At 40.6% G+C, this 140524-nt stretch overlaps 1 protein-coding gene across 3 annotated transcripts; it reads right to left on the bottom strand.

The window, feature by feature from the left end:
- Nucleotides 1-21384: 21384 nt before the first annotated feature.
- PDK3 (pyruvate dehydrogenase kinase 3) lies at nt 21385-105024 on the bottom strand. 3 transcript variants are annotated; one of them, XR_011600416.1, is made up of 12 exons: nt 104682-105024; nt 86279-86420; nt 81075-81146; nt 78025-78209; nt 51576-51665; nt 35923-36000; nt 35335-35411; nt 33676-33777; nt 33059-33169; nt 27336-27449; nt 26409-26711; nt 21385-22975 (listed from the first exon to the last, which is right to left on the bottom strand). XR_011600416.1 is itself a non-coding variant. In XM_070944103.1 (12 exons), the coding sequence occupies exons 1-12, from the start codon at nt 104785-104787 to the stop codon at nt 22972-22974; spliced, it is 1206 nt and encodes a 401-aa protein (XP_070800204.1). In that variant the 5' UTR covers nt 104788-105024; the 3' UTR covers nt 21385-22971. The 3 variants fall into 3 exon arrangements, 1 of the variants encoding a protein (XP_070800204.1); XR_011600417.1 differs by having other exon boundaries at nt 104798-104952; XM_070944103.1 differs by having other exon boundaries at nt 26587-26711.
- Between the last annotated feature and the right edge of the window lie 35500 nt (nt 105025-140524).

The raw sequence follows: 140524 nt of genomic DNA, 5'->3' as shown, positions 1-140524 counted from the left end.
AGTACCACACTTGTTCTTGATTGTATCCCTCTGTTAATGCAGGTTAGGATTGCATTGGCTTTTTTGGCTAGGGTGTTGGCTATTCCTGCCAGTTTAGTAGCATCTAATCATCCATGCACCCATGCTCCAAACACTGGCATCCTCATTGTGTGGAGGAAAGACAGACAGGATGTAAGGGAGACCAAGACCATGCCGAGTGCTGACTGTTGGACTGACCATAGATTTATCATCTCCAAATTAAGATTTCACATCAAGCCAAAGAGTTGTCAGCATGGAAACAAAGCTGTGATGAAACGGATCAACGTCAGTAAATTGAGGAACCCCAACACAGCAGCTTCACTAGCAGACCATCTTGACAACCAACTCTCAGTGCTGCAATTAGAGGGAAATGCTGAGAAGGATTGGGAACGCTTTCGGGATATTGTGCACTCTTCTGCACTAAAGGTTCTTGGACCCTCACACAGGAAACAGCAGGACTGGTTTGATGAAAACAATGAAGAGATCAAGGCCCTACTTGCTGAAAAGCACCACCTTCATCATGCTTATCAGAATGACCCATCGTCAACAGCTAAGAAAAATGCCTTCAACAACACTTGCAGGACCGTACAGAGCAAGCTTTGCAAGATGCAGAACTCCTGGTTGAGTACCAAAGCAGATGTAATTCAGAAGTTTGCTCAGAGAAACGATGCTAGATGGTTCTACGAAGCCCTCAGATCCTTGTACGGACCTCAGCCCTCAGGGAGCTCCCCCTATTGGACTCAGATGGTGCAACTCTCACCATTGAGAAGACTCTGATTCTACAGTGATGGGATGAGCACTTCCAATCCATACTGAACCACCCATCTTCCATCAACAACGAGGTGATCGACACAATGCCCCAGGTGAATATCAACCACAGCCTGGATGCCCCACCATCAAAGACTGAAACCCTACAGGCATCAGCCAGCTGTCCAGTGGCAAGGCCCCAGGATCTGATGCGATCCCAGTGGAGGTCTATAAGGATGGTGGTGCAGTGCTTGTCAACACTCAGCTGTTCCAGTCTTTCTGGAATCAAGGATCCATTCTTAAGGAACTGAAAGATGCATCCATTGTACACCTCTACAATAGGAAAAGGAATTGACAAGTCTGCAATAAACATAGAGGAATATCACTGCTTTCCATCACAGGCAAGATCATTCCATGAGTGTTGCTGAACCGCCTGACTGACCACCTGAAACAGGATTTATTTCCTGAGACACAGTGTGGTTACCGCAAAGAGCATGGCACTGTGGACATGATCTTCGCAGCCTGACAACTCCAAGAGAAGTGTCAAGAGAAGAATCGTGAATTGTATACCATCTTCATGGATCTCATCAAGGCTTTTGACACTGTCAGTCGCGAAGGTCTGTCGTGCCTCATGTCAAAGTTTGAGTGCTTTGATAGATTTATCTTGATGGTATGTCAGTTCCATGACGGTATGATATCTCATGTTCTGGTTATGACGGAGAAGCTTCAGAGGCCTTTCCTATTACAAACGGTGTCAAGCAAGGGTGCGTGTTGGCACTGACCTTGTTCAGCATAATGTTTTCAGCCATGCTGTCTTACACCTTCCAGAACAGTTCCTTGGGAGTTAGCCTGAGATACAGGACCGATGGGAAACTGTTCAACCTGCGAAGTCTCCAGGCTGTCACCAAGATAAAGGAGAGTGTGCTACATGACCTCCTCTTTGCTGATGACTGCCCTGAAGGCTGGATCAGAGTAGGAAATGCAAGCCAGTGTGGACAAATTCGCAGCAGCATGCGACAACTTTGGCCTCCTCATCAACATAAAGAAAACCAAAGTGATGCATCAGCCAGCTCTGAAAGCCCAACACCAAGAGCCCACCATCACAGTGAAGGGACAAAAGCTGCTAGCAGTAAACCAATTTTCATACCTTGACAGCACCCTCTCCCGTCAACTGAAGAATTGCCAAGGCAAGCTCTGCATTTGGCAGACTACTGACCAATGTGTGGGACCATGCGTGGAAGCTTGCTACAAAGCTCAAAGTCTACTGAGCAGTAGTGCCAACTATCCTGATGTATGCCATTGAGACCTGGACTGTATACAGGAGGCACACTAAGCAATTGAAACATTCCCACACAACCTGCCTCCATAGAATTCTGAGAATCCAGTGTCAGGACAAGGTATCAGATACAGAAATCCTCTCCAGAGCAGGCCTGCCATCAGTTCCCTGCTGATGAAATCCCAGACATGCTGGGCAGGTCATGTTGCAAGGCTGCCAGACCATCACATCCCTAAACAGCTCCTCTGTGGTGAGCTGTCTCAAGGAAAGCGATCACACGGGGGACAAAGAAAGCGATATAAAGATACGTTGAAAGCCTCCTTCAAGTCCCTGGATATTGATACCACCTCCTGGGAAATCCTGGCACAAGATCGATTGACATGGCACACGCTGATCCACCAAGGCTGCCAGACATCTGAGGATAGAAGAACAATCATACACAAGAGAAGCAAGCACTCCTCAAAGGCAGAGCTGCAAATGCTGCAATAATGGTGCCCATACATGTCTCCCCAACATGTAGCAAAACATTTCGTGCTCATATTGGCCTTACCAGCCACCTGTGGACACATTATGGACAGCCCACAACCTGTTAGATGTCAAGGTCCTCTTCGAATATGATGGACGAACATCAGTATCATCTGCAAATTTGGTAAATTCCCCTTCTGTTCCCTCATCTAAGTAATTTATGAATATATTGAAGAGTTCCCATCTATTCTACTGCTCTGTATTTCCTGAAGAGTTCTCAATGAAATATTAAACCTAATCTTGTTCATCTTCCAAGCTAGGATTGATCTCCACAAAAGTCTTTATTCTTTATATCTTGAAACCATGAACACACTTGATATTGCCAGATGTAAATCACTGTATAAGACTGACAGACTGTATTTTGCTTCTTAATTTTCAAATTGGCAGGCCTGCAGATTGATCTGTCTTTCACTTAGGTGGTTACTTCTACCTGACCTTAAAAGAATTTAAGCAGTATCAGATCTGGATTATATTTGACTGAGTGCCTCTAGGAAAAATGGGGCTGTAGACTAATTTTGAGTTAAAAGAACATCCTAAAATAAAGCAGTGATATATGTTTTTAGTAGTATTGCCAAAAACTACTAATATGGGTGTTTCCATATATTTAATAGTCTGTGAATCCAATTTAAGACAGATTTAAATTTATACTTCTTGCAGGTAGCATTACATATACCATATTTTTCGGAGTATAAGACACACTTTTTTCCCTCCTAAAAGAGGCTGAAAATTTGGGTGCGTCTTATACTCTGAATGTAGTTTTTTCAAAGCTTTTTTTCAACCCTAACGAGGCACTAGCGAGTGAAGTGATTACCTCTGACTCTCAGCTGTACTTTAGAAGCTTTTTCAGTGAAGCGATCTTCCCTGCTTTGCCTGTTCCCTCCAACTCTCAGCTGTGAAGCTTTTTTTCAGCCCTAACGCGCTAGTGAGTGAAGTGATCTCCGGGGTTTGCCTGCTTTTCTCATTGCTTCTCTCTCCAAAGATCAGTTGTGCTTTAGAAGATGTTTTTTATCCCCAAGCAGGAGATAAAAACCAGCAAACTAATGTGCTGAAGCTGACCAGACTAAGGACGCTAGCCAGATGAATACATGGTAGGCAGATTTTTTTTTTCCTATTTTCCTCCCCAAAAACTAAATTGTGTCTTATACTCAGGTGCGTCTTATACTCCGAAAAATATGGTAACTACATTTTTTAATAATTTGCTCTGGTTAATTTTGAGTAGAGAGCCTTCTGTTCAAAAATCATAGTACTCAATTGGAAGATTCAATTTTAAATCAAGAATGTTATCTTTTAGCTTAGATGGCTCTATAGAACTTTCTAAAGAAGGAAATAACAAGGGGGGGAAATTAAATATTCCAGAGGAAAGAAGAGACATTCATATAACTACAAATATAAATCAGTTGTGATGATTGAAAATCATTGAACAGGTGTATAGTTTATATCTCGGGTCACAGGTAGCACTATCCTTTCCTTTTGAATTACTTAGCTGCCTCAGCTGCCGTCTGCATAAAAAGATGGAACATAACTATAACAGTAGCAGAAGAACAGTAACAGCAACAATTTTATTTACCTGAGGTATCAGATGTGCCTTTCCTATACAATATATATACTATATTTTGATCAACAGAAGTTTGGCATGCATGACATATAGATGCAATTTCATCAGCAATTACAAGCAACTATTCATGCTAGTATATGTACTGTATAGGAAGCAATCCCAAGCGTCATAGTACTAATGTACTAAGAAGACAACTGTTTGAGAGTACAGTTCCTTAAATTCCCAACCAGCAGGCCAAAGAGAATTGATGGATGCCAGACTGAAGATTTATTCTGTAATAATTTTGTTCATTTATTAGCTTACAATGCCATATGACTTGTTAGAACTATCTGAAGCTGAAGGAGACAAAGACAGTCAAAGTTAACATTTGGGGGAGGCAGGTTGTCAGAACTTGAGATCTAAATTCAGGCTTAAATAATCAAAACTTGGTTTAGTCAGAGACAGCATGGAATATATGAAACCCTTGCGAAATATTGAAAAGCTATGGAATTTGATGGAAGTAAGATCAGACAGACACAAAAATCAGAGGCTAGTTTCATGAGATATTTAAAGCATCCAAATAGCTTTTTAAGGTAGCCATAGTCTTGCTTATCGAGGAACATAAGGCTGTTTTTTTTTCTTGACCTGTATTTTCTTTAAACAAAATCAAATTTTCCCCACATCATGACACCCTGTGCTCTAGTTAACGATTTGCATGATTGCTTAACATTTGCAACTAAGAGACAGAATTACAGTCATTGAGTGAAGTTATGTGGCTCTCATGTTATGATTGCTTCACTCAGTGACCAAAATTCTGGTATCAATTGTAGTCATAAATTGAGGACTACCTGTAGTCTATTTCATGAAATAGTTTTGAAAGGAGAAGACAGTTTCAGGGTATTTATTTTAGCAATTATTTTAAGGAAGCAGATGGATGAAATGTGAAAATTATGTCTCTGTGATACTTAAATTTCAGAAATTTGTATGCAATTGATCAATTTAATATGATTTCCCTCACTGATAGCAAAGATTTTCTGTTTTATGACACACTAATGATAGAGAATACATTCCTATGCTGGGTCACATAGTGTTTTTAACTTTGTTTTGTTGTTGTTGCATTTTTATACTTTTTAAAATCTGTACTGTGTATCAAATTCCAGTGTGCTCACACTCCATGTAAAGTAAATCCAGGACAATGACTTTATTTTATTTTTTTTATTGTGGCTTCTTATATACAAGAATTAGTATATGGTCAAGCTTCAAATATTTTTTAAAATGGCAGTAGATAATGCAAAATAATTTTAAGGCAAGAGCAGAATATTTGGTGCTTGGAAATGCAACTTTTATTTTTTTATTAAATAATTAGACTGCTATTAGATATTACTAGTTAACCAAAATCAATTTATCTGACCTGTCTTTCTGGGTTTTGTCTACTCTACATTTCAGGTGACATGGATTTTTGGATGAAATTCTCTGAATTACTTCAATATAAATTACAGATGTTTTCATAGAATAATAAGAGTTGGAAGGGACCTCGGAGGTCTTCTAGTCCAAGCCCCTGCTCAAGCAGGAGGCAAATCATTGTCCAGTCTCTTTTTGAAAGCCTCCAGTGATTGAGCACCTACAACTTGTGAAAGCAAGCTATTCCATTGATTGATTGCTCTCACTGTTAGGAAATTCCTCCTTAGTTTTAGGTTGCTTCTATCCTTGATTAGTTTCAAACCAGTTTCTTGTCTTGCCTTTTGGTGCTTTGGAAAATAGTATGAAACCCCTCGTCTTTGTAGGAGCCCCTCAAATATTGGAACAGTGCTATCATCTCAGCCCTAGTTCTTTTTTATTAGACTAGACATACCCACTTCTTGTAACTGTTCTTCATATGTTTTCGCCTCCAGCCCCCTAATCATTTTTATTGTTCTTCTCTGCACTTTTTCCAGTGTCTTAAACATGGCTTACTACATTTCTGCCACTTTTTTTTCTTGCGGTGGAAAAACAGATTGGTCAGAGATTATAGGAAGCTATAATTTATTAACAGTCATTTGGAAGCCAAATCCTGATTTGACCTTGCTATAAATGGATGTTTTAAATTTGGAACATCCATTCCAAATTTATGTGTGGTATACCAAAAGTGTGTGGAATTCATTCTAGTCATGCTTTCAAATATAAACAAAAACATCAACCTGTGCTTATTTTCAGGAAACAGTAATTCCATGTAATTCCACTGATCCCTGGAATGATTATCTAATAATGACAATGTATAGAATAGAATAAAATAGAATTTTTTATTGGCCAAGTGTGATTGGACACACAAGGAATTTGTCTTGGTGCATACGCTCTCAGTGTACATAAAAGAAAAGATACATTCATCAAGAATCATAAGGTACAACACTTAATGATAGCCATAGGGTACAAATAAGCAATCAGGAAACAATATCAATACAAATCGTAAGCATACAAGCAACAAAATTACTGTCATACAGTTATAAGTGGAAGGAGATAGGTGGTGGAAACAAAGAGAAGATTAATTGAAGTGCAGTCTTAGTAAATAGTTTGACAGTGTTGAGGGAATTACTTAGCAGAGTGATGGCATTCAGGAAAAAACTGTTCTTGTGTCTAGTTGTTCTTGTGTGCAGTGCTCTATAGCGTCGTTTTGAGGGTAGGAGTTGAAACAGTTTATGTCCAGGATGTGAGGGGTCTACAAATATTTTCACAGCCCTCTTTTTGACTCGTGCAGGCAGGTTGATAATAATTGTTTTTTTCTGGAGTTCTAATTATCCTCTGAAGTCTGTGTCTGTCTTGTTGGGTTGCAGAGCCAAACTAGACAGTTATAGAGGTGCAGATGACAAACTCTATAATTCCTCTGTAGAACTGTATCAGCAGCTCCTTGGGCAGTTTGAGCTTTCTGAGTTGGCGCACAAAGAACATTCTTTGTTGTGCTTTTTTGATGACGTTTTTGATGTTAGCTGTCCATTTTAGATCTTGCAATATGGTAGAACCTAGAAATTTGAAGAGCTCTACTGTTGATACTGTGTTCTCTAGTATTGTGAGACATGGAAGTATGGAAAGGTTTCTCCTAATGTCTATCACCATTTCTACGGTTTTGAGTGTGTTGAGTTCCAGATTGTTCCGGTCACACCACGAGGCTAGTTGTTCAACCTCCCATCTGTATGCGGATTCATCATTGTCTCGAATGAGACCGATCACTGTTGTGTCATCTGCAAACTTCAGTAGTTTAACAGATGGATCATTAGAGATGCAGTCATTGGTATACAGAGAGAAGTGGGGAGAGTACACAGCCTTGGGGGGCCCCTGTGCTAATTGTACAGGTATCTGATGTGATTCTGCTTAGCTTCACCTGCTGCTTCCTGTCTGTTAGGAAGCTTATGATCCACTTAAAGTGTGTTCAGGTACCTGTAGCTGGTTTAGATTAGTTAGAAGTGTGTCTGGAATGATGGTATTGAATGCTGAACTAAAGTCTACGAAGAGGACCCTTGCATAGGTCTTTGGAAATTCAAGATGCTGTAGGATGTAGTGCAGAGCCATATTAACAGCATCATCTGTTGATCTATTTGCTTGGTATGCAAATTGAAAGGGTCTAACAGCGAGTCCATGATGGTTTTCAAGTGGGACAGTGCTAGCCTTTCAAAGGTTTTCATGACTACAGATGTTAGAGCAACTAGTCTGTAGTCATTCAGTTCCTTGATGGTGGGCTTCTTCGGCACTGGGATGATAGTAGAGCGTTTGAAGCAAGAAGGAACATAGCATATCTCTAGTAATTTATTGAAAATACGGGTGAAGATGGGGGCCAATTGGTCAGCACAGACTTTTAAGCAAGAAGGAGTTATCTTGTCTGGGCCTGGAGCTTTTCCTGGCTTTTGTCTGTGAAATAGGTCTTGCACTTCCTTTTCTGTGATTGCTAGTGGTTGTGAACCCAATGGGATGGGGTCAGTTCAAGAGTAGCTTAATGCTTGGGCTTGTTTGAAGTGTACTGAAAGAATATTTTGACAAACTGTGTATTTAAATATTATAAGCTTCCCAAAATCTTTATGGAATCAGATGGCCCACAAAAATCAATCATTAGAATTTACACTCTTGAAAACTCTGGCATGGACCAACTTTCCCCACCTGCTGTCAAGGAGATAAAGCATGCCTGTCTTTGACGTTTGGCGCTCAAAAGTCAGCAGTCAGCATTTTGAATCAGGGGTAGCAACTATGGCAACTTTATGACCTGTGAACTTCAACTCCCAGAATTCCTGAGCTAATTATGCTGATCATAAAGTTGCTTAATTTCCCACCTGATTTTGAATATAAATCCAGTGTTAGCATTGCACTTACCGGTACTTAATAGGAATAAAATCCAAGCAATATTACAGAATTAAGGTTTCTGATGTTTTCTTTAGAAACATTAGAAAGATTGTGACATGTAGAATCATACAGGAGATAATCAGGGACAGATTTTAAAAATGCAATATTCAACTGCTTTTTCTCCATGATATTGTGGTATATTGTGTGGACAGACTACAATAGCTTCCCCTCCAAAACATCCAGAATGGATGCAATTCAAATTTTAATCAAGTCCAAATATTTTTGGTTTGACTGAACATACAGAAAGCAATGCACTTCCAGCATTTTACTATGATGTAACAAAAAGGCATGGAAATTTTCTTACCACCCCCAATTTCCACTGATAGTAGGAATATTGTTAAATACTTGAAGAGTCTTAATTTATATCATCGATTGCTGAATAATATTGGCTACTTCACTCAACAAGCACATTTTATCCCAAAGTCAAGTTTGCCTTTAAATCAGCAGCTTGGTGAGGGAGAGGGGGAGGGGGAGGGGAACAGGACCGTGTGAGCAGTTGGCCGGTGCTCGCATGCACATCAGTGGTGGGTTACTACTGGTTCACCCCAGATGGGGCAAACTGCTAGCGGCGGCGGTGGGAGGCTTTGCCCACCCGCCCAGACGTCTCTGCGCATGCTCCACTCATGCAAGCTCCACTCATGCAAGATAGAAGCCTTTGGGGTGCTGCTCAAGCCTTCCATCCTTCTGAGGTGTATAAAATGAGGCCCCAGATTGTTGGGGACAATATACTGACTATGTAAACTGCTTAGAGAGGGCTGTAAAGCACTTTAAATCGGTATATAAGTTTAATTGCTATTACTATTGCTTATGCAAGTGCGGCTGCAAAAGCTGGTGTTTGTCACTCACGCAAGTGGGGCTGTACACGTGTATGCACATGCTGGCCTGCTTCTCACGTGGCTCAGTTGCAATAGAACATGGCTCGGTAGTGGACTGCGGCCCACAGGTTAGGGACCCCTGATTTAAATTATAGGCATTGTATTCCAGAAGAATGGAAGACTATGTTGTTTTGGCTGTCAGCATATTTTATAAGGCCATTTTATATATTTTATAAGGCTATTAAGGACTATCAGACTCATTATTTCTTGCATACCTAATTTCCAATAGGTGAATAACAACATTTTAAAAAATGATTCGTTATACAGTTGCATATACTTCAAAAGAATTTCTGTATTGGAATTATACTTCAAATTATCACTTTAATAAAATAATATTTATGTGATTTCATAGCATGTTTCCCCAAAAATATGACCTACCCCCGGCCTGCACCTCTCTCACTGGAGCAAGATGTGCAATTCAATACCAGTATTACCCATGGAGGCCTTCCAGTGCAACATTGCCATAGCTTAGAGCAAACCTCCTCCTTCCCTGCGCAAGATTGCACAAGAAAATCCCTCCCCCCCATTTTCCTATTTGGGATCGCAGGACAGATGCACGTCCCCAAAATGCTCCATCCGAAGGCTTCAACCTTGCAATCCTGGGATGTGCATCTTTGCTGCAATCCCAAAGAAAGAACTGTCTGCAAGAAATTCCCCCCCTACCTATCGTTCTTTATTTGGGATCGGAGGACACGCTCTCTCTCCCCCTCCCTCCCTCACACACACACATACAAACACACATACAGAGAGGTCCCTCAGCCCTCTCCCCAAGGAAGCCACGTCACTAACCTGCTTTCCACTCCATTCTCCTCTGCACATCTGTGGGACTACGGTAAAAAAATAGTTGAGACCTTCCAACTTCATGAGATTTTTTTTTTCATGAGAAGTTAGAAGGTCTGAACTACGGTATTTTTTTACTGTAGTCCCACAGACTTCTTGCCCTCCACGTGCAGCGGAGAACGAAGCTGAAAGCAGGTTAGTGAAGGGATGTGGCTGCCTTGGAGGGTGTGTGTGAATGTGTGTGTGTGAGAGAGGGAGGGAGGGAGGGAGATCCGATCCAACCTTGGAGGGCTGGTGGTGATGCGCTGTGTCTCTACTGAATGTTGACCATGTGACACCCTGGCAATGTTGCCATGCACATCTGGGTGAAAAATGGGTATACATCACTTTTGTTTCAGTGGGATATTTGGAAAGAGGAAGTTGCAAATATCCCAGCCAAGAGCATGGAATCCAAAACCTCCTGCAATGAGGGACCTTTTTTGCAAAGAAAAGGCAGCTCTTCTTTGCTGCGCCAGGCCACATGGGTTGGGACAAAATAAACACTGTTTAAAAAATTATGGATGACTACTGCAACAAACAGAAGTATATGGTAGAGTAGCAGGATTCAATAAATCCAAAACAAAGGCATTAATGAAAAACCTCCTAAAAAACAGCAAAGTGAACTAGAAGATAAAATAAATTCAAGATAAATTCAAACGACCAAATTTGGCTATCAGCTAAATGTTTGTCGATCAAAGAGGATAATTATAACAAACTAATATTACAGATAAAAAAGGATTTGGAAATCTGGAAAAAATTACAACTATCTCTCATAGGAAGGATAGCATCAATCAAAATGAACATTCTACCACAAATATTGTTCCTCTTCCAAAGAGCACCAATAAAATTAGGAAATAATTTTTTCAAAGACTTAAACAAATTAATAGCGAACTACATTTGGCAAGGGAAAAACTGAGGATTAAAATAAAATTATTGCAGGACAGTAGAGAAAGAGAAGGCTTTGGGCTCCCAGATTGGGAGACATACTACCAGGCAATAACACTCACTTGGATTAAAGATTGGATTGAATTAAAAAATAAAAGGACCTTGACATTAGAAGGACATGACTTACAGATAGGATGGCATGCCTTCTCATGGGATGGAGAAAACAGACTCCATAGTTCCTTCCAGAGACATTTAATTAGAGATGCACTGCTACAAGTATGGCAAAGAATAAAAAAGAACCATTACAATAAAATTCCAGATTGGCTAGCAACAATGGAGACATTAATTTACCTGAATGTATTGGATATCGACAAAATAAAAAGATATAAAGATCTACTAAACGGCCAAGGGGAACTGGAAACAAGACAAGAACTAAAAGTACAGGGCACAGACATTGATTGGTGGCCATACATGCAGATACAATCCAGATACAGGATGGATTTAGAACAATATGGATTTCAAAAAGAATCACACGAATTAGACAAGATTTTACAAGACACAGAGGATAAATTGGTTTTAAAAATTTATAATTATTTACTGAGATACAAAATGGAGGAGGAGGTAGTCAAAGAAAATATGATAATTGGGCCAAAAACTTTGGTTATAACATTGAATTGGAGAAATGGGAGAAATTATGGAATAAAAATTATAAATTGACATAGTCTGTAGCCTACAAGGAAAACATGTATAAAACGTTTTATAGGTGGCACCTTCCACCAGTAGACTGGCCAAAATGTTCCCCAATACCTCAACAAAACCTGTTGGAAATGTAAACAAAATCAGAGAACATACTACCACATGTGGTGAACATGCCCCAAAGTAAAACAATATTGGCATAGAATAAGAATATATTTAGAAGAGATAACCAAACAGCGAATAGAGATGAAACCAGAACTATTTTTGTTAGGAATACTTCCAGGGATATAAGACAAAAAAATACAATACTTAATCATACATATTACAACAGCAGCAAGAATAATATATGCACAAAATTGGAAAAACAATAATATAACAACAGATGAATATTTGATCAGAAAAGTTTTAGAATGCGCAGAGATGGATAAACAAAGGAACTACAAGACAAGGAGGATGGTATGGGATAAATGGTATGAATGGTTAGAGGAGAAATATAAAGGACAAGGAAAGATTAAATGAAGATATAGGAGTTGAAACATAGTAACAAACAAGTGGAAATGGAACTGACACAGAATGTATGATCGTAATTTAGTACATTGTTATTTTCATATATATAAATATTAGAATCATATGTATAGATAGTAAATTGAAGTAAGGGAGAAAAATGGATATATAAGAAGAGATAACTGATGTGGAAATGTTGTAAAGAAGAAAATTGTAAAAATCTCTTTTTTTGTTTTAAAAAAACTATTAAAAATAATAAAAATATTTTTTAAAAAATTATGGATGGCTTGTGCAAATATTAATTCAGACAGCACAAGGTGCGTGGGGCAGGTCACTCGGCCTCCCACTCTTTGCAGCCACAAAAGAAGCAGCCTGGTGGGCAGGGTTGTTGGAGTGGCCGCCACAAGGCTGTTCTGCGTGGATGGCAGGTGCCACCATTAGGTAAGGACATGTGGGGCGCATGGGCATGTTCCTCCCCCCTTCCCCCCCTCTGGCCTCACCTCCTCAGACTCATGTTGTCTGCATGGCAAGCAACGAGAAGGCCAAGTGATGCATGTGGTACGTAGCTTGGCCTCCTGCTGCTTTTGCTTTTGCAAAAGCGGCCACACTTGCTGGAGGCAGTGACCTGAGCAGCACCCGCAAAGCATCTGCTTTGTGGATGATGGGATGGCCTGTTGTGACCATCACACCTTTAGGTAAGGAGAGCGTGAGGGGTGCATCACCTGGCCTCCTGCTGCTCTTGTGGCTGCAAAAGTGGCCATGCTTGCTGGTGGCTGTGGCCTGACTGCCACCCACAAAGCAGCTGTTTCGTGGATGGTGGGATGGCCTGCTGTGACCCTTCGGGAAGCTGGCGCAAGGGGCCGCTCACCTCCCTGCCTCATACCAGTACATGTGGGGGGGAAATAAGACCCTCTGGAAAAAAAGCCCTAGCTGTTTTTTCGGGGGTCAAAAGAAAATAAGACCTGGTCTTATTTTCGGGGAAACACGGTAGTTTTAAAACAATGCTTATTGCTTATTGTTATGTATTTAATTTTGGAGGGGAAATTAGAGTGGAAGAAAGCTCGATGATCATTGGCTAACACACTTAGCAAGTAGCTATGTAAGGAGAGATGTTCTACTGTAAAATTGCTGGATTCTCATGGTATATTAAAGAGTTGTTCACTTCGACCTGGCTCCTGGCTCCTCACTCACCCGATCTAACACTTACAAAGGTGGGATTGAGGTAGACAGGTTACACAAAAAGAGCTGACAACCGAATCCAGCCAGGTGGGAAAATCTGCATGAGCCGAACACAGCAGAATGATGTCCGCCTTCGCACCGCCAACACTGTTCGATCCCGCAAAAGAAAAATGGGGATCATACATGACGCAGTTTGAATGCTTCTTCAAAGCAAATGACCTCCAAGGGCTGTCTGACAATCGGAAGCGGGCCCTCTTCTTGAGCCACTGCGGCCCCGAAGTGTTTGACACAGCGGAATCGCTGTCAGAGCCAACACCGGTGCAGTCTGTACCATGGCAGGTCCTGCAGACCATGTTGAGGACACACTATGCTCCTGTGTCGTCCAAATTCGTTCAGAGCTGTGAGTTCCGGCAAAGACTCCAGAGGGACGGAGAGCCGATAAATGTATACATGGCAGCACTATGCAAGACCACCATGCATTGCGAGTACCGAGACCTCAATGATGTGCTCCTAGAGCAACTAATCTGCGGAGTTAGAGACATTCACCTCCAGAGGTGACTGCTGGCCAAGACAAACCTTACCCTTCACATCGCCTTGGACGAAGCCAGAGCACATGAATCGTCTACCAAGACAGCAGACACCCTGCAGCAACTGGCACCACCCCAGGCAGCACAAAAGTCTATCCCTGTCCCCAGAGAATCAGCCCTGACTGATAGCGATGAAGAAGGCGATGAAGATGTCTTCAAAATGGACAGAAATAAGAGGGATGATGATGGCTGGAAAGAGAGCTGTGCTAGCTGTCAGAGACAGCTGTGCAGATTCAAAGATGCCATTTGCAGGCACTGTGACAAAAAGGAACATTTGGCGTGGGTGTGCAGGGCAAGTCAGCCGTCCAGTCACAAACAGAGAGCAATCGCCAATCAAGCCAGCCAGCTGCGACCGCATAAAAAGGATGGAAATGTCCAACAAAAACGAGGTGCCTATTCCAAAACACCCAAGACATTCCAGACCTGAATTGGCCAAGTTACAATGTCCCGGGAGAAAAAGCTGCATGTAACAGTTGAAATTGAGGGATCCCCATGCCAAATGGAAATAGACACTGGCTCGTCCATTACTATCATGTCCTGGACCAAGCTAAAAGCAGCAATTCCGGGCATCAAGAGATATCAGCTGAAGCATCAATGCCTAAGGCTGAATTGCATTCCCATTGAAGGCTGGGGAAATTCGGCCATTTCAACAAGCGGCTGCCTATCACCGTGGTCAGCGGAGGTCTAAAGAGCCTACTAGGACTCGACTGGTTCAAAGCCCTGGGCATGGGAGTCACCAGGATCCACTCCACCAGTGGTGGCCTGACGGACAACCTACTCCACGAATTCCAGGACGTTTTTGACCACTGCCTTGGCAAGTATGTGGGGACCCCTATTTCTTTTAATTTGGACCCTATAAAAATGAAGGCGAGAAGAGTGCCATTTGCGCTTAAGTCTAAAATAGACCAGGAGCTGGATAAGCTCATATGGCAGGGCATTCTAATACCGGTCGACCATGCAAAATGGGAGACCCTGATAGTCACCCCTCTCAAATCTGACGGGTCAGTGCGCATATGCGCCGACTACAATGTACCCTAAACAAAGCCCTCCATCAAAGCTGTCTCCATTGTGCAGCACCAACTCCATTCCTTGGGCCCCAGCAAGGTTTTCGCTAAACTCGACCTTGCACAGGCGTACCAGCAACTGCCGGTAGATGGCGCTACCGCGGAAGCACAGATTATAGTAACACATAGAGGTGCCTTCAAATGCACAAGACTTCAGTTCGGGGTTAGTATTGCCCCCGGACTATTCCAAAGCGTGATGGAACATCTGCTGCAAGGACTACCGGGGGTCGTCCCCTATTTCAATGATGTTGTCACCGTAGCAGACAAGCAACAACTAGGGGACCATCTAAGGAGGGTGCTGACAATTTTTAGGAACGCAGGGCTGCGAGTTAAAAGAGACAAATGTCAAATAGCAGTCCCGCTGTTGAATTTTTAGGGTACAAGGTCGATGGGGCAGGCATATACCCCACTGAAAGTAAAATCAGACCTATCCACAACGTGCCTACCCCAAAGAACAAGGCAGAGCTACAGGCGTTCCTGGGACTTTTAAACTTTTATTCCTGTAATTTTTTTTTCTTTGATAGATGGCCATTTTCCAATAAAACACAACTTAGCCAGTCATCTTTTCTTTTTTTGTCTTTTAGAATGCCTGTGGAGTATATGTGAAAACCAGTGTATTCGTGGAAATAGCAAATTTTGTCTGAATCTTTGGAGCATGTTTTTCATTTTTAATTGAGAATTGAAATATAATAGGTGAAACATGAAACCTGGTATGTGCAAAGAACTTGGTGGATACATTAAGATCAATGTTTCACAAATGTACACCATTTAGGGGATATAGATCTTAAGGGATGTTTACAGGTAAATCTTCGAATTACAAATGTAATGGAGCCTGCCCACTTCATTTGTAACCTGAGGATTCGTGGGAGTCTCGTACCTTGAACAGGATCACTCCCTTTCGTCCATGCATTCGCTAATGGAATGTGAGTATCATGCCCTCATCGGAGCCTGAATCTGCGAAGGACAAAGAGCCCGAGCTGGAGCCAACGGAGATCGAAGGGGTGGCTTCGTTGGCTTCAGAGGAATGTGGGGAGGAACAGGACAAGACAACCCAGGGTCCCTCAGGATGGAGACGGCTGGTTATCAGGGAGGAATGGGGGCAGGATGACCCAGAGAGAGCAAGCAGTGGACATGAGGAGTGACAGAGCTCAGGTGATGAGCAAGGACTGCCCCTTCCTGATGCCCAAGCACAGAGTGGAGAGAAGGTGGGAACAACACAGGCCAACCCAATGACTGGGGAGAAGATCGCCCCTCTTCACAAGGCACACCTGGGGACTGAGATTTAAGGATTGAGATTGCTTAATGCACTGTAAGCCGCCCTGAGTCTCCGGAGAAGGGCGGCATATAAATCAAATTAAAAAAAAAAAAAAAAAGACGCTGTGGGGAGGGGCATTTGCCGGAACAAACAATGAATTTGTAGAATTTGGTGTGCCAGTAGAGACATTTGGAGTTTGCAGGACTGCTTGCTTTTTCCTGACTGTGGACTCATTCTTCCTTGCTTCATGGACACATTTCCCTGTTCCTTTGCTTTGCTGGACTGAACACAGCCAAAGGCTGCCATGTGTCTTTGCTCTAGTACTTGCCAAGAACATGGGAGCATTTGGGGGGAAATTTGGAGCATTAAAGGGGGGTTTGAACTCTCAGCTGGCTGTGTGATTTTCGTGCCTTGTCCTGGACCATCACAGTGAGGCTCATTAAGTGCACAAGGTATTTCAGGGTGGTAAAGGTCACCGGGGGGGGGGCTACCGATGGAACAGGCCACCTGCCTAAGATCACCCAAGGCCTCCTCGACCGACTGAAATACCTCATGCTCCCCATAATTGTTTTGCCCCCCCCCCAACCTGCCATGCTGGGTCACTTACCTTGTGAAGATCTAGTAAGCAATCTCCTCTCCAGCCTCTCAGCCATGTGCACCCCTCTGCAGTTCCGTTCAGGGCTCAGCAGGCCTTCTCCAGTAGGTTGCTGGCTGAAATGGAGCCTACGGGGGCAGGATCCGGCTGTCCAACACTCTGTTCAGCCCTCCATGGCCCATTGCAGGCTGAGGGAGGTCGGTGGAGGGCCGAATGGAATGTTGGAGGGCCGGATCCAGTCCCTGGAGACCATTTTGGCCTGCAACAGGCCAGGGGAGGCCCATGGAGGGCCAAATGGAGCTTCAGAGGGCCAGATCTGGCTCCTAGAGGCTCCATTTCAGCCTGCAATGAGCCGGGGTGGGCCGGGGGAGGGCTGAACGGAGCCTTGTGGGGGTGGATCTGGTCCTTGGAAGCTCCATTTCAGCCTGCAATGGGCTGGGAGGCTTCTGGAAGCCCGAACAGGGCTTCTGAGGGGTGGATCAGCCTGTCAGAAGCTCCATTTCGGCTGACAACATGCAGGACGAATGTTGCAGAGCCTCTGAGGTTGTTTGTAAGGGTGAACAATTGCTGTGGTGCTGCAAGATTCATAGTTTTGGGCCTTGTTTGCAAACGCTAGGGGGTGCTTATTGCATAAATTTGAACGTTCACTAAGGGAAAGCTCGTAACCCAGGGATTACCTGCACATGATGATCCATCAGATTCATAAGGTATTTGTAACAAAATATAGTTCAGTTGTTGGATTATTTTTTAACTTAATATGGCATGACAATTGTCCCAATATTTCTGTAGGAGTCTTTTCCAATTTTTTTTCATTAAAAAATCAATGCAACAAATTAAACTTGAGCAATGAAAGCCATCAACCACTTATGAAAAGTACATTCATTATCACATCCTTTTTACAAGTAAAAGACAGATGGTTTGGAATGCTAACAAGATAATGAAGTTTAATAACCTATACTGAGTTCTTATTCTTATTCACCAAATATTTAATGGAGAGTTTTTCTTATACTTCAGCATACAAGTTAATATAAAGATTTTTACAAGCATTTTGTTTCTAAGAATGTTTATTGTCCTTAAACTTGTAAGTCAAGGACTTCGTTTTAAGAGACATTTCAGCAATTAGAAATTGGAATGTATAATTGTTAAGTCAAGTGCTGACAAATTCTATTTATGTAAATTGATACAAATGCAATTTGATACTTACAACCTATTCATCCTTACTTAGATTATTTATACTGAGTTGACTTTCCTGATTTGAGTTACTGAACGGCCTCAGGTGTGCATAATAATATTGATAGTACAACCAACAAAAAGTATATTTTTAAAAATATTCGTACTGTATACGTGGAAAAACAATGGCAAAAATGTACAAGATGATCAGACTAATCAGGCATTTTGTGAGTCAAATAGATGCAAATCACTGTAAATTTTACTCCAAAAGTTCATGAACAGAAATAAAAGCAAGGATTTTAGACTTTTTGTAGCAGAAAAACCGGCAAAATAAGGTGCAATAAGATCATCTACATTATTATTTTATGCTGTTCAGGATACAAAGTACACATATCATAAAAGCAAATAGGAAATTGATTCCAACTGATTTGCATATACTTTTACCTACCTTGTCTAAAATTTGAAACACAGGAATTCATTCAAAATGAATATTAACTAGATTAATACCCATTTTAATATGAATCTTCTCTAAAGCAATACATTAAAAAGTTCAAATTGCAAGGTCCTGATCATGAATGCAGACTCCATTCGGTTCCAAAACTTTTTCTGAAATCAGTGGCCTGTCACTCATGCAGATACCCTTTCAAGAAAAACACTGAAGCATTAGACGAACCCATGTGAGGAAGTCCAAATGGTGGCATACAAAGGCAGGAATGCTTGGGTTTGTTATGTATCACTATGGGAGATGTTAAATTTATGCTGAATGTAACTTCTCCAAGCAATCATGACTGTAAGGGGCATAAGCTTGGGACCAGGAAAATTAATCCTTTGTTTTTGCAATTTGAATGTCATGCAAAGGAGAAAGTGCTTGGGGAAAGTTGTCTTGATACACCGCACATATATTTTAAAAATAAGCATAGGTTATCCTTAAAACGCTTATTGATCACAAACTTGAAGTAGACACCTACCATTCGAACCATCATTAAAAAGACACAACAAAGAATGTTCTTTCTTCGTCAACTCAGGAAGTTCAGACTGCCCCAGGAGCTATTGATATGGTTTTATAAAAGAATTGTGTCTATCATTTGTACTTCTATAACTGTCTAGTTTGGTACAGCAATCAAACAGGACAGGTAGACTTCCAATGGATAGTTAACACTGCAGAAAGAACAATTACAACCAGCCTGCCTTCCATAGAAGACTTGTATATTGTACAGGTCTGAGGGCTGAGAAAATATCTAGATCCGTCACATCCTGGCCATAAACTGTTTCAACTCCTCCCCTTGGAATAGTGCTATAGGGCATCACATGCCAAAACAACTAAACACTGAGTTTTTTCCTCTGTGCCATCACTCTGTGGAACACCTAATTCTTACAGTGCTGTCTAATGTCTATGTATGTTTATCCATGTAGTGTGGTTGTAGTATTATTATTTTCTTTACTCCACCCTTTTATTGGTATGATGAGGATGATGATTCTGTTCCTTTACATGTACACTAAGTGCTTCTGTATTGGAGACAAATTCCTTGTGTGTCAAATCACTCTTGAATTAAATCAATTTAATTCAAATCAATTCAAACTAAAAAATTTGAGGATATTACTTCTTGCCAAAACCACTTAAGCATCCCAGAACATATTATCCTCCAAAATTTATTATCTTCCATGTAGTTCAAGTCTTATCTACAATACAGTATCTTGTAAAATTTTTAATTACCTGAATGAGTTGTACAAAAAAACAAAAACATTTTGTTTAATCCTTCTTCTACCACCTTTAACCACTATTATCTAGAAATATTTAAAATACTACATTATTTTTTATTCTATTTTTATTGTTTTTGGAACACAAATGTAAAAAAGGCAGATATTGATTTCAACAACTCACCTATTCTACATTTCATGTATTTAATATGATAATGATGTTATCCATTCAGTCATGTATAGGATATGAGATTTACAAGCTCAGGAGTGTGCTCTGATTGAGAAGTGCAAAATCAGACATGTATTTTTTTTTTTTTTTGTAAGAATTGACATTCTTTCTCACATAATCCCCCCAAAACACACCTGCTCACACATAAGGTTCTATCCAGAGCATCAGTGTGGAATTCTAACTATTGGCAAATATTCTATACATCTTTCCTTTTTATAGTAATCTATGTCCTGGGACTGGTTTGCAAGAAAGGAACTGTACCAAAATAAGAATGAATGAAAAAAAAAAAAATTTTTTTTAAATTTGATTTATATGCCGCCCTTCTCCGGAGACTCAGGGCGGCTTACAATGTGCTCAGCAATAGCCTTCATCCTTTTGTATATTTATACAAAGTCAGCTTATTGCCCCCACAACTGGGTCCTCAATTTACCTACCTTAGAAAGGATGGAAGGCTGAGTCAACTTTGAGCCTTGGTGAGATTCGAACCTGCAGTAACTGCAGGCAGCTGGTCTTAATAACCAGCTTAATAACAGGGTGCCTTAGACCACTGTACTACCAAGGCTCTTTTTCGTTTTCCTTTGTTAGTCCTTGTTTTTGCAAAAATAAAATGCTGCTAAGGATTCTTGTGCCAGAATGGAGCACATAATGCAAAAAAGGGAACATTTCTTAAATGGGAACAGAACTCTGGGGAAAATGAGCAGCGAAAGGCCACATGCAGTTAAGGATAGGGAGAAGCCCTCAAGCCTTCTGGGAAAGGCAGCTGAGCTGTGCATGAGATGGGAAACTCAATCTCTCTCCCAGTTACATGACCCAGAGTGTATGCAGTATACCCTGCCTTTCCAGAGCAACAGTACACACAGATGCAACATATAGAAATTACAGAAATATATACACACAGGTACAGCACACTTCAAGGGGAAAAAAAGGGAGTTAAAGTATGCATCTAGTTCAGTGAAACAGCTAGAAAGATCATCCAATGAACAATAGCTTCTGCCACAACTGTCTTGAAACATGGACAATAGATTTCCTTCCATTTATTTATTTCAAAAAATTTATATGGCTGCCCAACTCATTCTCAGTGACAGGTGGCTTATATAAGTAAAAACCCAATATAAAAATAATAACAAGCAATAATCTCTCACTCTTCTAGTGACAAAAAAATCTAAAGCAGACTAAGTAATAGGATGTTACAAATGAAACAAAAGCACACCATATGTATGGTAATGGCTTCAGACTAAAAAAATGCAATCAAATTTGGGAAGTAAATTTAACTGACTAAACTCTAGCTATTTTAGGAATATATGGCTAAAATGTAGCCCCCAAAGAATCAATAATAAACAATCATTTTAGTATTTTTATTGCACAGTATGAAGGGAAGAAGGGATATATACAACATTTACAGTGAAATAACTTTATATATGGCAACTCTAGAATTCTAGAACATGTTACACAGTACTGTTTAAGTTAGTTGATTCATTCCTACAAATCTTCAGGTTACGAACGTAATTTGCAGGCTCCATTACATTCGTAACTTGAGGACTACCTGTACTTTGAACTTGTTGACTTCTAAAGGTTGTTTCAAAAACTTTTGCGAGACTGCATTTTGAACATAACTTTCCTACAACATTCACATATCAATAGATACAGCTGAGAGATCTACTAAGCAAAATGGCTCAAATACATTAGCAGAGTTGCCTGAAATTCAATAGAAGCAGCATTCTAATGGAAACCATTAATCCAATTGAAATAAAAAACAAAAAATAAATTTGTATCAGTTTTTTATCTAAATTATGGAATGAAGAACTGGAATACTCAAATTTTGAAGGATCAGTGGATTCTGATGTTAAGAAATATAAACTATACTTCCTATGATTTAAAAACAAAATTAATTCACCAGAAAGTAAGTCAAGCTTTTGTACTATTCTTAACTGTTTTAAAAGGGTTAGGTATTAGATTTTTTTATGCTAATGCTATAAAAGATTTGAAGATGCCTTAATTCATATGATCTGGTTCAGCTACATCGAATTGTTTTCAAATTACTACATATGTCAATAAATTCTGAGAAACCCCCCTAAATGCTTAATATGATGTTGAAATATAATTGTAAAACATGGAATCTGTTTTGGCTTTATCAAGCCTGGGCAAGGCTAAGAGAATATTTTTATCTAAATGCAAATAAACATATCCATCTGTTTTTAAGGATTGGGTTCAGGATATGATTTCCTGTCCTTTTTAGACGTTTATGTATTCTGAAAATAAGATGAAATATACTTTCATCTGGCATATTTAATATATGGACTGGATTAATTTTGTACCAATACCTGTGGATATTATATGAATCTGCTTACATTTTTGTTAAGTTTTTCCTCTTTTTTATTTTTATTTTAATCATCACAATAATTTTGGTGTTTTATGTTTTCTTCATTTATAATCATTGCCATTTCTTCCTGCTGGCATTATTCTTATTTTTATTTCATTATTAAAAATAATTTAAAAAGCATATAAAAGGAGCTATTTCCTCTCTCATATTATACCAATGAGCTAATATTTGATTATATTCAATAAATGTGCATTAACCAGTTTTTCCTTCTCTTAGGAAAGGAAAAGGCTTTCTAACCAAATAAAGCTCTGTTCTAACAAAATAAAAATACTACTACTTAACAGTGACATATAACTTCCATTTAAGTTAATAGGATTAATGAATTTAAAAACAGACTAATTTCTGTGGAATGAGTAAAGTACACTTGATTGAGGACAATTTCAATTTCAGAGGAGAGAGCCAAGATGCAAAGAATTTTAAGATGCTGTTAAATCCTAGGTTTTCAAATTATTTTGAGAGAAGGGAGTACAGCACACTATAAGGGTGGAGACATGATGTTCTTACAGCAGCAGGATTCCAAGAAAGCTGAAACTTTCCCTTTGCATCAGCCAAGAACTGGCACTGCCGTTATTGCTACCTGTATGAAAGAAATAAAACAACTTAGTGGCTTCCACACATTGTGCTACACTAAAGGATGGTTTGGTTGGTTTTGCTTAGTGTGCTTACATGAATTAAGTCATTTTCTTCCTAATGTTAATACTAAAACCACTGCCACCTCTGGTTTTTCCCAAATGAGACTTTTACTGTACAATCCTTCAACACAAATATACGTTTTAAAGCAGGGGTGTCTAGCCAGTGGGCTGAATGCAACACGTGCTGGCCATGCCCACCCCCGGTTTAGCAAAGAGGGAAAAAGTTGCAATGTCATGTGATGATGTGACGAGTTTGACACCTGTTTTAAAGCAACTGGAATTTTTAATGTTCCATTTTATGTTTTCCCCTCAATTTTTTTTTTACTTTTTTTGATACTTAAAAAAAGGAAGAGAAAAAAACTGCAAAATGCTTTTTAATTGAAAACAGTTTATCCATTAGCAAGCACTTTACATTTTTGGTGATTTCTATTCTGTATCTCAAAGTACTGATTGCATTGGACATATTTTTGCCCCCCACTCTTTCCCCAATCTACCCTTGCTGAGACACTAATGTATTCCAGATGTTTTAAAAAATAAATGCCTGAATTCCGATACATTACTGTAGAGCATCTACATCTACCAGAACATTTCTCAGAAAGAAATGAGACAAAGTTTTAAGAAAGTGCATTGCAGAGAAATCACATATTCTACACTACACTTGCCTCCCTTTAGTAAAATCAGATAGAACCAAGATGTCTTTGAGAATTCAAAATTTCTCTCTTTCTCGATGGAATTCAATTTAACCTTGATTTAGTGGACTTTGAATATAATTGATTAAATTTATACCTTTCACCTCCACTTCCCCCAAAATAACATCAATTACATACAAAATACTCTAGACAGTTAAAAATTAGTTAAATTTACATTCAGTTTGTATCATTTCTGTAATGATATCCTTACTCAAAGATGCAAATAATGTCATTTGCCTCAATTTGCCATTTGCACAAATGATTCAGATCACCACAAATTATTTAATTTGCATTTTGATGGATATGCAAAATTAATGGGCATTCCCTCTCAACTGATCTGTTAAACTGACATTTATTTCACTGTAATTTATTTATTTAAAAAATCCCACAGAATCCTTGAAAATCTTTGGAAATAAAAAAAAGAAGCAGCAGTTGAATCCTTACCCTGTTTTTTAAAACCAAGCATCTCAGTGGAGAATCATATAGATAAAAAAAGCATTTGAGAGCCATTTTAGTAAAGAATAAGTCTAGAATAAGTTTTATGAAGCTTTTCTTCCTAATGCTATTTTACTCCAATACTACTTTTCATATATAATAATAGAGACATAGAGCTGAATTTAATTTCTAATTTGGCTTCAAGTTACTTCTACAGATAATATCACTACAATTCTTCCAAACATTAAAATGCTGCATTTACACTTAAATCACATTTCTGTGTATAAAACCAGAATGATGAGACTTTAGCATGAAGTTGCCCATATTTTAGACCACAATTTATACAATAAGAGCACAACAGTGTAACTGAAACTACAGAAGGGAGGAACACTGAATCACCTACATATAATTTGCATCCAGGCCTTATTTTCTACCTAGTGGCCAACACCTAACAGTTATTTGAGCGGTTTTAGCTAATCTCAGCTGACCCTGAAAAGCTCGATAGGGTCATAGCCAATTAGTAACTGGATGGGAAAATATTTCAGGAAATCCCAAGAGTGCAGGCTAGTCTGAGGAATAAAAAGGGAATTCCAGAAGGCAATAGTATATCTTTAAAAATAATTCCACATTAAAATGGCACAGTCATATCTAAAACAGAAATATACGTTTTAATCCAGTACTGTAGTTTGGGAGGCAGGGATGTCTTTAAGTTAATGTTAAGTCTTGGAAACTGTGTGAATAAACCTTACAGTTTTCTTGGCAAGATTTTTGGAAGTGGTTTACCACTGCCTTCTTCCTAGTGCCAAGAAACTGTGACTGGCCCAAGATCACCCAGTTGGCTTTGTGTCTAAAGTGGGACTAGAATTTGCAATCTCCCAGTTTCTGGCCTGATGCTTTAACTACTACACCAAACTGGCACTCAATCAAATAGTATCCATTCCAAATCTTCTGGAAGAGATTTGAATGTATCTTATAGTACTAAACCATTTTTTCATTCTTGTTCTTTCCATATGAAAAACAAAGAATTTACTACATCTGTTTTTCAGGTGCCAAGACACTTTAACCCAGTAAGATTAATAGTTCTACACACAAGATTAGGAGTTCTAAAAGTTGATATATGATAATATTCTGTTGATCACTCTATACCTTATTTTCCTTTTAATTAAATTGTAAGCTACTGGAAATATACATAGAGCTAATAGGGATATTTTTCAGAGTACAAAGGATGCTATTTCCTCAGAAAGAAGGAAATAGCATAAAATTAATAAGCATGATTAAATGCTTGTATATAATTAGAGACACAAATATGTATATCAAAAAAATATTACAATAATTCCTACTTGATTTCTTCAAAAATTAAATTCTATTTCTAGTCATAATATCAGAGGCAGTATCATTCAAACGTATCCTCTGTTTTACCTTTATTCTTTGTTTCCATTAAAAAAAATTCTTAAACATTTTTTAGACATTTATGTCAGGGGCTGTTCAATATTTAATTTAACAATATTTGACATTCCTTTTATGATACTTTTGCTAATTATTTTCATTTTAATATAAATGGGTCTCAAATGACTAAAATATTAACATTAATATTGTAAATTAAATATTTGATGTTATGAAGCCAACATTTGAAACTACTCTTTTCTTTATGATCAATATAAAATACTTCAATTATAAAACATAATTGTCTTATTTATCAATAGATTTGGCCTAGAAGAAGAGGCAGTTTATGCATTTACAGTGTTGAAGTTATTAACCAAAAAAGGAAAACTTTATCAAGATCATGCCTACAAAATGAAAATCTTACTATTTTCCACGAAAATGAAATCAGCATTAAATAAACTGCCTTTTCAAACTGGGAATTAGAAATAAAACATTTAAAGCCCTAAGGACTTTTTGGATAACTTCAACAATTATATACTGATATAAGATCTGACAAACCTCCATAATGATGAGCATTTTTTTAGATAACAGATTATATAGTGCCATATAAAAATGCAGCAATGAGTTTTCTATGCACACATTCAAGTACACAAGAATTTTGTTCCATTATAATGCTGTGCAAGACATTACTGTCAAATAACAAGTCAAAACATTTTTTTCAATTATTACATAGGACTAGAAAGTGATCTTAAAAAATAGTACCTTTTTACTATACAATTTTATAATCTAACTGCAGTCATAGTGCAACTCTCTCTGTAATTTGTGACTTAGTAATCAAGCATGTTTTGGCAAAGTAATTACAATAACTCACACCAAAAATGCATAATGCCAGTCCTTCAAAGTCCTCTGTTCTTGCTATTTCAAATTCCTGAACAGATATTTCTAAAGAAATCTATATTTAGAGGAGTTTGGAAACTGAAACAAAGCATTGTTGAATGCAAGTGTGTATCAAGGTGAAAATGTTGATGAATTATCTGTTAGCTTTATACTTGGAAGCATCCCTGGGTTCACTGCTAGGGTTACTCCAATCATCCGCTTCTGGAGTGGTTTTGTAATGTCGCCAAGCTGACTTATTAAAAACTGGTAGTCTTTCAAATGATTCACTTGATAGTGCCTAAAGAAAGAAACAGGAACAAAAACATTCCAAGTGGTTACAAGAAAATTCAATAAAGTGAGACAGATCATCATTCTAAATGAAGAAAGAGTGTACATGCTCAATACAGATTCATGGAACATGTATTTTATTTCATATTTTGTATTTTCAATCTTTATATTACTTTTGTTTGTACTGCAGCATGTAGATTTGTATCTTCTTAGTGCAGATACATATTTAGTTACTGAAGCCTTACAATAAAATATATTCCAACTCAGATTTGGAATTTGTTTCAGTAATGAAACATTCAATTGTCTGTTAGCTGGAATTATGCTTTCTATCTCAATGTTTCCATTTAGGAAGAGCTTTATTGGAAAGAATAAACAGAGAAAAGTTTAGTAATGTTACAACTGAACTTTGTTACCAATCTGGTTCCAAAGGCCATTTTATTATCTATGAATAAAGAGTTCAAGAATATTGTTCTCAGAATGTGGAAAAATATTATCTTCAGTAAATCCGAATAACTTCTGGTACAAATGCATAGCAATAAAGCACTTGCCTTGACTCCAAAATATAATCAGCTATAAAACCTCAAGAGTTGGTAGAGTACATTCATAGTGTTCCCCTATAATAATCCATTATTACCTTCAAATAGATTACTGCATCTGTACCAACTCCTTCCATAGAATATAATTTGAGGTCACCTTGAAAATATCGAGCATAAAGACGAGAAATTGGCAGACCATACCCATATCCAGCCTAAGAAAAAAATCAGTAACAGAAGAATTAAAAAACCTGAAATGTTAATAGTGACAGAAGCAGGAATCTTCATAGAGATTCCTCTGTGTTTTTAGAATTAAAACTACCTTCCACTATGAGAACAAAAAGCAATTGTTATACTATGCATCTATTCCTTTTTACATAAAAATGAAAATTACATGCATAAAATGGCAATTGCTCTTTTAACATATGTACCATAGAATCCCAGGCATATTTAAGGTATATATCAGGTCTAATAGACACTCCTTTCCTTTTATAAGTCTGTTAAATTGAGGCTTTATTATGTACGTGGAATTGACAAGTAGTGGCTTTCAAATACCTTTTTAATTCTCAGAACAGTATTAAATTATTTTCTTGTCTAAAATTCTGAATTTCACCCATGTGTTATCTTATCTATATTAACATTAATCTTATTGTCATTACAAGCAGTGTTCTCCCATACCCCTGACAATCACAAAATGGGCCACTCAGATCCTAGCTAAGATTCATGATTCAGAGACATTTTGAAACTGGGTCTCTTCTTTCTAAATAATACACCAATGATTCTTCATGTTTAACACTGTAAAAATCAGGTTTTTTTCTAGGAAAAAACACATTTATTTTATTTGTATGCCATCCAATTCCTAAAGGCAGCTAACAATCTCAACATAATATTTTTCCAAGACTTTGCTTAGTATCCTAAAATTTTTTTAAAAATCACAATTTTTCTGTCATTTTCTCCAAATCACTTGTTCTAATTATTGTTGCTGCATGTTCTCTTTTATGTTATGAATCAAGTGCCATCTAGAGATGCAAGAAAAATTATTTTACATGACTGTATTTTATTTTGAACCATTTCTACAAACTATTGTGTAATACATAAAATGAAGATTCCTCACAGCACAGACTGTATTAAACTTTCAAACATATGTAGCAAAGAACAAATCTCAGCAACTTAAGTTTCAGTCCAGATTCTGTTTCCTACTGCAATTCTTTCACATGAATAACCCAATCCTCTTTCATGGCTTCTGCATTAATCATTGTGCAATGTTACATCTGCATCTATTCCAAGACTTTGCTTAGTATCCTAATTTTTTTAAAAAAATCGCAAAAATAGCTAATAGCTTTTGTATCCACAATAGAAAAGAAATGCAGAAAGGACAGGTTCCAGTGTAATTAGATTACAATTTATTATGGTCAGTAATACTGCAGCTATGCTGATATAATATTTTTCCAACATTTTTCATAGCAGCTGTAAATACAATTATATTTTAACATCTCTTTCTAAAGTTATATCATAATTTTCTACAGGCAGCCCTCAACTTACAACCACAATGGAGCCCAAAATTTCTGATGGTAAGCAAGACAGTTAAAGTCATTTTATGACGTTTTTGCCACAGTTATTAAGCAAATCACTGCACTTCTTAAGTGAATCATGCAGTTGTTAAGTGAATCTGGCTTCCCTCATTGTCTTTGCTTGTTGGAAGCCAGCTGAGAAGTTACGAATGGTAATCAGATGACCTTGAGACAGTACAACTGTCATAAACACATGTCAGTTGTGAAGCACCTAAATTTTGATCACATGAACATAGGGAGGCTGCAACGGTCATGTGAAAATGGCCATAAGTTGCTTTTTGCAGTACTGTTGTAACTTCGAATGGTCACTAAATGGATGGTTGTAAATTGAGGACTATCTGTATAATCTATCCTGTCTATTCATCAAAGCCATAAGTCACAAGTTCATTTTTTCATTTTCAAATGAAACCATTACAGGTTTTCAGTCACCAACAAATATACATTATTCTATATTCTATATTTCTTTTCTCTAATCAATATCAAACAGAATAGAGCTGGTAGGGAGCTTGGAGGTCTTCTAGTCCAACACCCTGTTCAAGCAGGAGACCTTATACCAGTGATGGTGAACCTATGGCACACGTGCCGAAAGTAGCACACAGAGCCATCTCTCCGGGCATGCCAACCATCATCTGTTGCTCTTCTGGGCACACGAGAGCCGGCCAGCTGGTCTTTGCACACGTGGGATGCAGAAAACCGGAATACCAGGTGACCAGTGCGCATGCGCACGCCGGAAACCAGAAGCTCAGCTTCCCGGTATGCATATGTGTGCCAGGGAACTGCTCTTCCGGTTTCCGGAGCCCCCATGCGGTCATGCCGGGGAGCTGCTCTTTCAGTTTCTGGTGCTCTCCCGTGCTCCCGTTTCAGCACTCGGTGCCGAAAAGGTTCACCAACACTGCCCTATACCATTTCAGATAGGTGGTCGTCCAGTCTTTTCGTAAAAACCTCCAGTGATAAAGCACCTACAACTTCTGAAGGCAAAGCTGTTCCACTAGTTGTCTTCACTGTTAGGAAGTTACTTTAATTCCAGGTTGCTTCTCTCCTTGATTAGTTTCCATCCATTGTTTCTTGTCTTGCCTTCTGGTGCTTTGGAAAATAAATTGACCCCCTTTTCTTTGTGGCAGCCCCTCAAATCCTGGAATACTCCTATCATGTCACCCCTACTCCTTCTTTTCTCTAGATGGGCCATATACAATTCCTGCAATCGTTCTTCATATGTTTTGTCTCCAGGCCCTTAAGCATCTTAGCTGCTCCTCTCAAGATGTCTCAACATCTTTTTTTGTAATATGATGACTTCACTTTTACCTGAATGTTTACTGAATGGTACTCCATTAAGAATTTCATTCAAACAGTTCAAGGCTGTTTCTTATTTTAAATTCTGTTATTTTCCCCAATACTGAAACAAAGCCACAGAATTCATGTTCAGCACAACTGAAAATTGTGAGCATACTGTTTTCATGAAATGTATGGAAATGGCAACATGGAAAGTAATCACATTCCTGTTATACAAACATTATAAACTGATGCATGCATTTGACAACTGATAAACAAAAAATACAAAATATAAAAAAGTCAGAAAGAATTCTACAGGAATACATGAGAGTTACTGGACTAATATTGCCATGTTTCTTTTGTCACCCTTATGAAGGCTAAAACATAAGTATCTGTAGAATTGCTGGCAAACATTAGGTATTACATTTTGCAAATTTTTAAAGTATGTTTTCACTACATATCCCATATTTTGATTTTAAATTTAATAACACATTAATAACCTAAACGTTAATACCCTATAATTTAGACTCTATTACAGTGTTGACAAACTCAAGGTCTGTGGGCTGGATTCGGCCAACGAGGTGGTTAGATCTGGCCCACGAGTCTGCCCTGCAAACAGCAAAGGACCGGCCTGTGGCGCCTTGGCCTGGCGCAGGCCAAACGGGCACTGAGCTGCCATCGGGGCCAGACTGTGGCCAGCCTTAGATTCTGTGCCATCGCCTTGGCCCCATCCCCTGGGTGTGCGCACAGGGCCTGGTGGGGACTGCGTGCTGAGCGCTGCGCTTCACCCAGGAGGCCAGCCCTCGCATGCTCGGAGCCTCCTGTGCCCATGCCCAGGGGGCAGGGCTGAGGTGGTGGCACAGATCTAAGGCTGACCACAGCCCAGTCCATATGGCCACCACTGGGTGGCAGATCAGTGCTGCACCTCCACCGGCGCCTCCATGCCCCCGCTCGCCAGCCTTTCAATGGGAGCTGAGGTGGGGGGCTGAGAAAAAGAAACAAGCATTGCAAAAAAACAGCTTTTGTTAATTTGCACTTTGCTACCTACCAGCACAGAAGTTTGAGAGAGAGAGAGAGAGAGAGAGAGAGGGGGGGGGGGGAATGCGGGGGTGGGTGGGTGGGCAGGGGTGTGGTGTCTCACTCCTTGCAGCCCCACGCCCTCAACAAAGACCTTCTGCCGATGGTAGGCTGCAAGCTAACAAAAGCTGTTTTTTTTTGCAATGCTTGTTTCTTTTTCTAAACCCCCAGCACCGGAGAAGACTGCAAAAAGCTGAAAAACATACAAGTGCACAAGTCTGGGAGAAGTGAGCTGAAAACCACACTGAAGCAACGATGCGGGAGAGGTGGAAATGGGGAAAGGAAAGGAAAGGGGGAGGGAAAAGGAGAGGGAAAGGGGAGGGAAGGAGGGAGGAGAAAGGAAGGAAAGAAGGAAGGAAGGAAGGAAGGAAGGAAGGAAGCAAGCAAGCAAGCAAGCAAGCAAGCAAGCAGGGGCAACTTGGTTGGAGATGCCCCAGTTCAAAGGAGAAAGCAATGTTGTGTTCTGTTTTGTCACAGACAGAACTTTGTTGGCAATCCAAGTTAACATTGGTATTCTTGAATTGTAAGCTCTTAGGAAAGTATTCCCTCCTTGTGTGTTACAAACAGCCATTTCCAGTGGGGAAAACAGGACATAGCAGAATGGGGAAAATATTTTCCTTTGCTATATCTCCAGTCTGAATTAGACCCTGGCACGTTCCCTACATGATTATGTATTCATAGAAAAGCAACTAACTTACTTCTGTTCCTAAATGCTAAAGCTGTTGCACATAAAAAACAGAGGAGCTCTGATCAACTATCACAGCCAACCTTTTGACAGTTTTGTGGTTGTCTGTGGACTCTCCCACTAAATGCAAGCACGGGATAAACTGAGCCTGGTTTGTTCTCAGTCTTTGGCCACAAACTACTAGCAAAAGTGGCATTTGATCACAAGGAAAGGAGGCATCGAGAAATATTTCCTCTTTTGCATTTGAGCATCCGAGAAGGGACAGGAAAGACAAAAAAAAAACAAGGAGAGAGGGGAAGAGAGCAAGGAAGGGAAAACAAGGGAAGAAAGAAGAAAGAAAGGAAAATGAAGGGGGAAGCAAAAAGAAGGAAAGGAAATGAAAGGAAATGAAAGGAAACGAAAGGAAAGGAAAGGAAAAGGAAAGGAGGGAGGAAGGAAAGATTATAATGAGAGGGAGTCAGATTCTGAGGGAAGTCCTGCCTTAGCACTTGGCCACCAGCAGCCCTGCTGCCCTTTTGCCATCCCCTTGTCCCCTCCTCCTGATCTCTCCTGGTGGTCTCCCATCCTATTGCTGAGAATGCTTTTGTTACAAAATTGGGTCTCCTCGAATGGAGAGGGAGTGGGCCTCCCTCTGACCCACACACTTTGCCCTCCTGCATACACCATGAGCAATGTGCCCAAGGACAGCGAACACAGCAGCAGCAGCCTTGAGGAGGAGTTAAGCGCAGCCGGATACCCCCTCAGGGAAGCGGGGCTGGGCTGTGGGGTCCCAGTGCCCTGGGAGCTTGAGAGCCAGACTGGGCACCTGCCCTCCCCTGCTGTCCGGGGGTCCTTTGCGTGGCCTGAGAGGGATGGTGAGGCTCCTCTTGAGGACAAGGGTTTGGCACTCACCCTGGTCTCACCTTCCTCTGCTGGAGACAAATAGCAGACCTGCCTGGGCCACCACAGGCACCCTTCGACATGAGTGATGTTGAGCTAGCCATGTAATGCCACCCTGGTCACACCCACCACAGCCATGCCCATCACAGCCCCCTGAAGTCAAGCACAACCCTGATGCAGCCCTCAATGAAATCGACTTTGACACCCCCGCTCTATTATGTATGTATTATTATGACATCTCAAGTGAAGAGTCTGCGTTCATATTACAAACTCTTATTCCCTTAATGTGCTTTATGTTGAAAAACAATCTGGGGAACATTTTAGCTTGCAGAAAAGAACTTACCAAAGGTACAGCTCTTGATGGCTCCAAATTAGGCCTGGGAGCAGTTGAATACATATAATTAAAAAGGCGATCTATTTTTCTCAGAGGTACACCACCACCTTTATCACTTATCTATAGAATAAAACCAGAAATTGATATAACACAATGTCCTTCAAGGAACTAAAAGAATATACCATATTTGTCTACAATTTCCAATGGTTAAATTTATAGATCTAGTGTAGAGAGATTGAGACGCAGCAATTCCAAAACATAAAATAAATTCATCATTCATGAAGTAAGTCCAATATCTAGCCTCCCTATATTGATAAACACAATCCTAACTATAGTTTACTGAAAAGCAGGTGGCCCATGTTAGAAAAGCCTGTTCAATTCATCAAATAGCTATAAACTAAAATGAACATGTAAATAAGTATTCAGGGAGCCAAATAATCATAATAATTTGAAATAAAATTTTATCTAAAAGAAAATTAATACCTATATCTTGTCATAAAAATTTCTCAAGGTCTGTTCCCTTTTATGTTAACTACATTATTTTCAAAGGTACTCAACATATCAGTTGTTTTCTACATTGGTTAACAAATAAAACAAGATTTTTTACATTTTAGTTTATTATTTACCTTTATTGATAGGTCTTCTTTTCCCAAAGTGACTAATGTTTTAATTGATGGATAGTTTTTACATTTACCTTCATGTAGCTCCACTGTAGCTCGCATTGAATTCTGCAATTTGAAGCAAAACTTTTAACTTCTTAAAGATGCTTAATTCATGTTAGTAACAACACCAGAAATTTTTACAAATTATGGTCATCTTTTAATTTAATACTATGAACTTCTCTATCATTTATATAAAATTTTAAAAAAAGACAGTAACCTGAATGTTTTCATTATAAAGCATTCAAGTGTATAAATGACACTTTCTAAACATTTTTTCTTGTCATGCAAAAGTATGTATTTGTTAGAGAAGAGCATATTTCTTTGTACAAAAATTACTGCAATTATAATAAAGCCTAATCTTATTAATGTAATTGTATTTTTAAATTGGAGCTCAAACTGTGTTGTGAGCAAACAGCCAGCTTGCTTGGCAGATAGCTGTAGACATATAATCCATATGTTCATGAGAGATATCCTTTGTCATGTCCCTAGAAAGATACCCCACCACATTTTTCTATTTAAAGTATATAAAATATTGCTCTAAATTGCTCTACTTTTAAAACCATGTATGTTAGACCTCAGACCTGAAACCTGATTAAAATGGGCCCAGATAATCAGCTTTTCCAGATCTGAAGCCTCAATAATCTTCCTCCAAAAGAGGAGGTTGCATTGTGTATTACTGTCTAAAATGTCCAGATTAAGCAATGGTTTCTTGTGGGGAAGGTGCCCTTCAAGGAAGATGCTGTCCCTCTTCACTCACAACAGGATAAATTTACAACTGCTCTAATCCAGGCACTAGTCATTTCCTGGGGTTTTCACCACCCAAAAGTGACAGAAATTCAGACTTCATGTGGCTGATGCTGCAGAAAAACGTATTCACTTCTTTTATGCCACATAATCAATCTGGTATAATTTAGCATATTTACTTCCTGTAATATGAAATATTTCTGTATCTAAAATTAGATATACAAAGTTATCTTTATTTTTAAATTTAAAGTTGACATCATTTTTCTTTCTTGTTATTAGTTTATATTCCAGGGGTAGGCTGATACCTCTAACTACACCTTGATGTCATGTGAGCAGGAGATTATACTATGGGAATTAATTTAGATTTGCCTTTTAATCATCAGAAAAGCAAAATAAGGTATGGGAGCCATATGCTTTTTATATACCAGGATTTAAAAAGTGAATGCCAAGATGGGGCACCCCCTGAAAATTAGGTGAGGCAGCAGGAATTACCAAATCACTATTCCAAACCAGAAAGTAGGGCCAAGATATGAAGACTCAAAAACTTCTTGGAGGTGAGGTTTGCAACCTTCATGCATCCATTCCATGGGCTATCTGATATTAACTATTTTCATGAAATAACAATAAATGAAACAGGAGATGTGATTTTCCAATTTCAGATAACAAAACATTTAGCATCTAAAAGTTTCCCCATATTGTCAAAATCTGTTGCTGAAGTCAGACTTTTAATTAGCATGCACAATTTGCCATTAAAGACAATACTGAATTCAAAGGTATATGCAGCTATATTCAGAGTGGGGTGCGTTAACACTATTTCTGGCAAACTCAAAAATAAGCCAAATAATATCTATCCCCTTCCCCTGATGTTAGTTTACTCACCTTAAATAATTCGAAAAGCATATGAAACAAATGCGAGGGTACATAGACAACCTGAATGGGCCTGCCTGGTGCTTTAGCTAAAAAGCAAATAAAACTTTTAACTGAGAATTAAAGTTAAATTTAACACAAACAACTGTAAATTTTCTGATTTATATTATTTACTAGAAATGTACAACAGCTAAAAATTAAATTAGCTCTTTAAAGAAGGTTATAATACTAGAAAATATTCAAGGAAAGAGAAATGGACAACCTGCAGCAAGGGAATAGATTTAATTACAGCAGTAATGGCTGCACCATCATAGGAGCTGAAGGACCAAGCTGAGGACATGATTCCCCTGGAGAAAATGTATGTGGCTGCTAAGTTGTTACCAACTGGATGACACATAAGTAATCAATCTATCAAATCCAATCCAAAAGAAAGAAATGGTGGAATGGAAACAAAAGTATTTTCTGCACCATAGAAAACTCTGACACAGTTCTCACCTAAAAATAAATTCAGCAATTAATTTTCATTTAAATAACAATTTCTTGCAATCCATACATTGACAGATACTTAATATTAAAAAGCAATCATATCTGTATCTGTACCATTGAATTCTTCAATTTCCAAATCAGGTGCTACTTGATAATACTGCTCACACAACATCTTGGCAGTTGCAAAGGCATCTGTTAGGGAAGAGTAACAATATATATCATGTGATTGTGAGTAGATAACAGTATATTATATACTGCAAAATTTAGAATCTGCAAGTTATTCTCCTCTTTAAACAAAACCTGTAAGATTCCAAGTAATGTGAGAGGTGTGTAACTGAATCTCCTAATATCTTTACTTTAAATCTACTAAGGGAGAAGCTAGTCATACATACGTACATGCATACGTACATACGTACGAACATGAGTGAATGAATGAATGGAATTCCTTTTTGATTCCAGTTTTTAATGCTGATTTTAAAACTGCATTTTTTTCTGCCTGTATAATAATAAAAATTATTTTAAAAAATCTGTGCCAGACAAGAAAGCAAAACTTTTGCCACGTTCAAAAAATTTAACATACAGTATTACTCACATTTACCTCTATTAAAGTCAATGGGAACAATTCTTTATTAGGCATATGTAAGATTGCACACCCCAATTTAAGAACCAAAAATGCACGTTAATAAAAGCTTCAAATTTCAAAGCTATTCCTGCACCTTTTATGAAAGCTACCTGTGTTTCTCTGAAAATATGACCCACTCCAAAAATAAACCCTAGTCTGATTTTTTGGGGTGGGCTTAATATAAGCCCTACTCCAAAAATAAGCCTGGGGCAATGGGCGTGGCCAGCACAAGACCCAGAGAGCACACGGGGATCGACAGTGTCTGGAAGCAGTGTCTGCAGCCTGCTGGCCCCTTGGTGCAGCACAGAAGTCTGAGAGAGGAGGCAGAGGGAGGAGACAGGTGATCCGGGTGTGTTGTGCGGCTGCCTGACTCGCGGGAGGCTTTCACGGCAGCAGGCAGAGGCAAGTGGGGGGAGGCAGGCACTCTGTGTGGCAAGCCAAGACACGGTGGGATGTAATGGGTGGCTTGTTGGGATCGCCTGCCTCCCCTTCCCCGTGCCTCTGCTTCCACAGTGCACTTTTCACCCAGAGGGAAACTGGAAGCTTTGACTGCTTGCAAATGGGGCGCTTTGAAACAGAGCTAATCGTTCCGTTTCAAAGCACCCCATTTGCAGTCAAAGCTTCCAGTCTCCCTCATTTCTCCATCCAGGTGAAAAGTATGTCTGCCCTGGGAAGCCCTGTTGGCCGCGGGGAAGCAGATGGTGGGAGGGATCGGCTGGCCGTAAAATGAGACATCTTCCATAAATAAGACCTAATGGGTCTTTTGGTGTTTGTGTGTCTTATTTTCGGGGAAACACGGGTATCTTAAAAATTGTAGACAAAGGAATTATTGACATCTCACTCATAATGAAGATATACAATACAGCCCAAGGGAATAGTTATTTCAATAATCATGGATTTTCCAGTGCAGCTTCATAGTTGACAAACCTATTTGAACAAGGAAATGGTTATTTAAACCAATTAATTTATTTCCAATATTCAATGAATATAACAAGCACAAAAATGTAAATGATAGGTCTCTAGATCCTACCAATGTATTTTTTTTAATTTTAAAAACAAACTTTATTAAATTTAAAAATATTAAAAAAAGAGAAAATACACAAATTTTCTCAATCATAAAATTACATAATCAATACACAACACAAACAAACTAAATACATGTGATAATATATATACACATATATACAAACAGTGACTTATTTACCTATTCTATCTATCTGACGGTGCTTCTTTGTTACGTTAATTTCCCCTAATTTTTTGTCTTTACCCTTTTTTCCTTTGATTTATCCACTTGTACCATCTATTCCATACTATAAAATATTTTGAGTCTTCCTTGTCTTTTAATTCTAGAGTTAATTTATCCATGTATAAATTTTTTGAATTACTTCCTGATCTGTTGGCAAACGACCTGTTTTCCACAATTGTGCTAGTGCCAGTCTGGCCGCCATAATTATATGTAGTGTTAAATATTTTATGTCTTTTCTAATATTCCCTTTAATCATGCCTAATAAGAAAACTTCTGGTTCTAATTCAATTTCTTGGTCTATTATTTCTAGCATCCATGTTTTTATTTTTTTCCAATATTTCTTTATTTCTGGGCAAAGCCACCAAGCATGGAAGGAAGTACCCTGGGCTTGTTTACATTTCCAACAAACAGGATTTACATTCGGGTACATTTTCGCTAGCCTCGAAGGAGCCAGATACCATCTGTACCACATCTTATAATGATTCCCCTAATATGCTACCGATATTGTCATACTGTAATTGTTTTCCCATACCCTTTTCCATTCTTCTAACTGTATGTTGTGCCTGATGTTCTTTGCCCATGCTATCATCTGTCCTTTAACCAGTTCTTCTGCCAAATCAAATTCTAGTAAGTATTTATGAATTTTTGAAATTAGTTTTCCTTCTTTGGATTCTAATAATTTGTCTAATCTGTTTGGTTTTGGATCTATTCCTCCCTCCTCTTGATCTTTTCTGTATCTTATTTTTATTTGTGAATAGGGCCACCAGTTTATTGATATTCCTTGTTCATTGAGTTCTTCCCTTGTTTTCAATACTCCTTATGAATCTAATATTTCTCTGTATCTTAACAGTTTTTGTTTTACTAATATATTGGGGTGTGTTATTGCTTCTATCGTTGATAATCAGCCGGGAACTTTCATATAGTGTTTGCTTTTTATCTCTTGCCATATGTCAATTAATTATTTCCTAATAATATGGTTATTAAAATGTTTGTATATTTTATTTCTAGGGCTCCATAAAAAGGCATGCCATCCCTTCATTAAATCGTGACCTTCTAAATTTAATAATCTTTGATTTTCCAGGGTTACCCATTCTCTAATCCATGTTAAGCTTGAGGGTTTATAATATTTTTCCCATGCCAGGAGTCCAAATCCGCCTCTGGTTTTGTCATCTTGTAATATACTTAATTTAATTCTTGATTTTTTCCCCTCCCACACAAATTTTGTAGTTATTTTGTCTAAATTGCTAAAGAATTTCTTATCTAATTTTATTGGGATTGTTTGGAATAAATAAGGAGTCTTGGCAGTATATTTGATTTTATCGCTGCGATTCTCCCCAACAATGACAATTTTAATTTCCCCCATTTTTCCAAATCTTCTTTTATTTTTTGGACCAAAGGTCCATAGTTATTCTCTTTTATCATTGTACTTCTGGCTGTCAAATTTATCCCTAGGTATTTCACTGTTTTGACTACCTGTAATCCTGAGTCTTTTGCTAATTTCTCTACATGTTTTGCTATTATATTTTTTGTTATCATTTTGGTCTTTTCCTTATTAATTTTTAGACCCGCTACATTTCCAAATTCCTCAATTTTGTTCATTAATTTGGGTGTTATTTTTATTGGGTCTTCTATGAAGAAGACAAGGTCGACTTCCGGTTTGCTAGCCTTCGGCGAAGACAGTCCCTTCTTAAGGACCGCCAGCCCCGCCGCCTGTAGAGCCGCCTCGAGATCGAGAAGCGGCTCGAAAACTCTGAAATCCGAAGGATTGAAGGAGGAGAGATAGCAGGGCACAGGTTGAGCCCCTGTAAGCCCCCAGAGAATCGCTTCTGGGGAGCAAACAGGCGCGGCTCCCTCCCAACCTGCTGAGACTCCGGACGGCGTGGGACGATTCTGCTTTCTGCAGAACAAGCCGGCTGCAGCAAACGTTCAAACTGAATGAAACCAACCTTAACAAGCAGCGGAAATATTAACTTGAACCCTTAAACTTGGAAATCGCAAGTATTAACGTTTCCTTGACTTTTTAACTTAAGAGGAAGTATGAGAGAGTGAAAGTGATTTGGAAAAAAATATGGCGCCCAGCAGCAGAGTTAACGAGCTTGCGAGAGTGGATTTGTGAAGTTACTCTGCTTTGTTACAAAGTTGCTACAAAGTTGCTCTGCCTGTAATAAAGAGAAACAGGAGAAGAGGGGGAGGAAAAAAAAAGAAAAAACTCTCTCTTTAAAATCTGAGTTTGCTTCAGTCCTGGGGGACTTTTTTAGAAGTTTTTGTGAAAAGGAAAAGGGATTTCCCCTTTTAGAAAATTTAACTTACGTGGCAGGATGGCCTCAAAGAAGCAGGAAGGAAAGGCAGCAGGGGGGGGATCCCCCACACACAAGCCGCAGCTTCCTCCCCCCCAACAGACTCAGAAAAAAGATTTTGACTTTGAAAATTTAAAAGAATTTATTTCTCAGGCTTTGGATGATAAATTTCAAAAATCTCATCAAGAAATAGATGATAAACTTCAAAAATCTCAACAGGAAATTATGCAGGAAATTAATGAAATTAAAGATATGGTGAAACAGGATTATGGCAAGGAGACTAAAAAAATATCCGATGTGGCGTCTGGCCTTGCAGAATTTATTATTAAAGTGGATTCTAAAGTGGAAGAATTCAAATCAGAAGTTGATGTTAAGATTAAGGACAATGATTATAAAATTTTTGATGTTGATGAAAAAGTGCAAAGAGTTGAAAACGAAATTGTAATGATGCAATTCAGGGTCATGGAATTTGCTATAAGGCTCAGAGGAATTAGAGAAGATGACAGGCAGGATTTGAGACAGATTTGTGCTGATGCCCTGGCTGTGTTATTAAAAATTAATCCTGAAGTGGTTTTTTACAAAATAGATAAAATTTATAGAGTGAATTCCTGGGTGGCCAGACAAAGACAATTGCCTAGAGATGTGGTGATATATTTTACAGACAGAACAATAAGAAATGACATCCTGCAAAAATCTTTTCTCTCTTCTGTGCAAGTGGGCGGGGCCGAAATTGGAGTTTTTAAAGAATTGCCACCCAAAATGTTGAAAACTAGAAAAGATGTTGGTTTTCTAGTAAATGAATTGAAAAAACAAGACATACCATTTCGGTGGGACGCCCCAACTGGTATAATTTTGAAATACAATGGAGAAAGATATCGGTTGAATACTGTTGAGAAGGCGGAGCATTTTTTTTCTGCTAATTTTAAAGAAAGAACACCATCTCCACATACGTCTACAGTGTTGGAGATTAAGGAGAGTGATAAGAAGCAACCACAGCAAGAGATGCAAGAACAGTCCAAGCAGGTGGACCCAGAGGAAATGCAAGGTGCTATAGGAGGTTTTCTGGAGGAGCCCCTGCTAGAACCTTCTCCAATCCTGGACCCGGTTCGGATGGTTGAAGTCAAAGACTAGCGTATAACTCGTGCAAAATCTAAGCAACTTAAAGAAAAGCAACAACAGGAAAGACAATATAAAAAGGGAGCTAAGAGTACTGCACAAGAGTCTGAAGACATGGGGGGAGCAAAACCGAAGATTTTGGAAGATATTTGGTTATTCTGCTCGTTGCTTCAAAAAGATAAAGATGACAATTAAGTGCTTATCTTGGAATGTGAATGGGTTGAATTCATTACAGAAAAGGAAGAAGTTATTTGCATATTTGAGACAATTTAATAATGATATAATTTGTTTACAAGAAACTCATATTAGAACTCAAGACCAAAAATACTTGATAAATTCTAAATTAGGAACACATTTTGTAGCTTCAACTTTGCAAAAAAAGAATGGTGTGGTTATCTATGTAAATAAAAGACTGACAGCTAAAATTATAGAGGCAGATGAAGATGACAGGTTTATAGCAATTGAATTGTTCACGGTAAACGGCCAAATTCTTTTGATCGGAATTTATGCTCCTAACCAACAACAGGATCATTTTTATAAAATGCTACACACTAAAATACTGCAATGGGACTATAGATCTATTTTAATTATGGGAGATTGGAATGGAGTAATCGATTCTAAATTAGATAAAAAGAGTTTGGCGAAATCCAGGATTAGATTACCACAGACTTTTTTCGATATGAAAGAGGACTTGGAATTAAAAGATATTTGGAGAATACATAATCCAAAAGAATTGGACTATACTTTTTTTTTCCCGATAGACACAGATCCTTCTCTAGGATTGATTTTATTTTGTTGTCAGATGATCTACTTGTTAAGACAAAAAGAACAAAGATTTTTCCAAGAACTCTGACCGACCATAGCCCAGTATGGATAGAATTTGAGACGGGTAAAATTGAAAGACGATCATGGAGATTAAATGAAAACTTGTTCAGATATGAAAAAAATATAACAGAACTCAAGAAGCACTTGAAAGAATTTTTTGAAATGAACTTGAATAAGGGTACCCCACTTGAAATTGTGTGTGATGCAAGCAAAGCTTATATGAGAGGGGTACTCATTTATATGAACTCTAAACATAGATTGAATCGACAAAAGAAAAGATCTGAATTGGAAGCAGAAATAAAGAATAAAGAACAGCTACTTATTAAGAACCCAACAGATGAAAGAATACATGGTGTTATAAAACTTTTGAAAGATCAATTTCAAATGCTTATGGCGGAACAAGTTGCAACAAATCTACAATATGCGAGGCACAATACATTTTGTAACGCCAATAAACCGGGCAGATGGTTGGCCTATACATTAAGGAAGAAGCAGAGTATTCGGACTATTGATAGCATTGATATTGGAGGGAAAGAAATCTTTCAACAAAAATCAATTAAAGAAGCTTTTCTGGACTATTATACTAAACTATATGCTAAAGATGATGTGCAGAATGGACTTATAGAAAAATACTTAGATAATAAAAGAGTTACAAAAATTACTAATCAACAAAAGGAAAGAATGAATTATCCTATAACAGAGGAGGAGATAATAGTAGCAATTAAACAATTAAAAACAGCTAAAGCTCCTGGAACGGATGGTTTGACTGCAGTGTATTACAAAACTTTGCAAGCAGAAATGGTGGAACAACTTAGAGACTTATTTTGCAATATTCAACAAGGGGGTAAAATACCCCCATCATGGACAACAGCTTATATTTCTTTGATACCAAAAGAGCAAGTAGGTCCTAAAAAACCGGAGAATTACCGACCAATATCTCTTCTGAATACTGATTATAAAATTTATGCAAAAGTACTAGCCAACAGGTTGATGCCAGTAATCCAAAAGGTGATTCATGATGATCAAGCGGGATTTATCGAGGGTAGATACATGAAGGACAATGTAAGGCAAGTAATAGACTTATTGGAATATCTTGAGAGGAATAAACAGGTACCTGCAGTGCTGGTCTTTTTGGATGCGGAAAAGGCCTTTGATAGAGTGGATTGGAATTTTCTATTAAAGACTTTAAAAAAGATGGACTTTGGGGATCAATTTATACAGGCGGTTTCAGCAATTTACCAAGAGCAAAAGGCACAGATTATCATCAATGGAAATTGAAAAAGGAACAAGACAGGGATGTCCATTATCCCCATTGTTATTTATTTTAACATTAGAAGTCTTGCTAAACACAATTCGGGACTCTAATATCTTGAAAGGTATAATGATAAGGCAAGAGGACTACAGAATAAAGGCATTTGCAGATGATCTGGTTGTTACCCTAACACAGCCAATGGAATCAATAATCCAGATGAAAGACATTATACAAGACTATGGTAAAGTTTCAGGTTTTAGATTGAACCAGAAAAAAACTAAAATGATAGTTAAAAATCGTAAATACGAGCTTGAAAGGAGGGCAGGTTTTGAGATTGTACCAAAGGTAAAATATCTAGGTGTTCAGGTTGCAGAATCAAATATGAAACTGTTTCAAAATAATTATGAGGTGTTGTGGCGAGAGGTTCAGAAAGATATGGAGATTTGGAAAAAACTGCAGCTGTCTCTACTTGGAAGAATAGCAGCAGTTAAGATGAACATTTTGCCAAGATTTCTTTTCTTGTTTCAAATGATTCCGGTGCTTAAAAGTGATAAACAACTGAAAGTGTGGCAAAGTGGAGTGAATAGATTTGTCTGGAACGAGAAAAAACCGAGAGTGAAACTGAAAATTATGCAAGATGTTCCAGAAAGGGGAGGTCTTAAACTTCCAAACCTACAATTATATTATGAAGCAGCAGCTTTGACTCAAGCAAGCGATTGGTTTGGAAGGAAAAAGACTGGAATATTGAATATAGAAAGTTTTGATCTTGAATTCGGATGGCATGCTTACTTATTCTATGAGAACAAAGTGGATAAAGTATTTAAAAGCCATATACTTAGAGACTCTTTGATGAGGGTTTGGAAGAAGCACCGACTCAAATGGGATTACAAAATACCGCTATGGCTGGATCTTGGTCATATTATGTGGAATACAAATATAATGTCACTCGGGGGGGTTTTATATAAAGAGGTTCTTTTTACAGATGCGGGCGGATGGCAGTTAAGACATTAGAGACACTGTTGGACGAAGGGATTAACTTAATTTGGTTACAATATAATCAACTTCAACTGAGATGGAAAGAGGACCAAGAAACTGGTATTATGTTGCATGAGGAAGAATTGGTTAGACATATAAAAGAGAAAGGTCCAATGCATATTAAAAGGCTTTATAATGTTTTGTTAGAAAGGGATTCAGAAACTGAATTGGTTAAAGATTGTATGATTAAGTGGGCACAAAATTTTGAAGAACCAGTGATGTTGGAAACATGGGAAAAAATTTGGGTTCAGAACGTTAAATTTACACAGTCGCAGAATTTAAGGGAAAATTTCTATAAAATGTTTTATAAATGGCATTTAGACCCCAAAAAATTGTCGTGTATGTACCCTAATGTTCAGCCAAAATGTTGGAGATGTGATTATTTAGATGCTACATATTATCATGTTTGGTGGACCTGTAAGAAAGTTAAGGCTTTTTGGATAAAAATTTGGTGGGTTATGCAGAATGTTTTGAAGAAAAAAGTTCAATTTTCTCCACAACTGTTTTTATTGGGTATAGTTAAGGGTTTTACTTCGGGTGAAACAAAGTTGATATTGTACATGATAACAGCTGCGAGATTATTGATAGGTAAATATTGGAAAAATGAAGCTTTGCCCACGATCGAGGAATGGACTCTGAAGATGGCCAGTTTTGCAGAGATGGCGAAGATTTCGGCATATTTAAAAGATTGTTCACAAGAGACTTATGAATGGGAATGGAAAAAGTGGATAGATTATGTTCAGAACAAATATCAAACCAGGAAGTATCAAATAGTTTTTATTTGAAAATGTTATATTAAGATAGAAATATTTTAATGTAATGAAGATGAAAAATTATAAGGGGGAGGGAGGGGTTCAAGTTTTATACAAAGGGGTTTTTTTCTCTTGATCTGAGTATATTGTATGGAAGTCTGGGGGGAGGGGAGGGTTAGGGAGGGTTAGGGAGGGTGAGGTTGGGAAGTTTGGGATGGGTTGAGGGGGGGGAAAGGGGTGAAAATGTAATTGTAAAACTTTTGCAATAAAAAAAAAAAAGAAGAAGAAGACAAGGTCGTCCGCAAAGACTTGGACCTTGTATTCTTCTTTTTTTAACCTTTAATTTTACTAAAGGATTAAAGACGCCTGGAGAGTAGTTGAAGGACCAACCGCTCTGAATCTGACTGAACACTGGTGAGGTCTCATATTAAGACCTACCTAGTGGCGATAAAAGCGGCGAAATCTAGCTATTTTGCCGCTCTTATCGCGTCATCAGATAATCGCCCAGCCGCCCTGTTTAGGGTGACCCGCTCCCTCCTCCATCTGGAAGCGCGGGATGATCCCTTGCAGGGTCGAGCTGAGGATTTTGTGCAGTATCTGTATGACCAAGATCGCTCAGATTCGGGAAGGCCTGGCCTCTGACTGGGTAAGTCCGGACGGGATGACTGAGGCAGGTCTTGAGAGTGTTATCTGGGAGGAGTTCGATCCTGTGGCTCCCGAGGACGTGGACAGGATCCTGGGATGGCTGAACGCGACCACATGTTTATTGGACCTGTGTCCCTCCTGGTTGGTACTGGCTTCCCGGGAGGTTACACGAGGCTGGCTCCAGAGGATTGTTAACGCTTCTTTGAGTGAGGGGGTCCTGCCGGCCGCTTTGAAATAAGCGGTGGTGAGGCCCCTCCTCAAGAAGCCCTCTCTGGATCCGGCTGTATTGGCTAACTATCGTCCAGTCTCCAACCTTCGCTTTGTTGCGAAGGTTGTTGAGAGTGTGGTGGCGCGGCAGCTTCCCCGGTACCTGGATGAAGCTGTCTATCTAGACCCGCTCCAGTCCGGCTTCAGGCCTGGGCACAGCACGGAAACAGCATTGATCGCGTTGGTGGATGATCTCTGGAGGGCTCGGGATAGGGGTTGCTCCTCTATCCTGGTCCTGTTAGATCTCTCAGCGGCTTTTGATACCATCGATCATGGTATCATGTTGCACCGGTTGAAGGGGCTGGGGGTGGGGGGCACCATTCTGCGGTGGTTCTCCTCCTACCTCTCTGACCAGTCGCAATCTGTGTTGACAGGGGGGCAGCAGTCGACCCCGAGGCGCCTTGCGTGTGGGGTGCCACAGGGGTCGGTCCTCTCGCCCCTTCTGTTCAACATTTATGTAAAGCTGCTGGGTAAGATCATCTGTGGCTTTGGGGTGGAGTTCCATCAGTACGCTGACGACACTCAGCTGTACATCTCCACCCCAGGCCACCCCAACGATGCCCTTGAAGTGATGTCCCAGTGCCTGGAGGCCGTGCGGGCCTGGATGGGGAAAAACAGGCTCCGACTCAACCCTTCCAAGACCGAGTGGCTGTGGCTTCCGGCGTCCCGATATAGCCAGCTGGTGCCATCGCTGGCTATTGGGGGCGAATCACTGGCCCCCACGGAGAGGGCTCGCAACTTAGGCGTCCTCCTGGATGCACGGCTGTCTTTAGAAGAGTACATGACGGCCGTGGCCAGGGGGGCTTTTTATCAGGTTCGCCTGATATGCCAGTTGCGCCCCTTTCTGGATCAGGACTCCCTACACACGGTCACTCAAGCACTCGTCACTTCCCACCTGGACTACTGCAATGTTCTCTGCATGGGGCTCCCCGTGGGGTGCACCCGGAGGCTAGAGTTAGTCCAGAATGTGGCCACGTGGGGGATTATGGGAGCGACGGGGCGCTCACATATGACACCTCTCTTGTGCGAGCTGCACTGGCTTCCTGTGGTCTTCCGGGTGCCCTTCAAGGTGTTGGTGACCATCTTTAAAGCGCTCCATGGCTTAGGGCCGGTATCTGCGAGACCGCCTTCTGCCGCAAATAGCCTCCCACCGACCGGTTCGCTCGCAGAGAGGGCCTCTTCAGGGTGCCGTCGGCAGACAGTGTTGGCTGGCGACCCCCAGGGGGAGAGCCTTCTCTGTGGCAGCACCCGCCCTCTGGAATGACCTACCCCCTGAGATACGCACGATAACAGACCTCCGGACTTTTCGTCGGGCCCTGAAAACACACCAATTCCATCTAGCCGGGCTGGCTTGATCCCATCCTCTCAGTTTTAATTGAATTTGGTTTTAATTGGGTTGTTTTTAATATCTTGGGCCGAAATTATTTGTTTTTTAAATTGTTTTTAAATTTTATATGCAATGTTTTATCTTGGCTGTACACCGCCCTGAGTCCCGCAGGAGAAGGGCGGTATAGAAATAAAATAAAATAAAATAAAATAATAAAATAAAATAAAATAAAATAAAATAAAATAAAATAAAATAAAATAAAATAAAATAAAATAAAATAAAATAAAATAAAATAAAATAAAATAAAATAAAATAATAAAATAATAAAATAAAATAATAAAATAAAATAAAATAAAATAATAAAATAAAATAAAATAAAATAAAATAAATAAATTTGACCTAATTCTAATTAGCAAGTTTTCCAGAGTCATAATAAAAAGTAAGGACGACAATGGGCAGCCCTGCCTTACTCCTTTATTTATTCCAAAGAATTTTGTTGGGTCTCCATTTACTAATATGCTTGCCTTTTGATTCTTATATATTGATGATATCATTCTTGTAAATTTTTCTCTGAATTTCATATTTTTAATTTGATATATCATAAACTGCCAATTAACTTGGTCGAATGCTTTTTGTGCATCCAGAAATATCATTGCTACCTGTCTTTCTGGATGCATCTCATAGTATTCTAAAACATTTATTACCATTCTTATATTATTTTTTATTTGTCTTCTGGGCAAGAAACCGTTTTGAAACCATATTCTATTATTTAGTATTTTTTTCATCCTATTTGCAATTATGCTCATGAAAATTTTATAATTGGTATTTAATAAGGAGATCGGTCTATAATTTTTTATTAATGTTGTATCTGCTCCTTCTTTCGGTATCACGGAAATATATGTTTCCCTCCATGTATTTGGTAACTTTGCCTCCGTCAATGCCTCATTGTATGTTTCTAATAATGTCCCATTTAGTGAGACCCCTAAACTTTTATAAACCTACCAATGTATTTCATTGAGGCATTTTTAAAAAATGAACCCGGAAGCATCGCGGTGAGACTGGTTGGGAAAACACCAGGCTCTAATGAGCCTGGCGAAAACTCAGCCAGACGAACCGCTGTCGGGGGGTCTTTGGACCAGAACTGTCCTGTAGGGACAGTGAAGAAGGAGAGGCATCTCTGTTGGCTAAAGAGGAACAGGCAAGTTCCTTGAAAAGCCAGAGAAAACTCTTCAATCCAACTGCGGAGGCAGCGGACATTGCGAACCGCCATGAAGCTGGGGCATCTGGAATAAGAATTGTGCAGGAGCGAAGATTTGAGTGGAGTTTTGGTACTGGGTGAGTGACTGGCCAACTCACAGGTAATAAAGGAAAAAAATAGGAAAATTTTAGAGTTACCCTGGCGTGGAAACAGCGGCTAAATAGCGTTGGGGGGAGATAATTGATAGAGAAGTCAGAAAGCAGAAGCGAAAGCACTAAAAGCCCAAAATGGAATTGGATACTTAAATTTTAAATGGGGATATAGAATTTGGAGAGACTAAATTGACTATAAGAAAAGAAACCCAAAAGAAAATATCTTTGGAACAGGATAGGATATAAACTGTTTAGAAAATTTTGAACTTTAAAAGAAGATTAAAGAATGAAGAAAAGCCTGTAATAGAAAAGCCTGGCTAAAGATTTTAAATTGAACTTGAACTGGAGTGTAAAGTTGGAATTTGGACTTTGTAAATTCGGATTGGACTATAAACTGATTTGGTGAATATAAAGGTAAAAAAGAAGAAGAAAACTTTAAACTAGTAAAGATTGTTAAAGTGGATTGCAAACAAAATGGATACTTTTTAAGTTACTGATTGGAATTGTGGATTGTAGAGAGACATCTTCAGGAGAAACAATATCATTACAACACTAAATTTTTTCTCTGGAAAAAACTCTGAACTTTGAAAGGAATAACAACAGTGAGGGAACCTTGAACTTTGAAAGCGATAACAGCTGGACTAAGGAGGGTTTGTTTGTCTGCAAGCGGCTTGACTTTGATGATTAAAAAAGGAGAATTACAATGCAACTTTAAATTGGAATAATATTAACTCAGAAAGAACAAAATGGTGCAGGAACTTAAGGAAATGATGAAAATGATGTACTTATCACTGAAAAGGGAAATAAGGGAAATGACTACGATGTTGCATGGAAAACAGAAATCTGATGATTCAAAAACTGAGTCAGAGCACATTCAAGTTGACAAGGAAATAACCAATGAGAAGCAAGAAAGAGAGACTGACAATAAAGAAGAAGGCAAAGACCAAGAGATTGACTACGGAAAATCAAATGACTATGTGGGTAGGAATAATAAAAAGGAGAACTTTAAAGATTACATTGGGATTAACAATGGAAAAATAGAAAAGGGGGAAAGAGACAAAGAAGGAAAAGAGCGGGGAATGGAAAGAATATAAAAAATTTAAATGATTACACTGAGATTAACAGTGGGAATACAAGAAAGAAGGAAAAGGGATGGGAAACAATGAGAAATATAGGGCAAAATAGAACAATTTATGATTTTAAAATTCAAAATGATTACATTGGGATTAACAATGGAAAGATAAAAGGGAAAAGAGATGGGAAATAATGGGAAATATAGGACAAAATATGAATTGAAGTAAAATTTATAGATGAAGTGAATGTTAGAAAAAAGATGAAATTGTGATACTAATTAAGTAATTTAAAATAATGGAAAATTATATGGATGTACGAATTAAATGAAAGAAGATTTAGAAATACGTTTTACTTAAAATTAGAGAAATGGTAATGATTGGAATATTTTTGATTGTATTATTGGAGCTTATAAATATTTTTAATTGCATATTTGAATTAATTAGATTGTGGTGAAAATAGAAATGATTAAGATGTGGTTTGAAGAGTAAATATATACTTTTGACAAAGTATTTGAAAATTAGAGATAAGATTTAAGGAAGCAACTTGGTTTATTATTATTATATAAAGAGAAAAAACTGTTATACAATTAACTAATTTTTATTAAGATGTTGGAGTGCATTATTTGGAATAAGATATAAGGAATATATGGTATAAAATGTTTTGATTTATTATTTTGATATGAAATGAATGATTGTAATATTAGGAACTATGTTAAAGGAGATTTCAAATTTAAGAGGTTTACTATAGAGAGAAAGGGAAAATGGGATTTGGTTAAGATTAGAGATAGGATGAATGGGTAATATTGATTTGAAAAAAAAAAGAAAAGAAAGGGGGGGAAAAGGAAAAATAGAGAGAATAAATACTGTGGCAAAAAGGGAATATATAAATTGTGTTGAAATGACTAAAAATTGTTTAAATTTGTGAACCGGCCAATACTCTGTTCAGAAAAAATATACTGTATGTGTGTCTGTCTATGCGTTGAAAAAAATAAAAAAAACTTTAAAAAAAATGAAATATTTTTATGAGTACTTTTACTACTATATTTTCCTAAGAAGAATATACACTTGATTATATTAAGTATGCTGCACCTCCATCTAGTGACAAAAAAGTCATCTGAATCAATTTTTTGCATAATCAAGCTAAGCAGTGTTTTTTATTTATTTAAACTGAGGAAGCTATTGCTTCATCTTCAATATACTGGGAACACAAATAAATGCCATCATAAATAAAATACAACTTGCAATTATTTTATATAATAGAAATGAGTGTAATGCAAAGGGTAACGTGGTATTAGCTGTGGTGGTGCAGTGGTTAGAATGCAGTACTGCAGGCTAATTCTGTTGATTGCCGGGGGTTTGATCCTGACCATCTCAAAGTTGACCCAGCCTTCCATCATTCCAAGATCGATAAAATGAGGACCCAGATTGTTGGAGGCAATATACTGACTCTGTAAAACCGCTTAGAGAGGGCTGTAAAGCACTATGAAGCGGTATATAAGTCTTAGTGCTATTGCTATGTGAAATAAACACATTAAGGATTACAAAGAATTCTGAAGACAGAAAATTAGGAATAATATAATCTCATCAATTATGAGATATTAATGGAAAAAGGTGGTGGATCAAATCCAAAGTGATGATTAATTACAAACAGGGCAAAATATGTATAACTCACTGGAAAAGATAGCAAAGTTAAAGGCAGACATGATATTGCTTCTGAAGCTACTTTATTTGTGTCTTGATTTAATCATTCAAATTTAGTCTGAAGTGGGTATGGAAATTTTGGGCTGAAAGAAAATGACTGCTTTTAAACTATGGTTAGTAGTAATGCAAAGATCAAGCTATTAAACTACAGAAAAAAACAAATTTGTTTTGATGAAAACTAATATAGCTACTGACTTTATGATCAGAAACAGATGCAATCAACATTTGAAATGCAAAGCAAAATTATTTTTACTTTTACCTTCTACTACATCAGCCACATTACAAGTAGGATCAATGCTCCCAATATGTTTTGGATGAGCAGGATTGGTGACTCCACCAAAAAGCAGTGCTATGAAGATAAAACACAGAATTGAAATACTATTATTTTTTAAAGAATAAAAAATTATCAGTTTCTATTCCATGCAAAGGAAAAACAAACCTTGTTAAAAATCCATCATGAAGTAAATATTACTATTAATAAAGTATTAATATTAAAAAAAATGTGTTTCCAATGATTACGAAGATTGCGAAGTACAGACAAAACATACACTGGTAACTACTATGCTTAACACCCGTTCTAAGCCATGGGCTCTCCTCACTTTGTCAGCTATACCAGTGGAGAAATTACTGGTGTTTTTTATCAGGTCTACCCAAATATGGGACAGCGAATACTGCTTCTGCTTTTGCCTTTCAGCCCCAATCCAGGAGCCTTCGCAGGCAGTCGCTTTCATGGCGAACTATTTTTGTGTTAAATTTATATTTACTGACAAAGAAATAAAGGGAGACTAGTATAGATTTATTTCAAGCTATTTAGCTCTCGTCAGTTAGCCATACCTTTCTGGGATTCAAACCCGGCCTACTTACATATTAGGTAGATGTATTAACCTCTAAACTGGTCAGCTATATCAGGGGAGAGATTGAAATAGATCTATACCAATATAAATTTAACACAGAAATAGTTTGTCACGAAAATGACCCTAACCCTAACCCGGTGTTTTATTTTCTGTGAGAAATGGGTCCAAATGGCTTTTTGAGTGTTTAAGGTTGCAAACTCCTGGTTTAGAGGTTAATATATCTACCCAATATGTAAGTTGCCCGGGTTCGAATCCCAGAAGGGTATGGCTAGCTGATGAAAGCTAAATAGCTTGAAATAGATCTATACTAGTCTCCCTTTATTTCTTTTTTGGTAAATATAAATTTGACTACCATGCTTCTTTCTTCAGTAGTACTTCTTAGACTTTTAATTCCTGCATACAACGTACTACAATACAGATTAGCCTAATTGCAGGTTGTATTGAGTAGATCCCCTTTACTCAATCTTTTAAACATGTCATGAACAATCATGCCATGATCCCAATGCTCCTCAAAAACATTCACAATCTCTTGGTTTTGAGATTTAGCATAAGGAAAGACTTAGAGAAAGCTTCTGTGGATCTTGTTTCTTAGTAGACCTGTACAGAATTGCTCTGTAATCTATACAGTGCCCAAGACAGCTTGATAAATTTTGATAAGATTGGCTTTATGCAAACTTAACGACAAATTCTGAAATCATTATTTTATGTCAAGCAGCACAAGTCTCACATGGCTTTGCCAATGCTGTATTTTATTAAATACACTTTAACCCTTATATTTCTGTTTTTAAAATAAAATGGTCTTACAGAACATCTTAATAAGCAGCCTTCAGATCAAACCTACTTAAGTTCCTAAAACTGGTATAGTTATGACCTACTTAATTTCCACTTGGGAGAGTAAGACAACCTACAATTATCTGAGTACATACATACATACCGATCATGCTATTCCCTTTGGGGGGTAAGCAAGAGTACAGAAAAAAAAGTAAGAAATAGTAAGACAAAGAAATTAAAGCATGAGAAAAGGAAACAGCTTTCCCCTCAATTATATACAGTATCACACACTGCCTTTTTGTTAAAAAAATTTTTTCGCTCCACACTACTATCGCCACATGAATCTTTCATAGAGGCAATAAAATTATGTCCTCTAGCTAACATTCACTCCAAATCATTCATAAACATAAACATATACATAAACATGGGGATACCACCAATCCTTGCCTTATTTTCTGCAGAATGTTGACCATTCCATTTATTTTTATGTGTTTTATTCCATTATCACTCTTATTGCATTCAGCAACCAACTTTCAAGTTCATATTTATTCCAGAAATCAAAAATAATTTATCAAATGCTTTCTCGAAGTAAACAAACATAAGGCAAACTATATACTTATGTACTATAAACTGGCAGAAAATATTATTATAATTTGCCAAAAACAAAACTTGATCTGTATGGTCCCTGTCCAGAATAATGCTACACTTCACATATATATCTCTGCATCACCTCTTAAACCTTTTCAATCAAAATATTGCAAAAACCTTACTAATTATTTTGTAGATTTTGCATGCCGCCCATTTTCCACGATCAGCAAGGGATCCCTCCTTTCTTCGTCATCCATCCAGGGTGACTGATAATTGTACTGTTATCCACCACTGTTTCTTCGACATTATTTTAATTTTTGTAATTCGTATTTTATTTTGTCCCTCCTTTAGCATTCTTTCTTTAATGTTTCTATCCCATAATTTCTTCAATATTATCTTTCTTTATTCCCTCTTCTACTTTAACACCATGCCTTCCTGTCCTTGGCTCAGGTAGGGCAGTTTTGGAAAGTTGGGTTGGAAATCTAAATGTATTCACTTAAAGCCATTTATTACTGCTAACCACTACTAACTACTGCTCGTGATGATAATTCTATTAAGATTGATTAAGTTGTCTATTGAAAAATGTCAACTCAAGTGGGCTCAGTATCATTAAATTCAGTGGCATTTATTTCAGAATGTGCATGCATGAATTCACATTGCCCTATTCAAATATTTCCTGATCCATACTTGGAACTGCAGAGAGGGCAGCTTTATTTATTTATGCTATTAAGGATAAATTATTTATTCATTTAGTCAACCTATGATGGATAGGACACATATGTACACACACACACAAAGAATGCTCAGAAATGTTAATTCAGAATATACAAATCCAAACATACATGTGTGTTCTTTAGAAATTCAAACAATTAACACATTCAGTATCTATATCCAAAATTAAATTTCTACAAATGAAAATCAATGCTTAGAAAAAGAATTATTAATAAAATGAATAACATATCCAATGCTGATAGAAGAGAATATCTGTAGCTCAGGCTTGAATTCATCCCAATATTACCATTTTTTTCATTTAAAAAAAAAATTCAGCCAAAGCAATCTCCCACATTCTAAAATATCAATTAAAGATTTAAATTTGGCTTCTTGAACCAAGAAGAGTTAAGGTAGCAGCTAACAGTAAAAAACTAAATTAGTTTTTTATGATGCATCATAAGTGCATCATAAGTGCATAAAAATGCACTAGTTAAAACACAAAAAGGAGCAAGTATTTAAAAGAATAGAGATCACATATCTAAACATGATAACAGTTAGTGGAGATTCAAGAACTGATCCAAAGGCTTTGAAAACAGTGATTCAGAAGACATCTGGAATGACATTTCATCATTGGTTACCTGTCATGGTTAACTCCTGTTAGATCAGGCGCAGGAACAGAAGACGTGACCAGCTCGATACATGTAACAAACTTTATTTACATAGTAACAAGTAAAAGAAGACTGCTGGCGCGCTGCCGGAGCTCTCCTTATATTCGCTCCCGGCATACGCACCGCCCCTAGACAGGGATTCAAATCTCCCGCCCGATGGCTGGCAGCCAATCAGGGCGGATGCCCTTATATGGACATAACACTCCTCCCCCCTTAGTCTGAACTGTCAATCTCGTTTACAAAAGTCACGTAGTCGCGCAGGTACGTAGGACGCCTCGGCACCCTAGCTGACCTGCGCAGTCTCACTTGTTCTCCGTCTCCGACCTGGATGGACGGGGCTCTGTCGTCTCCGGGCTCCCTCTCCGGAACCGGGCTTGGTTCGGCTGTCGAGTGAGCGGGGTCACCCCCAGCGCCTCCGGCCGGACCGCAGACCTTGGGTGGCTGGTTCTGGTGGTCTTCTTCCTGGCCTGTGGATCTGTTTCCTCGTCTCGGTGGCTCGGTTCCGACCCGGGAAGAGCGTCTGAGTCTTGGTAAGTCCATCGTTTGCTCCTCCCTGGTCTCCCGGGCGCTGCGGTTCGGTTGCGGTTCGGCCTGGTGCCGGGTGGGTGGTGGTTCTGTTTGGTGCCCTCTGGACCGGCCCGCCGGCTGCGGGAGGTGCTGGCCCGTGTTGCGTTGTCCGACCTCGCAGGGGTGGTGTTGGTCTGCTAGGTCGGGCTGGCGTTGGTCTACCCTGTCTGGTCGGTGGTTGTCGACCTGGTCGGGCTGTTGTTGCGGCACTACCTCTGCGGGGCGGCGGAGGTCTCCCTTGCCGGGGTGGTGCAGGCCTACCTGGCCGGGTTGTTGTCGGCTTTCCCTTCCCCCTAGTCCCTGGTCTACCGTTGGGTGGTGCCTGGGGTCATCCGGGTCGGGGTGTTGTTTCCTGGCTGCCTCTTGTGATGGGCGGGGGTCCCTCTCGCCGGGGAGTCGAGTGCCACCCTTGCCCATAGGTTTGGGGGTGCCCGTCTTGGATGGGTCCCGGTCTACTCGCCTGGAACTGCAGTCTCCCTTGCTGGGCTGGCATGGGCTGCTGTGACTGGTGGGGTGCGCTGCTCCTCCTCTGGGCAGGTCCCGGTCTACCTGCGGGCTGGGTTGGTGGTCCTTGGCCTTGCCGTGCCCGGTGCCCACCTGGCTGGGTTGGTGGTGCCATCCCCCGTGCGGTTGGCCCTGGTCTACCTCGCTGGGCTGCCGGTGTGACAGCATTTGGTAGTGGGCTGGGCCGACCTTGTCGGGGTGGTGCTGCTCTGCCTCGCAGGGGTGTGGTAGGCCTACCTCGTCAGGGTGTTGTAGGCCTACCTCGTCGGGGTGTTGTAGGCCTACCTGGTCTGGGTGTGGTAGGCCTACCTCGCCGGGGTGTTGGAGGCCTACCTCGTCGGGGTGTTGTAGGCCTCCCTCGTCAGGCTGGTTTTCATGTGCCCCCCCCCACCTTTTTCGGAGTTGGTCGATGTGGCGTCTCGTGAACTGTCCATCTTCCAACTCAACGATGTAGGATTTGGGCCCGGTTGTGCTGGCAATTTTCCCCTTCAGCCACTTAGGAGAGCCGCTGAAATTCAGCGCGAAGATTGAATCTCCTTTGCTGAAGGCGCGAAGCGGGCGGCTGGCGGTTGCGGTCACTTCCGGGCTGTATTGGGGGTGCAGCCGGTCCAAGGGTGACCTCAACCTTCTGCCCATCAACAGTTCGGCCGGGCTCTTGTGGGTGGTGGCGTGTGGCGTGATGTGCTGTGTGAGGAGGAAGTTGTCTATGCGCTCTTGCCAGTCCCCCGGGCCCATCTTGGTGAGGGCCTCTTTGGTCAGCCGGACCATGCGTTCGGCTTGTCCGTTTCCGGCCGGCCTGTAAGGGGCGGACAGGGCGTGGCGGATGCCCAGTCCTGCCAGGAAGGACTCCATGGCCAGGGATGTGAGCTGGGGGCCGTTGTCTGAGACCAGCACATCCGGTAGGCCGTGTGTGGCAAACAGGCGGCGCAGGGCTCGGATGGTTGCTTCAGTTGTGGTAGATGCCATCGTCACCACCTCGAGCCATTTGGAGAAGGCATCTACCACGATGAGGAGGTGTCGCCCTTGCATCGGACCCGCGAAGTCAATGTGGATCCTCGACCAGGGGTTGCTGGGGGTCTCCCACTTCGCGACTTCGGATTGCGGCGGCGCTGGGCGAACTTCTTGGCACGGGTCACATCTGGAGACCCATTGTTCAATGTCTTTGTCCATGGAGGGCCACCAGACATAACTCCGTGCCAGGGCCTTCATGCGGACGATGCCCGGGTGCCCCTTGTGTAAGGTTTCTAGCGTCCGCCGTTGCAGGGTGCCTGGAATCAGCACCCTGTCTCCCCATAGCAGGCAGCCTTTGATGGTGGACAGCTCCTCCTGTTTCCTTGCGAACGGGCTGAACCTTTCCTCTGGCTTTTCCGCTGGCCACCCTCTGAGGATCCAGGACTTCACTTGGCGGAGTGTGGGGTCCTTTTGGGTGTGGACGGCCACATCTGCGGATGACACCGGGCAGCTGGCGTCGTCATCAATGTGAAGTAGGTGGAGCGTGGGGGCTGGGTCCTCGACCGGCTTCCTCGACGGGCATCTGCTGAGGGCGTCAGCGTTCCCTATGGCTGTGCCTGGCTGGTGCACGAGCCTATAGGAGTAGCCAGCTAGGAAGATGGCCCATCTCGTCATTCTTGGGGACATGAAGGTCGGGGTTGGTTGGTCGCCTGCGAGGAGTCCCAGGAGAGGCTTGTGGTCTGTGACTATGGTGAAGCGTCTTCCGTAGAGGTATTCGTGGAAACGCTTCACTCCAGCCACGATGGCCAGGGCTTCTTTGTCCAGCTGGCTATAGTTCCGTTCTGCGCCGGACATAGTCTTTGAAAAGTACGCGATTGGGGCTTCCGAGCCATTGGGCAGTTCGTGGCTGAGGACTGCCCCCACCCCGTAAGGCGACGCGTCGCAGGTCAGTCTGATGGGGAGCGTCTCGCTGTACTGGATGAGGACGCTTTTGGACGTCAATAGTCCTTTGATGGCCCGGAATGCCGCTTCCTCTTCCTGGCCCCACTTCCAGGAAGCCGATTTCCCCAGCAGGCGGTGGAGTGGCTCAGCAACTGTGGCTTTCTGTTTTAAGAAAATGGCGTAGAAGTTGAGCAACCCAAGGAAAGCCTGAAGCTCCGTTTTGTTTTTTGGGCTTGGAGCTTCATGGATTGCTTCCACTTTTGATTTGGTGGGGTGTATGCCTGTGCTATCAATGAGGAAGCCCAGGAACTCGACTTCCTGTACTCCTATGATGCACTTGTCCCGCCTGACCCTCAAACCCTTGTCCTTGAATCGCTGCAGGACAAGCCTGAGCCTTTCAAGGAGTTGGGGTCTCGAGTCACCGGAGATGAGCACATCATCGAAGTAAGGCACCACCCCTGGAACGCCTTGGAGAAGGCGTTCCATCATGGATTGGAATATGCCAGGGGCAGCGCTGACTCCAAATTGGAGGCGGTTACATTTAAATGCCCCTCTGTGCGTGACAATTGTCTGAGCCTCCGCCGTTTTGTCATCCACTGGCAGTTGCTGGTAAGCCTGGGCCAGGTCCAGTTTCGCGAAAATTGATCCAGATCCCAGGGAATGCAGCAGGTGTTGCACCACTGGGACTGGGTATGCGCTCTGTGCCAACGCCTTGTTGATGGTACAACGGTAGTCAGCACAGATGCGCACAGACCCATCATGCTTCAGTGGGGTCACAATGGGGGTCTCCCATGAGGCATGATCGATCGGTTCCAGTACGCCCTGGGCGATCAGCTTATCCAGCTGTTCGTCTACTTTCGGCCGCAGGGCAAATGGAACTCGGCGGGGCTTGAGCCTGATTGGGGTGATTCCCTTGTCCAGATTAAAGGAGATTGGCCTCCCCACAAATTTCCCCAGCTTACCATCGAAGACTTCTTTGAACTCTTCGATGATGGAGTCGAGTTCGTCCCTGCGGATCTCGTGGATGCCCTGAAGTGAAAGTCCTAGAGGCTTGAACCACTCCACGCCCAGCAGGTTCGGTCGGCTGTGCTGCACGATGGTGATGGGCAGCTTTCCATCGAAGTCGTTGTACTTCACATGGATGGTTGCTCTGCCTAGGATGTCGATAGGGTTTCCATTAAAGTCCACAAGTTTGTCTTTCGGGGCTTTCAGCTGGGTCCTTTTGTATGCCGGTTTCAGCTGTTGTAGGTGCTGCCAGTCCATGATGGAGAAGGCGGATCCGGAGTCTACCTCCATCTTGCACGGAGACCCCTCTGCTAGCAGCGTCACGTGGAACTTGGTGGTCCCCTCGTCGCTTGTGTGAGCAATGGTGGTGGTCTGGTGCACCGTTCTGTTTCGGGGATATTCCTCCTCCCCGCGCCGGGACTGGTTTGAGGACCGTTTGGATGTCCTCTGGTTATCTTTGCGATTTTCCCGGAATCGCGGTCTGGGCGGCTCCGGGGCTGGGTCTGTGGCTCTGCAGGCCTCGGCGATGTGGCCCCTCTTCAGGCATCGGCGGCAGGTCGCGTCCCTCCATCTGCAGGTCGCTCTGGGGTGGTCGCCTCTGCAGCTGCCGCATCGCTCTCCGCGGTCGCCATGCGGTGGGGTTTCCCGCCTGGGAGGGCGGGACACCTTGTGGACGGCCATTTCCTCATCAGACTCGGATTGAGTGGTTGCCTCGTCCGATGAGGTTGGGCCCGACTTGTGGATCTTATGGATCCCTCTTGCTTTTACCATTGCAGCGGCTGCTTGTTCGGACGTTTCCGCCGCTGTTGCCTCGTCGAGGACGTCTTTAAGCGGAATCTTCTTCCTGCTGAGGAATTTCTTCTGCAGCCCCACATCTCGCATTCCAAACACATTGCGGTCCCGGATGGCATTGTCCACATTGTCGAACTCACAGTTGGCAGCGAGTTGGCGGAGCGCTGCCACGAATTCTTTGATTGATTCACCTTCCCGCTGATTTCTTTGCTGGAAGGTGAACCTGTTTGCGATGGGGGTGCCTGTAGGTGCATAGTGCTCCTGTAAGACGTCCTGCAGGTCATTCCAGGACATCTCCTCGATGTCCCTAGGTGCCACGAGGTCCATCGCCATCTCTAAGACGTCCGATCCGCAATGAGCCAGGAAGAGGGCTCTTTTCCTCTCATCATCGAGGTTCTGGTATCCATTGCCTCGCAGGAACTGCCGGAATCGGACCATGTATGACCTCCACTTCTCCCGGGATGGGTCGAACGGGTTCAGCGCGGTCATCGGGGCTTGCGGGGTAGCCATTCTGGAAGTCGCTGTGGTGAGGTGACTTCAGCTCTTTGGGCGAACGTGCCGTGAGTCTTTCTCAGGTTCTCTTCTCTAGTCCTTCGTCGCCAGTGTTAGATCAGGCGCAGGAACAGAAGACGTGACCAGCTCGATACATGTAACAAACTTTATTTACATAGTAACAAGTAAAAGAAGACTGCTGGCGTGCTGCCGGAGCTCTCCTTATATTCGCTCCCGGCATACGCACCGCCCCTAGACAGGGATTCAAATCTCCCGCCCGATGGCTGGCAGCCAATCAGGGCGGATGCCCTTATATGGACATAACAACTCCACATACAGATTCACTTGCAACCAGACAACTGTAATGGGAGGAGGGAGGGAAGGCATTGGAAAGTAAGGAATGTTTAGGAGGGAAATGAGAAATGGAAGTAAGCCGGCTGAAAGCCTGAGACTGACCTAACACTATAAGGTCATTCGGCTGGGACAGTCTGAGGCAGTCAGATCATTCCCAAATCAAAGTGAATGCAAATAGTAGACAGTGGGAGGTCCAAGAAACAAAAGAAAAGTTTACCTATGCTATTTTCCGGGGGAAATATTAGAACTAGTTTTTCTACTTCTACTTCTGTAACTAAATGAAATCTTCAGTAAAGTTATACGCTTGGTAAAAAAAATGTCCCAGGAGTTTTGCTGTCTAACCTGGTGGGTGGTTGACATTAAGCCAGATCTCATAGAAATAGCCTACCTGGATCCCACCAGGAGGTCAGCCCCAAGATGTTGGCTATGAGCAAAGACTCAGAAGAGAAGAAGAAGCTGGGAGAGGCCCCGGCTGAGGAAGGGCCAGCACCACTTCAGGCCGGAGCAGAAGCGTACCCAGACAGCATGTGTCTGAAACCAAAGACTGAGAAGTCTGAGCAGCTAGCCACGGTGTCAGCCTCCGCGCTTTCATTGCTTATTGCTCAGCTGCCATGAAACGGGAGGGGGGGAGCTATTGGGATTCTTGAGGGGGGGAAGAGAGCTGGAGAAGAAGAAGGGGGAAACCTTGCTTCAGCATCTTCTTTGAAGTTGATAAGGGCTCAAGGTCAATGGTCGTGGCATAGCAGGAGGATGGCACCACAAGACGTGGCACCCACATGACCCCTGGGGAAATTGTGGATTGGATGATGGACGCTGGACAGATGGGGAGGGGAAGCTTTCTATATGTAATTTTCGCGCCTTTGCTTCAGACCTTGCTTTTCTATGACTGCATTCAGTTCATACTCGGTAAAAGATACCTTTCTCTATGAAAATGAGTTGGGGTTTTTCTTTCTTGGGTAATGAAAGGAGGCTGTCCTGACATTAAACAAGGTCTGTTTTTAACAGCCATCCCGGCAAAACTACCGTGGGGGCTGAACAAGCAATGTCTGATCAAGACAGCGACCTGGACCAGATGGGAGCTGCCGGCTCAGCAGCTTTGTCATCCCAACTAGGCAGAGAAGTAGTGGACTGGATGGCTAATTTACAGCTGGAAGAAGATTCGGAGAGAGCCAGATGGTCGATGGGAGTGGGAAGGCTGCCGGAGTTGGAGAAAACCCCCCACGACGTAACAAGCACTAGTGGGAGAATCTGCCTGGATGCAGGAGCAGAAAGAAAATTTCCTGGTTATTCAGGCCCTGCAACTTTTGAGGGAAGCAGAAGAGAGCCATAAAAGCCGGGAAAGGTATGCATACTCTGCTGAGAGGGGGGGTGAACATCCCAGGGATGAAACGGAGGCAGCTGCTTGTGGGGAAAAGAGAGAGAGAGCAAGCTGAGGAAGGAACAGCTCAAGCTTCCAGAACTCAAGCAGTTGCTGCAGCAGCCCAGGGGCCCCTGGCAGGGCAGGCACCGCCCCAGAGGCGAAGAAAGCCAAAAATTCCGATATCAGAAAAATTTGGAAGAGACCCGAAGAAATTGGGCTTTTTCCTGATCCAAGTCTGGAACCATATGCAGGACTGGGGAGAGGATTTCCTCTCAGAGGCCGCTCGCGTGAAGTGCATTACCAACGCCCTAGAGGGAGTAGCAGCTGGATGGTGGGACTCCACAACGAAAACTCCCCCTTGCTGAGAAATTATGATCAATTTATGACAGCCCTCAGAACACGGTTTGGGGACCCATTAGCTGAGCGAAGAGCGAGAATCAGGATGAAGGGCATTCACCAGGGGCGGAGGTCGGTGGCGGAGTACACTCAAGAGTTCCACGAGAGGGTGGTCAGAAGTGGCTCTGCTAGAGAATTATAAAGATGGGCCTAATGAGGACGTCTACAAAGATTGCCATTCGCGGAGGTCTCCTGATGACCTGCAGAGTTGGTACGTGCTGGCAACAGACGTGGAGATCGACCTGGCCCGAAGCCATCTCCGGGGGGGCGCACATGGGATCAGCCCCCCTCCTCGATCCACAAGGGGGCGCCTAAGCCGCAGCAAGCAAAGCAGGGCCCAAGCCAAGATCCTCCGTGTGTTTCAAATGTGGAAAGGAGGGGCACTGAGCCGCTGAGTGTTTCTCCAAGCCAGAGTCCAAGGCCACCACTACCGGAGGAAAGAGATCAGATAAACCACCTGCAAAAGCCCATGAAACCGCCCTGAAGGGAGAAGTCGTTGAGTTCACCTCCTTGAAACAGGGTGAGTTGGGAATTCCGACCATCGCAGACAACAGTGAAACTGAAACCGATTCCGACGCTGACTGCTTGGTAAGTCAGAAGGGCGGGGCCTGACCATCCCAGTAGAACTAAAGGTACCCATCACAGGGGCCCACGGCCAGATGTCAGCCCTCCTAGGTTCGGGATGCATCAGATGTGTCATCAGCCTGGACATGGTAGAACAGATGGGCCTAAGACTGAAAGCCATTAAGAGGCCCATCGCATTCTGTCAGCTAGACAGATCAATGGCTGGAGGGGGCCCAGCCCATTTTGTAACCGAGCTAATCGAGATGAAAATGGGGGTTCACCTAGAGACTCTTAGCTTTATCATGGCCCCGGGTATGGAATGGGCCCTCCTACTTGGGCTACCTTGGCTCTGTAAATGGAAACCCCGCATAAACTGGAAAACGGGAGTTTTGCGCATCCGCTCGAAACACCCAGGGAAAGAAGGGGAGGAACCCCTTTTTGTGGGTGGAGTGGAAAGTGCGGCAACAGCAACAGACCACATTGTGGGGGAGGAAAAGATCCCAAAAGAGTACTGGGACCTTTGGGAGGTGTTCAGCGAGAAGGCGTCAGATGTGCTGCCCCACCACCAGCCAACTGACTGTGCCATTAAAATCCTCCCGGGGGTAAAACTCCCTAAGACAAAAATCTACCCCATGACCCCCCGGGAGCTGGGGGAACTATGGGACTTTATTGATAAGAACTTAAAGCGCGGTTTTATCCAACCGGCTAGACCACGGGTGGCAGCACTGGTACTTTTCCGGGAGAAGAAGGATGGGTCCTTTCGCTTGGTGGTTGACTACAAAAACCTTAACGCCATTTGCATAGAAAATGTCTATCCCCTGCCGCTCATGAAGGACATGTTAGCCCACATAGGCAAGGGGAAATTTTTTACAAAAATGGATTTACGGGACGCCTATTATAGAGTTCGAATTAAGGAAGGGGATGAATGGAAAACGGCTTTTAACTGCCCGCTAGAATGTTTCCAGTTCAGGGTGCTTCCTTTCGGACTACAAGGAACCCCTGCAGTGTTCATGCAACCAATTAACGAGGTGCTGCATAAACACCTATACAAGGGAGTACTGGTCTACTTGGATGACATCCTTATCTACACCGAGACCATGGACGAACACATAAAGTTGGTGAGAACCGTCCTGAGAAAACTTAGGGCCGCTGAACTGTATGCCAAACTATCAAAATGCAAATTCCACCAAACTAAAATTGACTATCTGGGATACCGCATCTCACATGAGGAAATAGAAATGGACCCGGAAAAGGTCCGGGCAGTGTTTGAGTGGGCCCCACCATGCACCCGCAAACAACTACAGAGCTTCCTGGGATTTGCTAACTTCTACAGACAGTTCATCCCCTTGTTCGCCAAAATTGCCTTACCAATTACCAACCTTCTGAAAACAAAAGGAGAAGAGAGACGAAAGCCCTCTCGGCCTCTCGAATGGACTATGGACTGTCAGGCAGCTTTTGAGAAACTAAAACGGCTGTTTGTTGCCGAACTGGTCCTTAAACATCCTGACATGGAAGCCCCGTTTGTAGTACAGGCGGACGCCAGCGATGTAGCCGTCAGAGCAGTGCTACTTCAAGCGAACGCAGAGGGAAAGCTGCAACCCTGTGCTTATACCTCTCGGAAACTGTCAGAGACCAAGAGGAGATGGGCCATATGGGAGAAGGAAGCTTTTGCTGTTCGTTAGGCACTGCTAACATGGAGACATTTCCTTGAAGGAGCTAAGCACCCATTTGAGGTGTGGACTGACCACAAAAATCTAGAAGCGTTGAAAATGCCACGAAAACTGTCCCCAAAACAAGTCCGCTGGGCCCAACATTTAAAACGATTTAATTTCTCCCTGCGATATCTTCCTGGAGGAAAGAACTTCATGACAGATGCTCTGTCGAGACTGCCACAATACAATAGCGTTAGAGAGGAGGTGATTCAACCGATTATACCCTCAAAACAACTGGTGGCATCAGTAGTTACTAGAGCCCAGGCAAAAGCGGACCAAACCTTAGCGGCTGACTTGACTAACCAACTAAAAGAAGCTCTAAAAACCGACAAGTGGTTTTTGGCCCATTATAATGAGTGTACACTTCGAGAAGGTCTCGCTTGGGTGGGAGCTAAGCTGTATGTTCCCGCCAGTCTAAGAGTGACAGTAATACAACACGCTCATGATGCCAAAGTTACTGGACATTTTGGATTCGTGAAGACATTACATTTAGTTAAACGACAGTTCTGGTGGCCTGCACTAAAAAAGGACATAGAAGCTTATGTAGTCAGTTGTCCCGTGTGTGCTTCGGCCAAGATACCTCCTGGAAAACCACCCAGGCTGCTCCAGAGTGTTGCCAGGCCTGGAGCCCCCTGGAAGGAAATTTCCATGGATTTTATTGTTGAATTACCCGAAAATGGGGGGAATACTCTTATTTGGGTGGTTACTGATTTGTTCTCTAAACAAGTGCATTTTATCCCATGTCCCAAGATCCCTTCTGCAAAAACGCTCACAAAACTGTTTGTCCAACATGTATACAGGTTACATGGAGCTCCAAAGTGGATAATTTCAGATAGAGGAGTTCAGTTTACCTCCCAATTTTGGAAAGAGTTCCTTGGGTTGTTAGGCTCTGCCCAAGGGTTAAGCTCCGCCCACCACCCTCAGACTAATGGGGCTTGTGAGAGAACCAATTCCGTGTTGGAACAATATCTTAGATGTTATATAAATTATCAACGAGATAACTGGGCTGATTTGCTACCCTTTGCAGAGGTAGCCTATAATAACTCCATACATAGCAGCACAGAGTTCACCCCTTTCAAAGTGGCCTCTGGCCAAGATTTCGTACCCATTCCAGAGTTGCCTCAGGAAAACCCACAGATTCCCTCAATTGAGTGGATCAAACAGTTACGTAACACTTGGCCTGTTACCTGCAAGGCTCTGGACAAAGCCCATTGGGCTCATAAAGCCCACACCGACAAGAAAAGGGCTCAGGGCAGAAGTTATAAAGTTGGAGATATGGTTTTCCTTTCCACCAAGTATTTGCAAACTACCCAAAAGTCGAAAAAACTTGGACCCAAGTACATGGGTCGTTTTCCGATTGTTCGGATCATCAACCCATGCCGTGCCCTCAAGACCTATTTATTTCAACAGGCTGGCCTGGCCTAACTTCCCTTTTAATTGTAACTTTTAAAATTGGTTTTAAAACATTAGGGGTGTTTTAAATTGTTTTGGGCCAAATTATTTAATGGGTTTTTATATTATCTTTTAAATTTTGTAATTTGTGTGTTTTCTCTTTCTGGCTGTTCACTGCCCTGAGTCCTTCGGGAGTAGGGCAGTATATAAATCTAATAAAATGAAAATGAAATAAAAAACCCTGTCACAGTACAATTGGAATTACCAAAAAATTTGCGACGGATCCATCCGGTGTTTCATGTCAGTTTGCTGAAACCAGAGCATTTGTCCCCTTTACGTCCAGCCCAAGAACCTCCCCCTGTCCCCATACTAATTGAAAGGGAACAGCATTTTGAGGTTAAAGAGATTTTAGATTCTAGGAAACATCAGGGTAAGGTGCAATATTTGGTGGCCTGGAAACATTTTCCATTATCTAAGGCTGAATGGTTGAATAAACAGGATGTTCGAGCTCCAGGGAAATTGCAAATGTTTCATTCCAAATATCCTGATAAACCCTAATATTTTCTTAATGTTATACTTTATTTCTGTGATCATGTGTTTTATGTCATTTTGCTTTCTTGTAGGACTAATGTTTCTTCTGCAGGAGGAATGTCAGCCTCTGCTCTTTCATAGCTTATTGTTCGGTTGTCATGAAACGGGGGGAGGGGGGAGCTATTGGGATTCTTGAGGGGGGGAAAGAGAGCTGGAGAAGAAGAAGGGGGAAATCTTGCTTCAGCGTCTTCTTTGAAGTTGATAAGGGCTCAAGGTCAATGGTCGTGGCATAGCAGGAGGATGGCACCACAAGACGTGGCATCCACATGACCCCTGGGGAAATCATGGATTGGATGATGGACGCTGGACAGATGGGGGGGGGATGCTTACTTTATGTAATTTTCGCACCTTTGCTTCAGACCTTGCTTTTCTTTGACTGCATTCAGTTCATACTCAGTAAAAAATACCTTTCTCTATGAAAATGGAGTCGGGGTTTTCCTTTCTTGGGTAATGAAAGGAGGCTGTCCTGACACATGGTCACAAAGTAGCAAGTGAGGGACGCCCCATATCAGGGGCTGAAGACCTGCTGGGCAACAAACGTGGGCAATGCAGTGGAGGCCAAAGAACCCCTTCTCCCTTCTGGGGTCATTGTGGTCCGAGGTGGCAAGTGGAAAGCAAGATGGCTAGCCAAATGGGATGACCCCACTGAGTGGAAGCTCCTGATCACTGTGGAACAGTTGAGGAAGAAGTTCGGAGGGATGCAGATTTGTGCTGTAGTAGTGCTAGGAGTCACAGCTGCTGCCAGCAGACCAGGTGTCGTGAGAGCCCTGGCAGTCCTGGCTACTACACCTTCTCCTATTCTTCAGCCAGCAGCACCAGCGGCCGTGGCACAGCTGGCAGCCACAACGGGCTTTGCCACTCCTCCTCCTCCATTACAACTGGTGACGCCAGTGGCCCCAGCCAAAGTTGGAGCCCCAGCACAGTAGCAGCCAGCATTCCACCCCAGTGGTTCGTCCTAGTGTGGGAGAAGTGTCACCCTCCCCGGTGGTCTGTTTCAATGGGTGCCCAAAACCGCCTAGCCCATTTCCTGGCTCAAGCCTGGCACCACATGAAGCATTATGGTGTTAAGATGATGCATCCTGGGTCCATGTCATCACTGTCAACTTAGAAGAAAGCACTTCGGAATGGTTGGTGTTGCTACATGATGGGAATGCCCCAGAGCCAGACAACTTCAATGCCTTCATGCAAGCCCTGTGAGAGCAATTTGAAGACCCACTGCGGCCTGCTGCACTGAAGCAGGGGAAGCGATTGGTAACATAGTACATTCAAGATTGCCACCACCTGGCCAGCCACTTAGGAGATTGGGCCGGAACACTTGCTGGTCTACCATTTCCAAGAGGGACAGAATAAGGAACTGTATCAGAATCGCCTACCCAGACTTCTGGTTTGGTATCGCGGTGAGACAGTCGGGGAATTAGCAGGCTCCGACGAGGTCCGCGAAAACCCCAGATGACGAACTGCCGCCGATGGGTCTCCGGACCAGAACCGTCCTGCTTTCTTCCGGACGGGGAAGAAAGAAAGGCACCTCAGACAACCAAGAGGAACAGGCAAGTTCCTCAAAGGTCGGAGGGAACTCTCTGTGACTCGGTGGCAGGGGGCAGCAGCCATGGCGGCTGCCACAAAGCTGGGACAACCGGACTAAGTATAGAGCTGGAGAGAGAAGAGGAACAGAACAAAGTTTTTTGAAGCCGGGTGACAGCCAACCCAGGCGTGAAATAACATCAAGGGAAACATCTTTTAACTACAAGTCCCCTAGCGATAAAATAGCAGCTAAGGAGCATGGGGGCAAAGAAGATTTTGAAACGTAACTTTAAAGAGACAAAGGCCTGATAGAAAATTGACTCCAATAAAACTAATTGGAAACGCTAAACACTGAGACGTGGTCAAAGGATTGGAAAGAGTTTAAATTTAGACTGGACTTTAAAAAAGATTTGATACTTTTAAAAACAAAAAGGAAAAGAGAAGCCAAGTAACACTGCTATATAACTGAAACAAAATGGATACTTGTTAAACAATTGGAAATTGTGGATTGCAGAGAGACACCTTTTGGAGTAAAAAGGAACATTGCAACTTGGTTTTTGTTTTGGAAAATCGTGAACTTTACAGATAACAACCGTGAGAATTTTTGGAAGATAATTTCTTTGTCTGCAGGCGGCTTGACTTTGGGAGAAAAAAAGAGGGGTATTACAACGGAACTCTTATAATTGGGATAACATTAACTTAAAAAGAATAAAATGGTGCAGGAATTAGAGAAGGAACAAATTGATGTATTTGACTTGGAATGGAAATAAGAAAAATAACTAAAATGATACATGGAAGACAAAATTTGAGGACATTGAAGTTCAAATGAAATATACGCAAGCAGACAAGAAAATGAAGAAACAAGACACAACGGCTGCAAATAAAGAAGACAAAGCCAACGTGATTAAATAAGAATAAGTAATGTACAGGTGGATAGTAATAATAAAAAGGAGGTTTTTAGAGACGATATTGTGAATAACAATAGTTATAAAGATGATTACACTGGGATTAACAGTGAAAGAATTGGGGAATATGGGGTAAGATAGAAAAACTTTGATTTATAAAATAACTATATTGAGATTAATAATGGTTAACAGAAATATGAGAAGAATATGTTACAGATACTTAAAATTGAAATATGGATGGAAGCTATAATATATGAGAAATAGACTGTGTTAAAAGAAAATATATCAATGGACATAATGAATTAATGTTTATTAAGATGTTACATGGTATTACTTGAGAATAATTGCTGACTATAAAAACTGGGATATTGTTTAAATACCTATAACAATTGCAATAATTTGAATATTTTTAATAATTTTAATATTTTCATATTTTCAATATTTTTGATAATATATCTATCTAAGCAAAAAAGAAAAGAAGATTGAAATAATATAGGACTATGAATTACAAATAAGAATTACTTATCTGGTTTTTATATAAATGATATGGTTAAAGATAAATATATGAACATGTGAATGATTTTTTTTAAATGTTATCTAATTCTGGGTTTTATTTAATTGACCAAACTAAATAATAATTTTAATTAGCAATTTTATGATGTTTGTGTGTCTATATTTTTCTTGACTGTACACCACCTTGAGTCCTACGGGAGAAAGGCGGTATAGAAATATAATAAATAAATAAATAAATAAATAAATAAATAAATAAATAAATAAATAGAGAGAATTGTGGGAAATAATTGCAAATTGTATTGTAGTTTTATTTGAATTAAGAACTATGTTTCAATGTTAAATTGCTATATTTTTGGGATCTAAATTTGGTGAAGTAATAAGGAAATAAAGATTTAATGAACATTATACGAAGTAATAATAAATGTGGGGAAGTTTTCGAAAGGGAAATAAGATTTGAAATATAAACATGTGTGACCTGTATTGTTAATTGTGAGGATTTAGGCTAAGAATTGTGAAATGTACTATGAGGTATTAATTGAATTAAGATTTAAGGGGGGGGGGTAAATAGAAGGGTAACTGTTTTGATTAAGTAAATTTGAGTAATTTTTTTAAAGATGGTATTAGTTGAGATAGGTAATAATAATAATAATAATAATAATAATAATAATAATAATAATAATAATAATAATAATAATAATAATAATAATAATTTTATTTCTATACCGCCCTTCTCCCGAAGGACTCAGGGCGGTGTACAGCCAATTTAAAAACACAAGACACAACAATAATTAAAAATTAAAATAATTAAATAGATTTGGCCGATTTAAAACCCCAAAAATTAAAATACCCCAATTTAAAATTATTATATTGCCTGGCGGAACAACAGGGTCTTCAGTGCGCAGCGGAACACCCGGAGGTCGGAGATCTTACGTATTTCCGGGGGCAGTTCATTCCACAGGGTTGGGGCTCCCACAGAGAAGGCCCTCCCCCTGGGTGTTGCCAGCCGACATAACTTGGCTGATGGCACCCTGAGGAGACCCTCTCTGTGGGAACGGACTGGTCGGTGGGAGGCTATTGGTGGCAGAAGACGGTCTCGAAGGTACCCGGGTCCTGTGCCATGGAGCGCTTTAAAGGTGGTAACCAATACCTTGAATCGCACCCGGAAGACCACTGGGAGCCAGTGCAGCTCGCGCAGGAGGGGTGTCACGCGGGCACAACGAGGTGCGCCCATAACCACCCGCGCAGCCTCATTCTGGACCAGCTGGAGCCTCCGAGTGCTCTTCAAGGGGAGCCCCATGTAGATAGCATTACAATAGTCCAGCCGGGAGGTGACAAGGGCATGAGTGACCGTGCACAAGGCGTCCCGGTCCAGAAAGGGCTGCAACTGGCGGATCAGGTGAACCTGATAAAAGGCCCCCCTGGCCACGGCCGTCATATGCCCTTCTAAAGACAGTCGTGCGTCCAGGACACCCAGATTGCGAGCCCTCTCTGTGGGGGGCAAAGATTCACCCCCAATAGTCAGCAATGGCACCTGCTGACTATATCGGGACGCCGGTAGCCACAGCCACTCGGTCTTGGAAGGGTTGAGTCTGAGCCTGTTCCTCCCCATCCAGACCCGCACGGCCTCCAGGCAGCGAGACATCACATCAAGGGCATCGTTGGGGTGGTCTGGGGTGGAGATGTACAGCTGAGTATCATCAGCGTACAGGTGACACTTCACCCCAAAACCACGGATGATCTCACCCAGCGGCTTCACATAAATGTTGAACAGAAGAGGCGAGAGGACCGACCCTTGTGGCACTCCCCATGCGAGATGCCTCGAGGTCGACCTCTGCCCCCCTGCCAACACGAACTGCGAGCGGCCGGAGAGGAAGGAAGAGAACCACTGCAAAACGATGCCCCCTACTCCTAACCCCTTCAACCGCTGCAGCATGATACCATGGTCGATGGTATCAAAAGCCGCTGAGAGATCTAATAGGACTAGGACAGAGGAGCAACCCCTGTCCCGGGCCCTCCAGAGATCATCCACCAACGCGACCAATGCCGTTTCTGTGCTGTGCCCCTGCCTGAAGCCCGACTGGTACGGGTCTAGATAGATAACTTCATCCAGGTGCCTGGGCAGTTGTCGTGCCACCACACTCTCAACAACCTTCGCCACAAAACGAAGGTTGGAGACCGGACGATAGTTAACTAATTCAGCCGGGTCCAGGGAAGGCTTCTTGAGGAGGGGCCTCACCACCGCCTCTTTCAAGGCGGCGGGAAAGGCACCCTCACTCAGAGAAGCAGTTATAATCCCCTGGAGCCAGCCTCGTGTAACTTCCCGGGAGGCCAGTATCAAACAGGAGGGACACGGGTCCAATAAACATGTGGCGGCACTAATCCTACCCAGAACCCTGTCCACATCCTCGGGAGCCACAGGATCAAACTCCTCCCAGATAATATTCTCAAGACCTACCCTCGTCTCCTCCCCCGGACTCACCCAGTCGGAGTCCAAGCCTTCCCGAATCCGAGCGACTTTATCATGCAGGAATTGCACAAAATCCTCAGCTCGACCCTGCAAGGGATCCTCCCGCACTCCCCCCCGAAGAAGGGAGTGGGTCACCCTAAACAGGGCGGCTGGGCGGTTCTCTGCAGATGCGATAAGAGCGGAAAAATGGTTAGATTTTGCCGCTTTTATCGCCACTAGGTAGGTCTTGATATAAGACCTCACCTGTGTCCGGTCAGAATGACTAGTCCTCCAAATGCTCTCTAGGCATCTTTTCCGACGCTTCATCTCTCTCAGCTCCTCAGAGAACCAAGGAGCCAATTGAGATCGGCATCGGGTCAGAGGCCGCAAAGGCACGACACGATCCAAAGCTCTGGCGGCCGCACTCTCCCAGGCGGTCACCAGCTCTTCAGTCGAGTCGTGTGTCAGAGTCTCAGGAAATGGCCCAAGCTCCGTCAGGAACCTTTCAGGATCCATCAGGCGCCTGGGATGGAACCATTTAGTCGGTTCCGTCTCCCTGCGGCAGGGGGAAGCGGTAGGAAAGTCCAAGTGAAGGAGCGAATGATCTGTCCATGACAAGGGTTTAATGTCTAAGTCCCCTCTACCAAGATCATTCAACAACTGACCAGAGATGAAAATCAAGTCCAGAGTGTGTCCTCCTATGTGAGTGGGGCCTTGAACTAACTGGGTCAGGTCCATGGCCGTCATGGAAGCCATGAACTCCCGAGCCACCTCTGAAGTCTCACCCGCGGATGGAAGGTTGAAATCCCCCATGACAACAAGTCTGGGGGTATCCACCGCCACCCCGGTGATGACATCGAGTAGCTCGGGTAGGGTCGCTGCCACGTGGCAGGGAGCCAGGTACGCAGTCAGCAAACCCATCTGCACCCCACGGCCCCACTTCACAAAGAGGGACTCACATCCGGCTATCTGAGGAACAGTGGTCTCCCTCGGACAAAGACTCTCCCTAATAATCACCGCCACTCCCCCACCCCTCCCCTGGGCCCTTGGCTGATGAAATGCACGAAAACCTGGTGGGCACATTTCAACGAGGGGGACCCCCCCCCCTTGGCCCAACCAGGTCTCCGTAATACCTGCCAGGTCTGCACCCCCCTCCAATATAAGATCACAGATGAGGGGGGCTTTATTGACAACCGACCTGGCATTACATAACATCAGCCGTGGACCCTGGGCCTGAGACTGCACAACCCAGGCCACGAGGCGCGCATTGGGGACCGGAGTGCGCAATTGCTCGTAAACAGTGTATGCGCACCCCCGGCACATGATATGGTCCCCTGCGCCCGTCATACCTGCCCCTCCCACTCATTATTTCAATTATATTGCCCTTCTTGTTATCCCCCTGCTCCCCGGATAAATTTTCTTTCCTGACCCCTCTGCTGCAGCCAATCAGCCTGTCACCCCGCTCAGTAGCAGGTAGGTGATTTAAGATTAAAAAATAAATGTTATGGCAAAATAGAATATATAAAATCTTGTTAAAGATGATAAAAAATTGTATAAATTGATTACCGGATCAGGGCTCTGTGCCAAAAAGATGTAATTTGTGTGTTGAGAAAAATAAAAATAAAGTTTTTGCAAAAAAAAAAAAAATGCCTACCCAGGGCGCAACATGCGAGCGTGGTACCGTGTGGCCACTGAGGTAGAGATCGATGTGATGGAGTTCCATGAGCACAATGGGCAGGAGAGTGGTCCCATCGTCCTGCAGAGAAACAAGCAGATCCTAGAGGGGGTGTGTTCCTCCAGCTAGAGGAGAGAAACCTCGCCAAAACCTTGGGGGCTGTTTCGCTGTGGGAAGGAGGCACATCGAATTGCTGTCTCGCACTGCAACCGGCTCCAAACCAACCAAAGAAAAAGACTTCACCAAAATCAATTAAGAAAACTTGTGCAGGGCAACAAGTCGTAGAGTTCTCCCCTCCGTCAAGCAAGGGAGAGAGAACCCACAACCCCTGCCAAGACAGGACTAGTCTTCTACAAGAACAACAGCGAAGGTGGAGATTTCTGTATCCTCAGGTATAAATTCCTTACGGCCCATTGGGGCTCAGGGTGCAGCAGATGACTGGTCAGCCTCCAAGTAGTAAAGAAGCTAGAGACGAGACTAAGAAAGTTAAAGAAGCCTAGAGCATTTTCCCAGCTAGACAGTTCAATAACAGACAGGGTGCCAGCAATCTGCTTAACCAAGCCTGTGAAGCTGAAAGCTGGGACCCACATGGAGATTATTCTGGGACCCACATGGAGATTGTGGCCCCTGGGATGACAGAGAACATGGTCCTAGGCCTGGCATGATGGAAAAAAATGGAGCCCATTTCTTGATTGGGATAGAGACAAGGGGCAGAAGGAAAGGAAAGTGTCCAACTGGCAAGAATTAGTGAAAGTGTTAAGAAGCTGCCATGTATCTGCAGTTATGTAAGCGAAGGCAGAAATCGCCAATAAACTAGAGGGGGAAGATAGCTCAGAGCCATTGATTCCAAAAGAACACTGCAATCTGGCTGAAGTTGTTAGTGAAGAGTCCGACACACTACCACCTCACTGCCCCACAGACTGTGCAATTGAGATCATACCTGGGGCCAATTTGCCAAAGCTATATTTGATAATACCCAGGGAGATGGAGCAGCTCTGTACCTTCATAGACACAAATTTAGCCAGGGTTTTCATTTGGCTGACCAAGGCAAGGATGGTGGCCCCTTTGCTTTTTAAAGAGAAGGAAGATGGGTCCCTTAGGCTGTAAATCGATTACAGAGGGCTAAATGGTATATACATGGAAAATATATACCCCCTTCCACTGATGGACATCCTGGGGCACCTTACAAAGGGGAGGATCCTGACTAAGCTGGACTTGAGGGAAGTGTACTATCGGGTAAGAATTAAGGAAGGAGATGAGGGGAAAGTGGCATTTAACTGTCCCTGGGCTGCTACCCAGGGAGTGGATAAGTACTTGGAAAGCCATCTGGCCCATAGTGTTTGTAAAGCATTCAAGAGAGGTGCAGAAAGGCAGGCTGTCAAGAAGAGAGCACCTCAGAATGAGTTTAGAATAGGGGATGAAGTGTACCTGTCCACAAAATTCCTATAGTTGGGGCAGCCCCGCAAGAAGTGGATTGTCAATATGATGACAGTGCAATAGAAATTGCCAAAAACCCTCAGGTGCATTCACCCAGTGTTTCACTGTAGTTTAAGCCTTTCTGTAGTTCACCGAGGCCAACCGTTAAACTGCCTCCACCCACACCCGCCCATATGGATTGACAGAGAAAAACATTTCGATGTCAAGGAGATCCTTGACTCTTAGTGCTACAAGGGGAAGTTGCAGTACCTAGTCTTATGGAAGGGGTTTCACTTGGCAGAGGCAGAATGGGTGACAACGATGAATGGCCATGTCCGCTCATTCAGAGGTTCCACACTAGGTATCCAGACCAACCCCGGTAGGTAAGCCTGTGCAGAGGTAACATGGTGTAATAATATGTGTGTGTTTGTTTCCTTGTAGAATTAATCTTCCTTCTGGAGGGACAACATATAATGGTTGACTTGCTACGCAGCTTTGCTTGCAAACAAACAACTGTTAACAGGAGGGGGGAGGGAACACATTGGAATGTAAGGAAGATTTGGAAGGAAAATGAGGAATGCAAGTAAGCCAGCTGAAAGCCTGAGACAGACGTAACACTATAAGGTCATTCAGTTGGAACAGTCTGAGGCAGTCAGATTGTTCCCAAAACAAAGTGAATGCAAATGATTAGTGGACAATGGACAAAGGTCCAGGTACAAAGGAAAAGTTTACCTATGCTGTTTTCGTGGGAAAATTAGAACTGGCTTTTGTACTTCTGTAACCACATGGAATTTTCAGTAAAGTTATACTATTGGTAAAAAAATATCTCAGAAGTTTCTTTTACTGTCTAACCTAGTGGGATGGTTTATATCAATTTTAAATCTGTGGTTGGATGTCATTATGCTGGTTTCGATTTGTTATATTTATTTTTTAAAATGTAACTTTAATTGTGCACTGCAATGAGTCCTTGAGAAATATGACACTATAGAAATACAGTTAAATAATATCCTTCAGTTTATTTCATCAGTCTTGGTAATTTAAATATTAGCTGCTTCTTGAGAAGCGTATCCAAATATACTGCACTTATATTAAATCAAATTTGCAAACTTTATGCAATGGAATGATATGTAGTGTACATTCTTTACATATGTATACAAAGAAAAAACATCCTGAAAATAACTGAGCAAGAAACACATTTTTCTGTAACTTACTTATAGCTGTTGAATAAGTTTAAAATATGCCATCATCGAAGCAATCCTGACCAAGTGGATAATTAGTGCAGAATAATTTTAATACTAATTTCAAAATTAAATATGTGAAATAGCACCGTGTTAGATGAATCATAATATTTTTACTCCAGTTTTAAAAATGGTTCCACTGGTATGTTTTTAAACTGGACTAGGGGGAAAAAACTAGCACAATCACAATGACAAATAATGCAAATCTTTAACTGATAAATAGTATGCAATTCAAATGAGCCTTGCTTAAGATTTTTTTTAAAAAAATAAGCCTCCTGAGCACTGAGCCTTGGCAATTACTGTGACTTGGAGACACCATACATGACAATGCTTTCTGCCTAATATACAAGCTGAAGCAACTATTCCTTGCCAAACAAGCAAGGACATTGATTATACACCCCTTTTTTGAGTTTTCCTGGCAACAGGTCCTGAAATCAATATACCTTTGACAATTTTTCTATATACTGTCTATTGCTCAGGTATTTTCCAAGGTTATTTTCTAGACTCCTCACCAGTTTCATTTCTCCTGAGAAGTTGGGAGGGGAAAAAAATCTGGAAAAGCTGTTGGGATGTTTCCAATTAATTTTGACTAATATGCTTTTCTTTTTCTGCCAAATAAAATCCAAAATACCCTCCCACTCCCAATGATTTTTTGTCCATTAAACATTAATATTTTTTCATCTCTAATGATAAATTGTGCAGGACTGCGGTAAGCTTAGGAAAAAGACACAAATTGAATAAATAATTCCAAATGCTAATTACTTTGTTAGCCTGTATTAAACGACGTCAGGGTAGGATAGTTTGTAGCATGTTGAACTAGAATGGGGGAGATCCAGGTCTAAATGCCCAATTGTTTATTATACTCTATATATGACTGGACTACTGTAATGCTCTCTACATGGGGCTCCCCTTGAAGAGCACCCGGAGGCTCCAACTGGTCCAGAATGCGGCCGCGTGGGTGATTGTGGGGGCGATGTGGCGCTCCCATGTAACACCTATCCTGCGTGAGCTGCACTGGCTTCCGGTGGTCTTCTGGGTGCGATTCAAGGTGTTGGTTAACATCTTTAGAGCGCTCCATGGCTTAGGACCTGGATACCTATGAGACCGCCTTCTGCTACCAATAACCTCCCATCAGCCAGTATGCTCCCACAGAGAGGGTCTCCTCTGGGTGCCGTCGGTCAGGCAATGTCGACTGGCGACCCCCAGGGGGAGAGCCTTCTCTGTGGGGGCACCTGCCCTCTGGAACGAATTGCCCCTGGAGATTCGGAGGATCCCGGACCTACGCACCTTCCGCCGTGCCCTCAAGACTCTTTTGTTCCAACAAGCTGGGCTGGCCTAATTCTAATTCTTTTCAACTTTTAATCTTTAATTTTTAATTCTTGAGGTTTAAAAAATGAGTTTTTAATTAGTTACGGGCCATATTGTTTAATATATATTTTAAATTGTTATTAAATTTTCTGTTTGTATGTTCTTATTCTGGCTATACACCGCCCTGAGTCCTTCGGGAGAAGGGCGGTATATAAATTCAAATAAATAAATAAATATATTCTTTAGCCAATTATCCCCTCTCTAGTGCTAAACTATTTCACAAATTTCAAATGAGAACAGAGAGGAGGAAAGGCAACTATATACAGTGAAATGAAATTTTGAATAACAAAGATATAAATAATGTATGTTAAAATCACATTCTTTAAAAATATGTTTTCACTACAGGCATATATCCTTTTTTTGCTGTAAAAGACCAATTTATTTTTTTACAATTAAATAAAGAGATACTTACTGTGCTGATTAATAAGCATGCGAAATGAGATTCGATTGGTATAGAATCTATCTAAAAAATATTGAATATTACTGCTCACAAAAGGATCAAATCCATACTTTTCTTTGTATTCAATAACTCCTTGGGCCATGGTAGGAACAACATCATTGTGTCGATTCCTGACTTTAATTAAAATATCTAAAAAGCTGCAGAGAAAAAAAATAGAAACAAAAGTATTACAGTTACTGTTATTTTCACATTTTAGATACCGGTAGCAGCTTCAAAACATTCATTCATAATTCAGTTTGTTGAAAGAAAAGTTTGAACAAAGTTGTCCGGTATGTTAATGAAAACTTCTATTGTGCAATAGTTATAGAATTAAAAATGATATTCTTGTTGCACTTTAGTTCTAAAATAAAAATAATATACCATATATGTCCTAAAGGTGCTTTTTTCAGGAAGCAACTGGACTTTGTTTTTGTTTTTTTTGAAGACATTCACTTGTCATGCAAGAAGCTTCTTCAGCTCTGACTGGATAGTGGGGAATGGAAGGATTTATATTCCTTGCAGACAGCTGGTCATTTGCATTCTTTTAGAGTCCACAGACTTTTAGCTGTGCACTTTGGGATGAATAGTATGAACAGATTTTCCAAAAAAAATTACAGATTACAGGAATTATTTGCACTTCAGTTTGAAATGCAGACAACAGAGACTCATCCCCAACAGCCTGTGCCTACAGGGAAGGGACACAGGGCAGAAAACATCCTGTAGCCAAGAAGGTTCCACACCCATTTGTACTATTCAGGTGACTCTGAGGACACAGATAAACCTTCAAGTGGCGTTAATGACTCTATAAAAGAATGCAAATGACCAGCTGTCTGCAAGGAATATAAATCCTTCCATTCACCACCATCTAGTCAGCACTTTTTTGCATGAGAAGCGAAACTCTTCAAAGAAAAAACAAGAAAGTCCAGTTGCCTCCAACAAAAAGCACCTTTGGGACAACCCTGACTTGGATGACTGAGAATCTCCATAGATATACCATATACCATATTTTTCATTCCATAAGATGCATCGGACAATAAGACGCACCTAGGTTTCGAGAAGGAAATGAAGAAAAAAAATATGAATCTGGAGCACCATCTCAGTGTACATATGGCATGCCGAATCTGGAGTAGCAGTGTAGTAAGGGCAGGAGGCGGAGCCTGAGAGGACCAGAGATAGGTGTCCTCTCATGTGCCAGCTCTGCCTATTGACTCCTGCACTCCGGTGGGGTTCAGCACTGTAAAAGGACTCAGCCGCCATAACCCGGTTGCGATATTTGCTCCATAATACGCACAGATATTTCCACCCACTTTTGGGGGGAAAGAAGTGCGCCTTATGGAGCAAAAAATACAGTAGTTTGCATAACGATTTTGAGATAGCTGTTAGGCAATTATTGAGTATTTTCAGAGTTGCACATTATTAATATCCGATTTATTTTAGTAACTAGTTCAAACTAATTTTGAATTTTGAAAATTTGAATCATTGTGAATAATGTCTACAAATTGTAGCTAGAAACTAACAATGTTTCAGGCAATTTTAAAAAAAGAAATGTAGAAGAAAAACTATGAAAAAGGAAAAAATGATCAGAGTTACCAGTTACCAGATCAGATCTACATTTTCACTAAATGAAGCTGGATAGGTTCATTGTTGGAAACATGATGGCTTCAGAATAATAGACAAATGATTACATTATCTACTTATATTGCATGAAAAAAATGACAATTTCAATATACAGATACATAATCCTGGGTAATTATTAGCTGTTACTGGTATAATTCATAAATACATAGTCAAGAGTACAAAGATGGCTTTCTATGAGCATTCTGATTAGTATTAGTAACTTTGTTTTCTCAAATTATCTTAACATCATAGGAACAGTAAATGTTAATAACATACAACATAGTATTGGACCCAGCAGCCATTATTCATGAAACTCTAAGTTTTCTTTTTTAAAAAAAACACACCTAAAGCTGACTTTAAATTTCACTTCTCCTATCAGAAATTTCTTTTTGCCTGGAGGAGTGAAGAAATGCAAATATAACCTTTTCTATCCAGTAATAAAATCGAATCAATTTTCCTTGCAGGTACTTTTCTAGTATATATTTCTGATTGCAAGAGAATATTGCTTTCTTCATCTAATCAGTGCAGCTTAAGTAAGGTTGAAAATTCTCATGCAGTTTTCAAATGATTTATTACTCTAAGAATAACAACCATAAAATCTGAACAGTAATACTAAATCCCAAAATTTTATATTGACCAAGGAGTATTTAAACTACTCACTTGGCGTGCTGATTGGAAAAGCACCCCTTCTTGAAAATTACTTAATGCTTAAAGACTTAGTTAGATTAGAACCTGCTGATTCTATGAGGATTTGACAATGTCAAAAGAAGTTCAATTTTCTACTTTGATGCTTCAAATTAAGAAAATAGAAGTATACAGAAAACATGGATTTAAAAGTTTTTTTTTCTAAAAAACAGAGATATGCCAAATAGGAATATGATAAATGGCAATAAAACTGTATCACCTGATTTTTATAACATACTTTTAAAGCCAAAGTATGGAAAACCCACTCTTAGTAGACTTCACATAATATTTTTCACAAAGACATTTGGCTAGCAGCAGTTTGTGTTCTATGCTCTTTGAATTAAACTTATCCAAACTATTTAATGCTATGCCCCATTGAAAGCGTTAGCTCAAGAAGGAAAAGCAAATAGTTTCAAGATATTCTTATATTTATTTGTTCAATTTTTATTTATTAAACTCAATCTAGTTCTTATATCTTTCTGAGGTAATTTCACATGAAACTGCAATATTGATTTCTCCACTTTAAACAAGATCAAGCTCCAAATTAGAAACACACCAGTATTGCATAATTTGTTCTAATATAATAATTAAAAATTATTACAATTAAAAAATTAATTAATTCAAAAATATTAATTGAAGTATTGCAAGCTTTCTGAACTACAAGACTAAACTCGGCAAGTCCAACATACTAATTTCATGTTTAAACACCTTTCTTTACTTACTTATCTAAAACATGTGGATCTTCAGGACTTTTATTTTCATACTCTAAAAGCTCAAGAAAGCTCTGCATATACCTGAAACATACAAGAATAACATATTTGTTATTTGCATATTTAATTTGTGGACACCAACCTGGAGGGAAATTGCTAACACTCTAGCAGGTAGACTCAAGATTTAGAAGAATCTTGATGGACTTGAAAACTGGATTCTATCCAACAAGATGCAGTTCAGTAGTGAGAATGGTCCTGCACTTAGGAAAGAAAATTCAGATGCACAGGTATAGAATAGGTGGTACCTGGGTCAACATTAGAGGGATTTAGGTGTCCTAGTGCAGGTGTCCCCAGGCATCCCCAGGCTGTGGCTTATTCACCAGCCGTCACATGTTGAGCTGCGCACGCATGTGCCCCGGCCCACCAATCGCGTGGCGCAGTTCCCCTCTCTCTCCTGCCAGGCCGCCAAGCCACAACCACCATTTAAATATTAGTCAACATACTATAAAGCAACAAATCTGAAATGGATTAGAGAATGGGTGAACTTGGAAAATCAAAGACTATTAAAATTAGAAGGACATGATTTGTTGATGGGATGGCACGCCTTCTTATGGAACACCGGGAACAAAACATATAAATATTTCAGTAATCATATACTAAGAGACTCATTAATCTGTACATGGCGAGAAATTAAAAACAAACATTATATAAAAGTTCCTGGATGGTTATCCACAATGGAGGCGATAATACACCCCAACACACTAGCAATACAAAAAATGATAAGATATAAGGAAATATTGGAACCCCAGGGAATATTAAAAACCCAAGAAGAACTTAGAGAACAAGGAATACTGATAGATTAGTGGCCCTATTTACAGATAAAAATAAGATACAAAAAGGATCAAGAGGAAGGAGGAATTGAACTAAAACCGAATCGATTAGATAAACTTAGAAGCCAAGGAAGAAAAATTAATTTCAAAAATTTATAAATAGTTATTGGAATTCGACCTAGTAGAGGAAATAGTAAAAGGAAAAATGATAGCATGGGTAAGAAACATTGGACATAACATACAATTGGAGGACTGGGAAAACGTATGGGAAACTATATCATGACAAAATCAGCAGTTTATAGAGAGAATCAGTATAAAATGTGGTATAGATGGTATCTGGCCCCTTCGAGACTAGCGAAGATGTATCCGAATTTAAAACCAACTTGCTGGAAATGCAAACAGGCACAGGGCACTTTTTTTCATGTCTGGTGGCTTTGCCCAAAAATTAGGAAATACTGGGAAAAAATAAAAACTTGGCTAACAGAAATAACAGCAGAGGAAATAGAGTTGAAACCAGAAATTTTTCTATTAGGTATGATCAAAGAAAACCATAGGAAAGAAACAAAATATTTAATATTACATATAATTACGGCAGCCAGATTGGCACTAGCGCAATATTGGAAAACGGATCAATTGCCAACGGATCAACTAATAATCCAAAAAATTTACAATTGTGCGGAAATAGATAAATTAACATTTGAATTAAAAGACAAGGCAGACTCAAAATATTACACGGTATGGAATAGATGGTACGATTGGATAATGCAAAAGAAAGGAGAGTAAATGTAAAATCCTGTAAGACAATAAAATTAATAAACATGCACCCTCAATAAGATAAAGGACGTGATAAAATGACAAGTCACTTTCTACATTTCTTTTTCTTTCTTTTTCTTTTCTTTCGTTTTCTTTTTCATCTTTAGTTGTGAGTAAGTAAGGTTGTGTGGATTAATATAAATGTATTTTGTATGTACTCATTATGACATTTTATCTTTTTTATGTTTAATAAAGTTTGTTTTAAAATAAAATAAAATAAAATAAAAATTAGTCAGCAGTATGATGCAGCTGTCAAAAAGCCAATGCAGTGTTAGGCTGCATCAACAGAGGGTTAGCATCAAGATCACAAGAAGTGATAGTAGTGCTATATACTGCACTACTAAAGCCACACTTGGCATACTACATTCGGTTCTGACTGCCACAATACAAAAGATGTTGAAATACTAGAAAAAGTGAAGTGAAGGTGAAGTGAAGTGAAGCGCGGGAGGACCCCTTGGAGGGTAGAGCCGAGGATTTTGTTCAATATCTGTATGACAAAATCACTCAGATTCGGGAAGATCTGGACTCTGACTGGGTAGTTCCAGGGGGGTTGACTGAGGCAGGTCTTGAGAATGTTATCTGGGATGAGTTTGATCCTGTGACCCCTGACGACGTGGACAGGATTCTGGGTGGACTGAACGTGACCACATGTTTATTGGACCCATGCCCCTCCTGGTTAGTGCTGGCTTCCTGGGAGGTGACGCGAGGCTGGCTCCAGGGGATTATAAATGCTTCGTTGGGTGAGGGTGATTTCCCTGCCGCCTTGAAAGAGGCGGTGGTGAGGCCTCTCCTCAAGAAGCCTTCCCTGGACCCGGCAGTGTTGGCTAACTATCGTCCGGTCTCCAACCTTCGCTTTGTTGCGAAGGTTGTTGAGAGTGTGGTTGCGCAACAGCTCCCCCAGTACCTGGATGAAACAACGTATCTGGATCCGTTCCAGTCGGGCTTCAGGCCTGGGTACAGCACGGAAACGGCATTGGTCGCGTTGGTTGATGATCTCTGGAGGGCTCGGGACAAGGGCTGCTCCTCTGTCCTGGTCCTATTAGACCTCTCAGCGGCTTTTTATACCGTCGACCATGGTATCATGCTGCACCGGTTGGAAGAGTTAGGGGTGGGGGGCACTGTATTACGGTGGTTCTCCTCCTTTCTCTCTGACCGGTTGCAGTCTGTGTTGGCAGGGGGCAGAGGTCGACCCCGAAGCCCCTCATATGTGGGGTGCCACAAGGGTCGGTCCTCTTGCCCCTTTTGTTCAACATTTATATAAAGCCGCTGGGCGAGATCATCCGTGGTTTCGGGGTGAAGTACCATCAGTACGCTGATGACACCCAGCTGTACATCTCCACCCCGGACCACCCCAACGATGCCCTTGAAGTGATGTTCTGGTGTCTGGAGGCCGTGCGGATCTGGATGGGGAGGAACAGGCTCACGCTCAATCCATCCAAGACCGAGTGGCTGTGGTTTCCGACGTCCCGATATAGTCAGTTGACGCCATCGCTGACTATTGGGGGCGAATCGCTAGTCCCCACAGAGAGGGCTCGCAACTTGGGTGTCCTCCTGGATTCACGGCTATCTTTAGAAGAGCATTTGACGGCCGTGACCAGGAGGATTTTTCATCAGGTTCGTCTGATTCGTCCCTTTCTGGATCAGGACTCCCTACACACAGTCACTCATGCCCTCGTCACTTCCCGCCTGGACTACTGCAACGCTCTCTACATGGGGCTCCCCTTGAGGAGCACCCGGAGGCTCCAACTGGCACAGAGTGTGGTCGCACGGGTGGTTATGGGAGCAACATGGCGTTCCCGTGTGACACCTCTCCTGCGCAAGCTGCACTGGCTCCCGGTGGTCTTCCAGTTGCGCTTCAAGGTTCTGGTTACCACCTTTAGAGCACTCCATGGCTTAGGACCTGGTTATTTGCAGGACCGCCTACTACCACAAGCAGCCTCCCACCGGCCGGTATGCTCTCATAGAGAGGGGCTCCTCCGGGTGCCGTCAGCTAAACAATGTCGACTGGCGGCCCCCAGGGGGAGGGCCTTCTCTGTGGGGGCACCCACTATCTGGAACGAGCTCCCCCCAGAGTTACGGAGGATCCCGGATCTACGCACTTTCCACCATGCTCTTAAGATTCTTCTATTCCAGCAAGCCGGCCTGGCCTAATTTTCTCCCCTGTTTTAAAATTCTTTTACAGCAAAATTTTAATTTGTTTTAAATTATTGGGATTTTTTTAATTGTCTTGGGCTAAATTATTTAATTTGGTTTTAGTTATTATCTTTTAACTTTTGTATTTATGTATTTTATTTTGTGCCTGTTCACCGCCCTGAGTCCTTCGGGAGTAGGGCGGTATATAAATCTAATAAAAGAAAGAAAAGAAAGAAAGAAGGTGATAAGGAGTCTGAAGGCTAAACTGCATGATGAGCAGTTAAGGAAACTAGGTATGTCTAGCGATGACACGATAGCTGTCTTTCAATACTTGAGGTGTTGTCACAGGGAGGACAGGACAAGAAGCAATAGGTGGAAGTTCATTAAAGACAGATCCAACCTGAAACTAACGAGAAATTTCCTGACAGTGAGAACAATCATTCAATTGAACAGCTTGTCTCCTGGAATTGTAATAGAAGTTTGACTAGAAGACCTCCAAGGCCCCTTCCAGCCCTATGATTTAATAAAATTATTTTGGGAAAAGAATAAAAAATTCAGCTTCCTCCAGAAGTTAGTAAAGCTGTAAATGTACATCCTAAGAATGGACAACTTTTTGATGAGAAAAGTAGTCAACATGGAGTAGGAGAAATGGAAGGTTCTGATAGATAGAACAATTTTTCAATGCAAATAAGGCATAACACAAGTATCCAGATTGGGGTGATCATAGCTGTCATCATTTTGCAGTATGAGAAACCAATATTTCCAATATCATTTGTATAATATTCTGTAAGAGAGAGAGCTATAACAAGAGTGTTATCAGATGATTTGAATGTTAATGCCCGTAATTATGAACAGGTTGTCAAGCATCCACATCACTCACACATGACATGTGATGTGTGTGTGTGCACATGCTTTGTGATGGTCGGAAGTGCTTTACAGGCCTTAAAGCATCCTTTCCAAGGCTATTAAGCTGGACAATTGTAAAGTTACCAGTCATTAAGCAAGGACTTATATAGGAAAATAATTTTTTAAAGAAAGGTCAACTTAACATAATATAAATTATCTTCAGTGGCAAAGAATACTATACTTATACTATAAAATTACATAATTAATACATCCATTCATCCATGTTGATACATATACACAAAATTATTCTAAATGTGTTATAGCGGATATAGCGGATTCTCTTTTTTGAGTTAGAAAATGAGAAAAACAGTAAAAACAAGGAATAGTTTCTACAAATAAGGCCAGGAAAAAAGGGAATTGAGCCCTAGAAAGAAAGAAGTAAAAATGCACATGGGAAGGTCTAGTCAAGGCAAGTACAGAACAGAGCAGAAACACAGCCACTGAATTAATTATAAGCAAATACAGTATGCTATAACTAATTTTTGTTGTGCAACTCATGTTTATTTGATTGCTCTTATTTTAATGAGCACTTACCAACTTTGTACTAGTTTAACAGAAGGCCTATTCAACAAGTTGTCAGGCAACAAATTTACTTCTCTCATTGTATTAGCAAGTCGCACAGGAAGCTCTTTTCTCAGGAACATGTATGATGTTTTCTCACATGCATTATCACGCCCTGAGGAAAGAAAAGAATTTTATTTTTTCATGTTCTTGAAACATTCTTTGATAATACAAATAAGATATTAAAATATGATTTATCAGGACTTTATGATTGTAAGTTTTCTTCTTGCGTTACTAAATATGATTTTAATCTGATTATAAGACGTCTATATCAAGCTTAACATCATTCATGGCTATGGCTGTTTTATTGCAGCTTCTTTTATTACAATTATGTCATTTTGTAAAGGATGAAGATCTGGAAAATATAATGAACTTCAGCGATTAAAATCTGATATGTAAAATATAAACATACATTGCAATTCCATCTGAATTATCAACTACAACAAAATCATCAGCTATAAGAATTTCTTACCATATGTCACATATCGTAACTATTAAAAGTTAAAGGTTTCACCTCTCCAGTCGTGCCCAACTCAAGAAGTGGGGTGCTCAGCTCTGATTCTCAGCCAAGGGAACCTGTGTTGCCCGACAATAGCAATAGTGCTTAGATTTATATATAGCTTCACAATGCTTTACAGCCCTCTCTAAGCTGTGTACAGAGTCAGCATATTGCCCCCAACAATCTGGGTCTTCATTTTACCAACCTCAGAAGGATTGAAGGCAGAGTCGACCTTGAGCTGGTGAGATTCGAACTGCTGACAGAATTAGCCTGTGGTTAGAATGCAGTATTGCAGGCTCTAGGATAAACCAATGGTTCTGGCTTGGAAAAGAGTGTGAGAAAAGAAAATCTGCTTTCTGAAAAAAGTAGTCTTAAAATCCTAAGGACACTTCAGAAAGTTAATTTCCTAAAATATTTCCATTGAAATTAATGATAATTAAGGGTTGTACTATGTGCCTCATCCACATGAAATTTAATGAGCTTTAACCTTATTATGACTTTAAAGTATAATCTTATGTACTCAGCTAAGAAGCTTAATAGAGCTTGTTCCCAGTCAAGTAGATATTGGATTGTAACACTATCTTCAAATTATCAAAAATCCCTTAAAATTTATTCACTGTTCCTATAAGGAAATTTAATCATGCTATACAGTATAAAGTCAGACGTTTAGATTTCAGATTAGAGACTATACCAACTTTCATTCCTCTCACCCACCTCTTTTAATAGCAGACACCACCATAGTAATATTGAAAAAAGCCATGTGAACTCAGACCTAAGTTTTACCTTAAAGAGCTTGTCAGTATTCCATTTGACGGAAAAGAAAGATTGCAAATGCATTAGTCAGTCACAAGGTACTGATTAACTTATGTTCTTGCAGTCCAGAAAATAATGTTAAAAGCATTGCTATGCATATAATAACTAAGATTTGCAATTTGAAAAATCCTTAAGTCTAGTGCAACTGGTACAATCAAGGTCACACTTTTTGAGGCAGTCCCATTATAATCAGTCCAACAGCACATCGTTCAGCATCTGTTCACAGAAAAATGTACAATGGCAGGATACAACCCAGTTAGTTATTTCTTATGTATACATTTTCCCTTGCTCTTTTAAGTTATGGCTAATAATGGCTTGTTATAATTTAGCAATGTTTTGTTTTAAATATGAACCTAAAATATTAATATATTTTTGTGCTTGTCCATAATTGAGGGTTTTTTCCTTTTAACTAGAAAAGCTTTCAATTAAAATTAAAATGTGATTTTAAAATACAGATCAGATTATTCCATGTAATTAGCTCAGAAAATATGCAGATCGTGAGTTCTAGAATTCTTCCTAATCACTTACCAACAATGGCTCCACTTCTTTTGCATAATAAAGTCACATGTTGTCTTTATGTGTGCATGTGCATTTCCTCCTCAAATATGAATCAGGGTCAGTACATACCGTATCTTTCGGGCTAGGTGGAGATGGCTATCCCCACCACCTGGAACAAGCTGAAAATGGGGAGCGCGGAGGCCAAAAACGGGACACACGGAGGCCAAAAATGGGGAGCGCGGAGGTGATGATAGGCAGCAGCTGTGATGGACGGTGATAGTGGCGATGGTGATCCCTGCAGCCTGGAACAGCTGATAGGAGGTATTCCGGCAGGCAGATCCAGTGGTGGGATTCTGCCGGTTCTAGGCAGTTCGGCCGAACCGTTTGTTAAATTGCTGGCTCGCCCCGCCCCCCGCACTACTATTTATTGCCAATAAATAGTGGTGGGTAAGGGGTGGGCGAGCCAGCAATTTAACAAACAGTTTGGTGTTTTTTTGTAGTTTTATTGGCCCACCGAGCTTCAGCATAGGCTAATTAGCCCATTGATTAGATCGGCCTCCCGACTCTCAGCTGATTTGCTCTCAGCTGTTTTGCACAGGGCTCTGCTGCTTGCTTGCAAAGAGTGCTGGAGCAGTTTTCCCCTAGCTATGCTGAAAAACAAAACTGAAACTAAAGCAGGCTGTTGGCTTTGCTGTTTGCTGCAACGTTGGAAAATTAGGCAGGCAGATTTCTTTTCTTTTTCCTCACCAAAAAAGGTAGATGCAAACAATGGGAAATTTAGGGAAAAAGAGATTTTAAAACACAAAAGAAAAAAGCTCTATTTAACTAGGGAATTGCAATAATTGAGATACTATTAATTGTATGTTGTGTTGAAAGCAAAAATGGTTAAATTGTGGTTTGGAGGAATATATGGGGGAAATTATTTGGTTTATTATTATTGGTAAATATAATTGATTTGTAAGAAATTGGATTGCATGGAAATAATTGGAATATTCATGTTCATATTGATTGATATACAAAAAAGATAGCTATATAACTAATTGATTTATATTAAAATGTTGAATTTATATTAAACAACTGTAATATTACATAATTAACCAATGTGAGGATGGATATAAAAATAGATGACAATGGGAAGGGGTATAATATAGAAGGGGAAAATTGAATTTAAGATTTAGAGATGAGGATGAATGGTAATATTGTTTTTTTTAAAAAAATAGATGAGGAATAAATATGGCAAAAATGAAATATAGAAATTGTAAATTTAATTGAAATGTCTGAACACTGTTTAAATTTGTGAACTGGCCAAATACTCTGTTCAAAGAAAATAAATTGTATGTTTGTATGTGTGTTTCTAATTATTGCTATTTATTCGTATTTGTTCTCTTTTCTTTAAAGTTTAACAATTCATTCTTTATCTTAATATCTTTATATTTGTTTGGGGTTGCCTTTCTTCCATTTCATCTTTTTTACTGTACAGCAATCTTTCTCTTCAAACCTACCACCTCTCTCTTTTCTTTCCTTATTACTTTCTTCCCCCCCCCCCCCGCTTCTTCTCCTCCCTACTTCTTCTTCCTTTCTCCTTCTCCTCCTGTCTTCCTCCCTCTCTTACCCTCACTCCTACTCTAATTTCCCTTCCCTTCCTTCCTCCCTTCTCTTCCTTCCCCCTCTCTCCTTCCTTCTTCCATCTCTCTTCTCCTTCCTTCAACCCTCTCTATTGCTGTATTCATTTTCAATTTTGTATTTTCCACTATGGAATCCCTGGTCTTTCTTTCATTTATCAAGTATATTTCTCAAATTTCCCCTCATCTTTTTATTAGCAGTATATTTCACCTTATTCCATTTTTTCTATTGAACCCAGTGTAATCATCTTTATCTTTTTTTTCATTTATTTCCTTTTCAATATTATCTCGTTTCTCTTGCCCTCTCATTCATCTTTTCTCTTTCTTTTGTTTTGCAAGCTAACCAATTCTCTGCTTATTTATTTCCCTTAAATGCCTCCCTTACTTTTTGAAACATCTCCCTTAGTGTCTCATATTCATCCTCCCAATTCTCCATATTTTCAATTTTAAAAGGCTAGGATTTTTAAACTTATTCTTTTCATTTACATATTTGGGGGGGATGCTTTTCAAGGAGCCACAAGGGGGGCTGAGAGCAGAGTCATTCTGACACTGTCTTTTAAAATTGCTTGGAAGACCCATTTTTTCCCTAACAATAATGGTTTGTATACTTTGGAATAAAACATATACCTGGAAAAAGTACTTGCAAAACTTGGACAGAAGGAAAAAAAGGCAGGACTGGACTCATTATCAGTAGCTAGTTAGTTCATTGTTATCAATGACTCCCACTGATTCTAAACTCATTTTAAGACTGGGATTGGTGACTACTGAAATTTAAGTATTCAACATTGGTCTCAGAAATCTTTGATTTGAACTATCAAATCTCTGATTTGAACTATCAAATCTTTGATTTGAACTTTGATTTTGAACTATGGCAAGAAAAATCATAAAATGGGGCAAAACTCACTTAACCATAATTTCTAGATATTTTAAGTGTAGAGAATTCAAGTGTTGAGAATGACCCATTATTTCGTCTCTTTTTCCGTACTAGGTACCACTATTTGATTTTTCATTTTATTCAAATAACAACAGAAAACCCAATACAGTTCAGTATGAATTGGCTTTCCAGTCCTTCCTTGATGCACTTTTTCACATTGGTTATCTAGTTTAAATGCCAAAGAAAAATCAGTTATATATTTTTCAGACCTTTGGAGGATCACACTGTCAATTGTTCACACTGCTCAAGCGAAACTAACAGGTGTGAATTAAGTTTTAGCTAAAAAATGGAGCTTTAATTCCAGAAGTCCATTCTTTAAACTTGGACTTCTGGAATTAAAAGGCTCTGATTTAAATGGTACGCCAGACAAAAGATGGAGAAGAGTATCTTGCTTTTAGACATGATAATAACTGTCTAGAAAGGTGAGTTATGAGCTATTTTTACGTCATCAGAAATTTAATTTATTACCTGTTAAAAATGCAAAGACAAGGAGTACAAGGAGCAAATAAAAGACCTTCATGTTGGGGTTGGTTCTGGACCAAATCTTACTTGTGGGAAGAAACCAGCTCTCAGCCCTCCTTGTGACTTCTTGAAAAGCATCCCCCCCCCTCACACTCCACCGCCTTAGGAGGCAGGGGAGGGCTGCAGGTTGATCCCAAAGGGATCATAATGGGGTGGCAGAAAGACAAGGGGTCCTGCAAACCATGTGTTGTCTCCTAGAAGACGCCAACCTCAGTATCCCATACTGGGGTGAAGCTATTAAATATGCAAATTACATTGTCAACCATACTTGTAGTGTAATAAATCAGACTCCTTTCTTCATGTTGTATGGGTACAAGCCCGATCTCAAAAACCTCCATATTTTTGGTTCATACGCTATGGTGAACTTCCCTTAGCTCAAAGAAGGAAAGGAGGTCCAGCAGCAAAGAGGATGAGATTTATGGGTATTGATAATTCAAAATGGAGCAAATTTATTGACTCCAAACATGTAATAGTGATTTCCCAATCCGCTAATTTTGAGGAAGATGCTGACTGGTCCAGGATTCATTCCAATGATCCTGGAGTTTATTTTCCTAGAGATGATGTTGCTGATGTCTCGCAGCCTGATGATCAAAATTCACAGGCAAATGTTCCATCCACTAGTTCTTCTCAACCTGATGTTCCACCTTCGCAAGCCGCCGATGCTGACGCTAGCGACCATGGTGAAGACGAGGACAAAACGGAAGAAGAATGGACGGCTGTTCCGAGGCGTTCCAAGAGGGCCACAAAGGGGATCCCTCCACAGCAATTTTCGTGGCAACTGATAAAAACACCCTTGCCTTTGATTTGTACTGTTACACTTCCTCCTGATAAGTTCACACAAATCAAACATCTTCCTGACTCAGAGCAAGAGAAGTGGTATGAGGCAATGCAGGCTGAAATGCACAGTCTAAAGAAACTTAAGGTGTTTATGCCTGCAAAACCTCCAGCAAACAAAAAGTCATTGGCACTCGATGGGTCTACAGAATCAAGAAGAAGCCAAATGGTAAGTCATTGTACAAGGCCAGACTTGTAGCTCAGGGTTTCACTCAACATTATCCTGAGGACTACACAAATACCTACTCACCGACAGTCCGGACTGAAAGTGTAAAAATTGCTTTAGCCACCGCAACTATTCTTGGTTTAGAAGCTTTCCAGTTTGATGTTGACATGGATTATCTACATGCTGACCTGGATGAGGAGATCTACGTGAGAGGTCCTCCAGGGTTTCGACAGCAAGAAGGGGATACCTGGTTTCTACACAAAAGTCTTTATGGTCTGAAACAGTCTGGTTTAATGTGGTACTTATGTCTTACTGACAAACTAAATTCAATGGGCTTTATTAAGTCCGAGACTGATGAATGCGTGTTTATAAAAAGATCTGATAATATGTATGAGATAGTTCTTGTTTATGTTGATGATATTATTTATATTGGTCCAAATAAGCAGATGAGTGAGACTTTTGCTAAAGCTTTGCAGAGATATTTCACATTGAAATTTTCAGGTCATGTTAGCACTTATTTAGGTGTTCAGATTGACAAAACACAGAAGGAGTTTAGTCTTTCACAAGAAGATAAAATTGAACAAATTTTGCATTATTGCAACATGAAAGATGCTAATACAGGACGCATACCTATGCAAACAGATTTTCACAACTTGACACATGAAACAAGTCCTGAGTTCGAGGATCAAACACTTTATCGTTCAGTTATTGGGTCACTGTTGTATATTAGTAGTTGGACTAGACCCGACATTGCACTTAGTGTTAATCTGTTGTCTGTTAATCTCTTGGACATGTGTTAAGAAATTATTGAAATACCTAAAACACACTAAACATGAGAGGTTATTGTTAGAACCGACACATACTGAACATGCAGAATTATATTGTTATGCAGATTCTGATTGGGCGAGTGATAAGAAAACACGTAAAAGTACTTCAGGTTATATGATGTTCTTAAATGGATATCCTGTTTACTGGCATGTGCGAAAACAGAATTCTGTTTCTTGTTCATCTACTGAGGCTGAATATACTTGTGTTTCAGATGCATGTAATTCTCTAACGTGGTTTGATGCTTTAGTCACAAATACCTGGACATACCCCAGCCGACCAATCACCGTGATGGAAGACAATGAATCTGTGGTTTATATTTCTGAATCACATTTCACGGGTTCTAAGTCCAGACACATTGACATCCGTTACGAAAATATAAAACAATTAGTAAAACAAGGTTTTGTAAAATTGCAGTATGTGCCTACACATGATCAGATTGCTGACATGCTCAACAAACCACTTCCAGCAGCTCAGCACGAGTATCTGCGTAAGAAGATGTGCCTTATTTGATGGCAGTACCTGATGTCTGCTCAACTGACAAAGAAGGGGTTGTCACTGCATTAAGTGTTTGCCAGCTGAGCTCCCATTCTAAGACTTACGGTACCCTGGCCAGGGAACTTATCTGTAGCTGAGATAAGGCTGGTCTTGTGAGACATTGGACTACTGCGCATGTCTACATTCTTTCTTTTCTTACTTCCTTTGTCCGTCTGTGTGATAACTGCCGGTAAGATGTAGTTAGCTAGTTTTGTACTTTTATAATAAAATGTTTCTTAGAATATATACTTCAAATTTTCTTTCTTTGAGAGTATACACCATGGAAAACAAGATCCATTCACCTCTAATTAATTACAGTTTCCCCAGGGGGGGAACGAAGCTGATTCACACTTTGACACTATTCTTCTAATTAGGCATGTCAGTCCTCTCATCACAAGGAGTCAAACTTTATAATTACAATGCTCTAGACTATTCTCTTCCATAAAATCTCAAGTTTTTCATATTGCAGGAAGAATTGTGCCAGAATACAGTGTTAAGAACCCCTTACAAATAAATTGATACAATACAAGATGCACACAAACCTATTAATAACTACCACTTTCTCAAGTCCAATTTAAATTGCTAGTTTAACTCTACAAAGTTGTTAATGGCTGATAACTTTTCAGAACTACCTCCCTGAACCAGAATTGATGCCCCCTGATGCAATGCCTCAGGAAAATTTGTTAGTAATTTTCAAATACTGTAAAATTGGGGAAACAAGAAGGAGATGCTTCTCCATTATGGCCCCCATGCCATAGTGTAGTCTTCCACTGAAAATCAGACTTGCCCTAAAGTACTGACATTCCGGAAGAAGCTAAAATAGTTAGTTCTCTTCCAGAGGACTTTTTAAAATTTAGTTAAGATAGCACTGTTGGAATTGATCACATAGTGTTCTGATACTTAATGTATTGATAAATGAATCTTTGCCTATTGGCATTAATTCTGACAGTGTATTCAGGAACTTGCCCACTCATTAATAAATATATCATGACAGAAATCAAAATAAACTAAACAAAAACTATTGGTATTCTATAGGAAATGCTTTAAGGTTCCAATCAGATGAACAATGAAAAGAAACACATCAAACAGACAAGGGAAGAATTATTATTGCTGTAACGTATTTATCAGTATTCAACCATGGAGGACATTTTGTGTGTTTTTTGTGAATGTTTGATATTTTGTTTTATATACCCTTTTTGTTTTGTTTTTATCTTTCTTTTGTAGTTTTTTCCTTTTTTGATTTGTATTTTAACTTTGAAAATAAAATAAAAACGTTTTATTAAAAAAAGAAACATATCAAACAGGTAAAGTACTTTAGATATTTAGATCTCTGTTTCTAATCTTCTACCTGTTGATCTATTCAAACAAGAATGCTTCTACTAAAAGTCCCCAAAGTATATCTTGCAATTGCTAAATCCACAGGTCGATTTGTTAATAATTATGTCCCTGCACCTTTAAAAGAATTGAAGTCAACAATCCAGGTTAGATATTAGTGGCACTCAGCTATTTATTTATAAGGAGTTAAAATCTTATTATGAGATCCATATTCAACTCTTAATGCTCTAATACAAGTAGAATTAAGAGTGATTTTCTCTTGAGTCCAATTAAAATTTTGCTGTTTTAAGATTTTAGCTGAAACAAGTGTACTGGAAAACTTCCTTAATCCAACTCACTTTGCTAGATAGGTTCTCTTCTACCTTAAGCAGAGTTACTGATTATTTGGCATACTTGTCAACACTAATTGTTTTGGAACTTAATAAAGCCATAACTGAACTAAAGCAGAAGATTTGGGTTTTAGATATCCAATGAGAGACAAAGAGCCTGTAATACAGTGGACTAAAGCACTGTTATTAACATCTGCTGCTTGCAATTACTGCAAGTTCAAATCTCACCAGGCTCAAGGTTGACTCAGCCTTCCATCCTTTCAAAGGTAGGTGAAATGAGGACCCAGATTGTGGGGGCAATAAGCTGACTTTGTATAAATATACAAAAGTATGAAGGCTATTGCTTAACGCATTGTAAGCTGCCCTGAGTCTCCGGAGAAGGGCAGCATATAAATTAAAGCAAAAAAAAAAAAAGTTCCTCTTTTATGACATGCTTGCACACATGCGTTCGTTAGACTATCCCTAGTTATTTCTTCAGCATTTTGTATGTTCTTCATAGGAGACCAATTAGCCTAGTATGAATAGGGGCACTACCTACAGCTAGTCCTTGCTTTACAATTACAATAGAGCCTGGAATTTTGGATATAAGTTGTTGCAGTTATTAAGCAGATCACCATGTGACCTGACTTGATTTTGCAACCATTTTACAATGCCTGTTAAGCAAGTCACCTTGGCTGTTAAGTGAATCATATGGTTGTTAAATGAAGAAAAAAAGCAAAGAAAACCCCACATTGCAAATCATGATCATGTGACCACAGGATGCTGCAACTGGTCATAAATGCAAGCCTGCTGTCAAGCATCTGAAATGCAACCACATGACTGTGGGAGTGATGGTACAGCAGTTGCAACTTCAAGGAGAGATCATAAGTAACTTTTTTGAAGTCTGTTGTAACTTCAAACAGTCATTAAGTTACCAGTTGTTAAGCGAGGAATAACTTATTAGGGCAACAAATGGAAGATTATATACATCTGTCCCATGAAAATAGTAGGGATGCTGCTGTAGGCAGAACTTTGAGAACCATTCATAAATCCCCTTGTTCAGTGCTGCTACATTTGAACAGTAACTGAAAAAGTAGTCATAACCTGAGATGCCCTGTAACGTACCGTCAATAAGCAAGATAATAAAAAGCATAAAATTATTACTCATATCAAAAATAGAACTACAACCCAAGTCTGTCATCTATACCAAAGGATGAAAGGAATAGAACATTCTTAATCAACTTATGAAATACGGATCAAATGCAGTGGTGAGTTTCATTTACCTTTGCTACCGGTTCGCTCGCGTGCCACTTCTGCACATGCGCAGAGCATATTTGATGACGTCCGGGCAGGTGGATGGAGCCTCCCGCCACCACTACTGGTTCTCCTGAACCGGGCGAACGGGTAGCAAACCACCACTGATCAAATGGATATCTCATGAAGATGGTTCCATAAGATCTGGGCTGTTAATGACGAGGCACTCTCCTACTTTCATCATGGGTGATACTCTCAGCAGTCCTCTTAGGATAAATACACAGAACAGGCAAAAACTGTACAGGATATATTAACATGTAAACTCAGAGCTGCCATCTTGTGTGTTGGCCATGAGAACACAGACAGACAGACAAATATCAGGTTTGAAAGGTTTTCTTGCTGTGTTGTAAACTTTCTAATAATAGCTGGGGTTTCAATGAATAATTAGCCACAGAGCACAGAACACAGGTGTCAGACTCGATCATGTCACAGGCTGGATCGTGACCTATCACATTTTTTGCCTTTGCGGAGTTGGGGTGGATGTGACCTGCGCATGACGCATCCGGCCTGTGGGTCGCCAGTTTGACAGGCCTGACTTAGAAAGTAGTAGTCTGTAACTTCTCTTTATAATATGGATTGTACAGCTACTGAGTTGAGTAGAGTTTTATATATTAATACCAATATCTTCAGTTTGTTCTGGAACTATAATAGCTAATACAGTGATCAAAGCACAAGTGTAAAATAGCTATTTGTTAATAATCAAGGTGATATATTTTGCACCAATTGGAGTTTCCAGGTCATTTTAAAGGACAGGCCTGTCAAGCATTTGCAGTAGCCTAAATGTGAGCTGAAGAGTCACTATCATGAGGGCACTCAAGTCCAAGAATGTTCACAACTGTCATATATACCAGAAATGGGCAAAGATCATGGCTTCTCCTCCAATTGCTTAGCAGAGGCCATGACTCCAGGATGTTCCCTGTGAATGAACTAAAATAATGCTCTTTTAGAAGTATGATCCCATCCAGTATTAACTTCAGGATTTGAATTCAATTAGATTGATTACCTACAAACAGAAACTATTTCTAGGATTTAATTTTAGCTTGTTAGGCTCTATACTGCTATATCAAATTTATTTAAAATTTACACAAAAGCTAGTAGTCACCAACCAGATGATTATGAATTTATCTATATGCTACTGAAACTGTCTGTCTGTAACCTTCAAATTGTCAAAAAGGTGCATCATAGAGCAAGTTTTTCTAACAAGGCTAACAGAATGTGTCTGAAATCCAGGATCCACCACTGCTGTGGGGCTGAAATTTGGCAAAGTTGTGGCAGTTTCAGTGCTGCTATGATCAGCCATGGTTATGTGATCATTTCTAATGCTTTCTGTCAGCTTTCCCACAAGGAAAGTCAATGGAAGTTGGAAGTCCCAGGCCAGTAGGCAGGTAGATGTATGATGGTGCAAAGGAGGCCAGGGTGGATAAAAATCAATGATTTTTTTTAAAAAAATCAAAAAAACTATCTAAAGATAGTTTTCTATTTAAGATACATTAATAATTTAGTTTAATCAGCATGAAATGGACCTTAGTTATGTAGCATGAGGCTGTATATTCTGCAATATTGGGACTATTGGTGAGTCAACAGTGGATAAGAGGAGGAGCCGCTGCCAGAAAAGAGATGTCAGCTGCTCTTTAAAAATTATGATTTAACTCGAGTTGATTTAAATCAAGCCTTTTTACTAGTGATTTAAATCATGATTTAAATTCAAATCCACCCTGAAGGAGGCACAGCGAGGGTAAGAGCTGCATAAGCGGTAGGTAAGTAAATAATTCTGAATGGATCCAATGGATCATGGGTTACCTAGTATTCTCTAACAAATGAAAGAGCTGGGAATTTTGCTAAGTGTCTCATTTGACAACCAAGAATGTTTGTTACCAATTGTGACCATAAAACCAATAGGCAAGAGCAATAAACTGACATACACAATTTGTTCATTATTTATCATTCAGAAGGACTAGTGGCACTTTGGATTCCAAAGCAAAAAGATAATTTTGGTGCACATAAGGGGTGCTTATGTATTTGCAACTTCTTGAAACAGCAGCTTCTTTCCCAAGGATAATGAAACTGCCCTCAGCACTGGCAGGCTATTCCACGAAATCATGCTTGGCTTAAAAAGTTATAGACAGGTATTGCACACATTTTTGACTTTGAACTCTGCACAGCCCTACCACTAAAGGATATTCTTTTAAGATACAATGAGAATTAGGCTTCAATTCTGATCATGTGATATTTGTTCACATATAGTATAGTAAGTAGCTGCAGGCATTTACTAAATATCTATGCCATTTATTATTTTCAACTGCTTCTGTTCCCCCGATTATTTCAGCAGGTCAAGTTTTTACTAATGAAAGCCATTAAACTTTCAGAATTTCCTACTTTTTATATTGTATTAATCACAAATTGGGATGTATTCTACAACTGAAGATTGCTTTTCAATCCAAGCACAAGGAATTCAACATGGGCACAACCTGATTCATATTATAAAACAGAAACTGATCTGGAAAACATTTATGAACGATTATGGTTATTATACTAATGTCTCTTTTATCACACTTGCTTTGCAAATCAGAGAAATTATGAGTATTTTAATATGTTTTATTTCATAAAATTAAACAAGACAAGTTTTTCAGTCCAACAATATGAACTGAATACTTTTCAGAAATTTTGAGTAGTTTTGACTGGTATTTTTTGCAAAGGTTTCATTGTTGATGGTACTAAATACGAAAATATTTTACATGGGAAAAAATATGGGTCAGAAATGTAAAATTTACCCAAGCCCAAAACTTGAGAGAAAATTTTTACAAAATGTTTTATAGATGGCATTTGGATCCCAAAAAGTTAGCTTGTATGTATCCAAGCTTACAACCTATGTGTTGGAGATGTAAATGTGATGATGCAACGTATTATCATATAAAGTGGACATGTAAAAAAATTAAGGCATTTTGGATTAAGATATGGTGGATTATACAAAATATTCTTAAAAAGAAGATAAAATTTACTCCACAGTTGTTTTTATTGGGTATAATTACAGACTGTACGGTAATAGAGACTAATTTGATTTTGAACTTAATAACTGCAGCCAGACTTTTGGTGGCGCAGTACTGGAAGAAGGAAGACTTACCTACTATTGAAGAATGGACATTAAAAGTAGCTAATTTATTTATTTATTTTATTTTATTTTTGATTTGATTTGATTTGTATACCGCCCTTCTCTAGCAGGACTCAGGGCGGTGAACAGCCGAGATAAAACAGAGCATACAAAATTTAAAAAACAGTTTAAAAGATAATTAAATAATTTCAGCCACAATTTAAAACAACCCAATTAAAACCAATTTCAAATTTAAACCAAAACAGATGGGATCAAGCCAGCCCGGCTAGGTGAAACAAATGAGTTTTCAGGGCCCGACGAAAAGTCCCGAGGTCTGGTATCATGCGTATCTCTAGGGGGAAGTCATTCCAGAGGGCGGGTGCCGCCACAGAGAAGGCTCTCCCCCTGGGGGTCACCAGCCGACATTGTCTGGCGGACGGCACTCTAAGGAGGCCCTCTCTGTGTGAGTGTACTGGCTATTTGCGGCAGAAGGCGGTCTCGTAGATACCCAGCCCTAAGCCATGGAGCGCTTTAAAGGTGGTAACCAACATCTTGAAGCGCACCCGGAAGACCACCGGGAGCCAGTGCAGCTCGCACAGGAGAGGTGTCACATGGGAGCGCCCCGTCACTCCCATAATCCCCCACGTGGCCGCATTCTGGACCAGCTGGAGCCTCCGGGTGCACCCCAAGGGGAGCCCCATGCAGAGAGCATTGCAGTAGGCCAGGCGGGAAGTGACGAGTGCCTGAGTGACCGTGCGTAGGGAGTCCCGATCCAGAAAGGGACGCAACTGGCGTATCAGGCGGACGTGGCCACGGCCGTCATATGCTCTTCTAAAGACAGCCGTGCATCCAGGAGGACGCCTAAGTTGAGAGCCCTCTCTATGGGGGCCAGTGATTCGCCCCCAATAACCAGCGATGGCACCAGCTGGCTATATCAGGACACCGGGAGCCACAGCCACTCGGTCTTGGAAGGGTTGAGTCGGAGCCTGTTTCTCCTCATCCAGGCCCGCACGGCCTCCAGGCACCAGGACTTCACTTCAAGGGCATCGTTGGGGTGGCCTGGGGTGGAGATGTACAGCTGGGTGTCATCAGCGTACTGATGGAACTCCACCCCAAGGCCACGGATGATCTCACCCAGCGGCTTTACATAAATGTTGAACAGAAGGGGCGAGAGGACCGACCCTTGCAGTACCCCACAAGGCGCCTCGGGGTCGACCGCTGCCCCCGTCAACACAGATTGCGACCAGTCAGAGAGGTAGTAGGAGAACTACCGCAAAATGGTGCCTCCCACCCCCAACCCCTCCAATCGGCGCAACATGATACCATGGTCGATGCTATCAAAAGCCGCTGAGAGATCTAATAGGACCAGGATAGAGGAGCAACCCCTATCCCGAGCCCTCCAGAGATCATCCACCAACGCGACCAATGCCGTTTCCATGCTGTGCCCAGGCCTGAAGCCAGACTGGAGCGGATCTAGATAGACAGCTTCATCCAGGTACTGTGGCAGCTGCCGCGCCACCACACTCTCAACAACCTTCGCAATAAAACAAAGGTTGGAGACTGGACGATAGTTAGCCAAAACAGCTGGATCCAGAGAGGGCTTCTTGAGGAGGGGCCTCACCACCGCTTCTTTCAAGGCAGCCAGGAGGGACACGGGTCCAATAAACATGTGGTCGCATTCAGCCATCCCAGAATCCTGTCCACATCCTCGGAGATGGCTAAAATCTCTGCATATTTGAAGGACTGTTCAAATGAAAGATACATATGGGAATGGAGAAGATGGATTGATTATATTCAAAACAAATATGGGACTAAAAAGTTGCAAATAGCTTATGAATGAAATATTTAGGTGAATTCTTATATTCTGGTATATATGGGGGAGTTAAAGTGTAAGGAGGAGTGAAGAGCTTATAGTTAGTTTGTTTATGCTTATGTTTGTTAAATGCTACACCCTGTATTTTGCTCTGGGAAGTCGGGGGAGGGGGAGAGAGAAGGGAAAGGGTGGGGGGAGGAAGGCGGAGGGGAAATTTGTTCGTAAAAATATTTTAAAACTTTTCAAAAAATAAATAAATAAATAAATAAATACAAAAATAAATACAAAAATATTTTTAAAATAAATGTACAAAAATAATAGATTATTTTAGCCAATTCAGTATTATTTTATTTATTTATTTATTTATTATATTTCTATACCGCCTTTCTCCCGTAGGACTCAAGGCGGTGTACAGTCAAGAAAAATATAGACACACAAACATCATAAAATTGCTAATTAAAATTATTACTTAGTTTGGTCAATTAAATAAAACCCAGAATTAGATAACATTTAAAAAATCATTCACATGTGTGTATGTTTAGCCCTGCCTGTTGGAACATCAGGGTCTTGAGGGCACGGCGGAAAGCACGGAGATCAGGGATATTCCATATCTCCGGGGGCAGTTCATTCCAAAGAGTTGGAGCCCCCACAGAGAAGGCCCTCCCCCTGGGAGGCGCCAGTCGACATAATTTGACTGAGTAAAAGTAAGTACCTTTTCATCCTTTACAACAAAAAAAAAAACCCTTCACATTCAGGGGAATGTGACTGGTTAATATTTAATCTAAACTTTACATTTGGATTAAATCAGTGCTATAAACACTTGGAGTTTGAAACCTTTCCAAATAGTTCTACTTTTACTTATATGCACTCAATTTAGATAATGTTTTAGTTTCTGATTTCCAAGAATTCTGAATATAGAAATGAATATTAATGTATTATATAACTATTTTGTTATTTCTATCAAAAAGTATTGTAACCTCTTAAAAAATTAATTTCTTATTGCTCAACATTTTGCATAAAATGTATTTATGTGCTGCCTTTATTATTTTTATAAATAACCTAAGACAGTGAACATACCTAATGCGCCTTCTTCCTATTTTCCCCAAAACAACCTTGTGAGGTGATTTGGGCTGGGAGAAAGTGATTGGCCTAAGGTCATCCAGCTGGTTTTCATGCATAATGCAGGAATTATACATACAGTATTCTGGTTTGTAACCTAGTACTTTAACCACTAGACCTGTGATGGCGAACCTATGGCACGAGTGCCACAGGTGGCATGTAGAGCCATATCGGTGGGCATGCGAGTGTTGCCCTAGCTCAGCTCCAGTGCGCATGCCAGAAAGCCAGAGGCTTTCTAGGAGCCTGGAGAGGGTGAAAACTGTCTTCCCCACCTCCCCAGAGGCTCTCTGGAGGCTGGAAACGGCCCGTTTGCCGACTTCCAGTGGAACCGGAAGGCCCGTTTTTCACTCTCCCCAGGCTCCAAAGCCTTTCTAGGAGCCTGGGGAGGACGAAAACAGCCTTCTCCACCACTACCCCCGAGGCCCTTCGGAGGCCGGAAACAGCTCGTTTCCCGACTTCAGGTCCCAAAAAAGGTTAGCTATCACTGCACTAGACTAAACTGATGCTGACAAGAACTATGGAACAAAATATTTAGGCCAAGGGTTTTCAATGTTTTTGTGCAAAGGATGTTTGAGAAGCTGGTGAGCCCCTTCTGAGAAAGATGTATTTAAATGCATAAAATAAAATAATGAAAATAAAGTTGTAAATATTTTTCTCATCTAAATTCTCATCTAAGTCTACTGATCAGTCCATTTTATAGTGACTCTGGGACATGAACATTCTTAAATCAACATATGGGAATTATGAATATAGACATAAAATAGGATTCTTTATAAATTATTAACACAGCGACTATGTAAATTATTGAGAAACAGATAAATTTATAAAATCACATCACTTGAGTATTTTAAGGCAAAACAAATTCTTTCCATTTTTGCTCTGTTTAAAACATCTGAATGGTAATCAATGCAAGTAATTCTTGAAGTGTACTTCACAGATATAAATCAATCTAATGTTCTGTTTTAAATATCCAGTGCAAATAACTATTCTTAATCATCTCAGTCATACCTCAATAAGGGTATTTCAAGTCTAAGGCTGCAAAGATGAATGGAAATGTGCAAAACTCCTATCAGCTCTTCAGCTTTAAAGCTGGTAAAAAGTCTGAGGACCTTTTTGCAGTGTGAAAGAAATGCAGTAAGAAGAACCCAGAACGGCCAAGGAACTGGTTTTTGAAAAAAACATACAGCATTGCAGAAAGCAAATTCATTTCTGCACATTATATCAAAATACTAAAAACAATGTAATATTCATGTAAGTAAAATAGGTTCAAATTAGTTGAAATCAGGCTGCTCACTATGTTCTCACTTTGAAACTACAAATAAAGGATTCAAATAATCCTTCAAATAAGAATTGTCCTGAAAGCCAATCCATTTTTTCCCCGAATTCTGTTCTGGTTGTACTCCCAATTTTCTTTGATTTACAAATTTCCCCAAATGAACTGCTATACTGCAACCAAAGTACTGTAGAGTCAGAACACAAATATAACATTGCATACACTGAATCGCCAAACTCGTATATAAGATTCCTGATTGAAGACTCTTGCATAACTAGAACTATTGAAAATACAAGTAGCACTAACTGTAATCCAGGCTTTGCAGGCCTGAGTAAAAGTATGATTGATTGCCTACTTTGGAAAGTATAGCACTGAACTTGAAAAAGCTGTTGCATACTGGAAGGAAAAAAGATTTAGGAAACTGAAATTTAATAACGAACAGGCCCATGAAATAGTTTGAAGATGTAGAGTGCTGGCTAATATTTGCTTTTATTTCCAGTTCACTCTCTGGACAAGAGACCCTATGGAGAACACTGAAGCAGTTTTTGACGTATAAGAGCTGAGAGTTTTCCGCACTCTTTGTAGCAAAGAAAAATACCACTTTCCTGCAGCAGGTTTCAAACTATCTTCTAAATTCCCAAATATTCTACTCAGTCAGTTATGTTTCCTTAAACCCTACCCACGCTAGATGCCGTTGCTCCATTGCCTTGTCTCCAGCCCCTACCTAACATTGATGACGTCACACACAGCAGAGTGGGAGTATCCTAGAGATCTTTCTCCCACGTCAGACTGAAACAAAAATTCTCAGTTGGGCGGAGAGAAGATGGTAGAATGTACGCGGCCCTGCGACCGCACAGGTGCCGTTTGATCACTCACCGAAATCCAGGAACTGCTTAATAGAAAGCGGCGACGGGGAAAAGCGAGAGTAGTATTCGATTTGTTTGGGAATGGGGCTTTTTAGAAGCGCCCCACATAGCCGCATGGTTCCTTACTGGAGTTGAGGAAGCGCGTTAGGTTCGCGGATATGCCAGGCCGCCACCACGAAGGACGTCGATAGGGCTCCGGTCGAACCGGCCAGGCAACCGTCTGGCGACGCGCGCGAAAGCTCACGCGGATTAATAGCGCGAGTAGAGGGCGGAAAGACGCTCGCAACTGTCACAACGGCTAGGAATCAGCAACAGTTGCTGTTGTCACCGTTGCTCCGCTGTTCATGCCTCACCGTAACCTACAAGAGAAAGCAAGAGGACGTGTTATACCTCCCACCCATCCCGTCGTCGCCGGCTATTTAAGAAACGCCCGCCCTCCACGCGCACACGGTCTTCTGACTGGATAATAAAAAGCCAACATCCTCCGGCCCTCTTGTTTTCCTGAATGCCCATTCATCTACCTAAGCACCGCCTACTATCACCATGACACCCCCCAAAAAAGCGCAAACGCAAATGATAGTGTACTGGGCCTCTAGTTGGATTTGAAAATGAAGATGAGAGATTCGTACGCTCGGAACTGACATGCTGATGAACCCATGTTCTTTTTATTCTTAATTGAAGCTCTTCTCCCGTTTTCTCTGTCTTCAGAAGCCTCTCCTTGGGAAACAAGAGGTACTAAGTTCAACTGTATCCTTAGAAGAAAAATAATGTACAAGTTAATTGCGAAGTCCATTGAAATATTAGATGGTATAGATTTCTATATTTCATTTCTGACCTCTTGTGTCTAACCGTTATCCTGATGACTAGGTTGAGAGTTATCTACCAAAAAGTATGTTTACTGAGGAGGAGCCTGTTTATCAGGCTTCAATCATTTCCCTGGCGGTTTTTGTGCCTGCTCTCCAGCAATCTTGGTAGCTGCAAAATTGAATGTGTGTCCTTGTTCACTGCAGTATGAGGTTACCAATGTGTTTGGGTCTTCTCAGCTGACCACTCATTTGTGTTCTTGCAATCTAGTGGTTAGCTTCCTCCTTGTTGGTCCTACATAGTCACAGGGGCAATCCATACAGGGGATTCAGTAGATTAAATTGGAAATATCTCCCACCTCCAAACTATCTTCACAATGCACAATTTGTCCCTGTATAGTAGCTTCTGGGTGGCATGCGATGCTCACTTGCAGATCTCACAAGCTGCATTCTACAGCTTCTGAGATGTTTTTGATGTATGGCAAGGTGAGCCATGTGATTGGTCTTGTACCTTGTATCTTCCTTTCTATCCCCACCATGTTGCAAAGGGACAAGGATTCTTCTCTGGAGCAGGAGACACTACACCATTTCTGACAAATGGCAGTCCAATCTCTTCTTGAAAGCCTCCAGTGATGAAGCTTCCACAACTTCTGAAGGCAAGCTGTTCCATTGGTTGATTTTTCTCACTGTCAAAAAATTTCTCCTTATTTCTAGGTTGAATCTCTCCTTGATCAGTTTCCATCCATTATTCCTTGTCTGGCCTTCAGGTGCCTTGGAAAATAGCTTGACCCCTTTTTCTCTGTGGCAGCCCCTCAAGTATTGGAAGACTGCTATCATGTCTCCCCTGGTCCTTCTCTTCGTAGACTAGCCATGCCCAGTTCCTGTAACCGTTTTCTTATGTTTTAGTCTCCAGTCCCCTAATCATCCTGGTTGCTCTTTTCTGCATTTTTCTAGAGCAGTGGTTCTCAACTTTCCTAATGCCGCGACCCTTTAATACAGTTCCTCATGTTTGGTGACCCCCAAGCAGGGGTGGGTTCTAAAATTTTTTACTATCGGTTCTGTGGGCGTGGCTTATTTTGTGGGTATGGCTTGGAGGTCATGTGACTGGGTGGGCGTGCCTAGCTGGTCATGTGACCAGGTGGCCATGGCTGTGTATATAGGGACTAACCAGAGGGCTGAAAAAAGTCATTTCTGACAGGTCCTCGCACTTTTGACTGGTCCTCACACTTATGACCATCCTCACATTTATGCCCGTGCAGCATTCTTAACAACCATGTCAGTCATTTCACAACTGCTTCTCTTCACCATGGTGATAAGATAGGGCAAAAAACGTAAAATGTGAGGACAGTCGTAAATTCGAGGACTGGTCAAAAGTGCAAGGACCAGTCAAAAATAACTTTTTCAGCCCTCTCAGTAGTCCATATGCATAAAAGGATACAGCAATAGAGAGGGATGAAGGAAGGGAAGGAAAATTAGAGTAAGAGTGAGGGTAAGAGAGGGAGGAAGAGAGGAGGAAAAGGAGAAAGGAAGAGGAAGTAGGAAGGAGAAGAAGAGGGGGGGAGAGAAAGTAAGAAGGAAAGAAAAGAGAGAGGTGGTAGGTTTGAGGAGAAAGATTGCTGTACAATAAAAAAGATGAAAGGGAAGAAAACCAACCCCAAACAAATATAAAGATATTAAGATAAAGAATGAATTGTTAAACTTTAAAGAATAAAAGAGAACAAATATGAATAAATAGCAATAATTAGAAACACACATACAAACATACAATGTATTTTCTTTGAACAGAGTATTTGGCCGGTTCACAAATTTAAACAGTGTTTAGTCATTTCAATTAAATTTACAATTTCTATATTTTCTTTTTGCCATATTTATTCCTCATCTATTTTTTTAAAAAACCAATATTACCCTTCATCCTCATCTTAATCAAATTCAATTTTTCCCTTCTATTCTATATTATACCCCTTCCCATTGTCATCTATTTTTATATCCATCCTCACATTAGTTAATTATGTAATTATGTAATACAGTTGTTTAATACAAATTCAACATTTTAATATAAATCAATTAGTTATATAACTATCTTTTTTGTATATCAATCAATATGAACATGAATATTCCAATTATTTCCATGCAATCCAATTTCTTACAAATTAATTAATTATATTTACCAATAATAATAAACCAAATAATTTCCCCCATACATTCCTCCAAACCACAACTTAACCATTTCTGCTTTCAACACAATCTACAATTAATAGTATCTCAATTATTACAATTCCCTAGTTAAATAGAGCTTTTTTCTTTTGTGTTTTAAAATCTTGAACCTCCTCTTTTGCCCTAAATTTCCCATTGTTTGCAGTTTTGCACCTACCTTTTTTGGTGCGGAAAAAGAAATATCCCTCTGCCTCATTTTGTCACCTTGCAATAAAGACCCTGCTTTACTTTCAGTTTCGTTTTTCAGCATAGCTAGGGGGAAAAAATCTGCTCCTCTCTTTGCAGGTAGCAACAGAGCCCTCCGCAAAACAGCTGAGAGCAAATCAGCTGAGAGTCCGAGGCTGATCAAATCTACTTATGGTAATTAACCTATGCTGAAGCTGAAAGGGGCTGTTTTTTTCTATTTTTGCAGGCCCCGGTCTTCTCATTTGTTTTCTTTTAACACTGATCAGATGTAGGGCGGGCCTTTGAAGCCCCGCGGCAAGAATTTAAACAGTTTTTTTCCTTCTAGCCATCAGCTGGGACTCAGGAGGCAGCAATAGATTGGGAGTGGGCAGGGTAAGCGAACGGCCGGCGATCCAACAGAGCAGAGAGTGAGGGTGAGTTAAGGCGTGGGGGGGGGCGAGAGAGGGCTTTGGCGACCCCTGTGAAATGGCCGTTCGACCCCCAAAGGAGTCGTGACCCCCAGGTTGAGAACCGCTGTTCTAGAGTCTAAACATCTTTTTTATAGTGTGGTGACCAAAACTGGATGCAGTATTCTAGGTGTGGTCTTATTACCTCACTTGATCTTGATTGTGTGTTGTTAGTTGTGAAGTTGCGTCCGACCCACCGTGACCCCATGGACAATGTTCCTCCAGGCCTTCCTGTCCTCTACCATCCTCTGGAGTCCATTTAAGCTCACGCCGACTGCTTCAGTGACTCCATCCAGCCACCTCATTCTCTTGTCCCATTCTTCTTTTGCCCTCAATCTTTCCCAGCATTAGGCTCTTCTCCAGTGAGTCCTTCCTTCTCATTAGGTGGCCAAAATATTTGAGTTTCATCTTCAGGATCTGGCCTTCTAAAACAGTCAGGGTTGATCTCCTCTAGGACTGACTGCAAGTTTCTTGCAGTCCAAGAAACTTGCAGGAGTCTTCTCCAGCACCACAGTTCAAAGGCCTCAATTCTTTGGCACACAGCCTTTCTTATGGTCCAACCTTCATAGCCATACATTGCAACCGGGAAAACCATAGCCTTGACTATACGCACTTTTGTTGGCAGGGTGATGTCTCTGCTTTTTAGTATGCTATCTAGATTTGCCATAGCTTTCCTCCCCAGGAGCAAGTGTCTTTTAATTTCTTGGCTGCAGTCCCCATCTGTGGTGATCTTGGAGCCCAGGAAAATAAAATCTGTCACTATCTCCGTTTCTTCCCCATTTATTTACCAGAAATTAAGAGGGCCGGATGCCATGATCTTAGTTTTCTTAATGTTGAGTTTCAAGCCAACTTTTGCACTCTCCTTCTTTATCCACATCAAGAGGCTCTTTAGTTCCGCTTCACTTTCTGCCATTAAAGTGGTATCAGCTGCATATCTGAGGTTGTTGATACTTCTCCCAGCAATCTTAATTCCAACTTTTGATTCATCTAGCCCCGCCTTTCTCATGATGTGCTCTGCATATAAGTTAAATAGGCAGGGTGACAGCATACAGCCTTGCCAGACTCCTTTCCCAATTTTGAACCAATCAGTGGTTCCGTGTCCAGTTCTCACTGTTGCTTCTTGACCCGCATATAGGTTTCTCAAGAGACAAATAAGATGGTCTGGAACTCCCATCTCTTTAAGAACCTGCCACAATTTGCTGTGATCCACACAATCAAAGACTTTAGCATAGTCAATGAAGCAGAAGTAGATGTTTTTTTCTGGAACTTCCTAGCTTTCTCCATGATCCAGCATATGTTGGCAATTTGATCTCTAGTTCCTCTGCCTCTTCGAAATCCTACCTGCACTTCTGGTATTTCTCGGTCCACAGATTGCTGGAGCCTAGTCTGTAGGATTTTAAGCATAACCTTACTAGCATGTGAAATGAGTGCAATGGTGCGATTGTTTGAACATTCTTTGGCATTGCCTTTCTTTGGAATTGGAATGTAAACTGACCTTTTCCAATCCTGTGGCCACTATTGAATTTTCCAAATTTGCTGGCAAATTGAGTGTAGCAGTTTTACTGCATCGTCTTTTAAGATTTTGAATAGCTCAGTTGGAATACTGTCACCTCCACTAGCTTTGTTGTTTCTCAGATTTCCTAAGGCCATTTGACTTCACATTCTAGGATGTCTGTCTCGAGGTCAGTGACCACACCATCGAAGTTATCAAGGATTTCAATTTCAATTTCAATTTAATTCAATTTATATGCCGCCCCTCTCCAAAGACTCAGGGCAGCTAGGGATGTTAAGCTAGTTCTTGTATAGTTCTTCTGTGTAATTTTGCCACCTCTTCTTAATCTCTTATGCCTCTGTTAGGTCCCTGCCATTTTGGTCCTTTATCATGCCCATCTTTGCATGAAACGTTCCCTTCATATCTCCAATTTTTTTGAAGAGATCTCTGGTCTTTCCTATTCTATTGTTTTCTTCTATTTCTTTGCACTGTTCATTTAAGAGGCATTCTTATCTCTTCTAGCTATTCTCTGAAATTCTGCATTCAATTGGGTATATTTCTCCCTTGCCTTTTGCTTCCTTTCTTTCCTCAGCTATTTGCAAAGCTTCCTCAGACAGCCATTTTCTTGTCTTGCATTTCTTTTTCTTTGGGATGGTTTTAGTTGCTACCTCTTGTACAGTGTTGCGAACCTCCATCCATAGTTCTTCAGGCACTCTGTCTATCAGATCTAATTCCTTAAATCTATTTGTGACCTCTACTGTATATTCATCAGGGATATGATTTAGTTCATACCTGAGTGGCCTAGTGCTTTTCCCTACTTTCTTCAATTTAAGCCTAAATTTTGCAACGAGAAGCTCATGATCTGAGCCACAGTCAGCTCCTGGTCTTATTTTTACTAATTATATAGAGCTTCTTCATCTTCGGCTGCAGAGCACATAATCAGTCTGATTTCTGTGTTGACCGTCTGATGATGTCCATGTGTAGAGTCGTCTCTTGGGTTGTTGGAAAAGAGTGTTTGCTATGATCATTGTATTCTCTTGACAAAATTCTATCAGCTTGTGCCCTGCTTCATTTTATACTCCAAGGCCAAACTTGCCTGTTTTTCTGGTTATCTTTTGGCTTCCTACTTTAGCATTCCAATCCCCCATGATGATAAGGACATCATTTTTTGGTGTTAATTCTATAAGGTGCTATGGGGCTTCAAAGAGGTCAATTTCATCCTCTTCAGCACCAGTGGTTGGGGCATAGACTTGGACTACTGTGATATTGAATAGTTTGCCTTGGATTCGAACTGAGATCATTCTGTCATTTTGGAAATTGTATCCCAGTATTGCTTTTCCTATTCTTTTATTTATGAAGGCTACTTTTCTTTCATCACCAGATACATCCACAGCTGAGCGTCCTTTTGGCTTTGGCCTAGTCGCTTCACTCTTTCTGGCGCTACTAGTACTAGCCCTCTGCTCTTTCTCAGTAGCATATTGGACACCTTCTGACCTTCATCTTCCAGCATCATATCTTTTTGCCTTTTGGTACTGTCCATGGGGTTTTTATGGCAAATATACTGGAGTGGGTTGCCATTTCCTTCTCCGGTAGATCACGTTTTCTCAGAACTCTCTGCTATGACCTGTCCATCTTGGGTGGCCCTACATGGCATAGCTCATAGCTTCATTGAGCTATGTAAGCTCCTTCGCCACGACAAGGCAGTAATCCATGAAGGGGTAGTAATCCATGAAGGGGATTCATCTTGATTGTATCCCTCTGATAATGCAATTTAGGAATGCATTGGCTTTTTTGGTTGCCAGCTCATATTTAATAATGAGCCGCACATTGCTGGCTCATATTTAATAAGCTGGTCAGTAACTATTTACAACTGTTGTAGCATTTCCATGGTCTATCATTCTATCATTGGCATCCTTCAGTCTCAAGAGACTATGGTATCGTGCTCTGGAAAGAGGTCCTAAAACAGCATCTAGTGTGACTAAAAAGGCCAATTCAAGAGTGGCAATCCCTTCCACACTGAGGGCAGATACATTGTCCCCTGCCCAGCCCCCAGATTTTGCTGGTTCCAGGACTGCCTCTTTGCCTCAACCTGCCGAACAAGTGTCTCTTCGAATTGGAGAAGGCCATGCTGTGTCTTTAGCTTCCAAGCTGAACGATCGGAGGTCAAGGTTTCCCAGTTGTTAATGTCCATTCCCAGGGCCTTTAGGTCCCTCTTGCTGATATTCTTATATCGCAGCTGTGGTCTCTCTCCAAGGTGCTTTCCCTGCACTAATTCTCCATACAGGAGATCTTTCGGAATCCGACCATCAGCCATTCTCATGACATGCCCCAGCCAGCGTAGACATTGCTGTTTCAATAGTGTATACATGCTAGAAATTCCAGCACGTTCCAAGACTGCACTATTTGGAACTTTGTCCTGCCAGGTGATGCCAAGAATTTGTCGGAGTCAGTGCATATGAAAGGTGTTCAACTTTCTCTCCTGCCGTGCATAGAGGGTCCAAGACTCACTGCAGTACAAGAGTGTGCTCAGGACGCAGGCTCTATAGACCTGGATCTTTGTATGTTCCGTCAGCTTCTTATTAAGCCATACTCTGTAAGTCTGGAAAATGTGGTGGCCACTTTACCAATATGTTTATTCAGCTCAGTATCTCAAGAGAGAGTGTCAGAGATAGTTGAGCCGAGGTACACAAAGTCATTGACGACCTCCAGTTCTTGTGCAGAGATTATAATACAGGGAGGTGAATCCACGTCCTGACCCATGCCTTGTGTTTTTTTCAGGCTGATCGTTAGTCCAAAGTCTTGGCAGGCCTTGCTAAAACTGTCCATAAGTTGTTGAAGGTCTTCAGCAGACTGAGCAGTGATGGCAGCATCATCAGCGAAGAGGAAATCCCGTAAGCATTTCAGCTGGACTTTAGACTTTGCTCTCAATCTAGAGAGATTAAAGAGTTTTCTGTCTGATCTGGTCCAGAGGTAAATACCCTCTGTTGCAGTTCCAAAAGCATGTTTCAGCATGACAGCAAAAAAGATCCCGAATAAAGTTGGCGCGAGGACACAGCCCTGCTTCACTCCACTTCGAATATCAAAGGAATCTGAAGTTAAGCCATCAAAAACTACAGTGCCCTTCATTTCCTCATGAAAGAACCTGATGATGTTGAGGAGTTGAGGTGGACATCCAGTCTTGGGGAGAATTTTATAAAGGCCATCCCTGCTAACCAAGTCAAAAGCCTTTGTAAGATCTATGAAGACTACAAAAAGTGGCTGTCTTTGTTCCCTGCATTTCTCCTGCAACTGTCTAAGGGAAAATACATTTCAGTAGTGGACCTGTTGACTCGAAATCCACACTGTGATTCTGGATAGACTCTCTCTGCAAGCACCTGGAGCCTCTTCAGTACGACATGGGCAAGCAGCTTCCCTACAACACTAAGAAGAGAGATGCCACGGTAGTTGTTACAGTTACCCCTGTCACCTATGTTTTTGTACAGTATGACAATATTTGCATCCTTCATGTCCTGTGGTACTCCACCCTCCCTCCAACAAAGACAGAAGATTTCATGCAGTTCAGTGGAGATGTTCTCTTTGCAGTACTTCAGAACTTCGGCAGGAATGTTATCTTTCCCGGGTGCCTTGCCAGAGGCAAGGGAGTCCAGGGCCACATTTAGTTCTTCTAAAGTTGGTTCACTGTCAAGCTCCTCCAAGACAGGCAGACACTAAATGTTATTTAATGCTTCTTCAGTTACCACATTTTCTCTGGAATATAACTCAGAGTAGTGTTGCACCCAGTGTGCCATCTGCTGTGCTCCGTCCTGGATAACCTCACCTGTAGCAGACTTCAGAGAGGCAGATTTCTTCTGTGTTGGACCTAAGGCCTGCTTGATGCCATCATACATCCCCTTAATGTTGCTTGTGTCAGCTGCTATCTGGATCCGAGAGCAAAGCTGCAGCCAATAATCGTTAGTACATCTCCTGGCGGTCTGTTGGACTTTGCTATGAGCAGCTTGCAGAACCTGTAGGTTGCGCTCACTGGAACAGGCTTTATATGCAATTAGAGCTCTCCTTTTTTCCTCGATGGCTGGCGTCAACTCCTCCGAATGGGCTTCAAACCAATCAGTCTTTCTGATCTCCTTACCAAATACTGACAAGGCGGTGTTATAAACAGCATTCTTGAAATATTCCCATCGTTCAGATGCATTTACTTCAGCTGGGCCAGGGAGAGTTTCCTTGAGTGCTTGTGCAAATTCCTCCACTTTGCCCTGATTGCGGGTCTTGTTGATGTCAATTCGTGGTCTTCCTTCCTTCTTCGAGTGATGCAATCTATTTGTTTGCAGTTTTATTCTGCTGCACACTAAGGAGTGGTCTGTATCGCAATCAGCACCCTGATAGCTGCGTGTGATTGTAATATTGGGGAAGTTGGAGCGCCTGGTAAAGATCAAGTCAAGCTGGTGCCAATGCTTCGATCTTGGATGTCACAGACTCTGTGTTGAGGCTTTGTTTTAAAGTATGTATTGCTAACGCAAAGTCCATAGTAGCAGCAAAACTCCAGCAGTCATTGGCCATTTTCATTCATCTTTCCAACACCGAACTGACCTAAACAAGTGGTCCAAGAACTATAATCAGCTCCAACTCTGGCATTTAAATCGCCAAGGATAAACAGTGGTTCTTTCTCAGGGATTTTCTTGATAGTAGCAGCCAGATTGTCGTAGGATTTGTCTTTGGATTCTACTGAAGATGATAATGTCGGAGCATATACGCTAATATGGTCACATGATCAAAATTCAGGTATTATCCAACTGGCATGTATTTATGATAGTTGCACCTTCTTGGGGTCATGTGATCACCATTTGTAACTTTGCCAGCCTTCTTCCAACAAGCAAAGTCAATGGGGGAAATCCAGATTCATTTAATGACCATATAATTCACTTCAGTGATTCGCTTAACTGTGGCAAAAGAAATCATAAAATGGGGCAAACTTAAATGAATTTTGCCCCATTTTACGACCTTTCTTGCCATAATTGTTAAGTGAATCACTGCAGTTGTTAAATTAGTATCACGTTAAGTGACTCTGGCTTCACCATTGACTTTGCTTATCAAAAGGCCACAAAAGGTGATTTTATGATCCTGGGACACTGCAACCATCATAAAAAATGAATCAGTTGAAAAAAAAGAAATACTCAATTGAGAGTATTTCTGCAGCACTTGTTCAGTAGGTTTTCCCACGAATCAAATCACAGCTTGTCTCAACAGTTGTCTTCTGGCTACATATAAGTCTATTCTACAATCTCCTTTAGCTTTCCTCAGAAAATCTGCTCCTTATACCTGCTGTAAAAGAAATCAGAGGTCTTTTTTTTTTTTTGTATCTGCTTTTTTAAAATTTTGTTGCATTTGTCTCTCTACTCTTTTTCCTTTTATTATTAGTTCCTGTTACTTATCTTTCTATTTTAAAATTTTAAAAAGTTATCAAAATTAAGATGTACATAACAAAATTAAGATACATAACCAGTATGCCTCTGCTGATTATGCTGATTATTATCATATTGCAAATATCAAGAATAATATGTTTTAACAGATGATTAAAGTGCAAGATGCAACTGAAAACAATCTGGAACCTAGAACAGAATGAAGATCTAGCTGTGATTACCTAACATAAAAATGTGGAGACTGAAAAGCTTGTTCAAGATAGAAAAAGGAGAAGGATAAAAAAACTGATTTATAAATTGTAAATGTTGTAAATTATGGGCTAAATACCCTACACAGTCTGATCTCTATGACAAACCTTATGGAACTAAAGCTCCCATTTCTAGAAGCAACAATTCTATCAATAGAAAACAGATTGACCACAATGACTGTACAGTGCACTGATTCAAAGGAAAATGCCAATTTTGCTACTATTGCCAGTAAACCAGACTAAATGGAAAAATGTATCAATACTGAAGAAAAATAGATTAGGTCATGAGATCAACGCTATCTGGAATTAGTCTCAAAATGGTTGTGCATGGATTTCCTTGGAATGATAATTATTTTTACTATAATCCATATAATTCATTATAGAATTACCTTTCTTGTAATATTATTTATTAAAACAAGCATTGTTTCTAAATTGTCCATTTGCATTATAGAAATGGTTTTGTATTAGTTGCATTTTGACGCATTGTGATAATTGGCAAAACTAAATAGCTGACCTTTGATTAAATATGCTTTTTTTTCATTTCTCTGCATCCTTTTCATCTTTATAAAATTTGTATAATTGTTATAGTCAAACATTTATGTGCCTACTATATTATTAATTATAACATTCTTGAATAGAGCAAATGTTTTAAAAGAAAGCCAGAACTTATCTCTGACATCATTATTATAAATCCAATAGTACATCAAGTACAGTAAAACATTGCTGTGATTAAATATCTCTAAATTCTCAGAAAGTAATAATACTCAAAATTTTGTTGAAGACTTATTCTGTCTTAAAACAACAGAGCAGTAATAAAATACACCCTTACTGCTATCAGTTCTTAAACAAATTTCTTGCTCCCTCACATTTTTTATTTTGGTACAATTTCATAAGATAAGCTTGCTGGCATTGGTCTTCTGCATTGCTGAGAATTGTATTAAATGGCCATAAGCCTGCAATAGGAAGAAACAAAGAAAATGGTTAAAACTAATAAATTGCATTGTTTTTGGGAAAATGATGTCTTGAAATATATCATTAGAGAAGAAATAAAGATGCAAAGCTTTTTTCCCAGGTAAAACTTTTTGACCTAAATCAGTTGAATAGCCATGAATCCTGTTTTGAAAAGTATTTTATTTGGACCCTATCAATTTCCCTCCTAATCTGAAGAATTGAAATCACACAAATGCAGAACTGAGACCCTGATGTCCCCAACAAGGAGAGCAAAAGTGATACAAAACAATTGACCACAGTCTTCTCAATCATAATGTGTGATTTATTACCATGTATTTCCAAATATAGATTTCTGTCTTTTTTTTTCTTTTTTTTTTTTTTGAGTAATGTATTTTCTCCTTAATGGTGATTTTTTTTTTCTGCTTTCACTGGAACCAAGAAGAGCCCATGCAAAGGTATACTTGGAATTCTGTTTCTGCTGTGGTCAGATATGCCTCCAGGAAGTCTATAAGCAGCAGAGCCAACAGCTGTGGAAGCTAATAGTCAAGTGGCAATGTCTTTAAAGTTGTCTATTTCAAGTTATCTAACATCCCAAAATTGAACGTATCTCATTATTTATAAAAAAGTAACATAAAAAAGTCAGTTTTACAGCAATTAATGTAACTGCATCAGCAGAAAATTGATTTCACAAATCTTTTCTTCTAAACATCTTTCCTGTGAATACATAAATGACATATAGATGATGTTGAACAGATACCAAGCTTCACATTTCAGTTGTTCCCAATTTTGTGCCTGCTTAAGTGTGTTAGACTGATCAGCAGTAGGCCTTAGTTGCTGGAGATTAGGAGAGATGTAGGCTTACATCTCTGAAAGCCACAAATTGGGGAAGGCTGACATACAGATTAAAGCAGTAAGATTCTGAGCCATGGTTTATTCAGCCATACCTAGGCCAAGTTTATTATATGTTAAGCCATCAAACATGACTCCTTAAAGGCTGAGTTCATGCATCATGTTTAACCATAATATACTTTGGATTTGGCTTTTTGTGTTGTTTAAGGTTAGTTATAGTGTCAGCTTTGTTGATAATACAATGCAATTTATTTCTAATGAGGACCCAGATTGTTGGGGACAATATGCTGACTCTGTAAACAACTTAGAGGGGACTGTAAAGCACTATGAAGCGCTACATAAGTCTAAGTGCTATTGCTATAAATTAACATTCTCTATGGAATCAGAGTGAAACACAAACCAATTTGAAAGAACAATTAGAACTGTCTGTAAAAGTTATCAGATGTACAAATGACAATGTTTAGCTAATAAAAAATCTATAGGACATCACAGATTTGTTCAGCTTTTTTCTCATCCCACAGAAATGAATTCTCTCATTACATAGGTTAAGATGTTATACATTGTGGTAATTATTTCCAAATCACAAGTGTAAACACTTACCCTGATTGGAAAATTAGATTTCAAACTCAAGTAATTTGTTCTTAATGAGGAACTTGTTGAACTGAATTTAACAATTAGCTCATTCCCTTTGCTAGATAGGTGTTAGTTATATGTGAGTGATCAAATATTCAAGTATTTTCAGCCAAAAGAAATAAAAAAAATCAAAACTATAATTCAATATATATTTATCTTGAATTAATTTCCACTGGTTATAGATGAATGTGTGTATATGATCACATAGCACAAAACCTCTGGCTCATTTCCCATGACATTCATTTTAATAATTTTTTGAAGCAATAAGTCCAAGTAGGGCTACCAGATCTAGATGAATGTGAGATGACATTAACTCTCTGCTGTCAACTAGTGAGTGTCTGCATTTTTATCTGGTAGCCCTAAGCTTTTATGAAATGACATGAGTGCAGATATTTTTCTCTCTATAACAGCATGATTACTATTCTATATTGACACAACTGTTGCAAGTATATTTTATTGTGAAACCTAAATGAGAGTATCATTATAACAGCAAAGATAATAAAAGTGGCAGTGAAGAGTAATGGCTATAGAGTACCAAAGTTTGTGAAAAATATAAAATGTATCCAGCTAAAATTTATAAACTTTCTAAAAGTCAAATCCTACTCTGTTTATTCAAGAATGTTTGTGTTGCTACGAAATAAGAATCTATATATCTGTCTGATAAGATGGATGCAAAGGTTCAATTAAGACCACATTATTTAAGGGCCCAATGATATGTGACAAACATTATTGGGTGCTAACTATAACAATTTTGATCATAGAATCATAGGGCTGGAAGGGACCCCAGCGGTCTTCTAGTCCAACCCCCTGCTCAAGGCAGGAGACCTTATACCATCCTGGTCAAATGATTGGTCCAGTCTATTCTTGAAAACTCCAGTGATTGAGCACTCACAACTTCAGGAGGCAAGCTGTTCCATTGGTTAATTGTTCTCATTGTGAGAAAATTTCTCATTTCTAGATTGGATTTCTCTTTAACAATCTTTCCCACCTTCTATCTGTCTATCTTCTCACAACACCCAAGGATCATTGTAACTTGCTGTGTTACCATCCCTTGCTCTTCCCAATGCTTGAGAAAAAAATTCTGTCCAATACTTTATTTTGGGCGGGGCAAAACCAGTGTCTTAAATCTAGATAACCTTTTTAAGGCTCTCCTTTTAGCCTTTAAAACAATCCTATCTTGAATTAAATCTTTCTTGTTCCTTGCTGGAACCGACTTCTTCTATCTGTTCCAAAGACATGAAGTCTCTTGGCCTAAGTGAAATGCTGACAGGAATGACTTGAAAGGGCTGTAAACAGAACAGCTGATCTTCTCCAATAATGTCATCTACCCAGGATTCAGATCTATATTCCCCAACTGGGGAAAAACAATCTTTCTTTTGGTTCCTTTAGAACCTGCTCTGCAGGTGAAAAAAGCCCTTGCTCACAATGGAAGTGTCAACTTGCAAAACTTTCAACCTTTCAAGAAACTTCACAGGAAGGTCTTTTAAAAACCTGCCACTGTATGAGGGGAGGCTGAACTATCCAATCAAGCAAGGCAAGGAAGGAAGAATTAGGTCTTTTCCATGCCTTCTAGAGTGGTCTTGGGTCCCTGATGGAGAATAAATTAAAACCAAAACCAAAGCTGAAGCACACAATCTACCCCCAACTCATGGCACCTGGCAGGCTTCTTACGCCTTACAATTTGATTTATCATAACTGAAAAAGGCATAGAGTCCACATATTTCCTTTTCCTATTTCCACATTAATTATCTTAGAAAGCTAATGCATGACTTCCTTAAATCACTCTTCATCCAAAAATGCTCATTTGATACTCCAATGTATAATGTCTGGTTTGGAAGAAAAAAAACTACAAGTACATTTGTCTAATCTTTTCTTTAAACCTTCAGTGATGAAGCATCCACAACTCCAGGAGGCAAGCTGTTACATTAGTATTGAAACTTATTATTCAAACAAGATAATGAACATATTTTCCCATATTACTATAACCTATACTTCGAACTAGGAACAAACAGCATTGATTTATATAATAAATGGCTTCTACAAGATGCTAAGTACAATTCAATAGGTGTGAAATTTATTTTTAGGGTTACCCAGTAAAAAGTTTACTTGTCTTTGGCACCTGCTTGACACCTAGGAAATGAGTACATCTCCATTCATTTTAAACACATGTACACCATCATTATTTTTACTTTCCACTCTTTCAAAACCATACTTAACCCTGTAATTATTTCCATCAAACTTGAAATGCTGAGAATGTGTGTAGGAATTATATACTGCTTGTCCAGCAGCTCAATAAAAAAATGCAAAGAATAATATTCATTCACAACCCCACAATTCTGGTCTTGGAGCTAATTAGTTAGCTAGCATCTATCTACCTAACTATCTATTGCAGATATGAAAAGTCTACACACACGTGCTAAAATGCTAGGTTTTTAAGATGTAAAAAATCCAGACCAAGATAAATCACTTCAGAATTTTCTCCACCTTTATAAGATGTATTATATTTATTATATCTAGCAGATTAGCTAAGTATGTTTCTTTCCTTTTCATAGAAGTGCTGCAGTGATGGGATTCAGCCAGTTCGCACCACTTCGGGAGAACCGGTTGTTAACTTTCTGAGCAGTGTGGCAAACTGGTTGTTGGAAGAAATCATTAGGGCAGAGAACCGGTTGTTAAATTACTTGAATCCCACCACTGAAGTGCTGTATATTACTAACAAGGTTACTTCCAGAATTGCAGTTACCTCATCATCATGCTGACTAATGAGTTACTTAATATAATTTTGACTTCCTATGGGCCCTTTTCGGTTTATGTTGGAGTTGCAGGCAGTGATCTTAGAAGTCAGATTCTGCCAGGAATACTGAGATCTGATAGAACAGGGGTGTCAAACTCAAGGCCCAGGGGCCAGATCCAGCCTGTGGGGTGCTTAGATCTGGCCCGCAGGCTGCCCTGGAAGCAGCGAAGGACTGGCCCACAGTGCTCCGCCAGCGAAAACGGAGCTTGGGAGGGCTGTGTGCAGCCCTCCCGGGCTCTGTTTTTGCCGACAGAGGGTTGCAGGAGGCCATCGCAACGGGAAATGGAGCTTGGGAGCCCATTTTCACTGGTAGAACACTCAGACCACCACAGGCGCCCCAACACGAGTGACATTGAGTTGTCTGGCCACGCCCACTCCATCCCCCTCAGGTCAAACACCACCCTAATGCAGCCCTCAATGAAATTGAGTTTGACACCCCTGCGATAGAAGATATAAACTGAGATTCAAAATAGTCAAGACCATGAATTAATCATAATTTGATCTTCCAAGAATTTAACATTTTTATTTCAAATCAGCTGTAGGAAACAAAAAAGCAAATCAAAGTCAAACAATAACAACTGACTTTTTTTACTTACCACATTTTTCGGAGTATAAGACGCACTTGCCCCACCCCAAAAAAAAGTGGGTGGAAATGTCTGTGTGTCTTATACAGCAAATGTTGCTGAAGCCCCTCCCGCCAGCTCCCACCCTTCAGCCTCTGCCTCCCAGCAATTTGCCTCCTTGTAGCAAACAGCATTGTCAGCTTCAGCACAGCATGATTTAGCAAAGCAGTTGATTGGCGGTTGGATCTGCCTCCCAGAATACCTCCTATCAGCTGTTCCAGGCTGCGGGGATCGCCAGTGCCCATTGGTGCCGGTGCCACCCATCTTCACTGCCACCTATCGCCACCTCCATGTGCCCCATTTTTTGCTTCTCTGCATCCCGTTTTTGGCCTCCGTGTGTCCCATTTTTGGCCTGTTCCAGGCAGCGGGAATAGGTGGTGGCAGCGCTGGGCGGTGCTGGCACCGATAGGCGGTGATGATCCAGGTGATAGGAAGTATTCCGGGAGGCAGATCCAACCCCTAATCAGCTGCTCGTCAACCGCTAATCAGGCTGTGCTGAAGCTCACCATGCTGTTTGCTGTTTGCTGAAAGGAGGCAAATTGCTGGAAGGCAGAGGCAGATTTTTTTTTAATGTTTTCCTCTCCAAAAGCTAGGTGTGTCTTATACTTCGGAGCATCTTATAGTCCAAAAAATACGGTGAATAAGCAAAATTCTTTTAATTCAAAATTTCAATCAACTTGATTTTGAACAGTTCTGTAAAAATTGAGTTTTAGTTCTGAATTATTGTTCCCTTCAAAATTAAGATGGTAAAATGTATCAGTTTGTATGGTTCCTCATTAATCTCCCCAGCGTGTCTCATGGTACTGTCAAGTACCTCATGCCTTGGATGTTGGTTTTTATAATCAGTACAGAAGTATCCAACCAACATTTCTAGATCTTATAAAAAATTATTCTGGTTTGAAAAAGGTTTGTTTTTTTAGAGAGACCTTGGCACTAGCAAGAGACTTGGTGAAGCTGTTCCATCTTTTCCTTAGCATCTTTTCTATGAGAAAAATTATAGAAATAATGGTTAAAATATTACAAACGAAGCATAATGTCCTCATCAAATGCTGAGGATAAAAGCATGGCAACAAATGCCTTGTCTGAAAAGCATCTTAAATTTGCTCCATACTAGATGTTAAGCATGGAATTGTCATGCTTCATTCAGTACTTAGAGGGCATTCATAGAGTGAATCCAATCATTGTGATCCTTTATTATCCCTTTTCTGTATTTTCATCTTTTTTAAAAAATCTCCCTTTTTCGGAAGCATGGGAGAGTAATATAATTTCCATAGTTACATAGCATAGCATTTTTCTTCCATTCTGTAAATTTTTTTTTCCATGTGAGATATGTTGGGAAAACAAAACTACTGCAACACAGCATTCATAAATTGATGGAAACTAATGTTCTATTATATTTAGTAACAACAACTTTCCACTCACAATTATTAGCCAAGGTAATAAAAATACAGCCTAAAGATTGTAATAAGTACTGAATTGTGCTCTTTTCCCAGATGTTTTACATTTTTCCCCATAATTTCCAGTCCACAAAGACTATGCCAGTTGGGAAATATGGAAGTTGAAGTCCAATGGATATAGAAAGCACCAGATTCAGAACTTTTCATAAGATTTCCCCCCACCCACCCCAACCTCAGTATTCTGATAGTGGGGAAAACTGATAACTATTTGCATCTTTCCAAAGAAGAAGACTCAGAATTCTATTTATTGTAAGTATTTTAAGAGAGTGTGAATGAAATACCTGCGATAAGATGGGTGGCTAATAAATTTTACAAACAAACTTACAAATAAATATTTTTTTTTTACTTCATATGTTACCAGACCACTGGCTGCAATCAGAAGTTTTATGTGCCACAATTCAGCTACTGGCCTGCTTTGCTATTATTGCAAGGCACTAGAATATAAACTGATAGCAAACCCCACTCCTTAGTAGCACTGATGATGTTGCCTAGAAATGTCTGTAAGAAAACAACCAAACTCGGCACCAAGGACTCCTCATTTCAACCCTGAGCTACAAAGACTTTCCTTTATTGTTAAATCAATGTGTTTCATTCAATAAACGATGATAAAAGATGGCTTAGCATGATGAAAAAACTAGGCATGCACTGAATACTAAACATTCTAATGTCTAATTTCCAAATACTATTCTAATAATGTCAGATATATTTGAATAAATTAAGATGATGAAATTACAAAAATCAGAAATCAGTCAAATGAAACAGTATATCATTAATTTTATTGAAAAAATTAAAAACCCATCTTATTAATTTTCATTCACACATACGCAACTTTTGCATCCTATTGAGGTACATCCAGCTTTTTCTCCCCCTTGGTCTCTAAAGACTTTGGTGTCTAGGTAAAGTTGGAGATTTGGCAAGTTGCCTTGGATCAATGTCAAGGAAAACATAAAAGGACAAGCACACTATCTACCAAATAGATGAAGTTACACAAAGGACAAATGGAACAGATGCAGGATTAATGCCAGGAATTGCTTATATCCTGTATTGTTTGAACAGCTTTCTTCTTCACAATGGAAAAACCTTGAAACTCCTTGGATGGTGGGCCTTGATGATGGCAGGCTGACAATTGATTATATATATATAATATATACACACACATTACTGTAATGCTCTCTACATGGGGCTCCCCGTGAAGAGCACCCGGAGGCTCCAACTGGTCCAGAATGCGGCCGTGCGGGTGGTTATGGGGGTGACTCGGCGCTCCCACGTAACACCTCTCCTGCACGAGCTGCACTGGCTCCCGGTGGTCTTCCGGGTGCGCTTCAAGGTATTGGTTACCACCTTTAGAGCGCTCCATTGCTTAGGACCCGGGTATTTACAAGTCCGCCTTCTGCCACCGATAGCCTCCCACCGACCAGTACACTCCCACAGAGAGGGGCTCCTCAGGGTGCCATCGGTCAAACAATGCCGACTGGCGGCCCCCAGGGGGAGGGCAGCTCAACCCTCTGGAATGAGCTGCCCCTGGAGATACGGCGGATCCCGGATCTACGCACCTTTCGCCGTGCCTTAAAGACGTTTTTATTCCAACAAGCCGGACTGGCCTAACTCTTTTAAATTGTTTTAATTTTTAAACTGTTTAATTATGAGTTTTAATACAGGGGTGCTTTTAATTGTGGGCCAAATTAATTTTATCGGATTTTAATACTATTTTTAAATTTTGTGTTTTTTGTGTTTTATCTGTTGGCTGTTCACCTCCCCGAGTCCTTCGGGAGAAAGGCGGTATATAAATATAAACAATAAATAAATAAATAAATAAATAAATAAATAAATAAATAAATAAATAAATAAATAAATAAATATATTTTTGGCTCTCTGTTAGCAATCTTCTACAATAGGAACTCATCTCATTCCATTATCATGTTTACATTTGAAATTCACTACTTCAAACATAGGACTTTTGCCATTGGTGCTGCACTTTCATTCTAGTGGGTTACCAACATTTTCTAAATCCAAAATTGAGAACATGGCATTCCTGTAAAATAAGTTTCAACAAATAATCCCCACAAAATACAATTCAGTGGTGAGAAAAGTAAGTTCCTATACATAGGTGAGAAAAATCAAATGCACAGGGGTAGAATAAGTGGTATCTGGTAACTTATCAATCACTCCATAATGGCAAGGTCGGACATCTCGGTGACGAATCATTATATCAATAGGATTTACTGTGAGAAGGATCTAAGTCTCCTAGTAGACATTTAAATAAGAGCCAAGTAATGTGTTGCAGCTGCCAAAAAATTGCTAATGCAGTTTCAAGATCATGTGAAGTATCACTTTATCACTTTACCAGTATCACTTTATATTGCACTAGTAAGATTACACTTGGAATACTGCATCCAGTTCTGGACATCATGATAAGGCCCTAGAAAGAGTGCAGAGAAGAACAATGAAGATGATAAGGGATCTGGAGGCTAAATCATAAAATGAAGATTGAGGGAACTAGGTATGTCTAGTCTAACAAAGAGGGGTGATATGATAGCAGTATTTCAATATCTTTTTTTTTTTTGCAAAAAGTTTTTTTTTATTTTTTTCAAATATTACAAATTACATCTTTTCGGAACAGAGCTTTGATCTGGTCATCAATTTGTTCAATTTTTTGTCATCTTTAACAAAATTTTATATATTTTATTTTGCCATAACACTTATTTCTTAATCTTAAATCACATATTTCAACTAATACCATTTTAGAAAAAGTTTACTCATATTTACTTAATCAATATAATTACCCTTCTATTAACCCACCTTAAATCTTAATTCAATTAATACCTCATAATACATTTCACAATTCTTACCCTATATCCTCACTATTAACAATACAGTTCAAACATGTTTATATTCCAAAATTATTTCCATTTCTAAAACTTCATTACATTCATTTATTACTTCATGTAATGCTCATTAAATCTTTATTCCATTATTACTTTATCAAATTTAAATCTTATCACTAATCTTAAAAATATAGCAATTTAACATTTGAACATAGTTCTTAATTCAAATAATGCTATTTAATACAGTTTCCCAATTATTTAACCATACTATTTATATAAACACCAATTAAGTAATTTTTGTTTATAAATCATAATCATATATTTCGATTTTCTTTTCTTTTTTGCTTAAGTGAAAAATGTTCAAATTAGTACAATTGTTATACATATTTAAACAATAACCCAATTATTATAGCTATCAATTTCCTCAAATGATACCATCCAACATCTTAATAAAAATTAATACATTATATCCATTGATATATTTTCTTTTACATAATCTAATTCAATCTTTTCTTTTATCATTCCACTGTTAATCCCAGTGTAATCATCTTTATACCACTGTTAATACCAGTGCAATTATCTTTATTTTTTCCTGTTAATCCCAGTGTAATCATCTTTATTTTTTTCACTGTTAATCCCAGTGTAATCTCTATAAATATTTAAACAATACCCCAATTATTATAGCTATCAATTTCCTCAAATAATACCATCCAACATCTTAATAAAAATTAATACATTATATCCATTGATATATTTTCTTTTACATAATCTAATTCAATCTTTTCTTTTATCATTCCACTGTTAATCCCAGTGTAATCATCTTTATACCACTGTTAATCCCAGTGCAATTATCTTTATTTTTTCACTGTTAATCCCAGTGTAATCTCTATAAATATTTAAACAATACCCCAATTATTATAGCTATCAATTTCCTCAAATAATATCATCCAATATCTTAATAAAAATTGCTTCATCATATCCATTAATATATTTCCTTTTAACATAGTCTATTTCTCATATATTTTAACTTCAATCCATATTTCATTTCTAAGTATCTGTAACATATTTCTTCTCACATTTATTAATCTCAATATAATTTTATAAATCCAAGTCCTGGACTTTTTTATTTTCCTTAATATTTTCCAACCTTTTATTCTTTTATCATTCACTGTTAATCCCAGTGTAATTATCATTGTATTATTATTAATCTCAATATAATCTCTAGAGACCTCCTTTTTATTATTACTATTCACATGTTCAGTTACTTACTCATATTTAATCATATTGTCTTTATCTTCTTTATTTTCCACCTCTATGTCTTATTCCTCCATCTTCATTTTCTTGTCCACTTGTATATACTCCATTTCAACTTCTGTATCCTCAAATTTTTGTCCTTCTCTAATTCCTGTGCCATTTTTCTTTTTAAGTTAATATTATTCCAATTATAAGAGTTCCGTTGTGTTCCCTTGTTTTTATTTATTTATTTTTTCTCCAAAAGTCAAACCGCTTGTAGACAAGAAAATCCTCCCCCACAAATTCTCACAGATGTTATCTGTGAAGTCCACAATTTTCCAAAATAAAAACCAAGTTGCAATATTGCTTTTTATTCCAGATGGTGTCTTTCTGCAATCCACAATTTCCGGTTGTTTAAAAAGCATCCATTTTGTTTCAGTTACATAACAATCTTATTTAGCTTCTCTTTTTCTTTTAGGTGTAAAAGTACCAAATCATATTTAAAGTCCAGTCCAAATTTAAATAACTCTTCTCACTTCTTTTTTCCCCTTTTATTTGTACATCACTTCTTTTTTAAAGTTTATTATCCATTCTCTTTGAGTTTTTTTTTTGAAATTTAAAAAGAGAGAAGAAAAAAAGAAAAGGATCTCTTTATTTCTTTCCAATCCTTTGACCATTCTCAAATTGTTTAATGTTTCCAAATAGTTTGTTTAAAAGTCTATTTTCTATCGGGTATTCGTCTCTTTAAAGTTACATTTCAAAATCTTTTTTGCCCCCATGCTCCTTAGGCTCTATTATCATTAGGGGTCTTATAATTAAAAGATGTTTCCCTTGTTGTTATTTCACGCCTGGGTTGGCTGTCACCCGGCTTCAAAAAACTCTGTTCCGTTCCTCTTCTCTCTCCAGCTCTATACTTAGTCTGGTTGTCCCAGCTTTGTGGCAGCCGCCATGGCTGCCATCCCCTGCCGCCGAGTCATAGATCTCCAACCTTCAAGGAACCTGCCTGTTCCTCTTGGTCATCCGAGGTGCCTCTCTTTCTTCCTCATCCCTGCAGGATGCTTCTGATCCGCAGACCCATCGGCAGCGGTTCATCAGCCGGGGTTTTCGCAGAGCTCATCGGCGCCTGCTAATTCCCCGACTGTCTCGTCGCAACGCCAAACCGGAAGCTCAGCAGTATTTCAATACTTGAGGGTAATGAGAGGGGTCAACCTAATCTCCATAGCACTTGAGGGCAAATTTACCTCTGAAAGTTGTGGATGCTCTGTTACTGGAGGTTTTCAAGTAGTGACTGAATACCCATTTGTCTGGAATGATATAGGGTCTCCTGCTTGAGCATGTCCTCCAAGATCCTTACCACCCCTATTATTCTATGTTCTATACTGTTCAATTGTATTTTCATACAATGTAGCTTTCTATAAGGTGGTGCCTTCCAGTTACCTTTGGTCTGTATATGCTGGCTCAAACTGGCTTTAAAATGCAGTTTTAGGGTACCAGTTAATGTAATGTCAATACTCCTTAGTGTTATCACACCACAAAACCCTGGGAGAAAAAAATGCATGGTGCCAAGTGTCTTCCAGATTCCTAATAATTTTAATTACGTAACACATATTTATGTACTTGCTCCCTGTTACATAGCATTTATATTAAAGCCTCATTTTATTTTCTATTGCCTTTTTCCTCCATTTGTGTCTAAAACAATCTCTTTGATTTATTTGCACTTCTCAGTCATAATGTTATTCTCCTCCTGCCTCCAGGTTTCCTGATTACCAATGAATTCACAGACCGTTTGATAAGTGTGGGTATCTTCTGCTTAGAAAAATGGAAGCTGAAAGTGTTCCTAATTCTGTCAAGAAAATGATTTTCGATCTCCTTACCTTGCAAATTATTCTTGTGAGGGTGAGATGTGAATTGATTTCTGACATTGCTTTTTTTTGGCTATAAAGTGGTAAAATGTGGAGTGCTTTGAAGTTAGAAAGGTAATTGTGGAGACATAAAAATTCTATCTATAACCATCAGAGAAAGAGAGAGAAATTTGTCTTGAAATGACTGTCTCCATATCCTTCAGAGCAATAGCTGCAACAATTTAGAACATAACAGAGAGCTGAAATGACATGACTCATTTACTCCTAACAAGTCTAATACACTTCACTGAAAACATGATGCACATGACATAAAGGACTCTCTGTAATATTGGAAAAAAGCTTCAAAGGCTATTAAAATAAAATCCCAGCCATTACAATGGCTCAAATATTCTCCAACAACTAAATGAAGCCAACAATACATAGAACTGTAATTCTGTTATTTCTGTAATTTCTTGTCACTCTGAGAAATGTCTATGTTTTCTCCACTCTTTGTCCTTCAGAAATGAGGAAAATAAATCAGGCTGATAAAACATGTTATTTTTTTATTGCCATGTGTAGTATTCCAGTTGCAATATTATTTGAGATGTTAAATGTTCATATTTTACATAAAAGACAGGCTTTCTGCACATTTCCCCAAGCAGCTTTCAATGTATCCATCCATTCAGCTACTTTTACTGGGAAACAGGACAGGACAGGACAGGACAGGACAGGACAGAATAGAATAGAGCTGAAAAGGACCTTGGTGGTCTTCTAGTCTGGTCCCCTGCTCAAGCAGGAGAACCTATACCAGTGTCAGGTATGCCTCCTTTCAATACCCAAGAAAGAAAAACCCCAACTCCATTTTCATAGGGAAAGGTAGTTTTACCGAGTATGAACTGAATGCAACCAAAAGAAAGGTTTGAGGCAAAAGGCGCGAAAATTACATATAAAAAGCATCCCCAAAACCCTTCCCCCAAAAATTATCCAAGCCACATTTTCCCCAGGGGTCATGTGGGGTGCAACGTCCGATGGTGCCATCCTCCTGCTCTGCCACGATGGTCGACTTTGAGTTGTTATCAGCTTCAAAGAAAATGCTGAAGAAAACTTTCTCTGCTCTTCTCCACCAGCTCACTTCCCCCCTCCCAGACATTCCAATAGCTCCCCCCTCCCCCCGTTACAATGGTAGCCGAGCAAGCAAGTAAAGAAAAAGCAAAGGCTGACATTCGGCCCTCCTGCAGAAGAAACATTATTCCTACAAGAAAATCAGAGTAAGAGAAAATAGGTAATTACAAAATCAGAAACATGACAATAGCATCAAGATTAAGGCTTATCAGGATATTTGGTATAGAACAGTTGCAGCTGTTTTGGAGCCCGAACATCTCACTTATTCACCCATTCAGCTTGAGCTAGCGGAAAATGTTTCCAGGCCACCAAGTACTGTACCTTACCGTGATGTTTTCTGGAACCCAATATTTCTTTGACTTTGAAATGCTGTTCCCCTTCAATTAGTATGGGGACAGGAGGAGGGTCTTGGTCCAAACGCAAAGGGGACAAACGCTCAGGTTTGAGCAGACTGACATGAAATACTGGATGAATTCTTTGCAGGTTTTTTGGCAACTCCAATTGCACTGTAACTGGGTTAATTATGCGGACTATATGACTTCCGGTCGGCACCGCAGGCTCTGTGGACGGTCTTCTTAGACCGCCAGCTCTGTGTCTTCATAAAAGCTACCCTGACAGCATAAATCGGCTGTCTTGCGGCTGAAAAACCTCCCCTTTGGGAAAAGAAGGAGAGGAGAGCCGGTGGGCGAGAGTAGAGCTCCCCGAAAGCCCTCTGGAATATTTCCAGAGGCTTGGAGGGTGAGAGCTCCCCAGTCAGCCCGCCAAGAAGCTCCGAAGCCGGGACGACTCTGTGAAAGCAGAGCGAGAAGCCGCGATCCGCTCCTGCTCTCAAAAGTGAGTTTGACTGATTACAAGTGCAGGCAGAGCGGAAACAGGAGAACAAGCCTTAAAAGTACAGAGCTTAACTCTGGAGTTACTTTGTTTCAAACTGAATTTCATTGAGCTGGAGGCTGAAGATGGCGTCTTTGTTATGATTTTGAAAGTGAAAGCCAGAAACGAAAGTGCTTCTTGAGAACTTTGCGCTGGGAGAGTGGATTAGCTGCTTATTAACTGCTGGGAAGTGAGAGCTTGCGGAGGAAAAAAAAACTATCCTGCCTGATAAATTAGAGACTATAAATTACGAACATTTTAAAGTTGTTTAAAGGACTTTGTGGCTTTGGGGAAAAAAAAAAGATCTCTTTAAAAGGGGAAAAAATGGCTTCTAAACAAGTGAAACCAGGAGTTGTTAAAGGAGGGGGAGGTTCTCCAGTTGTGTCAGTGGTGACACAGAAAGCACAACTTCTGGCTGATTCACAGAGTCAGAGTCAGGAGGCTGCACTTAATGATTTTAAAGAATTTATGAAAGAAGCCATGAATAATCAAGCAACAGCAATGAAAGAAGCTATGAATAATCAAGCCACAGCAATGAATAATTTAATAGTACTTGTGGAAGGGAAATTAAAGAAAGTTGAGGAGGATATAAGATCAATTAAGGAAAAGTGGTTGCAGAAAAACACGATGAAATAAGAGATGATATTGTTTATGCTGTATCAGGATTGTCAAAACTTGTTATCCAGCTTGATGGGAAAGTGGAAGAAATTAATGAAGCCAATTTAAATTTGGAAAGCAAAATGGGAGATGTAATGATCAAAGGAGGAGGACGAGGAGCTTCAGCTGATGCTCATACGGCTTCGAAAGGGTAAAGATGGCAACTAAATTCCTATCTTGGAATGTCAATGGCCTAAATTCACCACAAAAAAGAAAGAAAGTATTTCACTACTTGAAACAATTTAACAATGATATTATTTGCCTGCAAGAAATACATATTAGGTTATTAGACCAAAAATATTTGATAAATTCAAGATTAGGTACACATTTTGTGGCATCAGCGCCAGAGAAGAAAAATGGGCTAGTCATATATGTAAGGAAAGGATTATCATCTAATTTAATTGAGGCAGATGATCAAGAAGATATATTGCAATTGGGCACAAAACTTTCAGGAACCAGTGATGATGGAAACGTGGGAAAAGATTTGGGTCAGAAATGTTAAATTTACGCAAGCACAAAATTTGAGAAAGAATTTTTATAAAATGTTTTATAGATGGCACTTAGATCCTAAAAAATTATCATGTATGTACTCGAATTTGCAAGCTAAATGTTGGAGATGTGAATGTAATGATGCAACCTATTATCATATATGGTGGACCTGTAAGAAAATCAAGGCATTTTGGATAAAAATTTGGTGGGTGATGCAGAATATTCTGAAAAGAAGGTTGAAATTTACTCCTCAATTGTTCCTATTGGGTATAACGATGGATTGTACAGTATCAGAGACTAAATTGATTTTGAACTTAATATCAGCAGCTAGGCTGTTGGTAGCGCAATATTGGAAGAAGGACTCTTTGCCTACTATTGAAGAGTGGATACTGAAAGTAATGAACTTAGCAGAAATGGCGAAAATCTCAGCGTACCTGAAGGACTATACACAAGAAAGATACATATCGGAATGGAGAAGATGGATTGATTATATTCAAAATAAGTATCAGACAAAGAAATATCAAATAGCTTATGAATGAACGTTAAGTATTAGAAGTATTATGTTATCTATAGTGGAGTTAAGGTTTCAGGGGGAGAGTTTGTAGTCTGAGGATAAGTAGGTTAATCTAGTTTATGATTGTTAAATGAAATACCTTGTATTTTGCTCTGGGAAGTCTGGGGGGGAGGGTGGCATGAGGGGAGGGAAAGGGTGGGGGGAACATGGGGGGGAAAGAAAATTCTTGTTTTTCTGTAAAACTTTTCAATAATAAAAAAAAATTATGCGGACTATAGGAAAAGGACCCACATATTTGGGCCCAAGTTTTTTCGACTTTTGGGTAGTTTGCAAGTACTTGGTGGAAAGGAAAACCTTATCTCCTACTTTATAATCCCCACCTTGACGTCTTTTCTTATCAGCTTGGATTTTATGAGCTTGGTGAGCCTCATCCAAAGCCTTGCGTGTTACTGACCAAGTACCATGTAACTGTTCAATCCATTCAGCCAAAGAGGGTGTCTGAGGGTTTTCCTGAGGTAACTCCGGTATGGATAAAAAATCTTGGCCGGAGGCTACTTTAAAGGGAGTAAATCCAGTACTGCTATGTATTGAGTTATTATAGGCAACCTCTGCAAACATCAGCAAATCTGCCCAGTTATCTTGTTGATAGTTTATGTAACATCTAAGGTATTGTTCTAGCATGGAATTAGTTCTTTCACAAGCCCCATTGGTTTGAGAGTGGTGGACGAAGGTTAACCCTTGGGCAGAGCCTAACAGCCCTAGGAACTCTTTCCAAAAGTGGGAGGTGAACTAGACTCCTCTGTCCGAGATTATTCGTTCTGGAGCCCCATGTAATCTATATACATGTTGGACAAATAACTTTGCAAGCATTTTAGCAGAAGGGATCTTGGGATATGGGATAAAATGCACTTGTTTCAAGAACAAATCAGTAACCACCCAAATAACTGTATTTCCCCCCCCACTTTCAGGTAATTCCACAATAAAATCCATGGAGATTTCCTTCCATGGGGCTCCCGGCCTGGCAACACTCTGAAGCAGTCCAGGTGGCTTCCCAGGAGGTCTCTTTGCTGAAGCACATACAGGACAATTCGCCACGTATTTTTCTATGTCCTTCTTCAGGGTTGGCCACCAGAATTGCCGTTTGACTAAGTGTAATGTCTTCACAAAGCCAAAATGCCCAGCGACTTTAGCATCATGGGTGTATTGTAATATTGTCCCTCTCAGTCTGGCGGGAACATACAGTTTAGCTCTCACCTAGGCGAGCCTCTCTCGAAGTGTACACTCAATTGAGTGGGCTAAAAACCACTTGTTGGTTTTTAGAGCTTCTCTCAGTTGCTTACTCAATTCGCCAGACAAAGTTGGATCTGCCTTTCCCTGGGCTCTAGTAACCACTGGTTCCGCCAGCTGTTTTGAGGGAATAATCAGACAAATCACTTCCTCTCTAACGCTATTGTATTGAGTCAGTCTCGAAAGGGCATCTGCCATAAAGTTTTTTCCTCCAGGAAGGTAACGCAGGGAAAAATTAAATCGTTCAAAGTGCTGAGCCCAGTGGACTTGCTTGGGGGACAGCTTTCGTGGCGTTTTCAAAGCTTCTAAGTTTTTGTGGTCAGTCCACACCTCGAACGGGTGCTTTGCCCCTTCAAGGAAATGTCTCCATGTTAACAGTGCCCAACGAACAGCAAAAGCCTCTTTCTCCCATATGGGCCACCTCCTCTCAGTCTCTGATAATTTCCGAGAGGTATAGGCACAGGGTTGCAACTTCCCCTCTGCATTTTTTTGGAGGAACACTGCTCCGACGGCCACGTCATTGGCGTCAGCCTGAACAACAAAGGGGGTGTCCATGTCAGGATGTTTAAGGACTGGTTCAGCAGCAAACAATCGTTTCAGTTTCTCAAAAGCCGCCTGACAGTCCATAATCCACTCGAGAGGCCGGGGTGGGAGTTGGCCTCTCTTCTTCTTTTGTTTTCAGAAGATTAGTAATTGGTAATGCAATTTTTGCGAACGAGGGGATGAACTATCGATAGAAATTTGCAAAACCCAAAAAGCTCTGTAATTGTTTGTGGGTGCATGGGGGAGCCCATTCCAACATGGCCCGGACCTTTTCTGGATCCATTTTTATCCCCTCATGTGAGATGCGGTACCCCAGATAGTCAATTTTAGTTTGGTGGAATTTGCATTTTGATAGCTTAGCATACAGTTCAGCAGCTCTAAGTTTTTTCAGGACAGCCCTCACCAATTTTATGTGGTCATCCATGGTTTTGGTGTAAATAAGAATGTCATCAAGGTAGACCAGTACCCCCTTGTACAGGTGTTCATGCAGCACTTCGTTAATCAGTTGCGTGAACGTGGCAGGGGCTCCTTGCAGTCTGAAAGGGAGCACCCGAAACTGGAAACATCCTAGCAGGCAGTTGAAAGCCGTTTTCCAATCATCCCCTTCTTTAATCCAAACTCTATAATATCCCTCCCACAAGTCCAGTTTTGTAAAAATGTTCCCTTTTCCCAGATAGGCTAACATGTCCTTCATGAGGGGCAGGGGGTAGACATTTTCTACGCAAATGGCGTTTAAATTTCTATAATCGACCACCAGACGAAAAGACCCATCCTTCTTTTCCCGGAATAGTACCGGCACGGCCACCCGCGGTCTAGCCGGTTGGATAAAGACACCTTTTAGGTTTTTGTTGATAAAGTCTCATAGTTCCCCCAACTCCCGGGGGGTCATGGGGTAGATTTTTGGTTTAGGGAGTTTTACCCCAGGGAGGATTTCAATGGTACAGTCCGTTGGCCGGTGGGGGGCCAGTACGTCTGACGCTCTTTCACTGAACACCTCCCGGAGGTCCCAGTACTCTTTTGGGATCCTTCCCCTACAATGTGGTCTGTTGCAGTTGCAGCCCCTTCGCTCGCCCCTTCAGTCACGCAATGGAGTTCCTCCCCTCTCTTCCCTTGTTGCTTGGAGTGGATGCACAACACGCCCGTTTTCCAGTTTATGCGCGGGTTCCATTTTCGGAGCCAGAGTAACCCAAGTAGGAGGGGCCGTTCCATGCCCGGGGCCACAATAAAACTCAGGGTGTCTAGATGATCCCCCATCCTCATCTCGATTGGTTTGGTCACAAAATGGGCTGCCCCTCCAGCCACCGATCCGTCTAGCTGACAGAATGCGATAGGCCTTTTCATCATTTTTAGTCTTAGACCCATCTGTTCTACAATGTCCGGGCTGATGACACATCTGGTGCATCCCAAATCTAGAAGGGCTAGCATCTACTTGTGGGCCCCGGTGAATGGTACTTTTAGTTCTACTGGGATGGTCATGGGGCCCCCATTCTGACTTACCAGGAGATCTTCGTTGGAATCGGTTTCGGTTTTGCTGTTGTCGTCGATGGTCGGAGTTCCCAACTCACCCTGTTTCAGGGGAGCGAACTCAACGACTTCTACTCCTTTTAGGGCGGTCTTGCGGGCTCTCATGGATGCTTTATCAGCTCTTCTTCCTCCGGTTGAGGGCGCCTTGGGTCCAGGCTTGGAGGAGCACTCAGCGGCTCGGTGCCCCTCCTTCCCACATTTGAAACACGTGGAAGATTTTGGTTTTAACCCTGCCATCCCCATTGCGGCCTTTGGTGCCCCCTTGTGGAATGAGGGTGGTTGATCCCAGGTGTGCCCACCCCGGAGATGACCTCGGGCCAAGTCAATCTCCACGTCCACATCATTAGGGGCCCCTTGGGAACAGCAATCCTCATAGACAGCCTCATTAGCCCATCTTTATAGTTTTCCAGTAGGGCCACCTCTGACCACCCTCTCATGTAGGGTGCCAACTCGCGGAACTCCTGGGTGTACTCCGCCACCGATCTCCGCCACTGATGAATGGCCTTCATTCTAATTTTCACCCTTCCCTCGGCTAATGGGTCCTCAAAATGTGTTCTGAGAGCTGTCATGAATTGATCATAATTCCTCAGCAAGGGGGAATTTTCATTGTGGAGCCCCACCATCCATTCAGCTGCTACTCCCTCCAGGACCTTGGTAATGCATCTCACGCATGCGGCATCTGAGAGGAAATCCTCCCCCCAGTCCTGCATGTGGTTCCACACTTGGGTTAGAAAAAATCCCAACTTCTTTGGGTCTCCCCCGTATCTTTCTGATAGCGAGGGAATTTTGGGCTTGCTTCTCCTCGATGGTGATGCCTGTCCCGCCGGGGGGCCCTGGGCTGCAGCAGCTGCTTGAGCTCCGGAGGCCTGAGCTGTTTCTTCCGCGGCTTGGCCTCTCTCTTCCACACAAGCAGCAGCCTCCGTTCCACCCTGGGGCCGTTCATCCTCCCTCCCGGCAAGGCATTCATACCTTTCACGGCTTTTGCGGCTCTCTTCAGCTTCTCTCAGTAATTTCAGAGCCTGTGTGAACAGAAGTTTTTCTTTCTGCTCTTGCTGCCAGGCAGCCTCTCTACCTCAGTATCTGGTAGTTGTTATTCCTTGGGGCGTCTTCTCCAGCGCCAGTGACCTCCCCATGCCCATGGACCATTTGGCTCTCTCTGGCTCCAGTTGTAAATTAGCCATCCAGTCCGATGCCTCCCAGGCAGGTTGTGCGGATGAAGTTGCTTAGCCGGCTGCTCCCATCTGTTCCTGGTTGCTGTCTTTATCAGACATTGTTTGCTCAGCCCCCACGGTAGTTTTCCGGGATGGCTGTTAAAGCAGACTTTGCTTACTGTCAAATATGCCTCCTTTCAAAACCCAAGAAAGAAAAACCCCAACTCCATTTTCATAGAGAAAGGTACTTTTACTGAGTATGAACTGAATGCAACCAAAGGAAAGCAAGGTCTTAGGCAAAAGGCACGAAAATTACATATAGAAAGCATCCTCAAAACCCTTCCCTCAATTGTCCAGCGAAAATTATCCAATCCACATTTCCCCCAGGGGTCATGTGGGGTGCAACGTCCAATGGTGCCATCCTCCTGCTCTGCCATGACGGTCGACCTTGAGTTGTTATCAGCTTTAAAGAAAATGCTGAAGAAAACTTTCTCTGCTCTTCTCCACCAGCTCACTTCCCCCTTCCCAGACATTCCAATAGCTCTCCCCTCCCCCCATTACAATGGCAGCTGAGCAAGCAAATAAAGAAAAAGCAAAGGCTGACAGCTAACCTTTTTGCCATCGCGTGCCAGGAGAGGGGGCGGGGGGGTCGCACACATCTGTGCCCACACCCATAATTCCCAGCCCCCGTGCATGCGCACATGACCCCCCGTGACCCCCGCTCCTGGCACCCAATGGCCCGGTAGGCCCGTTTTTGTCTCTCACCTGGCTCCAGAGCCTTTCTAGGAATCTGGGGAGGGTGAAAACGGCCTTCCCCACCCCCCCGGAGGCCCTCCGGAGGCTGAAAATGTCCCATTTGCCAACTCCGGAAGTTGGCAAACGGGCCATTTTCAGCCTCCGGAGGGCCTCCGGGGGGGTGGGGAAGGCCGTTTTTGCTCTCCCCAGATTCCTAGAAAGGCTCTGGAGGCTGGGGACAGCAAAAAATGGGCCTTCCCCACCATCCCTGAGGCCCTCCCTTAGACAGGAAACAGCCTGTTTCCTTACTTCTGCTGGGCCCAGAAGGCTCGAAAATTAATTGGCTGGCGCGCACATGTGTGCCGGAGTTGAGCTCGCGTGCCCACTGAAATGGCTATGTGTGCTACCTCTGGCACGCATGCCATAGGTTCACCATTACGGACCTATACAATCTCTTCTTAAAAACCTATAGTAATGGAGTGCCCACAATTTCTGAAGGCAAGTTGTTCCATGGTTAATTGTCCTTCCTCTTAGGAAGTTTCTCCTTAATTCTAGGTTGCTTCTCTCTTCGATCAGTTTCCAACCATTCTTTCTTGTCCTGCCCTCTGGTGCTTTGGAGAATAATTTGACTCCCTCTTCTTTGTGGTAGCCCCTCAAATACTGAAATATTGCTATCATGTCACCTCTAATTTTTATCTTTAGACTAGCCAGACCCAAAATCTGCAACTATTCTTCATATGGTTTAGTCTCCAGCCTTTGATCATCTTAGTTGTTCTTCTCTGAACTTTTTCTAAAGTCTCAACATCTTTTTGTAGTATGGTGACAAAAATTGGTTGTAGTATTCCAGGTGTGGTTTTACTAGGGTTTTGTAAAGCAGCACTAATATTTCACGTGATCTTGATTCTATGCCTCTGTTTATACAACCCAGGATTTTATTAGCTTTTTTGGCTACTTCTGCTGCACACTGCTGGCTCATATTCAAATGGTCATCCACTAGGACTCCAAGGGTCAGGGTTCCAACCGATGCCCTAATTAAGTCATGAGCCTCGAGCCAAGCTTCAAAAGTAATCCAGTTATTTATTAGGAGCTTCATGTCGGCACGTTCCAAGTGAAGCCAACTCTGACCTCACTTAATTTACGTTCCGGCTCTAACCCTGTTTCCCTCCTCCCCCCAAGGTGTATCATCAGTCACATTCTCCAACGAAGCAATTTCACGAGTTTTAGAGATCACTCCCCTCCGTGGAGTGGGTAACCGTGGAGATGGCCTTGACAGAAAGATGGCTGGAATGTGCTTTTGTTTTGACTCAAGTGTCATTCCCTCACTGCAGGTGCAAAGTTCGTTTTCCCATCCTCCTTGCCTATGGCAACTCAAGAGCTGTTGTGGCCCATCAGTGGTTTGTGCAGTTAGTAGCTGATTCTGACAGCGAGGAGGCTGATGTGGTGCTGCGCCAGCAGCCTTTGCAGTTGGCACTCCAGTCAGACAATGAGGAGGCTGGAGATGTGGTGCCAGAGGTGGGGATTCAGACAGGGTCTTCAGAACCTCCAGAAGCTCCCATAAGTGAAGAGGAAGAAGAGGAGGAGCCTCTTCTCGATGCACGAGCACGCAGAGCTGCGAAAAGGCAGGAGTGGCTCCTCAGGAGGAGGTCTCCTCAAGAGTAAGGCTTGGGGCTAATTGGCCACTCCCCTAGCCTATTTAAGGAAGGACGACGACTGATGCAATTTGCAGGAAACAACTTCGTTCACATTCCTTCGAGTCTTGATTACAGAAACGTTTGATTTTGGCTCTTGTTTTTCTCTTATCAGTTTTCCTGCAAATTGCTTCTGGGCATTCTGCCAACCACAGTAAAATTATGGTTATCTGAAATACTGTGAATAATAATAGAATAATACTGTGAATAATAATAAGAATAATAACTCAGAACTGAGTTACTATTCTTTTAATTCTTGTCGGCTGTTAATGAAGTTAAATTAACAGCCCTTGTTCAGAAAAGACTGATTTATTGTACTTGTGTTCGAACAACTACTAGGAAAGCTCATTAGTAGTCTTTAATTAGTAAATTAAGGTTTGTATGGACTTTGTGTGTGCTGCGTTCTTTGGGGTCCGTAGCTGGGGCAGAACAAGAGCAGGCCAGGAATGCTTTGTGAATTGACACCAAGGTTACAGTTACAGTTTTTGAGCCAGGTTTCGCCTAATTTGTACTTATACCTTTGATTTTTCCAGCCTAAATGCAAAACTTTGCTTTTTCCCACATTAACATTCATTTTGTTGGATAGGGCTCATTGTTCAAGTTTATCAAGATCTTTTTGGATCCTGAGTTTGTCTTCTGGTGTGTTGGCTATTCCTGCCAGTTTAGTTAGTATTATATGCAAATTTGATGAGTTCCCCTTCTATTCCTCTTCTATCTTTATAAATAAGTCATTTATAAAGATGTTGAAGAGTACTGGGCCTAAGATGGAGCCTTGTGGTACACCACTGCTTACTTCTTTCCATGTGGATGTAGTACCATTAAGGACTACTAATTGAGTAAGGTTTGTCAGCCAGCTACAAATCCATCTTGTGGTGATGTTGTCTATGCCAAAACATTTTTCTAGCTTACCAAGAAGTAGATTGTGGTCTATTTTGTCAAATGCCTTACAGAAATCTAAGTATACTATGTCCACAGCATTTCGCTGGTCTACTAATTTAGTAATTTAGTGACTTTATCAAAGAATGAAATAAGATTGGTTTGACATGATCTGTTTTTAACAAACCCATGCTGGCTACTAGTTATAACTTTATTTTCTTCTAGTTGTTCGCAGATCTGATTTTTTTATTATCTTTTCCAAGATCTTCCCAGGTATTGATGTTAGACTGATTGGTCTGTAGTTTCCTGGGTCTGTTCCCCCCCCCTTTCTTGAAGATGGGAACCACATCAGCCTTTTTCCAATCCTCAGGTACTTCCCCTGTGCTCC

Source organism: Pituophis catenifer, unplaced genomic scaffold (assembly GCF_029215685.1).
Source record: "Pituophis catenifer annectens isolate HBS135680 unplaced genomic scaffold, rPitCat1.0.hap2 SCAF_4, whole genome shotgun sequence".
In the NCBI taxonomy this organism is placed as follows: domain Eukaryota; kingdom Metazoa; phylum Chordata; class Lepidosauria; order Squamata; family Colubridae; genus Pituophis; species Pituophis catenifer.
The sequence above is the reverse complement of the archived record's forward strand: the minus strand, read 5'-3'. Positions and strand labels throughout refer to the sequence as shown.

Bases quoted from the DNA above. Each gene is read 5' to 3' on its own strand.
- PDK3 (XM_070944103.1), bottom strand. From the start codon at position 104,787: ATGCGGCTATGTGGGGCGCTTCTAAAAAGCCCCATTCCCAAACAAATC. The intron at 78,210-81,074 runs GTAAGTAAAGAA...TTTTCTCTGCAG, and splicing joins GATCCACATGTTTTAGATAA to CTTTTTAGATATTTTAATTA. The intron at 35,412-35,922 runs GTACAGATACAG...TTTGCTTTTTAG, and splicing joins GGAAATTGAAGAATTCAATG to CTAAAGCACCAGGCAGGCCC.